Genomic DNA, 144,179 nt, shown 5'->3' on the forward strand with positions numbered 1-144,179 from the left:
CATGCGGAATTTCTGAACGCGCACAAAGCGGTTCAGAGCTTTCAAGTCCAGAATTGGACGCACCTTGTCCTTCTTTCTGGGCACAGTGAACAGATTAGAGTAAAACCCCCGAAATCTGTCCCGATGCGGCACCGGGACTATCACCCCCTGGGCGAGAAGATCCTGAACCGCCCGATGAAGATCTTGCAAATGATCTGGGGTCAAATGAAGATTTGAGGGAAAGAACCTGTCCACTCACCGCGAAAGGAATTCGATCTTGTAACCTGATCGAATGATTTCCTGAACCCACCTGTCCGGAATCCGGAGTAGCCAAGGTTCGAGAAAACCACGCAGACGTCCCCCCACCCCTGGAATGGATGAGGGCGTCCCTTCAGGTCGAGGCGGACTGGGCCGCCGCTCCAGCCTGGGCGGCTTTCGACTTTCCCATCCAAGGCTTCCTCTGGCCACCATGGCCCTTAAAGGGCTTCCCCTTGTCTTGTGCTTTGAAGGCACGAAAGGACCCCTGGTTTGGTTTAAAGGAAGGGCCCCGCTTACCGCGGAAGAACTTACCCTTAGGATTCTAGGGCAGCAGAGTGCTCTTGCCCCCAGTGACTCCTTTAACCAATTCGTCCAGGGATTCCCCAAAAAGACAAATCCCCGCATAAGGGATGTCAGACACCATCTTCCTGGAAGTCTGGTCAGCCGACCAGCTCTTCAGCCAAACCAAGCGACGGTTAAGCACCGCGACACCAGATAGGCATGCGGCTAAAGGGGCCTCATCCAAGGCCGCGTCACACAGGTACATAACCGCCTGGCTAATTTGGTCCACCATCTCCAAAGTAGTAGGAGGAGCAGAGTCAGCCACAAGGGTGTGCCTAAGCACCTTGGTCCAATCTGCCATAGCTTGACACACCATAACTGAGGCGAAAAAAGGTTTCAGTAAGGAACCCGCCACCATATAGGCGTGGCAGGCGAGAGATTCCAACCGCCTATCCGTAGGGTCCCTGAACACCAGAGTGGCCCTGTTCAATCTGGACAACGTGTGATCCACCTTAGGAGCCACAGACCAGCGCGAATCCGTAGGAACCCAAGGAAAAAAACTTTACCAGACCCCAGAGGAGACTTCCAGCATGATCTGTGCAAAAACGAAACTGACTGTACAGGAAGGGGGAAACCGCCTCTATATTTCAAAAAACCATCCCACATGCCTGTCCAGCCTATGGACCTCAGAAAGAAGGCTGCTCATGTATTCTCAATGGGGAATTATAGAAAATGGCTGCCCATATAAACTAATGGGAATATAAAAAATCATGATCCACAGCAAAATGGCTGCCCCCACACATGCCATGCGCCAAAAGAGGGTCCAGAACAATAGCATCAGAAGGTACCTGCCCAGGGGCCCACACAAGACAGGTCACCCCCCTCAAATAAGCACCACAACGGCCGCATTACTACATCCCCCCCCCCCCCCAGGTAAAAACCTGCTAGGGTAGGGGAATGACGAGGGATACACAGGACTAGTCCTCAGAGGTGCCAGGGGAACCAAGGGAGCCCCTAAGGTCCGACTATTCCACGGAAGGGCCCACGTCCACACAAGACTACCAGGGATTTTTGGGAGGACAATTTACTCACGATAGTACCAGGTGGGCGCCATTCTGAAACTGATCACCTCCCACCCAGGATGGGGGTGCTGTCAACCAAGGGGAAGCTGCAACCAGAGCGTTCCAGGTTGTGTGCGTCCCAGCGAGACGGTCCACTCGCAGACCGGTCCCCATCCGTCGGGGCACTGTCGGGTCGAGGCCTAGTTCTGGACTATAATCGGCTCACGCTCGCTGGCCAGGCTGGGAGACCTTAAGGATCTAGATTATCCAGTGCGAAACCTCAGCCGGCTGCTGCTTGTAGTTCCTCTGGATCTTGGTCCCCAGGAACTAGTGAAAATAAAAATCAAACAAACAAACTTTCCTATAATAGCCAAGACCAAAGTCCCAGCAGGACGCTAGGTCTTATTCCTTAAACTAGACCGAAACAAACTGATGATAGCAGGGTGTCTGGGGTTATGCCTGCAGGAACAGCCCCCATAGGTGCGGTTAAGCTTTTTTCCTGCCTAGTGCCTATTCCTGATAGGAGGAGCATAACCCTATAGTCGGACTAGATGGAGCTGCATCTGTCAAACGATCGAGAAAAAACAAAACACTACGAATTGCTAGGAGTGTGTGGAAAGGGAGGCTTCTGAGTGTCATCACCTGAAAGCCAAGGGCCCCAGAAGACGATGAACCACCTGTGCTGTATTCTATGGAAGAGATTCACAAGTCAGTGTCCTATATGGCTGGTGCCCAGGAGAAAAGACCTTACCCCAGGGAGGATAGCAGGCGCATACACAGTGCAGCTCAGTGGGGGAACTGCACATGCACTGAAGTGAGGGGCCACCCATAAGGGGGGAAACCCCCAAATATAAAGGCGGCTTCTGTCAGAGACATGATCGAACAAGGGTTCCCGATCATGCGGCCCAGACTGCGGTATGCGATGCATACTAGCTCATTATGGGTTTCTCTTTCAGCTTACAGCAAAAAAAAAAAAAAAGTTAAGGGTTTACAACCTCTTTAATAAAAGTTCAAACAGTAAAAAAAAAAAGTAAAAAAGCTGAGAGAGGGGGCAACATCCATCACCTACGAACACTAGAAAAAGCTAAGGCATGCTGTGAGTGGTTATGTAGGGCTGGGTTTCAGCTTTGCGATTTTCCAGTGTCTATTACCTGGAGGTGGAGTGAGCATAATCTAATTGTCAAATACCAATCCTGTGATGTGGGATAAAATAAAAATTCTTCCTCGACTGTGGTGTTTTTTTTTTTTTTTTTTTATTTGAAACCCAGTACTGGATACCTTCCTCTGGCCTATTCCAACTCTAAACAAGAGCACACAGCATCAAAAAGTGTAGCAATGGTTCCCCCCCCCCCCTAATTTAGGGAGAGATCAGTGCACTGATCCAGGAGCTGCATGAGAAGCCACAGTGGCTATGAAAACCTTTTGACAGAAGGATCAACCTGGAAGATCATCATCCAGAAAAGGACAGATAGGGGGGAAAACCTCCATATAAGATGGTAGGTTTCTCCCAATAAAGAGGGGTGGTCACTCACCAACTGGGCACTAGTAAAAAAATGGATCCTAGATGGGAGAGTTTTTATAAGAGGGTGTCTACAGCCTTCCCTATTTTTTGACAGTATCCAATCACCTGCAGGTAGCTGCATATAACCCAACCATAGTTTTAGAGCCTGCATCTTTTATGGGTACAACTAGTAAACTTACTGCCAGGCGTCCCCATGATTGGAGGCTCCAGAACACTATGTGGCCCATCCACTCACATGTGTATGTCATGAGCTGTGATTATAAGCACAAATCCCTTTTGCAATGTAAACTTTACATGCTCATTATTGGGGGGGGGGGGGGGGGGGGAGGAGACACAAAAAACAAACAAGGATTCAAGATGCTCAAAGTTAACATTTTATTAAACAATTTATTTTGTCTGAACATAATGGGGCAACATTGGCTCAAAAATTAGCTAATAAAATACCCCAACTCCATTTCACCTTGGAGATTCCTTTAATACAGCATGATTGGAGCAATTGAGAAAATTGTGTGAATGGTTTTGTGCAGGGTCAACAGCCAATGTAAACTTTAGTTGCTCTTCTGTGTTTGATGCACATGGTTTTTATGACATTGTCAAAATACAGTAGCCCCATTAGCAGTAGATGAATGTAAAGATTAGATTACACATTTCAGGAAATACAATGTTTGATAAAGCACATAGAAAGGAATCCTTCATAGACAGACAAAAAGCTTTCCGATACTTTGACTGGGTTTTTAAGTGGGCAGAGGAGCTATGGAATTTGCCATTTTAAAATTTTAATTCTGTAAATGAAAATCAGGTTTGAACACTATTTTGGCAACACGGCCCTTAGGAATGGAAGGTGAAGCTGAACATGTATCAAGTATGGTTGCCAATAAAAGGCATGTGTATCTGCAAGAGTGAAAGCTTTGCATCTCTCTACTCGGTTTGCTAAGGCATTTCTATTCATTCCACAGATCCTCTGGCACATGGGCTTTTATGGCTACATGTATACAAGTGTAATTAGTAAGCCTGCTGCATTTTTCTTTCAGTTCTGTTAAGTACAGGATGATTAACACTGCTGGTGGAGACCACAGACCCCAAAAAGGGAAAGAGGCTGAAGTGGAAACTTGCTGCTGTCAACCCTTGGAACTTGAATCTAGCGCTAAGGCAAGGGACCCAAGTATACACAGCCTTGCCCTTCAAAAAAGGTCTTCTGGCTAGGTCAGTTAAAGTGAACTGCATAAAAAAAAAAATGCATCAATAGCAGTTGATAAACAGATGGAAGAAATGGTTCTTGGGTAGAAAGCTATGCATGTACCCATTAGTGAAGCACTGAGTTTGGGTAGGATTATCTCCTACAACATGATAGTTGTGTGGGTCACATGACAGAGAACCTTTTGTTCCACATTAGTATTCAACTGCCACTCATAGTAATTACTAGCAGATTGTAGTAGCAAATCTAAGCTACTAGAAATCACTTATGTAGCTTGTATATCCTTTGCCAAAGAGAGGAATAAGACAGGCACTGCTAAGCTACCAGTTATACTAAGCATGGACTTAGTGTTGTAATGACTCAGGAACCTCCAGATATTCTGATTGGATTGAGCAAAAAAAGGCAAGTACAAGAGACCAAAGAAATCCTACTTCGGTTAATCAAATGTGCAGTTGAAGGCCCTTACTTTGCAGCAACACAGAACATGGGATATTAAAAACTGGATTGAATCTTTCCACAGTTACACTTTCATTTAAAAAACACACAAAAAAGGACATGAATGAATGTGACAATCATTCACAATACTCTGAGAATGAAAAGGCAATGCCCTATAGCAGAGGGCAGAACATAACTCAACATGAGATTTAACAGTAAACAAGTAAAGATGCTACAAGCAATTGAGAATGTGGTTAAAAACAAAAAAACAGTGTGGTTTCCCAGTTTTAAATCAATTTTTTTCACATTTTCAAAACATTCAATTGTAATTGGCGGTCAGGCATACATAAACACTTGCTTTCCACAAAGCATCAAATCAAATTGGGCCTCACACAAAGAACATGGTTGAATGAAATGATTATCTAGATATCACCAGGAAAAAAAAAACAAAAAAAAAACACACCCACTGTTCATACCACTGTAGATTATAGTTCCAGGGAGCATCTGCCTTGTAGAATTGCGTGTTTTTTTTTTTTTTTTTGGCCCCAATATTACAGTAACCTGAACTTAAAGGGTTTTTTGACTAGATCCACTTAGGGAGTTCAGAGTTACAAGGATGCAAGTTCATAAAATGTTATCTTTTGGTAGAAATCTAATACAAAAATGTTACATTTTCTTCAATTACCAGCAGGAATGGATCCATAGTTCTCTCCAGCAGGCAATAATTATTTCAGAAGACAATTTTAGCATCGAACATATCTAGATGTTGAATACCTGATCCTCCCACCTGCTGTTATGTTAATAACTTGTCCTGTAGGGATGAAAGTGCTGGCAGATTGAGCCACAGTGCATGGCGAGGGGGCACAGGACTTCAACATTAACAGAAAGTGAGAAGTGAAGAAACTCAAGGCCAGAGAATTTCAGAAAATTGATGATCATTGTCCCCTGAAGGATGTAGGTATGGACAGTCTTCAGTGTGTTTTTTTTTTTTTTTAAGGGAGGGAAAAGAAAAAAAAAAAAAAAATCACAGGACATCTAACAGCTTATAAGTGTGTCTGCTTTACTATTGCAAAACCATGGTTATAAGGGGGTAGGGGAGTTGACCGGGGCACTCTGGTTAAGGACTTAGAAATCCATCAATATAAATACTGCAGAGATCTGAGTTTTTCTGGACTTTGTTCAAACAGGAATGTGAAATACAACAGTGTCTACTAAAAAGTATAGAATGGCCGAAAGCAGTGATGAATGTTTTAACTGTTCAAAAGTTCATCAAATGCCTACAGGCCCCATCTGTAAGCTTACTGAAGAAAAACTTCACCTAAGCATTTTGCTGGAGAAATTGAGCATTACTTATTTCCATTTCCCCCCTTTCCAAGCCATGGTTGGCATTTCTACACCAGGCTTATTCTGTTAAGTGGGTCGAAACTTGTTCAGGTCAATTGGGAAATATTGATTTGACACAAAGAAAACATGGTCAAGAAAATACTGCTATAATTTCTGCCCAAATATAAGCAGGATTGCCAATAGAAAAACAGCAAGGAAGTGTATACTACAAGACTATCAAACCCAGGGCTACCACCTGGTTTTCTTTGCTTGCATACATATTACATAGTAATCTAGCCTAACAAAATGCTTATGTGAAGTTTTTACCTAAATACAATGTTATCCATTTACCATAACATGTGAATGTGAAGCGTCACTGGATTCAGACATCAGTGGTTTCTAATGTATTAATAGGCTGTGCTCATATGCCCACAAGACTGAGTCAGGGGCACTTGACCGCCGACTGTCTCGTCTCATGTACATATGGAGATGTGTCCCCCTTAGAAATGTACTTAATACATTTGTCTTGTAAACCAGAAAGTAAGTGGCAAAGGTTATGTTGTCTACAAAATGGAAGTTGATCCACAATAAAAAAAAACAACAAAAATAGGGTTTCTCTCAAATTAGGTTTTCTATTTAATCTAATTTTCTCTTTAGGTTCCATAAACAGTTTCCTCTAGATACTTCCTAAAGCACATGGATTACACACTTATTTGATGCCATAATTAAATTCAATATCCAAAATGTTTAACTAGATATGAAACGGATGGCAACATTTTAAATATTCTCCCAAACACTTACAATTAAGCTACAGATTCCTTCAACAATTTTCCCAAGTATAGTTATCTCTACAGAGTGTGAGAATATACCTTGCAATGGGAGGTACAGAATAGTTACTGGGAACTGTAAATATGGACTCAATTATTAGCCAAGTAACCATATACTGTGTAGCCATGCGTATAACACTTATTTAAACAGCTGACATAGTTCAATGCATTAATTTGACTATGAATAAATCAGCCACAGAATAAAGTGAATATACATTGTAATGGTCCTTAAGATGAATACCAGTCTGATATTTCATCTACAGGTATAGAAGAATCAATTTGAGAAATGTATTGCGTTCTCCTTTATGCCACAAAGCCTCATTTTAAAGAGCACCTTTGTGTGTTTATAGTCCGAATTACTGTTTCTAGTCACAAAAAGCAAAAATTTAATGAAAAGTTAACTTTTAATTAATATTTTCTTGCAGTGCAATAATGCTTTGGATAATTAAGGGCCATTCTTAAACTTATAAGAAACGGTTATTCTTTTAGGTTTTTAAGCCCCTTCTGTATTCAGAGCACTATGGTGTGGGTGACGCCTAGATATAATGTTATCACCAAGAAACAGATCAAACCATTTCACTGGTACATCAAAATGGCATCCCTGTAATAAGTGCTTTTATACTCCCCCCATGACACAAACATTCTGGTTTACAGAAAGACAAAAGCAAGCGTGTTTGATGCTGGAGGCAATATTTATTACAGATATTGACAACAAGTTTTTTTTGGCAAACATTCCACTAATCACATCTGTAAACAATATGTGTCCCTTTTTATTGGCAGCACTTTTTATGGGAGGGGGGAAAGAAGCAAAAAAAAAAAAAAACCCAGTGAACTTCGGTTTATTCAGAATGTCAAGAAAACCAAAAAGTCTGTTCCCATATGAAAAGTAATTTCAGTTAAAGTAAACTGGTACATTGCATGAAATGCAACTTTGTGCTGTCTGATGATCACAGTATTTTCTTATAGTTAAATATAATCTGTACTTTACTCAACTCCTGGATTGCAGGAGATAAAGAAAAAAAATCTTTAAATATACATGTAGGTAAATAGCTTCTTTGCATATCTTTCAAAAATACTTTATATCAGTATATAAATAGGTTACCTACATGGTTATATTTCTTAATTTGTCACCCAAAATAATGTGTCTTGGTTAAACCCCTTCACAAGAAGTTACCCCCTCTCTACTGAAAGGGCTAGGCTCGGGCTTAATACCAGCTCCCTCATCAGCCCTCCCTTCACTCCTAATATGGACAAATCCTTGAAATGGAAATGCTTCTGTTTTTCCCACAATAGAAATAGCAAAGACATAGGAAACCCCCTACAATAACACTCGTCAGTTGTTTAAAACCTGAGCGTTTGGCCTATTTCATAGCAGCTTTGTGATTTCATCATGCATGCCCACACACACGCAATCCTTGCACGCGTACAAGCACACTCCTAGACGCTGATAGGCCACAGAGTGCTTCCCGCTTGCTTTCATGAGAGGGGAAGCAGTGTAGCTAATACTTAACTACACCAAGTATAAACAGGCAAACACCTTAAGGCATCCATTGAAGTCAGGGGGGTACGATTTGAAAGTTAATGTTCAAGTTAAGGACAGATAGGCGTTTTCGGTTTTTTTTTTTTTTTTTTCCTTTTTAAATACACTTTCTGTCCCTTAACCCACCATTTTTTAAAGGTTTTTAATACATTTTGTGCAAATTTTTTTTTTTACCTTATACCACTTAAGGCAAAGGGTTTGCATTAAGAAAGGTCAGAAGACAGACATTTATCCAAAGCACATGATTATGCTACATAAATGCGCAGTTCATCAGGTATAGGCACTGGAGATCCAGTAGCTATACTGATTTCCACAGATAAATGACAGTCCAAAGGACAAGGAAGAGGAGAAAGCAGCTTTTAAATAAGCAGGATAAAGGAAGGTCGGGCATCAGGAGAAGAAAACAATACAATGTCTGCTAATACTGAAACTCCTGAAAAGTTTTTGCTTTATCCTAGCGTAACACATGTGGAATTTTAAATAAATAAAGTTGAGTTTTCACATCTTGTCTAAGCAGAGCGTTAGTGCCAGGACTCTGCCCGTCGTTGGTCAAACTCTCCTATTAGTCTTTTAATGTGGGCGAGCTTGTTGTGCAGGTACTCGCATCTGTACTTTTCTTCATAGTAGTTTGGACTTGCCTGGGAATAGAATAAAAAAATATATAGTCAGCTGGGTAATTCCGTTCATCAAGCGCAGCGGTTACAGTTCTACATATAGTTCCATTTTATAGCGCTCTTGGGGATTCTGGTACACTGTGGTCTGTGCACAAATTCACACTTTCACCTAAATGCTATGGTTATTACAAAGGGTCTCTTTTCCATTTGAATTTTTTCATCCAAAAAATAAGATGGATGCAGAGTGATGTCACCCCAAGTCCCTGCAAGATGCAAAAAGCCAGTGGCTAACAACACACTGACATTTAGTCAGATCGGGAAGGATTACTCATTTCTGCACCATTCTACAAACTGCTCCAATTATCAGTGAGATATTGAATAATGTAACAAAACAAAAAACTGCCATGTGTGTTATATTACCACTGCTTGTTCTCAAATAGTTCCCAATTAATCAAAGCAACCGCAGTTCTAGTCCAAGTGTTGCAAAATAGCATGACAAAGTATGGTGCCTGAATGACTTTACCCTGCAATATGTGTAAGCATACATGACTTCTAGAAGGTATATGGTGTACCTGTGTCTTTAGGAGTGGTCCCAAGCAATGCCCTACAGGTGTTTAATTTTCATGTTCCTGACAACCTACTGGTAAAAAAAACTTGTATTCTTTGCAGGAACACATCGTTTGCAAACATTTTAGCAACAGTTTCTTTAACCACTTGAACGTAAACCGCTTCAAGGGCCAGGGCTTTTTTGGGATACGGCACAAGGACTTTAACTGTTAATTGAGCGGTCATGCAGCGCTATACCCAAATAAAATTGTCACTTTTTCCACACAAATAGAGCTCTATTTTGGGGTTATTTGACCACCACTGCATTTATTTTTTGCGCTATAAACATAAAAAAAATAAAAAATAAAATTTCTAAAATTTAGGCCAATATGTATTCTGCTACATATTTTTAGTAAAAACTCCCAATAAGCGTAAATTAATTGATTTGCACAATAGTTATAGCTGCTACAAACTATAGCATAGACACTGGAATTTCTAATACATTTTTTTTTATACTAGTAATGGTGGCGATCAGAGACTTCTAGCAGGACTGCGATATTGCGGCAGACATACTGACACTTGACACTTTGTGGGAACTAGTGGCACTAATACAGTGATCAGAGCTAACAAAAATAAGCACCGTCACTGTACTAATCACACTGGCTGGGAATGGGTTATACATCTTAGGATGATGAAAGAGTTAACTGTGCCTAGCCAATGTTTTTGCGGAAACTGAGCCTAGCCAGTGTTTTTGTGTAAACTGTGAGCTTCTTTTACTACAGGAAGTGATGGATTTTATTCTTTGCTTTGCAGAGACACACAATCCAATCACTTTCCCCCTGTCAGAACGGAGCTGTGCCTTGTTTACATAGGCAGAGCTCTGGTTTGAGTCTCTGCCCAATGATCAGCGGCTGCCGGTTGACATCCATTGCCCAGCACCTGCAGATAGGCTTCTGCTGGGAGTACTCACAGCAAAAGAGGCGCACCCCTAGGCGGAAGATATGCGATTCTGCACAGAACAGCCGCTCTGTAGCAGTAAATCTGCTATGGGGTGGTCATTAAATGGTTATTGTGAAATGTGGGCAAACCCAGAACTACACACATTCACTCCTCATCTCCTTCAATATGCTGGTCAAAATGTCCTGTTGGCTTGTACCCGATTGCTCAATTGACTACAAAGAAAATCAATCATTCAGTTCAGCAATGTAAAAAACACCTACCTCTTTAAATTTACGATATTCTTTGAGAACCTCTTCATGCACAATCTGAAATACAAGGATGGACTTTGATAACGTGCATGAAAAAGAAGGGACTTTGCAAAACACAGAATTAATTCACCTGCTGTCTAAGCAGGATGATTTAAAAAAAACAAAAAAAAACAAAAAAAAAAAAACATAAAAAAAAGGTAATAACTGCATATACTGTAGCCGATACTGGTCTTCACTTTGTTGCCGCTCTTTTCATCGCTTGGAGAAGCAGCGAAAGCTCCAAGTCACATTATCCTAATTACAAGTTACCCAAGAACCACCTTATATTAGAAATTCCTATGCGTTACTATAAAGAAAAAGAAAAAGGTTTTTTGACTTGCCTAGAAAAATCTATTTCTTGGCATACACATCCACCTCCGGAGGATTGAACATCGACAAATCAGAAAGCTTGGCAGGAGGCTCTTGAGGGTGCTCTTACACCACCAAAAAGGAGGGGGGGGGGGGGGGGGTTTCCCTCCCGCTTTTATTTCACCAGGGTCTGGCTCAGCTTTTCCTTCTCATTTTTCTATGCTGAGTACTGAATTGCTTTATATATTTCTGATCTGCTATATGACTTCGTTGTGCTTACTGAACCTATATACATGCATGCATTTTGTTGGTTGGCATCAACATTGGAGCGAATACCTATGCAGGTGTGGACATACTTGGATATTTGTACTTATTTTATAACCAATTACTATACAGTATGCCTAAAGCTTTTTTGCTAAAGAATTTTTGTTATGTGGTGTGCTTACTCTATACATTTAAAATTATTGTTACTAGCAAATTAATACACTATGGAGAGGTTTAAGCGCCCTACAAAATATTCTATGTGTTGGTTGCTAAATTATATAAATAGTGATGTGCAGACCTTTATTGCTAAATAAATAGCAAAGCTTTACCCAGCCCTGCATAACCCCTTCCAGTGCCTCAGTTTAGTCAATAAAATGGGGTAAAACCGGGCCACCTGGAGGTCTTTCAGACTGAGGCCACATCCGCAGAGGTCAGAACATCCACCTGGTAAACTTGGCAAGTTCAAACCAAGTGGTAGCCTTATAGACCTGTGAAACCAAGGCCTGATGCTGAAAAGTCCACAAACAGCCAAAATACATTTGGTGAAATTGGTCTTTACAGAAAAGGGAGGAACTATTCTCATCACATCAAATGCCTGAATGGTTTTCTAAATCCACCAAGCAAATGTGGATCAAGATGTAGCCTGTCCCTTCTGAGAGCCCTTAAGCAAAACAGTGAATCAACTGATGAATCGAGGTAATGGCCTAACACAGCTCTAACCACATCTAAACAGTGTACAGCCATTACCTTAGGAGGTTTTAGAGCCCAACAAAAAGGCAAGATTATGTCCTGATTCAAATGAAGCACCAAGATCACCTTGGACAAGATGGATATTTGAGATCGCAAAACAACCTTGTCCTTGTGTAACACAAGAAACAGTTCCTCACAGTACACATCTGCAAGTACAGTAGCATTCTTCGATATTATAGCCAGAAGAAAAGCAGCTCAAAATGGAGGGCTCTGAAGGACTGAAAACACTAGATCAAGGTCCCACAGAACTAACCGTGTACTGGTGATCCAAGGTGAGCCACCCCAGTATAAAAGCGCTAATCAAGGAATGGGAAGCTAGTGGGGTCTAGAAAAATACTGCCAAGGAAAAAAATCTGGCCCCTAATAATCATCAGTGGCTAGGACTTCCAATTCTGACTGAAGGAAAGGCAGAACCTGTACAGTTTATTTTCTGGATGAAGCTTTTCAGGCCCTCAACAAGGAATCACTGATTCCGATTAACCCCTGTTCTTCAGGAATTGGGCTTCACCAGCCAAGCTGTCAAAGCCAGCTACTGTAAAGCTGGATGAAACAAAGAACACTAAGAAAGTCCTCACAAGCCATCAGGTCCCTAAGACTCTGCTAGGAGTCTCAGAGGGAACACATAAAATCATTCTTGATTCTCCACTGGAGTTCAGGTACAGTTCCTCTGTGGGACTGGTCCAGATTACCTGCTACTGCTATAGAGCACTGAGGCTCAGTAGATCACACAGTTGAAGGATAGCTGTGCAGCTTATTAAAAAGTTTCTAAACAGAGAGACCCAGGTCCATCACCTGCAGACACTTTCAAAAACTGAGGCAATGCTGGTAGTGGGAGGGGTTATGTAGCACTGGGCCAAGTTTTATTTGCCACTGCCCCATGACTTGGAGGTAGAGATTAATCCAACATTCTAAGAATTTCCCGTGTCTTGCGATGTATGGTTAAGGAAAAAAAAAAAAAAAAAAAACGCTTCAGTCGAACATTAGAATTACCGCTGTTTTTTTATTATACCAAAAACAAACCCATTTTCCCATGTCGCGGAAAACCAATGAGAAATTAATGCGACTGCAGGCATTACATGATATAATCATGTAAAGCAGTGGTCCTCAACCCTGGCCTACAGGGCCCACTAACAGGCCAGGTTTGCAAGATAACAAATGCATCCCAGGTGATATAATTTGCTGCTCAATGATTGCAGTACTCTAGTCTGCATCTCCCCAAGGTAATACTTAAATCTGGCCTGTTAGTGGGCCCTGAGGACCGGAGTTGAGGAACACTGATGTAAAGGACCTATCCTAGTACAGCAATTGGACTTGTAATACATTAAGAACTGAACAAAAATTCAGACCTGAACTCAGAACATTACATTTGCCAGGTTCTAGCAAACATCTAGAAGTGCTAGTTTCCATGATAAAACCATGCACTCCCTGGTATTGCCTAGGCACATTGCATTACTATAAAAGAATAATTGCATGGAAATGTAATGAGCAAATACAGCTGCCCTAAAGCACATCATTACAAAAAATGTTCTTAACCCTCCTCTTATGTTAGAATTCCATTACTATCCATGATGTTTAGGGTCGGTTTTGACCTGTGTGTTTTAAATCAGCCATAAAATACCCTCTGAATAATCATCATCAAATTTGTTTCTTACCTCTTAGTTACCTTGTTAGGCTTCTTTATCCTTGAAAAGATTGGTTTTAATATTTTTGCTGTGACCCCTTAGACCTTTTTGATAGCATACCTCTCATTTTCAAATTTAAAAAATGGTAAAATAAAGTCAGCAACTCTGAAATGAATTTGTCCTATGTTTCTTCACTTTATTTAGAGAAACAGACAAGCAGGAAAAGAGATAGGCCCCTCCCTAACTACAGCTCACAGGGTTGAGAGGGGATTGGCTGTCACTGTTACTAAGCAGAGAGAGTGTTTATGATTTCAGTTTTGGCACTTATTAGTGTCCTAAAATCCTATATTATAACTGGGTCAGAATTGACCCTAACACCATGAACGTCTTAATTTTCACCACAGTATTTTATAATTTAGTGAAAAGGATTCTTTTTCTATTACATTGTTTAAATAGAGGTTCCTGACAAAGTAAAAAAATCTTGATGCAATAAACACATTTATGTGATACTTATAATACTTCTAGACATTCAAAACCTGAAAACGGGTCGGTTCTGACCCTAACACAAGAGGAGGGTTAAATACAATAGATCTGACTTTCATATTAACCTAGTCTTTCAGATGTATATCTGTAAAATGGAAATAGATTTCAACCGTAAAGTTAAAACTTCTTGTACTAATACTTGTCACGCCATCGGATATCAATAAAACATATCCAGAGGTAAATAAATACCTCCTGTGGTGAGGTAGGCATCAGCAGGAGGAGCCACTGAATACATTAGGGGAGACATTAAAATTAACACTCCCTAAGTGCCGGTTCACATTTCTGTGATTCAGGAACGCTGCGAATATACAGCGTGTTCCTGCATCGCATCCGCACTCCTGGCAGTTACCTTGCCATATGCGATACGCTGGGGGTGTCAATTAAAAGTTAACGACACCCCCAGATCAGATCGCATATCACAGTGCGATCTGAAAGTTCGCACAGAATCGGATCGCACTGCGAGTTGGGTGCGATTGCGGTGCGAATTCAGCCATACAAACTGTATGGCTGAATTTGCACCGCACAGAGATCGCATGTAATTTTAGGAGCAGTGCTCTCCGAATTATATGTGATCTGTGATCGCAGAAATGTGAACCGGCACTAAAGTGTTGGTTTAAGCGGGTTTATTTTTTTTAAATAGCAAAAAGTGTGTAAGTCACAGCATAAAACAATCCTTACTTGATATTCCTTAGAACCAGGAGACAGCCGCTTTCTCTGTGCATCCAGCTGCATAAACCTTCTGGTGATATTTTCTACTCGGGCATGCAAACTCCGATATTCATCATATTCAGAGTTAAAGTCATCCTTGTAGCTTTGCCTCTGCTCATTAGACACAATGACAGTGTATTTCCTACAAAAGAAAATTTTGTGTTGGCTGTGAAAAAGCCTATTAAAAGACATTCCAGTAAAAAGGCATTTGCTGTTCAGAGAAAAATTACTGTAGTGGCACTAATACACTGAGGAAAATCTCAAACTTGGGGAAAAAAAAAAAATGGGACATCACCAAAAGCAGAAAATGTAATAAATAGGCTGGAGAAGAATGCCATCTTGCTCCTTAGACCTGCCAAGTTCAGGGGGCCCAGATGTACCAGTCAAATTATATACCTTTCCACAAAAATTTGCTAACCTATATAGAATTTTACAGGAAAGAAGAGGGTCTGGAATCCGCTGCCCTACAACCTTTATTGCATGTTCCATAAAATTATCAAAGGACAGTGGAGGTTATGAGTAAGCTGTAGCGTGAAATACGTTAGCTTTAAGCTGTACCCCATACGGTCTGATGATTTTATAGAACATGCAATAAAGGTTGAAGTAGAGCAGCGGATTCCGGATCCTTTTTCCTCTAAGCTTTGCATATGAGCAATACTAGCACCTTCTTCCTAAGGCCTCATGCACACTGGATGTTTATAAAGCTGCTGTTTTTGGTTTTCGGCGTTTTTTTTTTCTTTGCAGCCAGTAAAACTCCTCAGCATGTTAGCCTATGTATACATGCGCACACCTGCTTTATCAGCTTTTTTTTTTTTGGTAGGGGTGTTTTCAGGCTGGAACCCCCCTCCCAGAACTAGAGGGTTTGAAGAGGAGTTTTTCAGCAGGAAAAAAAAATGCTCTAACTGGGGAGTATAGTTATGCTAAAAAGTAAACCCTCTAGTGGGAATTTATAGGGCATAAATGTAGTCATATTTAGAAAAAGTTAATGATGTTTTATTAAATCAATAGAGTAAAAGAATATGGGTTACTCCATATGTCCTCTATTATTGGTGATAGATTATATATATTTCTGCCTGGCCCACAGGGGGCCGCCTGATGCTGACCAAGCAGCGCTCTCGGCCTCTTTAGATTAGAGAGATCGGGCAGCTTCCCCATCACCATGCGACCATGTGTGTGTTGGTGGGTGGCAGACACATGACGCCACTCCCCCGGCCGACGGGCGCTTGCGCAGGTGACGTCATAGCACGTGCAGTGCTTGGCCTCCTCCGCACTGGACAGTATTAAATCTTCATTGTCCTGCTAGGGGGCGGCGCCGTCTGCCCAAGGGGCTTCAGAGTTACCACATGGATGACCACATGGATGACAGTTACCACATGGATGACAGCAGCTGTGAGGGACACTCCAATACCCCCCCTGGCTTGCTGCACAGTTATTCTTAAAGACATCAGGCAATATAGGGCATCCATGGGGGTCCGCATTTCAGAACGATATCGGATTGCTCTTTCAAGATATGTTGTTGCCTGAACTTTTACTCTTTTCCTTTAGAGTCTGGGTGGGCAAGATCTCTAATTGTGATTAATCTGTTCCTGTATGATTGGCTTCCCATTCTCCCCTATTTGTGGGATTACTCTGAGTTGCTAACAGCATACATTCAAATAAGTTTGACATGGAATACCTGATTCCTTACTCTTTAATAAGCTCTAATATATCTATTTGCTCAACAGATTTGTACTGAATCATATAAACCCAAGGCCCTTCGCCCTTTGATACCATCCCTTCTTCCCATCCTGTTGTCCCTACTTTGAGTTCTTATGACAGATTGTTTTATGAACAATGTCCTGGTAGGCTTAGGATGATAAAAATGAGTCATGTGACTGAAGGTTGCGGTATTTTGCATTGCAATATGACCACTCTGCTTATCCTTGGCATATTGGTTCCCTTTGGAAGCCAGCGGTCATCATTGAGTTGCTCTATCTTTGCCCCCTTGTGGATGGAATGATTGGGGTGTGGGCTCCATTGCCAGGTGGATCCTGGGTAGTTAGTTTTCGAAACAAGTTGGACTGTCTTCTGTCATATGACAGTTGATTTAAGGTTATTTTTGTGCACTAGTCCACATACTACGGTTCTTCACCTCCCAATTTATTATGATGTACCAATGTTTTCTTTTTAGGTCTTTTCTATACTCGTTTAAAAAAGAAAAAAAATGTTATAACCTAATTAAGACTACATTTTGCCATAAAAATATCACTAGAGGGTTTTCTCTGTACATACCACTTAGCTTCTAGGGATGTGGGCATTATTACGCATCTCCTCTCAATAGCATACCAATCTACCAGTTATGTTAAAAAAAAAAAAAAAAAAAGCTAAAAAACTGCAAAACTCATTCTACAGCTACAGCTTTCTACAGTTAACGCTACCGGCATTTTTATAACGTTCAGTGTGCATGAGGCCTAAATGCGCAGTGGAGGGACTGCTAATCACTCAACTGCAGCAGCTTTGCTTATAAATGGAATTGTACATTTTAAAATTTTAAATGTATTCACCTCAAACCTCTTGCATACAAGCATCAGAAGCCCTGTTAATTCTTTCCCTGCCAAGTATGAAAAAAAATAATGACAGAACAGCACCACTGATCATCAGCACGTAATGGAAGTGGTTGAGGTGGTGCCTGGGGTCATAGTGTTCCAGTGCAACGTGCTCTCAGTCTAGGCAAAAAGTTATTTATAAGAGGGTAATTAGTAATAAACGGGTTCATGGTGGGGCACATGGCAAATCAGGAGAGCAAATCAGCATTCTACAGACTGTTTAGCTCACTACACACATACAGTAATTAACAATTTGACTGTAAAATCGTAGGTATATTCACAGCAGCATAAAGGTTGTGTATTTGCAGGATTACAAAGAAAATCCTGAAAAGAAAAACCAATACAGCTAACACATTTGCATTTGGTATGCTGCAACAGATTACAATTTTGTCTGTGTGCTAGGATACACTATAAATTAATAAATGTCACTGCCATTGACAAGTGTCAAGATGCTTCTTCACTTACACTATGTAATCTGGCAGTTCTGTTGTGGATGAAGGGTCTGAAGTTATGCAAGATTCTTGAACATCTGTGGGAAGAAAAAACAGTCTGAGTCATGCAGGAAAAGGCAAGATACGTTTTATATTGATCAACTTTAGTACTCTGGGTACCCAGAATTCTGGTTAAAGATATGCAACATACCATCACAAAAAGTATACCCACAAGGGCACACAGTATGACAAACAACCCACACAAGCCTACTATGAAACCTTAGCTCATTTCAAATTCATATTTTCAGCCATGTGGCAGCAAGAACAAGAAAAAAAAAAAATCTGCACTCCAAAATGTACTCAGCACCATACAGGATAAAACAAGATACACTCTGCATATTTGCAACACCACGTAATTGGATGAAAAATGCCAAAGTCTTCAATGCAAAAAAAGGGGAAGGAAAGCAAAGAAAAACGTTTACACAAAGTATGACAATGCAAAAAACACCACATACTTTAGCAGTACCACCACCATAAGCCTCGGTTCACACTAGGGCGACCTGTGAGGCGACCTGGTCGCCTCCCATAGGGAAGCTGCGGACCCGTTCTAATAGGAGCGACACAAGTCGCTCCGACCTAGAAAAAGGGTCCGGAGCTTCTTTGGGGCGACCATGAGGCGACCGCCATAGACTTCAATGTTATGAAGTCCGTGGCGGCCACTCCGAGGTCGCGGCGCGCTGTGTGTGAACTGGCGCTAAGACCTATGAAGATAAGACTGCTGCAACATGACACTGCAGGTTTGCCTAACTACCTGGGCACTGGCCTATAGGAGGTTTGAAAATTTAAAAAAAAAAAAAAAGTGTATATAAAACCCCAACAATGAATCTTGGTCTCCTTTTGGTCCACAGATAAATTGTTCTGTTTGATAAGTGCAATATATCTATTTTGCTAGAACTCTTGTGAGCTGATAACTACTTATGCCCTCATAGGAGATGAATTGAGGTGGAAGAGATGGGGGTGGGTGAAGGAGCGATATTGGGGGGGTAGAAGATGAGTGGGGTCTTTTTTTAATAAATAATAATGCCTAGAATTCATAATATACATACATTGTGTATATATCTATATCTATCTATCTATGCATACACACACACATACACACTGTTTTGGTAGTATGCAAGCGTATGAAGTAGGCAGGCCTGACACTACCCGCTAAGGAATTCAGAGCTGTGTGGTCATACTAAAAAGGTGGCAAGGTCACACTAAATTTTTAGCACAATATTTTGTTTTTTGGTACTTTTATTCTTATACATGCAACATGTTTAAATTTTATCATTTTAAACATGTTGCATGTACTACATAGATGTGCAAAAATTGGATTTTTGACTTACCGTAAAATCAATTTCTCTGATGTTTATTGACGGACACAGCTCCTGATATTCTCAACCACTGGGTTATACTGCCCCTATAGAATAGGACAATAGGCAAAAAAGAATTCTGGCTACACCCATTGGCAGTCCCAGGGGGTATACTCCCTCTGTCTGCTCTAGCCACTCAGTTTTGTTACAAGCAGCGTCAGGAGAACTATAACTCCACATTGATGGACACCGCACCCAACCCTATTTGTGGAGTTATAATTCTCCTGACGCAGCTTGTAAGAAAACAGTGGCTAGAGCAGAGAGAGGGAGTATACCCCCCTGGGACTGCCCATAGGTGTAGTCAGAATTATTTTTTGCCTATTGTCCTATTCTATAGGGGGCAGTATAACCCAATGGTTGAGAATATCAGGAGCGGTGTCAGTCAATGAACAGAGAAATAGATTTTACAGCAAGTCAAAAATCCCATTTTCTCTTTTGTTCATTGACGGACACAGCTCCTGATCTTCATAACCATTGGGACCCCCTAAAGCAGTGTTAACATGAGCGTGGGAACAACACAAAAATTACGAAGGCTAAACATTAGGCGACCAGCATAGGAGCACACCCAACACAACAATCCCACCAAAAAAAAAAAAAAAAAAAACCTACACACCCTCGAAGAGGATCAGGTCCTCTAAACAGCAGCCTGCAAAACATCGCGGCCAAAAGAAGCATCCACAGATGCCAACACATCCACTTTATACTGTGTGACAGTGTGGACCGTCGAACAGATGGCCACCTTGCAAACCTGAGTCACTGATGCCTGATGATGGAAAGCCCAGGAGGCACCAAGCGCCCTAGTAGAGTGCACCCTGACAGGGAAAGGAGGAAACTGACCCCTGATGGAATAGGCCTGAACCACTGTGTCTGATCCATCTGAAAATGGGCGCAGAGGAAGCAAACAACCCTTTGTGAGGTTCATGCGTGAGCAAAGAGTGACTTCCTGAAAGACTTCGTAGCTGCCAGGTACACCCTAGTTGCCCGGACCACATCCAAAGGCAACTTCCTTCGGATGTTTAGGCCTGGGACACAGGGAAAGCAGCACACGGTCTTTATTCAAATGAAAAATCAGAGACAATCTTTGGAAGGAACGACGGACAGGGGCGAAGAACCACCTTATCCCTGTGAATCACCAGGTAAGGTGAACGACAGAGTAACGCAGCCAGTTCCGACAAATTAAGATCCCAAGGCAGCAACGGAGCCCGCACTGGAGGAATCAAATGTCGGACATCCTGAAGAAAGGTACACACCATAAAGTGTGTGGCCAAAGGTTGTTGTAGAAAGACCGCCAAAGCAGACACCTGGCCCTTGATGGTACTCAAGGCCTATTTCTGTTCAACCCCCCCCCCCCCCCCCCCCCGTTGGAGGTCAAGATCTGAGCCACCAAGAAGGAGCGAGGAAGAACCCCAAGAGACTCTCACCAAGCAATGTACGTCTTCCACCTAAGATGGTAGATCTTCCTAGAGGTAGATTTCCTAGCTTTCAACAGTGTAGGAATCACTGACTCAGATAAACCTCTATCCTTCAGAACCTGGTGTTCAACAACCAAGCAGTCAAAGCCAAAGACTGTAAAGCAGGATGAAGAAGAAGATCCTCCCTGAGAGGAAGCTGCCAAGGAATTTTGGTGACCAGCCGCACCAGATCGGCATACCAAGCCCAGGGAGGTCAGGCCGGAGCAGCTAAGTTGACCAAAATCCCTTCTGCCTCGATCCTGCATAGAAGTCTGGGCAGAAGCTTGAGAGGGAAGGCGTAAATCAGACGATACTGACCCCACGGGGGCCACCAGCACATCTGTTCATCCACCAGAGGATCCCTTGACCGAGCCACAAACTTCTGCACCTGTTGAGCTGAGGTGCCAGCAGATCCACCTCAGGGGTGCCCCACCGGAGACAAAGCTGATGAAACACCTCCGGATGAAGGGACCACTCCCCGTGGTCCAACACCTGCCAATTGAGGTAATCGGCCTGCCAATTTTCCAACCCGGGAATGTGTACGGCGTGAGAGGGCTGGAACAAACTTTTCCGCCTACCTTAGAATGCCAGCTACCTCCAGGACACTTTTTGTGCTCCCTTGGTGACTGACAAGCCACAGCTGTGGCATTGTCCGAATGCGCACTGGACATAACTGAAGACGATCTGTCCAATGATCCAGACGTCTGATCGATCAGAGTTCCAAGACATTGTTCGGGAGTCTGGACTCTTCCAGCATCCAGATCCCCTGCGCAGAATGCTTGCCGAGGACGCCTCCCCAGCTAGGCAGGCATCCATGCTGACCACCATCCAATACAAGGGGAGGAAGGAATTTCCCAGTCGAAGCGCCGGAGAATTAAGCCACCATACAAGGGACTCCGTGCCCTGACTCAGCCTGATCTGATTGTCCAGAGACTTGTACCATTTGGTCAGTTTCCCTTTGCAGGGACTTTGTATGGAACTGTTCAAACGGAACCCCCTCGAAGGTAGACCCCATCAGGCCCAGCACCCGCATGCAAGTCTGAAGGGATGACCATTTGTTGGACAGCAGGAGGCGAAATGCAGCCTGCAACTTCTGGAGTTTGTCCAGAGGAAGAAGCAATCTGGCTAAGGCCGAGTCGAGGGTCAGGCCCAGATAGCCTTTTTTGTGGCCGGAACCAGAGCAGACTTCTGAAATTTCAGAACCCAGCTGAACTCCCTCAGAGTTTGTATTGGGATCTCCAGGTTCTCCACCAGAGCAGAGGGTGATCGTCCAAGTAGCCCAGTACCATGATCCTCCGTTGGTGTAGCAAAGCTAGCACCTGGACTAATACTTCTGTGAAGACCCAAGGAGCAGATGTGAGACCAAGGGTAACGCCACAAACTGATAATGCCCCTCCCAAAGCAAAGCAGGGAAAACACTGGTGACTGGCACATATTGAATGTGAAGGTAGGCATCCTTGATATCGATAGATGCGAGGAAATCACCTGACGCAGGGATGCCACCACAATTCGAATGGATTCCATTCTGAACATCTGTACCCGCACAAAGCAGTTAAGCACCTTGAGGTCCAGGAATGGATGCACTTTGCCTTCCTTCCTGGGAACAGTGAACAGGTTGGAGTAAAAAAAAAAATCTGAAAACATTCTGAGGACGGAACCGGGACAATCACCCCCCGAAGGAACAGGTGTTGTACCTCCCCAAACAGGCCCTGTAAGCAGTTTGGGGACAGGCGCAAGTTGGAAGGAAAAACCTTGCCGGGGAACAAGAGCGAACCTTGATCTTGTAGCCAGACTAATGACTTTGTGGACCCACTTGTCTTGCACCCGGGAAGTCCACAGGACCGGAAACAAGTGAAGACGGTCCCCTCCCCTGATACCGGTGAGGGCGCACCTTCATGCAAAAACAACTTATGAGCTGAGATGGAAGGCCCAGTCTACGACGAGTTTCCTCGTCCTTAGTAGCCTGCAGAAGAAAAGTGCTCTCTCCTCCCCATGAGACCTTTAATGAGGTCATCCAGGGTAGCTCCAAACAGGCGCTTTTCTTGAAAAGGAAGATCGGTCAAAGCTTTATTTTTTTTAAAGTCTGATCCGCAGACCAGCACTTGAGCCAAAAAAAAAAAAAAAACACGCCGAAGGACCACTGACAAAACAGAGGCAAGCCATCAGGGGAGCCGCACCCAAAAGCAGCATCACAGATACTGCAACTGCAACCCCTGGACCAGCTGGTCCACCAGCTCGGCATAGGCAGCGGAGGAGCGGGTTCCCTCTCCAGGTCATGGTGTCGGAGCTTAGCCCACTCGGTCAGTTTGCGACACTAGGGCATTTGTGAATACCGGCCTCATTGCCGAACCAGCCAGAGTGTACATCGTGTAGGCCACAGCTTCTGTCTTCCAGGCAGCCAGATCCTTAAAGGCCGGGGACTCCTCAACCATAAGATTGCCTTGTTTAATCTGGAAACCGGAGGGTCTGCCACTGATGGCACAGTCCACTTCTTAAGAAGGGACTTCTAATCGGTATAACGCCTAGTAAATCGCTTAGGGGCCCCACAGGGATGCTTTGGTCGCCCCCACTCTTAGAAAATTCCCCACAAAAAGTGTAAAAATAGTGCTAAAGGGACAACCCCCACTGCGCTGGCAGCATCCCCCCACTCTTAGAAAATTCTGTCAAAATAGGCAGGGAAAGGCAACCCCTTTGCTGTTTTGGATGGCTTGTGAGTGCCAGAGAGCCCCTGCACCCTCAATCTTCAGGGTCCCACACACAGATACAATCAGTGCATCCACCACCTTTTCATGCATGGTCGGACGTGAAGGAATCAGCCGCAGCGGCCAAATCAGATTCAGGTTCTGACGAGACAGGGAAATGCGAGGGAGCTAGCCCATTGACTGCAAGCCGCTTCCACCTTGGACACAAGGGACTCCAGGACCGCCATTAGTGCATGGATGGATGGCTGGGACCCGGAGGGCCCAGCAGCCTCAATGAAGGGATCAGGTGGGGAAATGTGCTCCAAACACTCCACGAGTCACCAGGGGGACCCCACAAAAAGTGTAAAAATACTGCTAAGGGACAACCCACACTGCGCTGGCAGCATCCTCAGCAGAGACGGAGAGGACCCCACAAGACTCGCCACCCACAGGAACTGGCACCTGCAGTACACCAGGAGAATTTGCACCACTCGTGCAGCGATAAGGAAGTAAAATGATCCAGGAGTCAGCACCAAGGGGTGAGGAGGGGCTCTCACCCCCAAAATCGCCGCCCAAAGGGTTCCACTGTCATGGCTGCCGATTTTTCCAATGGCAAACCACACTAAAATGGCCGGACTACACAAACATGCCCGCCGCGTATAGACACATAGGCTACGACAAAATGGCAGCCCTGCGAGGCACCACAAGGCCCCAGGAGATAGACCAGGCCTCAAGGACAGATCCAGGCAGGACAGGGGGCCCCTGACAGGAGCCAACACCAGATACAACCCCCCCTACATACAATTGATCATCCGGCTGCTAGAGGCGCACCCCCCCCGGCCCCTATTGCCAGTTAGCACCCTGCCCCCCATCCCAGTAAAGTGGCCAGAGCACCCAAATAGCCCCAGCAGGATGAGGGACTTGGCAGGGGGAACAGTTAAGCACCATACCAGGAACCAGGTGGGTACCGCTCCAGACAAAACCCCTCTCCATTAAAACCCGGTCGTATGCGACCTCGCGATGCATTTAACTCGCCGGCCAGCCCCCGTCCAGTGAGGCTGTCGCGGTCGACCTAGCACTGAGCTGAGGTCTGCACACGCTCGCTGGCCAGACTGGGTGACCACTGGATCTAGATTATCCAGCTCGTCGCCTAGTCCGGCAGTTCATGTAGATCTCACAGGAGAAAAAAAATAATTACTTGCCAGGACTGCCCATTGGTGTAGCCCCCCCAGGACTGCCCATTGGTGTAGCCAGAATTTTCTGCCTTGAGTCCTACTCCTGCAGTGAGCAGTATAACCCAATGGTTATGATGAACATCAGGAGCTGTGTCAGTCAATGAATGAAAGATAAATATTTTTGGTATTTTGCCTTAACAGATGCTTCAAGAAAAAAAAAGGTTCATGGTGGTCACTACCAAGAAAGATAGCAAGCTTCTGCAGCACACACATTTAGATCAAAGGGAATCTACATTCATTCTTGACCAAGTACATTTGCATGATAACAGCTTCAAAGCTGAATGCAACAAAGGGCATCATTCCTGTGACAATTAGAAACTGAAGTTGTGACAAGACAAGGCTTTTAGGGCTAGGTTTATATCTGTGCATGTGTGGTTGGTGAATTTTTGCAGCGTGTTTTCTGGCACATTTTACATGTGCATTTTTGATACATTTTTGGGAAATGATGTTGGTTGGAGGTGGTGGCTGTCATGCAGAAAAGAGCACCAAAAATGCATGTACATGTATTTTTCATGCAACTCCATTGAAGTCTATGGTGCCAAAAATGCACTGTGCTGCAAGTGGAAAAAATTGCCTGCACCTTTCCAAAAATGCACTGCAGGAAACTGCACAGATGTGAACGGGTCGCATAGGAAATGAGGTTAAATGGTTTCTCTGGATCTACAAACACAAATGTCAACTGAGGCTTACATTTAAATTCTTGCCGGCAACAGATCAGTTAATCTAGCAATAAAGCAAGTATAGTTTATTTTATAGACAACCAATTGGAAAAGGAAAAAGAAAAGGAAAAAGAAAAAGAAAAAGAAAAAGAAAAAGAAGAAGAAGAGGTGCTAGTGCCTAAGGCAACGTTACAGGTCGACTCTATAATACGGGGTTGAAGTGCAGTTTCCAAAGTTTTATGGTGGTCAGCAAGGTGTTGATTGAAGAATGCAAAGAACATAAGGTTTATGCAAAGAACAAAAAATAAGTTCAAGGGATAAGAGGTCCATCACCTTAGAACAGTGGTCTCCTAACTGCGGTCCGAGGGCCAGATGTGGCCCTTTGCTTGCCTTGGTCAGGGCCCTGAGGCACTATTTCTCCTACTGACACTAATGATGAGGCACCATTGCTTTCACTGACGCCAACAGTGGGGCACTGTTCCTCCCACTGACACCATGATGGGGCATTATTCCTCCCTCCGACAACAATGATGGGACATTATTCCTCCTCCCACTGACCAACAAGCATGAGATATTGTGGACTCCCATCGATGCTGGGGAATTTTCTGCTCTCATTGGCCACACTCTGGCCCTCCCAAAGTCTGAAAGGCATGAAACCGGCCCTTCATTTAGGAAGTTTGGAGACCCCTGCCTTTCGAACACCAGCAAAAAACTAAAGCCTCGCTAGGTGGGGCAGGGTTATAGGCGGGGCGCACCCAGGGGACATGTCCTCCAAATTTGCCAGTCTCCAAGCACCTGAAGGTACCAGTCTATAACCCAGGGTCTATGAATATTCAGCCCATGCCCTGTACGATTAACATAACATGAGCTGGACCAAAAACCACAATCAAGCTACAATATGGCTAAGAGACTACTGAATTCCTGATCATGCAGCGGAAATATACAACACCACAGATCAGTGATTTCAATGATGAAAGCAGGTGCAGCACTCATTGAGCATTATGAAAACCACAAACATTCCATTTTTGATGTGCAGTTTCTCACGAAAGTCTCATTTCTAAAAAGATAAAGCAATGTGTCACATATTTTATGTAATAAACGCAGCTGCCCTCTTGCAAACTTTAGAACACCTCTCCCCCACAAAAAAAAAAAAAAAAATTCCTAGTGTACAGCTCTATAAAAGTGTTGTATATATGGGCTTCATTATATAAAAGAGCAAGGTGTTACAGAAACCATTTACAAAATATTTGCTTTAACCTTTTTGCTGCCAGATCCATACATCGTAGCTGTATTGTGTGTTAATTTAACAAGCAGCGCTGCCCCTTAATTGTTTCCACATTGCTATCCTGGGCTGTGCTGCCCATCTGCAGGCCCAGGGCAGACAGTGAGTTCCGCCAGGTAGAGGGGTGGGAGCAGAGTGGACTCCCCTTTTCATCCCCTCCTGGTTTCTGATCTGGAAAGCGACGCGTTAGACATCACTTTCGGGTGCGCCTCTCGAAGTCCCCAGCCAACATACCCCGGGAAAGAATGTAATGCAATGCGATCTGCATTGCATTCAGTGCAGCACAGGGGAGACATCCAGGGTCTTGAAAGTTTTTTTACTTTTTGTAAAAAATTAAGTTACACCCAAGCACAAAATCCCCCCTAAAAATTTGAGGCCCTCCACCCCAGCATATATGCACATACTAACATAAACGCATGAGTCAAGGGGCACCTACACATGTAAATGCCGATTGCAATAAAAAAGGTACATATCACCACGCACACACACACAATATTTCTAGCACCAGACCACCTCCGTAACCCTAAACTGATGACCTATAGGGGGCTTTCAAAGGGTCACCTATAGAAAATAGGGGGGTACCAAGTTTGTCGCCATTTCACAGGTGCATGCAAATTTAAGGTTTTAATATGTTGGTATTCGATCTCATCGGTGCAGCCTCATCCTTTACAGGTTACCAAAAAATGGGTAATTTATTGTGAATGACAAAAAAATGGGCACTACCACCTTTTTATTCTCTAGGGTGTCGGCTTTCAGACAGCTTTTATGGGGGAGATTTATTTAATTTTCAGGCCTAAAATTATTTATTTTTTTAACAAAAACTGCTGGCAGCGAAAGGGTTAAAAGGCCTTAAAAAGGTGTGCAAAGCTTAGCAACCGGCAGTTATAGTATAAGGAGATACTAACAGGAGTGCTGGCTGCCACTTTTAACAAGCTGCTAGCCGGCTTTGAACAAGCAGCACCAAAGTTTACTGAAGACAGTAGCTTGATTAAAGTGTTAGTCTGCACTCATTGAAATCTGCATTTAACCTCCCCAAACCAGAGCTGAAGGGTGCTTCGAATGTTTCAACACCAATGCATGAAGCTTCCTAAAAAAGTGTTGACAGTGTTTTGCAAAAAGTTGCTGTACACAATGTCCCTATACAAGCGGAGGCATGTATGTACAATGCCTAAAAGGCTCTACCCTAGCTTTTGTCTCCATTTTCAATCAAAATCGGTAATATAAAAAAAAAAAAAACCTTCACAAGGGGAGCGGGTTGTCTACTGTTGAAAGATTAACTAAAAAAACTGGACACTAGAGGCCTAAGTTTTTAAATGCAGAAGTGTTCTTGACACCAGCATTCTTTTCTTGCCTATTCTTCCAAACTGCATTTTGAGAACGAAAGGAAAAATCTGTTCAGTTTCTTTGCAAAAGGACATTTAGAAGCGCGTTAATAAATGACATATCCAGTGTCATTTGCATGTAAAAAAAAAAAAAAAAAAAAAAAAAACCTCAAACATACTGTAGCCCTCACAGATACTGTATAAAATTGCTCCACCTTTCTTTTCATCCAGGCTCAGGCTCTTTTCTCCCTTAATGATTTCTTCTTTTTTTAGGTGTGCTGGCTTGTTTTCTTCTGTGGGTTCAGCGTCCAGTTTCTTGCGGTCTTTATCCTTGTGTTTTTTGGCTTTCTTTGCCTTTTTGTGCAATGTGCTATTTTTATCGTCCGTGGGATCCATTTTTCCCAACTTAATTGGAGTTGGTACAGAATTTTCCAGATTAGTCCTAGAGGTATATTTTTCTTGCTGGTCCTCATAGGTGCTACTATTCTGACTAAAAGTGTCCATGGGCAGGTCTTGTGTCCCCCGACCCTCAGGAGTACTAGGAGAATTGGAGTTTGAGTTTATATTTTGCGGGTTGGAGACTGGAAGGCGTGCAGGTGGAAGTTGAGGAAGTGTTGGGGTAGCGGCAGCAGAGGGTGGAGGAGGTGCAGGTGCTGGTTTGTCACCCAAGTGGCCATTTAAAGTGGGCTGCACACGGTTTGTAAGGTGAGAGATCCTTGGCTTCTTATTCATTAAGGGATCAATAAACTCCGAATCCAAAAGACGTTTCTAGAGAAGAGCAGAAAAGGAAAAAAACACTTAGAAAATACACTTCCAAAAATCACAATCCACTTCCACTTGATTATATTACACAGTGCTTGTGACATTTGTCTACATTATGTAAACACTGCAATGATTTTCTGATATTTCCAGGCTAATTTAATAAAGCAATGCAAAGACGGACATAAAGCAGTAACTCATAGCAACCAGGTGAGCCCCGTTGCTCCTTTTGGGACTAAAGCCATTGTGCTCTGTAAAGTCTTATATGTAGAGATGCCAAAACATTTCATGTGAATGCCTGTGCGCAGACTTTCCAGTGCCCAGAAGTGCACAGTACTGAAAATCTTTAATGTGGACAATCACACCTTAGCACTAAATAAATTCAGACTACACACTCTAAAAAACTGACCTTGAATCGGTGCTGGTGGGCTAAACCTACTGGATGAGATTTACTAAAACTGGTGCACACAGGATGTGGCGCAGCTTTGCATAATAACCAATCATTTTCTAGGTTTTATTGTCAAAGCTTAATTAAACAAGGTGAAGTTAGAAGCGGGATACTAAGCATAGCTGCACCACATTCTGTGTACACCACTTTTAGTAAATCTCCCCCATTATATACTTTACAAATCACGCCTACTACGTGCATTCTTATTTGGTCTTTGTATATTTCTAACAGATCTTTGTAGCAGTCCAGCATGAAACAACTTCTGCACTTGGTCTGTACACAGGAAGCCCCTGCATTAAGAATTGCTTGCTGCTCTCTTGTTGTGCAGGGGGACTGGGCTTGTGAGGGCCTACTGGGTCCCTCCACAGCTCTGTTGTCTGCGCAGACTACGTGCAGCACAGTGATGATTTGACAAGGCATTTGGTGCAAACAAAATTAATTTATACACTTTGTGGCTATGGAGTTTAAAGTCTTTGTGCTTGGAATTAAGCTTTAAAGTTAGCAATGAAAGTAACAATGTATTTAGCACAAGCTTTAAAGTTTAAAAAAAAGCGGAACAGCAAGTTAGGTTTGCAGGGCAGAAAAAAAATTAAAAAAAAAAAGCCAGACACACTTAAGACACAGTTCAGTAGAAGAAACCTGCACATCACAGCATCATAATATTGTTGTCCTTTTTCAGCCAGTACCAATTCTTTCACTTACAAATCAGAAGAGGAATGTTCAAGAAGCAGGCAGTGCCGTATGCAGCAAACAAGCCAGTGCTTTTACTGCAATAAATCAGAGCTGAATCCATTGCAGTCATCCGTTTACTGCCTGCATGCAGTGCCACTTTTAAAAAAGGAAGATGCTGATCTGGAATTATCAGACCAAAGCCTACTGACCTAGCAGCAGCTCTGTTATGTTAAGAGAAAAGGTTGCAGGGAAGTACACTAAAGCTGAGAGAATTCTCAGAAGAGAAATAAAAATAAAAAATAAAAAAAAAAGGGACAAAAGAGGTCAAAAGTTCACCACAAAGTACCCGTGTCCCCAAATACCTGGGTAGGAGATGCAGATGCAGCACTTGACGGAGGAGGAGAATCTGACTGGTTGGAGCTGGCATTCTGAGACTGGTTAAGTTTTCTGCCAACAATGAAATCACATAATAGATTACAGTGCATAGGAAAACCTATAGTATTGCACTCTCACCACACTCTAATGGCAGAATAACTTATTTTTAAACTTTTGAAAAAGAAACCTATTCACATGCACAGGAAATGTTGACATTTTTTCAGAGCAGGAGTGTACAAACACCAGTAACTAGTACACTAAATTTTAGATAAGGTAGTACATACCTAGAAAGGACTCGGTCTAATAGTTGTTTATCTCCTTCCAAGTATCCAGGCCAATCCCTCTGTATTTCTTTGTAAACAAAATCCTTAAGCGTATATGAATTGTCCTTTGGGTTCAAATTGGCAACCTAATGGAGAGCAAGTAAAGGTAAATAGGATGGCTGTAACCAGTATTTCTCTATTAGTTTAGATTACAGACTTAAAAAAAAAAAAACAAACACGGGTTAAAAGAAATGAACAACATATACGGCATGTTCCAGATTTCTTCCATTATTCTAATAAAGCTTAATCTGAACAAAAGAAAAAAATTCTCTACATGACAATAGGGTTTAGGTATGGAGACATACTTGGCCAGTTCATCAACTTTACCCTCAGCTTCTTTAGCAAGGCAGTGGTTGTCTTGGAGGTGGGTTTGGGGGTCATTATGTTGGAATACTGCCCTGCGGCCCAGTCTTTGAAGGGAGGGGATCATGCTCTGCTTCAATATTTCACAGTACATGTTGGCATTTATGGTTCCCTCAATGAACTGTAGCTCCCCAGTGCTGGCAGCACTCATGCAGCCCCAGATCAGGAAACTCCCACCCACCATGCTTGGCTGTAGGCAAGACTCTTGTCCTTGTACTCCTCACCTGGTTGCCACCACACATGCTTGACAAACATCTGAACCAAATAAGTTTATCTTGGTCTCATCAGACCACAGGACATGGTTCCAGTATTCCATGTCCTTAGTCTGCTTGTCTTCAGTAAAACGGTTTACCGTTCCCCATTCACACCTGGGACCTTGTAATACTAACGAGTCACTTTACACCGGGGAGGGAAAATGGCTAATTGGGCCCAATTTGGACATTTTCACTTAGGGGTGTACTCACTTTTGTTGCCAGCGGTTTAGACATTAATGTGTTGAAGTATTTTGAGGGGGGCAGCAAATTTACACTGTTATACAAGCTGTACACTCACTACTTTACATTTTAGCAAAGTGTAATTTCTTCAGTGTTGTCACATGAAAAGATATATAAAAAAGATATATAATAAAATATTTACAAAAATGTTAGGGGTGTACTCACTTTTGTAAGATACACAAAAAAATAAATAAATATGTGCATATGAATCGTTAAGCAATAAAGCCCTATTAACTGATATATTGACTCAAAAATGTGCCAGAAGTATTCCAATAAGAACAAAAGAAAAAGTACATAAACGAGGAATGAAAAAAAGGGTAGCCTCCAGGGGTCCAAAGAAAACCTTCCACCTTAAAGCGGAGTTCCAGCCTAATCACACACTCACCTGTCCAACGATCCAGCGATGCGGCCCGCCCGAAGCCTCGCTCTTCTCCCTCTCTGCTCCACCGGCATCACTGGTGTGTGCACCGGGCTGTGACAGTTTGCGGCTTCACAGCCGGGTACGCACTGCGCGAGTTGCGCTACGCGTCGTGATTGGCCGGCAATCTTCTGGGACCTCTGACATGTCCCAGAAGATTGCAGGGAGGGGGAGAGGAGAACTTCCGCTCAGGGTGCCGCGGCTCCGAGCGGAAGTGGGAGCGGGTACCGGTCAAAACTTGGTACCCGCTCCCCCCCCCCCAAAAAAATTACATGCCAAATGTGGCATGTCAGGGGGTTAGAACTACCTAAAGCGCAAGTTCCACTTTTGGGTGGAACTCCGCTTTAAATCTTTTAACACACCGCCACTTGTGCTCTAATAGATAGAAACTCCCAGCCAATCATACACGACCATCCAACTGCTCGATAGGAAATTTTTGATACCTGTGGACCTATGTTTGCAAGAGGGAAGCGTCACACTGTGCATAAGAGGGCTGTATGGAAAGAGGGTGCTCATCACATCGAGCCACAGTGGAGGGTTTCATATTGTAGTAATTTATTAAAATGTAAAAGGATCCACAAAAAAAAAATCTGAGGACGTGCCCATTAATGCATTTATTAGGCTCTGACGTCACACCATTTCCGGGAATCGGAATTGGCTGCCAACTTAGTAGGTGGATTAAAATTTTTTTTTTTTTATATATGCGCTATGTAATCCTTTTGGATGTATACGATTTTAAAAGGCTCCTTTACATTTTAAAACATTTACTCCACTAAATGAGGCCCTCCGGTGTGGCTCTATGTGGTGGGCAGAATCTGGTAAATGCATCATTAGCCCCAAGTTAAGATTCAAGCTGGAAGGCTCTTTGGACACTGGAAAACACTTTATTCTGGGACTGACTCAATATATCATCACAGTTAATAGGACTTTATTGCTTTACATATAAATCATATGCACATTAGAATATATTATATATGTTTGTATAAAGGTGCTGCACATTGTTTAGGTTTAGTTTTGCATGTAACCCTATTGCTAGCTGCCTCCTCTATACCTCTAGTGCAGATTGTTACCATTTGTATTATCTTGCATCTCATGTTTTGATAAGGTCACCAGGTCCTAGAAAATACATGCAAGTCAAGAGCACAAAATAGTGACAGGTGCACTTGTTTTTCAGTATGGAGATTACATTAATATGGGACTGCTCGCAAGAGCAAATGTGGGGACATGCAGTTCAGTAGAGCTATATGCTGCCAATCCCAGAATAAATAGTGTATCCAGGATATGTAGCTCAGATCTAGAGAAAGCATTCGATGTGCCTAATAGAACAGATAAAAACACTTACATGGGATTTCCTCACAGCATTGTCAGGACAACCTATAAATATACACTACATTACTATACTTAGGTTGTCATTTAGAAATACTTTTGCATGCCCAGAGACCTACAGCTCCACAACTGGGCATGTCACTTCCCAGTATATATATTAGATTTCACTGCAACACAGCCTTCTATAGTCTTCAGCTGGTCCGAGTCCTTTAAAAAGGCTTGGCTAAATAAACCAAACCTCGGTGACATAGTATAGCAGAGCAGCAAAGCATAATTCATTTGATACATGACACACCAGAGTAATCGTTTACAGAGTATCTATGCCTGACTTGACTTCATACTTTCTAAAAGCCAATAAAAAAGGTAGTTTCTCAGTACTGTGCATGAGTGTATAGATCACTCTGCAAGAGTCTTATGCTGAGAAATATGTAACTAATTAGATATTCGGCTTCTTAGTCTGCCTAATCTGTCTGGAATAAAACTGTGGACCACATTCGGTTTCAATGAATCTAGCTTTTACAAGAAAACTTTTTTTGCACTGGGTGCGCAAGTCAACTAGCTAAACACAAACACATGACTGGACAGCATGGAGGCTAGAAAGTTCTGGAAATGTAGCAAAAAAAAAAAAAAAAAAAACTCCAAAAATGTAACGTAATCTGAGGATTAGGAAGTTTACAATGAATAATACTTAACTGGCAAGGCCCTCGGCTTCCTCTGGTATTTAATTGTTTTGTAACTGTACTGTCTGCCCTCATGTTATAAAGCGCTGCGCAAACTGTTGGTGCTATACAAATCCTGTATTGGTGCTAAATCCTGTGTAATATTAAAAACCTAAAAAAAACTTGCCTTTCTCCTTTAAAGCTCTCCACTGCCAGCCATGTGACCAATGCCCTTGTGTTAATCATGTGCCAAAATCAGTTCAGGTAGGTACAATGACAAGCTGGCTGGGCCTCAATGTCTAATGACAGACCCTTTGACCATCACTAAAGGTCTTAAACACTGCCTGTACTTTGGGAAGAATGGATTCTAAACAGAAAAAAAAAACAAAAAACTAAACATTCTCATCATGCACCCAAAATAATCAGTGAAAAATCTGGCTCAACACATTAAGATCAGGAAACTTTTACATGACTAGCAGCAGTACAAAACTTCTGTAGTCACACTAAGTCAACAATAAGGGCCCCTACACAGCTGAGCATAGTGAGAACTGACGTTCCAGTGCGTTTTTCTTTTTCCTGAGGGTTTCTGCTAGCCATGGATAGGGCAGCCCATTCACTTGAATGGACTGCCCTATGACACGAATGGGCTGCCCTATGCGTGTCAAACACCCTAAAGAAGCTCCAGAAACTTTTTGGAGTATAGAGTGCTGTTTGTAGAACAGCAAAATGCATGTCTGCTACCTACACTTGGGGTGCCATTAACAATTAATGGCACCACAAGAGACGTGGGTGCTGTTGTACATTCCAGAAACACCAGATGTGAATGGAGCCTCACAGAAGCAGCACCATTTAGCCAGGTCAACAACTACTGTTCCTGCAAAATCAAAGAGGCCACAGGTTATCAGCATAACCACATAATCTAAAAAATATATTTTTTTTGTACTCTAGGCAACATTCCTCTAAATAACAGCTTTCAACTACACTGGCCTTAAAAATGTGATAAACAAGGTTGAAACCCGTGACTTTTTTTGTACCCGCTTTGCATCATTTTTCAAGGAGGATTACAATAAAAAGGATTCTATATTTTTCCTTTTATATTCCGCGACTGTGCAGCACATGGATCACATACCCCAGGTGAAAGCATATAGAGGGAGAGCGGGTTTGGAGATTTAAAATGAAAGGGGCCAGAGAAATCTGCTCAGCGTACAAAATGTGCAAGTTTGTCAAAATTGTCTTTTCAGCAAATGCCATGGTGGCACATTGAGAGTTGGATGACAGCAATGGAGTCAGACAGTAAACAGCCTAGCATTGGAATCCAGAGTCCTCCTCGGGCACAAAAACAAATCTGAGGGCTAGCAATAGTACTTGCAAGCATCACAAGGTGCCTGCACTTTAAGTTTTTTTTTTTTTTTTAAACCCCTTGATGGATATTGGAAGCCTACTTTAAGGGCACACATACCCATGCCATTTTAGGTAGTGCAACCAAAATATCAAAATCAGAAATCGATTATTTTGTTTGTATTGCACTGGCATGAGACTAATATACAGGAGCCCCTGTGAGCAGGTCGAAAAACATGTCAGGGGGACATGGCTGGAGTGGCGTTGGCTAAGGCCACGTTCCCCTTCCATACTAATGTATTGGGCTGATGAGTGGCGCCTTTTCTTCTTTGAGCATTCTCCTCTGAATGGTGCTCTGACGTCACCTCCTTTCACTGCAACTGGTGGAGAGATCGCTGTCTCAGATTAGAGTGGCACTGCAAATCTCATTTGGATTAATCGTTGTCTCAGCTTAGAGTGGCACTGCAAGTCTCATTTGAATTAATCTATTCGGTAGCCTTAAAATAGGTTAAGGAGGATAAAATTGCCTAACTTCTCAAAACATGAGACTGTTAGGCAATTTCTTCCTTTTTTTTTTTTATAAAGCAAATCCTCGCTAGGCTAAACTCACAAGACTTAACATTTCCCTCAAAGGAGCATTAACTTTGTAGTTTAAAATCTCATTTGATTAAAAATCTCAGGTGTATCCTTTCATTAGGTGGAGGCCCAAGTTAGTCTGGAAAGCCAGTGGTTAAATCTGCCCAGAAGTCCTGTAGGCTGAAGCCTGAATTTCAGTGCACTTCTAAAATACACGGTGTATACTTTTGAAGTTCACAGCAGTTCAAGAGTATTCTAAAATTTGATCCCGCATTTAGAAACACAGGGTTACAGATGTTTGCATTTCTGGTTTCTAGTGAAAACCACACTCCTCTGCCCCTTTCCTAGTGTAATGGGTGTTGGGCTCAGTGACAGAGAAGAGTACAGGCTTGTACTGTTTCAAATGCTGAGGAGTACAAAGACCCAGTCTATGCCATTTAACCCTTTCTACTCAAAAGGTCCTTTAAATTTCTAAAGTACAAATAATTTGGCTTTGTATTTCTATAAGGGAAATAACCCTGAAAGCTACCAATATATGGTTTTAAAGGCAATTATTTAATTACAAAAAAAAAGAAAAAACAAGGGTGCTATTAGACCATCTGCCTGCCACAGCTGACATGAAGCTTGTTCACCAGTCAAGGTGTAGCAATGCCCAATATGGGTGTGCATGGATTTTGTAACAGAAATGATCAGCTTGCTGCAGCTAAAAATAGAGCACAGTGTACCAGTGGCGTATGATGAGCTAGCACTGTACTAAAGCAGAAGCCTTGCTTGCTGACATCTGAAATGTAAAGTAGCAAAGAAGAATTCTCCTTCCTCTGGTACTAAGAGGCAGCCAGATTGTTAACCCCTTGTCATAGGTTATGTCAAAAAAAAAGTCTCGAATGCAACAGCCCTTGGATATTACAGGGCCTAGGGTATTGATCACTACAGCAAATCTCATTTTTTGTGCTCCCCCCACCCCCCTGCTACAGTTACAAAGTTTTAAACCCTAGAAAACTGTATGCAAATCCTGTGACTTTCAGTAGTGGTATAATGCACTGGCTGTTTCCCAGATGGTGACCTCACCCTTAGCATAGCTAACTGCTTTCATGCTTCCACTGATAGCCTGCTACATTTCCAGATGAAGGGCAAGGTTTGCAACCCCCCCCCCCCCCCACCTTTTAGCATTGCATACATTAAGAAAATGTCCTTTTTCTAAAAAGCTCATACGTTACCATAAACGGCACTAAGAACTGGTACAGGTAAGCGTGGAGCTGCATGTGGATGATTTGCACTTCCTTGGCAGCTAGCCATGCTTTACTACCCCAGCCCATGTTTAGATTTGTCATTTAAGCTCCGCAAAGGTGGGTGTAGGCAGATGCCAATGTAGAAAAAATTCCTAGGCATTCACACCCTTTGTAAGCCACTGTCTGTTCCTACAATGGCTTGAATGGTGTTTACAAGACCTCTCCAATTATCTAAAAGAGACTTAAGCCTGCCAGTCATGTGACGAACCCATTTAAACTGGGAAGTGCCGAGAGGGTGGAGAGCACTGCAAAGTGGTCATCTGAAGGGGCCCAGATGACGCATATACTTCAGAGTCTAGACTTACATTCATATTATGCCATCAGCAGGGGGTCAAGCATATACTCTTATTAAGGAGGAGCTATATGGCAGATGCACTTTTTTCTGCTGCCTGAATACAGACTTTTGAAGTTAATTGGAATTACAATACATCAATTTTTGGGAGCAGACTAAAGCGTTGCACTTGACTCCTTTACTGACTAAGCCCCAAAAGACAAAAATTACATGGTACTAAAACCCCACATTTCCCTTCATTTACATAAACTGGTTGAAAAGAGGAAAATAAAAATAAAACCCAGAAAGACTTTCCTTTTGGTTTTCTACCACCACAGCGTATGGGTTCCTATCAACTGCTACCTAAACTTCCTGGTGGGCAGTGTGCATTCATCAAGTCATCTAAAATCCTGCTATTTTCCCCTCCTCAGGGACACATATCCCATAAGTTCACTGCCAGTGCAGCCACTGTTCTTGTGTGCCCTGTTTTTTTCTCCCGATAGGACACCTCTTCAGTATTACATGTCCCATAATGCCACTGCACATGCATGCCTGATTTATTCCTCCATGGCTGCTTTTCCCCACTCTTCGCAAGATTACATATCCCCAAATGCCACCACAGCCACTGTATATGCCCCATGTAGCGCTTCTTAGCTGCCTGTGCATGTCAGTGTAGACACCACCATGGCTTGGTGTGTCTGCTGAGACAGCACAAAATGTGGCTGCATAGGATCATGGAAGGCAACAAAGCCATCCTAAATCCAGGAACACTGAACCTGCCTAACCAAGAAGAAAAAAAAAAAAAAAATAAAGCAGATTTTGAAAAGATGCAGCAAATCAAAGGCCCCTTTTACACTTATACGACCTGAAAGTCCTGCGACTTGAAGCAATGCCTGTGTAATATTGGAGATCATTGGACTTGAAATCGCATTAAAGTCAGACCACAGTAGTGCAGGGACTACTTTGAAGTTACACAGATATGAATGTTACTCATTGGAAATCATGGGGTACAACTTGTCATTCGACTTTGCATTCCCAAGTCGCACAAGTGTGAAAGGGGCCTAAAGTAATGCGGTCAGATGCATTTCTTGGAAAGCATGTAATGTCTAATGGTTTTTAGCTTTAGATTTTGAAAAATGTTGCTGGCTCACTTTAAATCATTTCGGTATAAATTTCCAATTCTATGCTTAACTACAAGGCAAAGACAAAAAAATCAAATATGGAGGATTGATGCGGTGTTAAAGCATTTTAAATCTAAAAATCACCAATTGTGCAGAGGTCTTGTAGCACTGTATTATACCCAATAGGGGGGGTCTAATAGATCCGAGATCTCTCCATAAAGAGGACCTGTCACTGCCCATGCCATCACAAGGGACCTTGTTCATCTCTTGCGATAGCAATAAAGTAAAAAAACAAAAATCAGAGTTGGTGCGGACTGGAAGTGGCGGACAGGTTAGCTCTTAACGGTCTTGTGGTCCGCAGAGATATCAGTTTTTTTTCTGCACCAAGCTGGTGAAGACACTCAACAATGTAGCGAGCGCCTAAAACCACTTTACCTTTGTCCTGGAGTTTGCGTTAGAATTGCTGCCATACAAGTATATGACAATGCAAAAGCAGCTTGAAGCAGAGTAAATGGTCAAATGCACCTGCAAGAACTGGAACACTTGTCCTAAAAAGAAAACTTCCAGGCTGGTTTGGGAAACACCATCCTAAAGACCGAACTCCACCAGTATAGATTTTTATTGGGATAGTTTAGCAACAGTAAAACAGCTACATAGTACGACAGACAGCTAGTCTCACCTGTTGCAGGAGAACACCAAGGGAGTTCTTGTCTTTTTGATTTACGCCATCTCTATGTAAACGAGCAAGTATCTCTGGTTTTTTATACGGCTTCAGTGCCAGCAGATGAATCACCCTTTCCCTATATGGCCGTTGTGCAATACTGTTGCTGATACTTGACTTTCGTATGGTGCTTGCAGGGTTAATAGGCGTAGACCTTTTCCTTTCTGGTGCTGTATCTAGAACACCATTTGCTGGTTTACGAATGTGGACCCTCTTCCCTACAAAAGATTGTAAAAATACAAGTTAGGAAAAAATGCCCAAAACAAATCTAGAGAGAGTGGCACTTAAACAAATTGGGGAAAGGAAAGCTTTATTTCCTCCTAAGTCACTGAGCAGAGGAGTGCAGTACTAAGTTCTGGGGCCACAGCAACATTTCTATTCTTCGTTATTACATCCAATCTCCATGGAAGATGGTTTTTCCATATGTATATTGCTTCATTGAATTTGAAAACAAAATTTGGCTTTGTAGAAATGGTATTTCTTCTAGTAATTGGCAGACCTAACAAGCAGAAGTGCTAAAGGCAAGTCACAATAGATCCTGCTGAGGTTATAAAGTGTCATGGGCATATTTCCAGCGCCAAAGGAATGGTGCCAACCCAGATGCCAGACTGATACATTTGACTTGTACTCTTCTTTAGAGAAGCTCAGATGTTCTACTTCTAGATATCTCAGTGAAGCAAATATACTCAAACAGCAAGCATTCTATAAGCACATAGATTAGAAATATATAGTCATATGTAGGAATTAAAAAAAAAAAAAAAAAAAAAAAATTTGAATCCAAAATATATTTAAAGCAGAGGGCAAATTTAGTAAATTAGCAAGAGTAACTTTAGCTTGATGAGACTGCAAAGTCTCATACTTGTAGATTGTAACTCCTGGCCTACCCAATTTCCCACTGAACTCAATAGGCAGCTCTGGTGGACAAGGTAACTGAGCAGTCTGAATTGCAGAGCAAAGGATCAGTAAAAAAGCCGCAAGACGATATTCATACCTTCAGCTTTTATTTAATTCTGTATACATAAAACATGTTGTACTTTGGATGCACTTTTTTTGTAAGACTGACGTTTAAATATAGCCACGCTTGGAAATTACAGCAGATCACATCATAGTGAATGAATATCAAACTTAAAACACATAGTGACATATGCCAAACAAGAGCACTGCATCATCTAAATCACCTTCTAAGCCATGCAGATTGATTTCTAAACCAATTTAAATAGAATGCTTAGACGTACATCTGGAGTCTACAATTTGCACTTACCTACAAATGGACCACCAGGTTTTATGACCTTGGTGCTACGGCTCCGGGTTTCTTCTTCTGCCTGGGTCATGCGGTCTCTTGTAAGCTGGTAGGAGTCATTAGTGGCACATACTGTAATTTTATCCTGTATGAATCCCAGGCAATTCATTTTTGACACCCCCGAGCTTTAAAAGGAGGTGAAAAAAAAAAAATCCACAAGGTTAGAGGAGCTTTAGTTTAACAAAGAAAATTACAACTGGTAAAAGCCACCCTTCAGAATGCCCAAGTGCCTTCCAATACTGATCTCCCACTTGCAGGACAAGAACTGGTTTCAGAATTTAGCAGCTATGTGGCAAATCTGTATGGAAGGAATTATACCGGAAAAACATTTTTAAAAATGTTACTACCCTGTACAATGAAGTGTCATTATGCAAACATACAAGATAGAATTACAAAAAAGAATTCCAAAAAAAAAAAAAAAAAAAAAAAAAAAGACCAATGCTACCATTTTAAGAGAAGCCAAAAAAAAAGGTGGAGAGAGTCTTTTGCCCATAGGAATAATTATTCTTCTGCAAGCAATTAGAAGCTACAGTGAATATAAAAAGTCTACACACCCCTGGTAAAATGTCAGGTTTTTGTGATGTAAAAAATAAAATGACAAAAATCATTTCAGAACTTTCACCTTTAGGGCTGGTTCAAACTGTAGCGATGTCAGACATCGCATTTGATACGCACTGCACAGCTGTGCAAATCACATGCAATGTCTGTCTGATGCGAATTCAGCCAGATTGTATGGCTGAATTCGCATTGCATTCAGACCAAACTGGTGCAGGACCCTTTTTGGTCCGCACCAGGTGTTCACACCTATACGATCCGATTCCTGTCCGAATTTACCATTTTCACTGCAATATGTGAACTGATCTGGGGGTGTTAATTACTTTGTAGTGACACTCCTAGCGGTTTGCATATGGCAGTGTGAACTACCTGCGAGTCGGGTGCAATTCGGGAACCCGCAGTGGATTCACAGGGTTCCCGCATCGCACCAATGTGAACCGAGCCTTAATGTGACCTATAAACTGTACAACTCAGTTGTAAATATTATGGTTGTACAAGTGTGCACACCCTTAAATTATTACTTTGTTAAAGTAGCTTCTGATTTTATCACAGCACTCTTTTTGGGTATATGTCTCAGCATGGCACATCTTGACTTGGTAATAACTGCCGACTCTGAGAAAACACTCCACAAATTTGTTAGATTGCAAGGGCATCTCCTGTGCACAGCCCTCTTCAGATCACCAGATTTTACTCTTTCCTCTCCGAAAAGATTTGTTTGTTTTTCAACTGAGTTATACAGTTTGAGTGCCGCTTCACACTTCTGCGATGCGGGAACGCTGCGAATATGCAGCGTGTTCCCGCATCGCATCCGCACATCTGGCAGTCAACACTGCCATATGCGATACGCAGGGGGTGTCAAAAGTTGACACCCCCAGTTGCGATCGCATATCGCAGTGCGATCTGCAAGTACGCACAGAATCCGATCGCACAAATGTGAACCACTGTGCTATCCGATTCTACTCAAAATTCTGATTCTACTGCAGCTCAAAAAAAAGACTCATGTGCGTGTTTGGTGAGGATACAGTGCAAATTCAGCCATACAAAATGTATGGCTGAACTCGCATCCGCACATCAGATCGCATGCAATTAAGAGCAGTGCGCTCTGAATTACATGCGATCTCTCCGCAAACGCGGGTGTGAACCAGCACTATAGGTCACAAAGGTGGAAAGTTCTGAATTTTTTTTTACATCATAGAAGCCAGAAATTTTAACAGGGGTGTGTAGACTTTTTATATCTATTGTATTTTAATCTGGCTTTTTCTTTACTATAAAAAATATTCGTCAAGGCAAGGACCAATGCAAATATATTGCTTGGCCAGTCAATAGCCCAGGTAATGTATATTGGCGTCAACTATAACCCAAACTGTTTACATTCCCATTATGTCAATGAAGAGTTCAGAGGTGAAATGCAGCGGCCTGCTTACCTTGATACGGTTTGCTGGATACAGTCAAAGCTGCCTTGAGGGTTATCTTTTCCCACATTTGACAGATAGAAATTAAAGTTGTGCATTTCATTGAGGATATCGGATTTTGGAATCTTGATACACTGAAAGAGTGGAGACAGCAAGGTAATCATTTGTTCATCTCTTAAAGTATACCTGTCAGGAAAGAAGTTTGGAGGCTACCATTACTGGCCTTGTTCTCAAAATAGTAGCTGCCTAGCTTCAACACCGAGTGACAGATCCAGAACATGTATGCAACACACACACACGAGAGAATCAGAATTCCCTCATTTCTATACTTGTTCTGGTCCAATGATTCAAAGCAATAAAGCCAAAAACATCAGCATAATGGACAGGCAACCAGTAAATTAAGAAAGAGTAGTAGTAAAAATGGAGCCTACATTCGTTCCTTATGGCTGGTGTAAGCCCCATACAAAATATTAAACAGATAGTCATATCAGATACTTTGATATCTGTAACAATTAACCCATCTACATATCCCCAAAAATAAAAAAAAAATAAAATATAAAAAAACTACAAATCTAGCAGTTTGCTATAGCCATTTTTCAAAACCAAAATATAACCAGAATATTCTCATCTTTAAGTGTTACTAAACCCACACCAGAAAAAAAATCAGTCTGTACATGCAGTAAAGCTGGCTGGTTATACTCACTGAAGAACCTAAGGGGTTAATCCTCTGCATTGGGTAAAAAGGCTGTTTGATCCTGTATGCACAGATTTCCCCTTCTTCCACAGCCTCAATCCATCTTTTGATAGAACACAGCCTTGGGGGCGCTCTGCACATGCTCAGTTTGGTGTGTATTGCTAGGGAGGGTGCATAGGATGAGCATAGGGCCAATCCGTACTCTCCAGACAGAGGGTCAGGGGTCCTGCAACCTCTGAGGACAGAGGAGAAAACTCCTCTACAAGCTTTAACCAGTGCTGGGCCAGACACAAAAAGTCACAAAACTGCTATATACTGCTGACGTGAAAATGTATTTAGAAGTTTATATTTACTAAAATAACATTTCTATGTACTGTGGGAGGCCAGATAGAATGAATGCAGGGTCCTGGGTTTAGAAACGCTTTAAAGTATGATTAAAAGGCAAAAATGTTTTTGGTTTCGTTTTGGATAGAGTTGAGAGGGATTAGAACCCCTGTCAGGTTTCTATTGCTGCCTGTGCCCTTGTTTGAGACATTCACCCCGCTCGTTGCCCTGTTTACAGTTAGTAAAAGAAAATCCTAAGATTGTCCCCAGATCAGGAATAGTGGGGATATCTTCCAATGAAGACACTAGTTCTAGCAGTGATTTCCTTGCTATAGAGGGATTTTCTCACTTTGTTTTGGCTATGGGACAGTAAATGAAGGGAAATCTCAATGGCATACAGATTGCAAAAATAAACTTTACATGGTCATAACCCTCCCTTAGAGCCGGTTCACACTAATCCGACTCAAAGTCGCCCCGACTTTGGGCGACTTTGAAGTCACCCTGCTGCGCGACTTCATCGCGGCTTGCAAACGACTTCTCATATTAGAAGTCAATGCAAGTCGCTCCGACTTCGCCAAAAAATAGTGCAGGAACCTTTCTCTAAGTCGGAGAGACTTGAGTCGCTCTGATTAGAACGGTTCCATTGCACAGGATTGGGAGCTACTTGTCAGGTGACTAAGTCGCCTGACAAGTCGGAGTAGTGTGAACCGGCTCCAACTCTATCCAAAACAGGGGGGGGGGGTGAGAAGGAAAGGGATCTACCTTTAGTTCAAGTTGTAGAGATGTTTTTCAGTCTTTGACCTTAGTCTATTCTTCGACTGGTGGCCTGTTTCTATGAGCAATTTGTAAGGCCATAGTGAATTCTACCCAACTGTAAATTAGCTCTTACTTTCAATTCCACATTATTGGTTATTAGACTTAAATCTGGTGCTACTAAAAGCTTTCAAACTGAATTCACACCATGTCCATTTCATTTAGCTCGCACTGATGGGCGTTAGTGGAGATGCACATATAGGTTCATTCACAAAAAGGAGCTAAAATCATTTTTCCCCCTTTATTAACATGTGTAACAGCATTCTGTAATAGGTTCTCTTCCTAAACAGGTTCCCATCAAATTAGTAGATATATCCCCACCTTGTCTGTCTTAGCATGGTGCCATTAAAGTAGATGTAAATCCTCACATATACCCAGTGAAGTGAACAGCATCAGATGATACACAGGGGAGACAAATCTCCCTACATAAAAGTTTCACATGTGTATCTACTGTCTTCAGCTTTCTATATTCTTTAGAATGTGCACATTGGGCTAGAATTTTTTCTTCCCGTTTCAGCAATGGGAGGGAAGTCTGGGCATACACTGTGTGAGTTGATTGGAAAAGGAACACACCTCCCCCCTCCACATAGGCAGAGGAATGAACATGCAGAGCTGTGAATAGACAAGCTCTCTGCTGATCTCCAAGTCCCTCCCCTGACTAAAAAATTTCAGCTGCTTTTTTTATCTCCGGTTTCAGAGAACTTGTCAAAAGTTAATCATGCTGATAACAGAGGAACAGAGCAGCAGAAAGACACGGGACTTAGGGCTTCGGAGAGAGATAGGTAAACACTACAGATATATGTGCCCAGATCAGATTTCATGAATGGGGTTTACATCCACTTTAACCACTTCCGGACCGCCTGTTGCGTATTTACGTCACTGCTTTGACGTTAAATACCAGGGTTATGGGCAGCAGATAGTAACCATAACCCTGGTATTTCTCTTCGCGGCCGGTGGACCTCCACATAAAAGTGAGCCCAGTGACTCATTCGCTGCGAGTCACTTTTATGGGTGGCAGGCAAAGCTATCCGGTCCTTCCAGGTCCCAGGCATGGGTATGCATGGTAGGAAGGCCATATTGTGCATCAATTCTGGAAGTATTTAATATCTCTAGGCTGTTCGCGACCACTATCTCCCCTGATAAATTAAATAGCCCTTAATACCTGATCAGAAATCACCTCCAAAACAATTCAAAACCACTATTACAGGTATCCACCGTGGCTAAACAAACCATGACTGAAGCCTGGAACTCCCCTTCCCTCAGTATAGTGGAGACTAAAAATAGAATGGCCCCATCAGGTGGTGGCTCTCCACCTTAGCACTGAATGTATGTTTCCAAGCTGACCTCAGGGCCGGTCCTTTTATACTTTGTCAAAATACCCAATATAACAATTGATAGATCAATGTAGTGGAGACCTTATATTGTGCAATTTAAGATAGCCACCTTAATATATAGCTCTACCAAATGAAGCATACCTAAATGCTTTATTTATAGGCCTTAAATGTATTCTAATCTTCATTTACAGGAGTAGTAGTCCTTTTCTGTATCTGGGGCAGTTTTATGACCCCACAGCACCATTTCTTTTTATTTTACTAAAGAAAATGCCTTGGTATCTAGGGGGGGGGGGGCAATACAATGACATAACAGAATTGTTTTCACCAGCATCCATCATACAGGAAGGTGCTCTTTCCAGCTACAGTGCAGCACTATCCCTCTACTGGGTTTCCGTTCCACAGCACAGTTCCCCAGGCACATGCACAAAGAACTGACTCTTAAACACAGATTAAGATCCCTTCATATGTATACTGTCTGAAGAACAGCACTTCCCTTACATTCTCCAGAGAGAATGGGGGATTTACATGCTTCCAGAAGGGTTATGTCAGGCTATTTTTCTAAGCATATTCTAGAAATCTTAGGCAATAAAAAAGGCAAGTACTTTCTGATGGCACATAAACAGCCCTCAGGCTATAAGACCTCTGCAGTGCCAGAGGCATCATAAAATCTTTAAAACTTCATGTTCTTTAAAACCAGATGACAGTCTCTAATGCAATTAACCGGAACAGAGTAATACAAAAAAAAAAACAAGTCACTCAGGAGTTTATGGTAATGTGTGTATGCTTGGCTCTGTTCAAGACAGGCTTGCTGCCATTCCTAACCTGTACCTGGAAGTGTTCATCACTAGGTTTTGTAGGCATTTTTCTCAATATAAAATGTGCCCATAAAGTCGTTCTAAAGTCTCAAGGTTTTTGACCCTTAATGCAAAGGTAATTCTAGATAAACATGTATGCAGCTTCCACCTAAACCTTAAATGAGCCCCACCTCGATTCAGCCTCGGCTCTCCAGGGACTCTTCCACCTCATTGGCTGAGACAGCAGCAGGAGCCATTGGCTGCCAATCACAGCCAATGAGAGGAGAGAAGGGCGGGACAGGGCTGAGCCATGGCTGTGTGTGAATGGACAGAGCAGCAACTTGGGAGCGAGCTGCTCGGGTGCCCCCATAGCAAACTATTTGCTCTGGGGGCACTGGGCTGGAGGGAGGGGCCAGTAGTGCCAGCAAGAAGAGCAGAATCAGGGCTGCTCTGTGCAAAACCATTACAGTAAGTATAACCACTTTTTTTTTTTTTTTAGAACAAAAAGCCTTTATGATGACTTTAAAGTGGTTCTAAAAATACTTTTAACCCAAAACAGTTTATGCCTGCGTGCAATGGTAGTGCACACCAGCCAAGCCCTGAACCCCCTCTTCTGGGTCCCCCTGCTCCTCCTCTTGTGCCTGCCCTCATAGCAAGCCACAGGTAAGCAGGCCAGGCTGTTTGCTTCCATAAACACGCAGTGCAGTGTGGCTCAGCACACCCCCTGCAGCAACAGGAGTCAATGGCTCCTGCCTCTGTCCTGTGAATGCAGGTAAAGAGCTGGGGAGCAGCCTACTGCTATTGGGACATGTTTACCTTAAGGCAGGGAACACATTAAGGTTAAAAAAATAAAAAAAATTTGTGACTTCAGAATCCCCCCCCACTACTTTGTAACAGGTTGAAAACAAAAAGTAACCACTTTAAATTAACACAAAAACTGGCAAATGAGCTCCTTTGATAAATACTTTCAAAACCATCACAATAAAAAGGTTTTTCAGGGGGCTCCCCAGGTCCTCACAGCTTTAAAAAGTAGGATTAAATCCATACAACAAAAATGGAATATACTGAAGCTTACTAATTCTTACATGTGGTGGCTGCATTATTTCTCCCCCCCCCCCCCCTTAATTTCACCTGGTGATCTGGCAAAGTAACACATCCTGTGTTAGGCTCCATACACATCTAGCACTTTGAGGTTGTGGGTGGAATCGCTGTGATTCTGCTTGCAATTACAAATCGCTCTACACGTTTGTGCGCCATGCTGTTTTAGTAGCAACAAAAAACACTGCAGTTTTGCTGCAATTATAGCTTGGCAAACCGCACTGTGCGAAGCTGGTCACCAAAAGAAGCTCCTGTTCCTTTTTGGGCGACAAGAATCATCCGATGCAGTCTGCCCAGCAATCGCAGCAAAAACCGCACAGCGTTTTGGTGCCGTTAAAAATGCCACACAAACAGGCGTGCTGCATTTTGACAGCACTGCAGAGCGATAAAGGGGGCCTTAGGGTTTACCCAGTCTAAGGAGGAGCAACTGAGACACCTTTGAACAGCTGCATTGTCAATCTCCAAGCGGTGTTAGGCCATAATGGTGTCATTTTTTCTGTTCAACCAATGGGCTGAACAAAAAAGGATGGATTTGAATCTCTTCCACCTTAAAAAGGTAGCATTGTATTCTGTCGGCAGGGAGATTTCCCCGCCATCAGACAGATGTGCGCTGCAGACTGCTGCGCTGATCGAGAGTGTTTTCCCCCAACCAGGAGCGGTTGAACAGAAGACGATAGATTTCTGTTTGAAAGCTACCATACAGTGATTAAAAAAAAAAAAACCCCACACCTCCCCCATGACAAATGGATTTCTTCAACCACACATGACAAAACGTTGGTGTGTGTACTCTGTTGAACAGAAGCCAGTCTAACAACCAGCTTCTGTTGAAAGGTCATGCTGGGAAACCAGTATTTAATCAGAAATTGCAGCCCACGGCTGCAGCTCAGTGCAGCAGGGTAGATCCCAGAGTAGATGTGGGGATCGGTCAGGTTTTTCTTTTGTTCAACTAGCTAGTTGGGAGGAGGGGGGGGGGGGGGGGAGAAAAAAAAGCACAGTATATACATGCATACATACATACATACACACACACACACACACACACCTTGTTCTACTGGCAAGATCATCAGGTAATACAGAAAACAAAGAATAAAAGAAAAAACAAATGCATCAGCCAAATCTAAATTGACATGGCTGAAAAATACATTTATTTTTGGATAATATTGCTTTAAGGCCAGATTATGTGCAGTGCCTTGAGGAAGTTAGAGGACGTTGTAGATGTAAGCCCTTATGGGAATTTCCTATAACCTCTCACTGGAAAGGCAGTATTTGGGAACTGACGCAAGCAGGGGGCATGGCTTGAAGGGAAAGGAGTATGGAATCCTTGGCAGGTTTATTATCCAGAACAACTATGTTGTAAAAGTTGCTGAATGAAGTCTGTACAGAAAACACTTCCCCTTCTAAACACAATACTTCAACAAGTAAAACATACAGATAACTGCAACAATACAATACAAATGGCAATCATGTTGCTCTTTAAATATCTCACATTATTTGCTCCAATTACTTCTGCTAATAAGATTTTCAGTGGACGTAAAAGATTGGCCCCCTGCTAAGACCCTGGCAGCCAGTCTCCATCCCACATTCCTATTATAGCCTACAACAAGAAAATCCATACACTTCAGTATAACTGGAAGGAAAGGAAAACATACAGCCTGCCCCACAGAAAGGAAAATAGGGCCACGCTATACTGTAACAATAAGGCGGAACACGCTTCTGGCCAGTTAATTAGAGGAATGTCAAACGGAGATATGTAGAAAACAGCATCAAAGGCCAGACAAAACCTGCTGTGACTGCCTTAGAAGATAATCATGGCAAATGTATTCACAAAAGATTATCAGCCTTTCACAAAACACAATCAGCACAGAAGTCTTTCCAAGAAAAGCAAGGTGTCAGCCTGAAATGTGGAAGGAAAGTGGAGCTTCATCATAGATCTCAGCACAATTCTTCATGGATCACAAAAGCAACAGTAAGGAAGCTGGAAAAAGAAATGCACACTTTAAGTAACCTGTGAATTTTGTACAGCAAACCAGCTGCATCGCCACAAACTCAAGGACTTTTTAGGAATAAGCCACACCGAGTGTTTATCCGAGATACTGTGTCTATACCAGAGGAGCCGTTTACTCTTCCTATTTGCTGTATAGGAAGAACAAGTGTGTAAGGTTAAGGGGTACAGCATGGGTCACCGAGTTCTTTGCTGCAGAAAGGCGTATTGTACTGTTCCAGCCTGGAATCTCTAAAAGTGTGCTTATGTTTGCACAGGGGAGGGAGTCTGCCGGAACTTAAGGGGTCATCAGCACATGCACCATATCACATGGGCACCGACTGAGCACACGATCAAGGCTGGGCCATTAACCGGAATCAGTGGGTGCTTGCTTTCCCAGGATGGCACAGGTTAAAAAAAATATAAACCCAAAACCTTTTCCTTAGATCTCTGACGGCCTTACTTGGCACACAGTACAGACCATAGCAGCAGTGGTGTCAGAGGGGCCTACAGAGAGATCGAACGTTCTCTTTCCCTATCTGATGGGGAAAATATTTTCAAAATGTCTTCAGTCTAAAGCCCCGTACACACGTACCGATTGTCGGCCGTCTTGTCCGGTGCCGTTTTGTTGGTTGAAAAGTGCTCAAGACTGCACACAAATTTTGTCGGCCAACAACAACAACCAACTGCAGAAGTAATGTCATGTTCTGGTCTACTTTTCGTATGTTTTTTCTTCACTGAGCATGCCCAGTCTTGATCATCACATTTTTGTCGGCTGAAATCTGTACTGACTGACGAACAATCGGCCGTTCTTTGTTGGCCAACAAAAATTTTAAAGCACGCACACCAGATTTTGTTCGGCCGAAAAGTCGCAGTCGATTGTCGGAAGCATCATAATAACAAGCCGACAATCGGCCGATCGGACGTTGGCCGAATATTTACGGCCGACAATCGGTACGTGTGTACGGGGCTTAAAACCTTAAATGCTTTGACAGTCTCTGTACCAAAGTCACAAATCTAATCCAAGTAAAAAAGCATTTTTATAGGCTTATTGCAGTCCTCAAGAGACATTCTGCTCCAAAGGGACAGGCCTCAAGATAGAAGCTAAAAACAGGCATGTTTAACATCAGTACTTCTATTTAACTTGCAAGACCACAAATAATGTGAGAGGTTACAAAAAGGGATGGAGGGATACCAGTGTCTTCACAGAAATGGGCCTAGGCTACCATCTCTAAGTACAGGTCATATTCCACAACACCACCATTTTTTGTTAGCAGCAAGGAACATTATCCACTACTCGTTTACATGGCAGAATACATTTTTATTAGAGCTATAACAAAGCCTTCATCAATCACTTTTAAAAATCCAACAGGCTGGTTGTACCCAAATTGAGCGATCAACTTGGGTACATTCAGCATGTCCCTGCTGAACTGGCCAAGATTCAAACCATCTACTGCTGGCGTTACAATGGTCCAGCACAGACCAATGTAAGTATGCATATCTCAAACTTGAGGGGCAGCTGTGGAAGGACAACACTGTAGTAGTTAGCACAACTAAAGAGATCATCGATCTTCTGGTTCTTGTGCTGGATGGCTCCCCTTTTGCATAGTGACCACAGGGAGTTCTTCCCTTGGCACCGCCATTAACATAATGCCTTGGTTTTTTTTTTTTTTTTTTTTAATGAATACAAGGCATTTTCTGACTGAATGAGTTGGAGAGGCAGGTCAATGGACATCAAGATTTCCACTTTGTCCAATCAGAGAATGCTTTGTATTCATTAAACAGACATTCTGTGAATGGCGTCAATGCCAAGCAAAATAAGAAAAACCGCGATTACTGTAGTAGTAGTGACCACTACAAGGACTGTCACCTTCCACAACAGTCCCTTAGGCATTAAATAGGCATACTTGCATGATTGAAAACAAAAAGAAAGAGCGCACACCGCCCTAGTGTAACACCATTTAATGAAAATAATTAAAGCCATAAAAATAGGTACTCACAAACAAGTGTCATGCATGGAAATGATATCCCCCGATCTGATGTGTGTAGGGTACTCCTCTCCTTGCCGGCGGCTCAGCTGTTCGTTCCAGCAGTAGTACGTGGATAACGTCCAGCTAAGGCAACCACCTCGGAGGAGCCGCTATATTACTATATATATGAGGGCATAAGAGTTTTTGGGTTGTTGAGACTGAAGAAGGAGGCCACACCTCCGAAACATTGTCTTTAGCAACCCCATGAATGTCATGTCCTGATCGGGGATCTCCCCTCTGTGTAACCGAACTGTCGGCTACAGTATCCGGCTCTTGCAGAGTGTGCAGCAAGCGGCTGGACCGTGCGCAGGCGCACCGCATTGAGCTACCTTGAGTCATCCGAGGTGGTTGCCTTAGCTGGACATTATCCACATACTACTGCGGGAACGAACAGCTGAGCCGCCGGCAAGGATTTAAAGATTTAATAAAGTTGAAGTGAGATCAATATGACACAGATAGTATGTATAAACGGTCTAGTGCAGGGATCCTCAAACTAAGGCCCTCCAGCTGTTGCGGAACTACACATCCCATGAGGCATTGTAAAAATGACATTCACAGCCATGACTAGGCATGATGGGAATCTTAGTTCCTGAACAACTGGAGGGCCATATTTTGAAGACCCCCGGTCTAGTGCATGATACAGATCTTTAAAAACTAGGGAAATCTGTTCTGGAATTTAATAAATGCATGACTGGTATGCAAAGCTGATATTTAGGATCATCAATAACCTTTTCATGAAAATACTTCTACACAAAAGATTTAAAAAGTTCAATACTTACTCCTTGGAGTCCCTGAAATTGAATGGATGGTCGTGCAGGTACTGAATTCTACAAAACAGACAGAAAGAAAAACTAATTAGACACGCCTACTGTCATTGGTCATCTATAGTTAGTCCACCCAAAACCATGCCTTCTCTTACATCTTTTACATTATGAAGAATGCTGCAGTGAGGCTATCATGAAAGCAAAGCAGGAGCCTTTAGCAGCTAAATCTTTGGTAACCCAATGTGAGACAAAATTATACCAGTGGAAAATTCAGTCCTTCCGCATCCATCTGGTACTAAAGCCAATCAAAAAAAAAAAAAAAAAAAAAAAAAAAAAAAAAAAAAACATACAGCAGGAACCTTTGGGGAAACACCTAGCCCTTGGCATCTTAATCCATGGCCACTGTAATTCAACTGACACAGAGTTCCACATCAATGTACCCACATACAATCCCATAAACAATGCCATGATTTGCAAATATCAAACCCATATTTTATACCCTTCCCGCTGCCCCGGCCCTTTAAGAGGATCTAGCTGCCAGGAGGCAGGCATTCCGATCATGTCACCGATTGTGAATGTTCTGATCATGTGACAGCCAAGCACAAGTATGCATTGGGTGCTTTCCAGTACCCGCCAGTTACCTTGCTTGGAGGCCTCGAAACTTCCGGCATGTTAGTCTGTGTGTCAGTGAACAAATTGGCTCTAGAGGATTTAGAGACAGAAAAAAAATCCCCACTCCTAGAATGTCCTGAGCAGTGGCGTTTTGGCAGCTTGATGGGTGTGAACGCATCTAAAGATGCATGAACGATAAGGTGTTTAAAGCCCCATATACACAGGCCGAATGCTGGGCGAAATTTGCCAGCTCAATAAACATAGTCGGCGTTTGCCAGCTGGTCCATGCATCCTGAAAAACCAGCGACCGACTGGCTCCTGAGCACTGACCGGAGTGCTTTGGAGGGGGGCCGTCCCTCTGTCAGAAACACAACAGCTCAGCAGGGGAAATTGCTGTATTAATGTCGGATTGTTGGTACAGCAGCCCTGGCAGGAGCTAAAATGTTGGGTTGAACAGGCTTGAGCGTTTCATGTGCAAGAATAACGTTTTTCTGGACAACAAAATTACACCCAATGGCTTGACGTGCCTAAAAATATTACATGCGTTTACAAGCATCAAGTGGTTCTTCCTGCCAAAATGCTGCTGCTGACCAGGAGCAAAGGCATCTAGGAGAGACGGTAACACGTCCAGTACATATGAGGCCTAAAATACCCCACAGCTTTGAAGAGCTACAAAAAAAAAAAAAATACAAAAAAAAAATGGCATACTCCAGATCACTACAGATGACATTTTTGTGTCATATTAATGCATTAGTACTAACAAGCAGCAGCACTCATCCAAATGCAGATAGTTGACCAACTCACAAGAACTTTATTGTGGCAATATATCCCTGCTTCAGGCCAATGGCTGCATATATTGTGTGCTGCACTAACGCACCCTAATCTGGGTATCATCCAAAAAGTGGGGCAAGACAATAGAACAATTGTCACTATAACACAGTGGGAGACATTGTGCACATATACATTTTCAGTAATGAAACGTCCAGAAGTCCAAAGAAAATGAAGCAATTAGATTAGATTATTCAGGACGTATACAAATACGCTGCACAACAGTCACTAAATAAAGGTGACCATAAAAAATCACCAACAGTATACCCAGTTTAATAATCTGTAACTGCCTTAAAGACCCAAGTCCTGTCCTCCCTATATACAAAGAATCACACTGGAAATATTAAGCTGACGACAACACCTTTTTCACAGGGTAGGCCATACATTATGCACAGGTGGAGTGGAAAGAAAGGAAAAATCACTCAATTCCTCTATCAACAGTCAGTGTTGATGGGGGAATACCTCCCGCTATGCTAGTGTACTCCCGACAGTGGGAGAACTTTTCCAGGCATCAGAATGTAATGATAACTGCTGGCAGCAATAGCTGCTAGCATTGAGCGAAAGAAAAAAAATAAACTTGACAGTCTAGTTGTACTGATCAATAGATCGATCATTCTGATGAGCTGCCTCACTGAATTTTAAGTTTCACTAAGGTCCCATGCACGCATTTTTTTTTTTTAAAATGAGCGGTCAGTCAAGAGCGGAAAAAAAAAAAAAAAAAAAAAAAAAAAAAAACTTAATGCACATAAATGCACCAAAACGCAGATTGAATACAGAGAAAAAAAAACTAACAAAGGGTAAGGTTTTGAAAAATACGAGCCGCTAAATTTTTTTTATGTTGCTTCTTCTGCAGGAGATTCCGGCATTCTTTCAGCTGCATAGTTTGCATGAACCCTAAGGCCCCGTTCACACCCGAGCATTTTTCAGCTCGTAAAACGCTCATCTCAAGTCTCAAAAAACACCCAACAAGCAAAATCCCATTAATTTAAATGGCCTATGAGTGTACACATGTCACCTGAAGCTCAAAAAGTACATGAGCTTTTTTTGGCAGATTACAAGTGTTTTTGTTAGAAGTCAATGCCTGCCTCCAAACCCCTGCAAAAAATGCCTGAAAACGATACGCACAGGTGTGAACGCACAGGTGTGAATGGAGCCTAAAAAAAGGCGGTCATGCATCCAGTGAAGTTAATAAAGTATATAGCCAACACAGGCTACACCGTTGATGCTACAACCCCCACCCATCCTCTATTATATAGATAACTGATGATAGAATCAGCAATCAAGATGGCCTACTCCCAACAAAATAGATCTCATCACTCATAAGGAGAATTCATGCCACGTTGAGAATTTTTGTCCTAAGCTTACCAAAATGTACAATAGAGAAGAGATATTTCCATATAAGCATGGTTTAAATGAGTAAACTGGTTATCCGTTAGCCATAGTATACTACTGTATTATGCGAATGACAGAAGCCAATTAGAAACCCAAGACACTGGAGCATTGCAACTGGATGTCCCTGTAGAAAGGTCTAAAGATGAGCCTGAGAGCTGTCTGCAACAACTTTCTCCAAAGTTTGAGAATTTAAAGGTATGGGCACAATACCTTTCTACTGTCAAAAAAATAAAATCAAAAAGACAATTGCAGCTGCACAGTTTTTTTGGAATGTAATTTTTAAACACCATTTTCTAAATTTAAAATGCAGATATAACACTGTAAAAATAATAATTGTAAGAAAGATTAGAGGTATGGGCTCAATCAGGCTACTAATACAGACCCTGATCGGTTATTAAAAGGGTGTAATAAAGGTTTCCTTATGTTGCGACCTACACAAATAGCACATATTTGCAAATGACTGAATACCACCGGAATGATCCAGTGAGAACAGCCAATAAATAGTGCATGTATAGTTTATACAATAGGAAGTAATTTGAACCATCATCTAGTTCCCCTTCCCCGATGACACTGATTGTTGGTCATTCGGAATTTACACCTGGTCTTACTAACCCAACTATTACAGGCCTTTATTAAATATATACTGACTAACCAGACCCTACTTGCCATAGATCAAATGAGAAGTATTCAGCTCTTTTCTAAGGTCCCTACCTAAACCTGCGCTCTGCTCTCAGAAACGGCACTCTTGGAGGAGCGACGATCCACGGTTCTCTTTCCACATCTTGTAAAACTCTGTTGGACTCGCATGCTACCAGATTTGCCTCTTATGACACTGAAAGTACCGGCTCGGCCCGGTTTGCTTTTCCACTTCTGGTACCGCATGGTACGGTGTTGGAACGGTTCGGTACGGTATGGTTTGCTTTTCCACTAAAGTAGTACTAAAGGTAAGTGGGTGGGATAACGATTCTGACCAATCAGTGGCTAGTAGTGACTGCATGCAAAGGATTGTGGGATATGGTACCGGGTATGGTACCTCTTGGAACCACAATCGAGGTGGTACGGTTTTTGAGAGCCGTACCGTTCGGTTCCATGCAGTGGAAAAGCGCCGCCGTACCGAACCGTTCCTACACCGTACCATGTGGTACCAGCAGTGGAAAAGCACAAAAGCGAGCCGAACCGTTCGGTTCCATGCAGTGGAAAAGCACCATTTGTGAAGTGGGAATGGGATCTATGCATCCCATTCACTGAGCTTTAGAAGGCACGCATACTTTTCTTTTCACAAAAAAACCTCCTTCTGTAGTACGCATGAAGAAACCACTTACAAAATGGTTACGCACTGGTACAGGACTCCATAGATTCTAGCAAAGATATTCCTTGACCAATCCAACCTCTGTTGGCAATGCGAACACCCAGGTACCATCTTGCATTTCCTTTGGGAATATCCTAAACTTCAATCTTTCTGGCAACCAGTTCTTAAAACTTATTCACAAATTTACCGATCTCTCTCTATGTGATGATCCTGTGGCTGTGTTTCTCAATCTTACTCCTTTATTAAGGAAATGTTATCACAAATCTCTTCTTAAATACCTCCTTAATGCTACTCGAGCGTGTGTTCCATGCCAGTGGAAACAGTCTGCACCTATGGTTGCCCAATGGATTGTGAGAGTAAATGACATTTAAAAACGGATGGAAGACCTGCTGCACTCCAGGACAAAATCAGAAGAACATAACCAGGTAGTTTTTCCTGGGATTTGTTCCACTTATCTGATGACTTCTTTCAGGCCCCTTTCACACAGGCTTTCTGATCAGGTTTGCTGTCAGCTTTTCAGGCGGACCTGATTGGATGCTCCATGCAACCCTATGGAGCAGCAGATGTCAGAGGTGATATGTCCGCTGACACCCGCTGCTATCCGATCCTGTCCATGAATTCCAGATGGATGGGTAACCCCATTTTCCATCCGTCTGGAGGATCAGATGGGATGGAAGAAGAAGAAGAAGAAGAAGGAAAAAAAAAAAAAAAAAAAATCGGGCAGGCGGTTCGTTTTCATCCGATCTCCCATAGAGGAGAGCTGAGCTCCGACAGGTCCAGCTCTGCACAGTGAGCAGACGAACCTGTCACTCGTCTGCCCAGCAGGGATCGGCGGATCAATCCCCCGCTGAGCCGAGTCTGCCAGATGGAAGCCGTGTGAAAGGACCCTCAATATGTAGAAATATGGGCATATACCGGAAAGTTGTGTTCCGTTTCGCACAATGGTTTCCCAGTAGGTCCCTTCAGTCTCCCTTTCCCCAGACCCCCCCCCCTCTTTTCCCTCTTTCCCCATCTTGTATTACTTTACAACTTTTGCTGTTTTTTTCATCCATTGCAATTCTTTAAAAATGGCAAGCTCAGACCCTAGTTTGACGCCCCCCCCCCCCCCCCCATTTGTTTTTTCCCCCACATACTAGTAGCTGTACGTGGACATCTGATAGAACCCCCCTCAATATGCAGGCTGTGGTTCAGGTAGGCTACTATCCAGTGTAGACATACTTGATATTTTTTTTTTTAACCACATTATTAACAACAATATACATCTGTAAATGGTCTTATTGCTTTGGGTTTTCAGAGATCTTCTATTTGACAGAACACACCTTTATATGATCTGAATTGTATTAGCGTACATTGTTCCTATGCGCTGTGAAGCTACATTTTATTTTCGCATACCAATAAAAAAAAAAAATTGAAAATAATTTTGTTGTGTTGCAGCCTGAAATGAAGACAGACTTTTTTGTTTTATACAGGCTACAGCTGTAGTTACTCAGTGCAACTTATAACATCCAAGTGAAAGATAAAACACCAACATGTCAGAATTTATTTTTCTAAACTCAAAAAAAAAAAAACCAAGTCACCGAGTTGGAAAAAGGAAAATAAACTTGTAAACTCGATCAGGTGTAGCCAATTACCTTTTCAATGGCACACAAAGCCAATTGACTTTCTACTGTGATCAGCTGTGGTTATTTTGATTAGCTCAGCATGAAAAGAGCTTTCCTTGAGCATTTCAGTCCCTGCAAGTGCACTTGAAGCAATCAACTATGCGTGGCAAGGCACTGTCAAAAGATCTCCGGGATAAAAGTTGGACAGGCACAAGTCAGAAAACGGACGAAGCGATATCACCTGGGTGTCACTTACGGCAAGTGGGTGAGAGACGGATCGGTATCCGGTGGGAGATTGAGCGGGTGAGAGACAGCAGTATCGAGTGGATGCCGAACAGAGCGGTATTACACGGGTACCACTTACGGCAAGTGGGTGAGCGTGAGATACCGATCCGCTAATGTGGAATTATATCTTTAATTTGTACATATGTGAGTGCCATATTCAACAACATTTGTAAACGGAATTATGCTATGTGACATTTTACCCTTATGCGAGTATCACCACCTAATAGTAGGAGGAGGAGACGACTAGTCTCGGACCCTAACATAGGATGTACAAAATAAATATAGGCCGATGCCGATATTTTGGCCATCGCATACCGGTAACGAAAAAACTATAAAATCGGTCGATTGCTGTATATACATACATATACACACACACACACACACACACACACACACTACTAAATCTTGTGCAATAGGCTGGATCCTAAAGCTGTCACTTCCTCTTGGAGGCCATAAACACAGATCAGGGAACAATCCGAGAATCTGGTCTGGCAAATGGCATGTTTCAGTAGCTGCCAAATCCTTTACATTTGCAAATGAATACTTCAGGGGGATACTGCACTCCTTCAAAAGGCTGGAAGACAATACATAAGTTGTAGGACAGGGCAGAACATTTAAGCAGTAAAAACAGAGGCTAAGTGAACCACTCCGATAAGACATCTCAGGTCAGCAGCCAAATAAAAACAGGCTTGTACTTTGGAGTGGTAACATTACCTTGTCTTTAGCCTAAAGTAAATTTCATCAGGGTGATCAAATTGCCAAAGACCTAACAGTCCAGTCAAGCAAGGGGATTTTTTCACGTCTACCAATTTAATCTACCTTGGTGAGAGACATCCCTTTTACAAACCATTTTCTCTTTACAGTTCTGTACTATACAATTGATTTTTACCTGAGGAAGCCTCAAAATTCATCTATACCCAAAACAAGAATTTTAGGCGGATCTTCACTGTATCTGAGCACTACAAACCAAAACCGCTATGCAATTCCTTTTTAATATTCAAAACAAATTCCCCCCATCCACCCCTCTTTTTTTTTTTTTTTTTTTTTTTAATCACTTTGAAAACGCCTTCATAGCATTTATGGCCGTGGCCTCTTGAGTAAGGGCAAATGATTCATTTAGCAATTACTTCCTGGAATCCATCTGCCCTTAGCTGAGAAAACCCCTCCACAAGACTTTTGGGATGCGTGACATCTTTTGCCTAGGCGTGAAAACCAGGAAGTAACTGAAGTAAAACCATTTAAAAAAAGTTTAACAAGTAGGATATACTTTCCTATCAATTTACTAACGCTAGCTGGATGAGGATTTAAAGTAATCAATGTTGATTGGGGGAGTGACGTTCTGCTTTAATACGTGGCAACTTTAGGCCCCGTTCACAGTCTACTACAGTGTACATCCATGTATGTGAGGGCAGAGTTTGCCTGCACAAGGATACATAGATGTTCCATACAACCCCATGCAGGCAGTCCCATTCAACTCAACTGGGACACAGCGACTGAAAGGACAATCTGTTCATGCAGAGACGCCAGACTAGGAGCAGCAGTTGTGTTTGCAGTCGTTGCATCACAACTGACATGAATGGGATTGCCTGCATGGAACATGAGCTTATTTGAGGCAGAATCACATGTTTTTGGCCTTATGTAATTTGATGGCAGCTCTTTAAGACGGCATGCTTAGGCATGTTTTTCAGGTGCTCAGATTTAAACATCTATAGGGCCAAAACACACAACTCTGCTCAAAACAAGAAAAAAAAAAAAAACACCAATCTCCTACCTGGCCAAGGATACACTATGGTGGGTAGGGGCTTAGTGGAGAGTGTTCCCTGCCATCCCATGCCACTGAGTCATGGCCACATCCCAAGAACCCATACTTCTAATTCTAAATGAAAAAAAAAAAAAAAAAAAAGTCTGCCAGGATTGTTAGACTGAAAAGTTCAATAATCCAAGAGCTCAAACCATGGTGCTGATAAGTGTATGACAGTTACAACAGAACAGACGTTTTCAGATACTCAGTCGCTGAACTATTTTAGTAACGTCAAATGCTTTTAAGATCATTGCATATAAGATTCAGCTCCCCCAGTCATACTATAGTGGTGTAATCAGGGAATTTGCATTAAATGCTTGTTGCGGAAACCAGCCTTTAAGCTGCACTGCAACGCCATTCAGAATTACATTGCCTCCCACCATAATGCATTAGTGTGAAAGAATGAGCATGAATGACACAAGATTGTTTGAAAATTCCCACTAGCATCTTCTGACTATAAACAGTTGATTAATGTCAAGCTAACAGACATGTCCCACCTGCTCATCTCACAAAACAAGCCATGTACCGTGCCAAAGATTTCCAGGTATATGGGTCCCAAGGGCTACTGCTAAAACTTCAAAGAGGTTGAGTTTAGTTAAAGAATGCAGAAATATACTGGGCCATGTGTGCTGCTGACTGTTCAACAGGAGCCACTGGAAAGATCATGCTGGTTGGAAACCCAGAATTAGATCAATGCTTTTAGCCAATGGCAGCAGCACTGATCAGTGTATTCTGATGGGGTGAGTGGCTTTGTCAGAATACGATAGCTCAGCGTAGGGCTGGGCGATTTTGCCTAAAAAAAAAAAAAAAAAAAAAAAAATAAAAATCTTCGTAAAGAAAAATTTGAGTTTCGATTCGATTTTTTTTTCAATGCACCTAAAAAATGACTGCAGACATTTCACTACGGAGCCGGCTGCACTTCTCCCATTCTTCGCAATGTTTATTCCTCAGTTGCTGGAAAAGATTTGTTGTACTGCTGCTTCCAGTAGCAACAGCCTTGAAACATTTTGCAGCAAGGCTTCGTCTGTGTTTTGTCTGCTGCATCAAAACCAAACCAGTTCCAAATTACGGAATTACCTGTGCCTTTCTTTGGAAGTAGTTCTCTGCTAGTACTACACGCTGCCATGTTGTTTTGACTGTGTTACGCGCTTCTTTTACTGTCTATGGTTACGCGGGGCGGGGGCTGGCTCATATCGCGCTATGGTAACGCACAAGGACTGTGTGGAATGAGGGGTGCTGAGCGGGGAGGGAAGGCTCACAGGAGGAGAGCTCACACCTGTGTAGAGGACTGAGGAGAAGCGCTGTACATGTGTGGCTAGTCTCATACCTGTACAGGGGCTGTGATAGGTACAAACCCCGCCTCCCCTCAGACACACCGCCCGCTTCCTCTCCAGGCAGCTGACGTCACATCCAGGCCTGGCGGTGGCCGCTGATTGGCTTGTTCCTCGTAGACTGAGCAGAGATGGCAGCGGCGGTGGTCCGGTTACTGGGGAGTTCTCAGTGTGTTGTGGCCGGTTCCCGGGCCTGGCTGTGCGGTGTGCAGCGGACTAGGAGCTGGCTGGAGCCCAGGGCGGCTCACCTGTACAGGTAAGTGTCCCGCATGCAGGCCATGGGGGCCCCTGAGTGACCTCTAGTGTATGTGTACTGTCGGTTAAGTGGGGCGGGGGCTGGCTCATATCGCACTATGGTAACGCACAAGGACGAAAACGCGGAAAAGTCCGAAAAAACTATTGTGGCAAAAACTCGAGTTTGCAAAATAAAAAACGTTTTACACTACAAAATCGATTTTTTGCCCAGCCCTAGCTCAGCGGGAGAGATGCGTATATCATACATTGTTTGGGCTGATGCAGGGATGTCAGGTTTTTTCCCCCCATTCAACTTGCTGGCTGTAGCGCTGATCAGTATAGTCAGACGTTGGGGGAAGACAAAAGTACAATAGCTCAGTGGAGAGGACTCCCTCATCCACGTTGTTAGGGGAATTGAGTCAAGTTTTTTTTTTTCGTTCAACCAGGAAAAAAAAAAAAAAAAAAAAAAAAAAAAAAAAAAAAACACCTGACTCAGGTATGAGTTACCTTCTGCAGAGAGCATCAAAAGATAATTGCATGCTGCTTGATCATACATTGTGTGAACTGTGCAATTGGATGGAAGAGCAGAGTCTGAACCGGTCTGCCAGTAACCTGATCTCCAGCACGTCTCCTACCTGACCTTCTAAACACTACAGTTCAATCACCAGCTTCACTACCACCACTCTAAAGTATATACATAGAGCTTCTCTTCTGCTAGGGGAACAAACACTATAAACTGACAATCAGTATTAAGTCAGTCCAAGTGCTAAGGCTGGTTATAACTACAAGTAAAAAAAAAACATTAACTGTAGATAAATACACTCTCTGGAAGACCGCAAACTTTGCAATTTTCAGCAGTTCTTTCTTTGGACAGATAATTCAAACCCGTAAACAGGATTACCAAAGCACACAAAGCAAAGTCTGTTGTATGGCCGCCCTGATAAGACACACAGGCACCTCCTCTTCCCTTACAACACACTGCAGTTACAGGAATATAGGCAGTGGCTACAAACTACATGAATGGGTTAAGCCTGGACTCGGAAACCTCTACATTTAGGCTGGGTTCACACTGATGCAAATTGGACGCGGGTTTCCCCACATTTAATTTGCATGACAGGAGACTGACTGGCTCTCAATGGAGCCAGTTCACTCATCTCCGGGGCGGCAGCGGAGCGCATTGCACAAGAGTCCCCTGCGCCTTTGGCTCAGTGTCAGGTCCAAATTCAGGTAAAAATTCGGGCCTGATCCAGGGACGCATCCCCACAGCGTGAACCCAGCCTTCATTCTACAATGTTTTCTGTCCCCATGTAGAATCCTATGATAAGAGTTTGCAGACGCATTCAAAATATAAAGATTTACAGGTATTTGTCAGGTTTGAGGTTAGCACAATGCAGAACTTGTACCACTACGTTCAAATTGTTACCTTGTTCACACTGCCACCATCTATCATGTGACTTGCGACAGTCACATGACAGTCAAAGCACATCATTTCAATGGGTGCCATCTTAATGCAAGCTGCAGCATAAAATAAATAAAGATTCATGCACCACTTTTCAGCGACTCTGGTGTGACTTGAATGCCATAGAGTACAATGTTAAATCACAAAACTTGCAAGTCGAAAGGAAGAAAAAAAACGCACAGCTTTGGGGGGGTCGCAGCAGTGTGAACCCAACCTAAACAAAAAAAAAAAAAAAAACAGATTGTGAAAAATGGAAATGACTGCAACCACTGACAATCAGTGATTGCTATTAGGAAGGTTGCATTAGATTAGAAAAATAGAAGAGGCAGTCTGTTCACACAGGTCAAATTAGCCCTCAAACATACATGACATCAGAGGGTGACCACCCTGGTAGGGATTGGTTTTTTTATGTACCACTATTTTATAGCCACACAGCCACCAAAGTCTTAAGTTGCAGGCAGTTGTTTCCAATGGTGCCCATTCACATTAACACAGTGCAGCCATGATGCAATTTTGGTAAAGGGTCCTATGCTACTTGGTGCCATTTAGTGGTCCATAGACTTCAAAGTGGCCAGAGTCACATCTACATGCACTTTTGATACATTTTTCTGCGCAAGTTTATGTGGCACCTGCCAGCATTCTAACAACCAGCGATTCATCCCTGACCGATTTTATTCCTCACACTGTCAGAAACTGGAAAACATTTAAATCTTCACTTCTGGTTTCAGTTTATAAAGCTTTTACCGCCACTTGGAAACAACGAATGAAACTGATCTCGGTTTGAGCAGATGCTCTGGAGGCCAAAAGAAATCTCACAATAAAAAAAGGAACTGGCATAGCCCATGTTATCACAAGAGGTGTTCCTCCCTTTTGATAGAAATAAAGTTGATCAAAATAAAAGATAGTAAAAAAAAAAAAACCCGACCCTTCAGTGCCCATGTAGGTCTGCACGCATATGTAAAACAGCGTTTGCACCACACATGTAAAAGGTATCACTGCAAATAATTACAGGGCCATACCTACTGTGTAACTCCAAACTGGTAACCTGTAAAGGCTTTTACCACGTCAGCTATGGAGATTAAAGAGGTTGTAAACCCTCTTTTTTGACATTTACCTATAGGTAAGCCTATATTAAGGCTTACCAATAGGTGCTATTAATATCTCCTAAACATGATATTTACAGTGCATGCAGCCGATGAAGTCATCGGCGCATGCGCTCTGAAGGAACGGACACCCATGCCGTTCCTTCAGATCCCAGTGCTGTGAACGGCGGCTCCTGTGCGCATGCGCGGGAGTGATGTAACCGTGCCTCCTGCCAATCATGTGGCCGGAGGACGCAAACAGGAAGCAGGGCAGCTGGACATGTCGGCTGCCCTGTCGCTGAGCAGGCGACACTGCGGCGGCTTCGTTTTAAGGTATTTCATAATGCGCTAGTATGCGATGCATACTTGCTCATTATGCCTTTGTCTACAGGGTTTTTTTTCTTTTTTTCAGGGTTTACTTCCTCTAAGTACTGTCGTTTTTCAGAGTGTGCAATTTTAAAGTGAGACACGTTTGGTATCTATTTATTCGGCACAATAATCCTTTACATTTTACAAAAAAATTGGACATGATATAGTGTGTTCACTAAAATTATCTCTAAAATTATCTCAAGTATTTTTTTCAAAAAATTTGCATAAGAAAGAAAAAGAAAGGCTGTGTAAATAGTGTGACAAACTGCTTTTATACTCCGTGACATGAACAGGCTTGTAAGATTCTTGCTGGGGTACTTTCTGTAGCACTTGAAATAGTAAAATGTGAGGAACTGTGCATCTATTGCAAAGATGGACTAAAGTTTCATTTTGAGAGAAATTATATAACATACACACTATATATATATATATATATATATATATATATATATATATATATATATATATATATATATATATATATATATATATATACACACACACACACATACATACACACATATATATACATATATATATACACACATATATATATACACATATACACACACATACATACACACACACACACACATCTATCTATCTAAAAAGGAAACTTTAGTACATCTTTTGCAATACATACATACAATTTTTTTTTTTTTTTTTAAACATGCATACTAAAAAAAAGTAGCCTGATTTTTCCAAAAGCCAGGCAAGGAGATTCTGCACATTCTGGAGTACAGCTGTAGAACACATTACAATTTTCACATGTGGTAGCATTGGTTTCTACACGGATCTCAAACAGGAATGCATGCCAGGAGCTGTGACGTTACACTCTGACTTTGCAGTAAGCTTTCTTGTTCCACATTTGTGATAGACGTATTGAAACTACAGCCAGGCAATCAAGGGCCCATTCACACCCGCAGATGCGTTGCGTGTTTTTTTTTTTTTTTTTTTTCGTGGCAGTAAAAAAAGCACAACACACATCAGTATAGCATGTACAGGGAATTAAAAAAACGATTTTCTACAGTATATGTACTAGCATCTGTTAAGCAGCACTGATCAGCTAGATAAACAAACCTGGTGTGAACAAGACCCAACATTTTTACTAGGAGGCCAGCAATGACAGCAGCTCACAGTTCAGGAGTCTCAGTTCTCTGTACAGACTAACCGGTTCAGTGGTAGGGGACTTCTTGGATCTTTTGCTATGCCAAGATCTCTCAAGTTAGGTTTGAATTTGTGGACTGAGAAATCACTTTGTTGTACAAATACAGTTTTTATGAAAAAGGACAATCACAATTCTTGAATTGTTCTTTCAGGACCACCAGATTAGTAGGGGGACGTTTGCCTTAACCAGTTCTGGACTGGAAGGATTTACCTCCTTAATGACCAGGCCATTTTTTGCCATTTCGGCGCTGCGTTGCATTAACAGAAAATTGGGCGGTCGTGCTACGCTGTGCCGAAATAAAATTGATGTCCTTCTTTCCCACAAATAGAGCTATCTTTTGGTGGTATTTGATCTCCTGATTTTTTTATTTTTTGCGCTATAAAAAAAAAAAAAAAAAAAAAAAAAAAAAAATTATATATATTTTTTTTTTTACTTTCTGCTATATAACATTCCCAATAAAAAAAGAAAAAATCATCCTTTTAGGCCAATTTGTATTCTGCTACATGTTTTTGGTAAAAAAAAAATCACAATAAGCATACTTTGATTGGTTTGCACAAAAGTTATCGTGTCTACAAACTATGGGAAAGATTTAGGTCATTTTTATTTATCTTTTTTACTAGTAATGGTGGCAATCTGCGATTTTTTGCAGGACTGCGACATTGCGGGAGGACAGATCGGACACCTGACATTTGACACTTTTGGAGAGACCAGTGACATTACTAAAAATATGCACTGTTCCTGTATGAATGACACTGGCAGGGAAGTGGTTAACCTAGGGGTGATCAAAGGGTTTAGTGTGAGCCTAGGGGAGTGTTTTCTAACTGTATGGGGGAGTGGCTTGTGAAATAACCATAGAGACCTGTGATCCTATATAGAAGGATCACAGGCGCTCTGATAATTTCAGAGAGAACGGTCAGCTGTGTTTAAAACAGCTGACCGTCTCATCAGGGAGCGATCATGGGTGCCCGGCAGCAATTGTGGCCGTCGGTCCAGTGGAACGACATTCCTGCTGCCTAGTGGGGGACAGGAACGCACCACCAGCAGTGCGCGCTCGCCCCCCTCAGCACCACTCCCGCGAACCGACGTACCCTTACGTCGTTTCGCGCAGCCAGGCCAGCCTGCGGGCGGTCGGCAAGCAGTTAAAGAGAATTCTTCATTGGACAGGCATATGGTCCTCCACAGTTCCATAAATAAAATTGCTATTTGGTATGGGACATCTGCACAGAACCTTAGTATGACTAAGAAATTGCATCATACCTTCCCAACAGCTTTATATTATAAATCCAGGTGTCCTGTAATCATGTACAAAGACTCTGGATTAAAAGATATAGTCGTCAAGAAAATCTTTTTCTATGACTGTAAAGCCTAGTACACACCACTAATTTTTTTTTTTTTGGTCAACCCAGCAGGGCGGAAAAAAGAACCCCCCCAAAAAAAACCGACAGCTCAGGAGGAGCCGCTGTACTAACAATGATGTTAGTACAGCAATCTCCCCTGCTGTTCTATTGTGTTCTGACAGGGGGGGGGGGGGGGGTTGACATGAATCATTACTGAAGATGGAAGGAAAATGCAAGGGGGTTGTTTTCCAAAATGATTGCTCAACAAAATAAAAGCATGGAGACATGGATGGATGGGGAAGTTTGCTTTGAATATTTAAAATTAATTAAATATAGTGATTTTGCTTTGTAGTGCTCATATGCAGTGAAGATCAGCTTAAAAAGGTCAACTCTCGGCACACCTGTTCTCCTCCGCTGGTCCTTTTCTGCGTTGAATTCCAAAGCCAAGGCTGTCAATGTCTACCTACACGTGTTGCAGCTCAGCTTGTGTATGTGTAATTATATATATATATATATATATATATATATATATATTACACATATACATACATACATATACACACACACCAATACCTAATGGCAGTCAGGACGCCATTGTCTAGCCTGTAGAGGTCTGTGTGTCCCTCCATGGATATGCCTCCCCAGACTATCACTGACCCACCAACAACTGGTCATGGTGAACGATGTTACAGGCAGTATAACGTTCTCCGCGGCTCCTTTAGACCCTTTCACCTCTGTCACATGTGCTCAGGGTGAACCTGCTCATCTGTGAAAAGCACAGGGCACCAGTGGCAGACCTGCCGATTCTGGGGTTCAATGGCAAATGCCAATCGAGCTCCATGGTGCCAGGCAGTGAGCACAGGGTCCACTAGAGGACGCTGGGCCTTTAGGCCACCCTCATGAAGTCTGTTTCTGATTTTTTTTTTTTTTTTTAAAGCCGCTCAACACATTGGAACATTGCTCTGCACTATGCAGCAACACACTTCTGTCAGCAGTTTTGTTGGGATGCCACGCCATTCATAATAAATAGCATCACACCACTACATTTACTGAGCCTTGCCACACAATATTGCAACAATAAAGTGGGAACGGCTTTAAAGGTAAATTAAAAGGTTTCCTTCCTACCGTGACATAAGAAATCTAGTTTACGAATATTAAAAAGGTGCCAAAAAATGCCCAACAATACAATTTGTCTCCTGCTACAGCACAGACTCATGTAATTAACCTCCCTGGCGGTATGATTCTTTTGGATTTTAGGTGCTGAAAGTGGTACCATTATTTTGCATGCAATTCTTGAGAATGAGCAGCCCAAACCAACTATTTACATTTTTTTTTTTTTTTACTGTGCGTTCTTTATAACATCTCGGGTATGATAAAGTTTGAGACACAAAATCATAATACAATAAAAAACTATAAATAAGTATACATACACACAAGTACAGTAAAACTGCAGGAAAGGGCACTGGGGGGCAATGTAATGTGAATTTATTTTGAACGGTATCAGTGTGTTTTACATTTGAATTTGCCGCCGGTTCCACCCCCCTGCGAACGTCACATCGCAGGAGACGGAAGCCGGAGCACGGAGACGATCGGGAGGAAGATCCGCCGCCGCATACCACTGAGATACATCGCTGGATCCTGGTGACAAGGTAAGAAACCTCTTACAGGATCCAGCAATGCTTCTGGCGGTACCCCGAGTGTGGCTTGGGGTTACCGCTTTTGGCTCTGAAATTTAACCCCGAGCCACACTCGGGAATACCGCTAAAGAGGTTGTAAACTCAATTTTTTTTTTTTTCACCCTGCAAGAGAAAGACATAATGAGCTAGTATGCATCGCATACTAGCTCATATGCAATACTTACCTTAGAACGAGCCCCCGCCGTGCCGCTCACTCACCTCTGACGAGCGACATCTCCAGTCGCCCGTCTTCCGGGATCACGGCATCCGGCCATCTGATTGGCCGGAGCCGCGGTGACGTCACTCCCGCGCACGAGACCCGACAGTCACGGCACGAGCGGCCGTTCCTTTAGAGTGCATGCGCCAGTGACGTCACTGGCTGCATATAAGGTAAATATCTCCTAAACGGTACATGTTTAGGAGATATTTACAGTACCTATAGGTAAGCCTTATCATAGGCTTACCTATAGGTACAAGTTGTAGAGGAGGGTTTACTTCCTCTTAAGAAGGTTAAGGCTGTTAGAACCTCCCATTGGGTATTCTGTTTGGGATGTTATACTACATTGGTCTATCAGCATATATAGAACAGAAGCAGATGAGCATCTTCCAATGTTTGCTATAACTAATAATGGAAGAGTATTTTGTTTCCCTTCAATAGAAGTAGAGTTTCACTTTAAAGCGGAGTTCCGGGCACAGAATCGTTTTTTTTTTTTCAATCTCCCCCTAACAATCACCCTTACACATCGATACATCCGCTAATCCTGGTTAGAATGGTGAAATAATGAGTTTGCAAGAATAAAATCTTACTTTATATAATTTCTGATGTGCGGCGCCATCTTTGTTGTGGATTGCCGAGTCCGTTGTGGGGAAATGTCTTCCCTTCTTCCTGATTCCAGTGGGCGTAGGCCTGTGAGTCAAGAAATGAGAACAGTGGTCGGCCGCCCATGTGACTGCAAAGTGCATCATGGGAGGGCCGAGGAAGAGCTCCCAGGACGCATTGCGGCAGGAAGTGACGAGGAGAGCCGAGGCACAGGAGGGAGGAAGTCCTTTGAAAGGTGAGTATACAAACCTCTGTAAACAGGTAAGTGAAAAAAAAAAAACTATGGGAATATCCAATTCTGACTCAGCGGAGAGTAAGGAATACAATGCAGTAATTATTAGAAATTGAATTTTGTGCCCGGAACTCCGCTTTAAGCTCATGAAGGAATGGCCTTGTTCCTATTTGTACAAGTGATAAGCTGCAGGGAAATCAGCCCAAGTTAGCTCTCAAACACAGCTATGTAACAGTAATTCTCAGCAGTAGAGGAAAATGCATGCGTATGAGTACTAAGGTTAATCTATCAAGCTGCTGACATTTGGCATTGCTTAATATTTATAAAGACATACTGGAGCAAAGACCATCTGGATTTCCTGAACGGATCCATCAGAGGGAGAGGTAGAGGGCATGAACAAAAGCAGCATTGCTAGGAGCTAGTGACGTAAGACCTCTGAAGAGAAGATAAATAAGCTCCAACGCTGCGTGTATATTTTAAGCTGATGTTTATCACTTGCATGGATGTGAAAACCTGCCACTTCATGTGAGCTGAGAAATCTAAAGCAGAATATGGCACTACCTAAAACCAGGGAGAGATCTTACAAGCCTTTATAAGCTTTGAGCAATTTATCAGATATTAATCATGTGTCTTGGAGGGAATAGAAAGCCCTTACCAATTACCTTTACACCAATCGAGACACTTCTAGAATACCAGCAAATCCCAGAACTGTCACGATTGTCCTGTTTCCTACCTGGAAAGTCACTGACCCACAAAAATCATGCTGATCTGACTGGCCACATTCCTATTCCAATCAGTCAAGCACACGGTCAAGCCAAGCAACTAGTTTAGATACCTAGAGCAATAAAATCCCATCTCCAAGCTATTCAAACAGACCAAGTAATATCAATGTCTATGGGGATCAGCTGATGGCACCTTGACCACCCTCCTGCAGGGGGAACAGCAATTGGCCACATTGGAGATTTTGGAATGGTTGCTGCTTTTCTGTTCTCAAGATCAGCTATAAGAATGTCTGGCCGACTCCTCCACTTGATGTAAACATGTACTTTATTTTTAAAAACAAACCACTATTAGATGGCACCTTCATAACCAATCACTACTTTTACATGGAAATTTATTTTTAACTAAAATATTTAAAAAAATGTTATACTTACTTGCTCTGTGCAATAGTATTGCACAGAGCAGCCCCCCAATCTTTTCTCAATTCCCTCACTGGCAATCTTGGTTCCTCATTTTCTGTGTCTGCCCAACAACACACACAATGCGACTCGGCCCTGCCTCCCATTCTCTATTTGCATTATTTGACTGACAGCTGCAGGAGGCAATGGTTCCCACTACTCATTGCTGGTCTTTCCACCCTCTCAGGCTTGACTGAAAGGTACAGGGGTTCAACTGGACTGGCTCCTTGTGCTACTTAGCCCTCTCCCAGTCTGAGCTCTTCTCTATAGGGGAATCACAATAGGCTGATGCCAAGTCAAATTTTAGGTACTTAAAAGTGGAACTTCCGCTCATTTGCCCCCCCCCCCCGTGCCACATTTGGCACCTTTCAGGGGTGAGGGGGGGGATAGGTAACCGTTTTTGACAGGTACCCTTCCCTACTTCCGGAAGACAGCACCGCTGTCCACAGGAAGTTCTGTTCTCTCTCTCTCCACTACATATCCTACCTACCTCCATGATTAAACAATTACCGTACTTAACTCCTTTTACGCTGTCAGCACTGTCTTAGCTGCAGCACTGCTCCCTCTCACTTCCAGGTCTCACAGGAGACACTGAGGGTAGCCATTGGCTCCAGCTGCTGTCAGTCAAACTCCTGGCATAAGGGAGCAGGGGCAAGGGCTTACTGGATGACAACTTATTAGCTATAATATATATATATATATATATATATATATATATATATATATATATATATATATTATATCCTCAAACCCACTGAATTAAATAGTTAAATTCAAGCCATGCCTAAATGGCTGGTGTTGCAGCTGCAGATGTGCAGCAATATGGCAACAGCAGATCAAGATGGCAACTTCCTTGGCTGTAAAGGATAGGAGGGTTTAGTTCCACTTTTAAGCTTTGAAAATTTAATATGGAAGCAGATTGGTTGCCATTCTCCAGTTTTGATGAATACACCTCAAAAACTTTGTCATGTTTCAAATACCCATTTGTAAAACAAAGGATTCTCACAGCACTATGGTTTATCTGGAGAGTCAAGCACAGCAGTAGCTGCCTGCTTTCCAACTTTCTTCAGCTGACTGAATCTTCCAATGGAGTGGTCCAACTAGGAAATGAAGCATGTTTAAACTTCAGGTTTGAGCTTTTTAACTATCCCTTCCCCCAGCACAGTCGCAAACCTGAAAAGCAACCAAGAGCTCCACTGGCTGGATGGAAAACCAACGGTTAAACTTACCAGTAATGGTGATTCTATGAACCTTCCAGGACAGCAACACCTGAGAGATGAGAGGCTCCATCCTACAGGAAACAATCAGTTTACAGCTGCTTAAAAGGCCCCACCCTTCCCCTTGTACCTCAGTTGTAAAAAGTAAGATGGCGGGGGAATTGCAGGAGAGTTTGAAAATATAAAACAGATGATTTTAATGCAAAACAATGCACCGCTTTTAGCGCAGAAATCTGGACATAATCATACCGCCAGGGAGGTTAATGGAAAGACCTTGTAAGTCCCCTACCCTTCTAGCTGTTGTGATAGCTAACAGGAAGGCTAACGTTAATGGTAAAAAAAAAAAAAAAAAAAAAAAAAAAAAAAAAAAAACTGTAAGGGAACCTCTTCAATAGGTTCAAAAGGGTTTCTAGATAATGCCTCTAGTACCCTAGTCAGGTCCCAAGGTGGGAACTGATCTCTTGTGACCAGGGTAGCCCTATCCCTGGCTGTCAAAAATCTTAACTAAAAGATTACGCTAGTCTCGCGTCAAAAAACAGAGTTGCTATTTGTACCTGAAGAGTGTTTACCGCCACATTATTCTCTATCCCATCCTGTAGAAAATCTAGGATTACGGGGACAGAGGTGGAAGAAATCTGCTTCTGCCTACGCCAAGTACAAAATGTTTTCCAAACCTCAGAATATATCCTTCTCGTTACCGGTTTCCAGCTCAGGAGGAGTGTGCATCACTGTCTCAGTAGCCCTTTATTCCAAGGATCTGGCGCTCACAAACCAAGCCTCCAGCCTGAAGAACCCAAGCCTGCGGTGCAACACTGGACCCTGAGAGAGTAGGTCTGGAAGGTTTAGAAGCTTCCAAGGAGACATCACTGATAGCACATTCAAGGTGGCAAACCATGCCCTCCATGGCGCAATCAGGAGGTGGAGGCCCAAGAAACGACTGAGTTTCTGTATGACTTGAGGGACTGGAGTTGAGAGAAAAAAGCATTACCCCACTTGAACTGCCAGATCTGGGGTAGAGCATCGAGGTCCTCTGACCTGCTTTCCCATGAGAGGGAGAAGAACCCTCCTTGCCTTCTGGTTCTTGAAGCTGGCAAATGGATCTATTTCTGGGCAGCCAAAATTTCTGTACTAGCATCTGAAACACCTTCGGATTCAGCTCTGATTTCACGTCTTATCGGTTGACGGCTGAGGAAGTCTGCTTCCCAATTGCTTTCCCCTTTTATGTGGATTGCTGACAATGACACCACCCCTTGCTTCGGCCAAGCCTAGAATTTCCTTGGCTAGGTCTAGGAGGGGTCTGGACTTGGTCCTCCTTGGTGATTCAGGTAAGCTACCGCAGTAGCAATGTTGGAACAGACCTGAATCTCTGCCTGAAATGGCCTTTAGAGCTTCGCCACCGCTCTGAGCTCTCTGAAATTGGAAGCAGCCTGGGCTACTTCCTTTTTCAAGGTGCCCTAGGCTTTAGCTGTCTCTAGGTGGGCCGCCCCCCCCCCCCCCCATCCCCAGTGCTTGCATCTGTGGTGACCGAGGATCCCACTGACCCCAGGGCTTGCCCTTCTCCAGATTGCTTGGTACTGACTACCATTTTAGGGAAAATTTTACCTGAGGGGTGAGGATTAACTTTTCAGCTAAGTACTCAACCTTTTTGTCCCATGAGGAAAGGAGGAAGGATTGAAAAGGTCTCTTAAATGTAGTTGTGCCCAAAAAACTGCTGGAATGCTGGATGACATGAGCCCCACAACTGTCAGGATCCCTCTCCTGGAGCACGAGGGGGCTCTTATCAGCTGTTTTACTGATGAGACTACTTTGTCCACCTTCTCCTTTGGAAGGAAGTGTTTTTGTACCTGCGAGTCTATCCGGTAGCCTAGGATAGGTCTGAACATGAACTGGCTCCAAGGACAACTTTTCCATGCTGACCAACCAGCCCAGTGTCTGAAGGACTGTTATCACCTTCAGGGTGTCTGATCTCACCTGGATTGCTGAAGGGCCGAAGATCAGTAGATCATCCAGGTAAGGAATTAAAGCTATTCCCTGTAGATGAAGGTAGGATCCTGCCTCTGCCAGGATCGTTGTGAAGATCCTTGGGACTGGAAAAAAACCAAAAAGGGGAATGCCCTGAATTGCCAATGAGAGACCCCATTCTCAGTTACTACCGCAAATCTCAGGAATGCCTGGTGTTCCCGGGTCGATTGGGACATACAAGTAGGCATCCCTGAAATCCAGAGTAGTCAAACACATCTTTTAACATGTTTTTGCATACTGCGTAGATCCCTTCTATGGAAAACTTTTATTCTAGGAACTGGCTTAAGTTCCTGAGGTTTATGATAAGGCAGTTTTTCCCTGAGGGTTTGGGTACCACAAACACATGGGAGTAAAAGCCTTGGTAAAGCTGACTTTCTGGTACCAGCACTACCACTTGTTCCACCAGTTCCTGTATACCTTTTAAATAGGGCTCTCTTTTTCATACATCCTTGATTGGATGTGAGCACATACATTTTTGTGGGGGGTTTGGATGAGAATTTTAGGCGGTAGCCTTCTTGAATAAGTAGAGAAATGTATGGACTGACTTGAGATTTCCTCCCATTGGGAAATTAAATGACAGCCTGCCCCCCACTTTGAGCCTGGCGTCACTTAGCATCTTTGGTGCTAGAACCTGGAGAGGGGGGGGAAGAGCAAAATACTTCTTTGCCTACCTCCACTTCCTTCCTCCCACAAAAATATACCTGTATCTTTCCCTTTTGGGTTTAAATTGGGAAATTTCGTCCCTTTCTCAGGAGGACCTGGACAAAACTTTAATCGAGGCCTGGACCAAACAGCAAGGACCCTTCAAAAAGGAAGGCCACAGTTTTGCTTTTGAAGTAAAAGTACATTCCCATGCCTTAACCCAAATGGCCCTCCTAGCTGAACTAACAAGGGCACCAGTTTTAGCTGAGGTTTTGACTGACTCAACTACAGCATCAGTCAGGTAAGCGATAGCTTTTCCTATAACCAAAAGGGAATCTAGAATTTCCTGAGACTTATTTCCCTGTGAAAGGTGCTTAGTAAATCTTTCTATCCAGAAGTACGCATTCCTGGCAAAGCAGGTTGCTGCCAACGCTGGGGCCATAGGGGATGAATTGGAGTCCCACGATTTCTTTAACAGGGATCCTGACTTACGGTCCATGGCATCTTTGATGCTCTCTGTAGCCTCAAAAGGAGAGGTCAGAACTTTTAGACACCTGGGATAGGGAAGTGTCCAGTTCACAAATTTTTGGTCCGCCTCTTTAAAGGGGAATCTTCTTTTCCACACTTTAGGCTGACCAAACTCCTTTCAGGAACATCCCACTCTTGAAGAATTAAATCCTTTAAGGACTGGTGTAAAGGAAATACTTTGGACTGAGGTTTAACCAACCCCCAAACATCAGCGGTCTCCTTGGGTGGTTAAAGCGGAGTTCCGGGCACAGATCTCATTTTTTGATGAACATACCCCCGGGACAGTCAGGGCTAGCACATTCCACAATGGCTAGCCTCTGATCTGTCCCGGTTCGCACTTACCTGCAAGAAGAAATACTTACTTTGAAAATTTCTTCCACAGCGTTTCCATCTCTCTTGTGGGCAGCTGAAGCCGGCACGGTCCTCTTCGGTGTCTTCTTCAGCGTCTTCTTCTCCCAGAATGCGCCGCAGCGGCCCCTCTCGTCACTTCAGGTGCGGCGCCGCATTCCTAAACAGCTTCTGGGCATGCCCAGAAGCTGTTTACCAGGGAAATGCGGCGTCGCCCGGAAGTGACGTGCGGGGCCGGTGCCGTCGCATTGATTCCTGGGAGCGATGACGTTCAGCTCCCAGGAATCATCGCGAGGCAGGAAGTGACGGGGTGAGCCTCGGCGCTGGAGGAGGAAGTACCCTGAGGTGAGCATTTACGATCTTCGATTACAAGGTGAGTGTACAAAAAAAAAAAAAAAAAAAAATAACTATCCAATTCCTTTTCAGGTTATGTGTAGCTAGCGGAGGGGCACAAAAAAAAAAATACAGATTTTGTGCCCGGAACTCCGCTTTAAGGGATATCCTCAGTGGCATAGATAGCTTGGAGTCCCTCCAACTCATCCAGACAAAAGAGATCTGTTTAACTTGGTTTCCTCTGCCTCACAATCTAGATCATACTCTTCCCCAGATCTAGGCCCAGATTTTGCCTGATGTTCTGCTTCTCCCAAGCCTTCTTCCTCCCTAGCATAAGCGAAGGTGGGGGAGTGATGTCCCTGTGAAACAGGTAGACAAGCACTCAGTCTAGTCTTGGAAAGTAAACTCTTCTGAGAAGGACCCTCCTTAGGGGTCAACTCCTCTGGGTCTGCTACCTGGGATTAAGCCAGGTGTGGAAGGACTGGATAGTGGCTAACATTTCCTCTTGAACAGACCTAAGGAAATCCTTCATTAACCCTGAGGCCTCCTTACCAGCCAACTTGTTAATACACCTATAACAAAATGGCTTAGTGTGAGATTTGGACAATCTTTCCCCACAACTACCACATTTTTTAGAGGAGCTAGTGCTAGCAGATGAGGGTCCCACTTGGGGATTAGGGCCCCTGACTTGCTCTTGCCTGCAGCCACCTGTGCCGTCTTTCCATCCTCCTCCATGAAGTGGATCCAGACAGGCTTCACACCCCCTGCAGCTCACTGGCTCCTGGTAGCTAAAGAGCCCGTCACCACAGGGGTCCAGCATCTCCTCTGCGCTTTATTTCCTGTGCGTGCTCTGCCTCTTCCTCGTTAAGACCGGAAGTTACGGTTTCTCCTTTGTTGCTTAAAAAGTTTGGCTGGCCCTTGCAACATGGCAACTGCTGCATACAGGGGAAGACAGGAGGAGATACGAGCTGCTGAGCAGAGTACAAAGGCGTGGAAACATCACACCAAGTCCAAACGGACTGTACAACAAAAAGGCGACCTGTGAGAAGCTTGAGGTGTGCAGGTTAGTGCGGCCCTCACTGGGTTCCTAAACCTGCCTCAAAGGGTTACCATCAGACTGTCTTCTGGTCAGAAAAAAAAAAAAAAAAAAGTTCTCGCTGTGGGAGAAAATGAATACTGAGGGACAAGGGGACGGGTTTGGTCTTTTAAGCAGCTGTAAACTGATTGCGTTTCTTGTAGGGTGGAGACTCATCTCTCAGGTGTTGCCGTCCTGGAAGGCGAGAGAAGAAATATTCATATACATTATTTCATAAGGACCCTAAAAAAGTTCTGACCAGAAGAATCAAAATCTATACTAAAACATTATGTAAGCCTAAAACTGAATATATTTAAAAATAAAGCTATAGTAGGGAAGGAGGAAGATTAGATTTCTGCAGAGACTCCGCTGAACAATCACATAGGACCACTAGAGCAGCTTCCTCCAATTTCAAGATGGCTGATGGGAAAGTATTACACTATAGTTACATCAATGAAAAACACCAACATTTGGTTAACGCATGGGAAATCAAGAGGATTTTTTCTAAGGCTTTATATAAAGCAATTAGCACTTTAGGTTTCGTACAGTCCTTCCAGTACCAACACATCCAGTAACACTCCATGTGGAAGACCGGCAGTATTCGGAAACAAACAATATGGCTGAAGATACAAAATCAAAATCAGTTCTAGTATTAAATGTTAAGATTCCATCTGAACTAGAATGGACATAAAGTGACCAGTTTGACTGGTGAAACCCCCCCCCCTCCTCCCTCTCCTAATTAGAGACCATCCAAACTGCCAGTAGCTGAAAGTGACAGCTGTGCACATAATCACCACATTCAGGATCTGCACTGAACTCACAACCCAGAAATCACCTCTACCCCCTGACCTCACTTCTTCCAAGCCATCTACAGAGACTCCAACAGAGCTGGGGGACAAGGAGAGAGAAAACAAAACACCACACACACTAACACTTCGCATTTATAGCCACAATACACCATTTCAGTTTCCTTCAAGTGAACAAAATAAATATTACAGTATACCAGATGAAAAAAAGAAAAAAAAAAAAAAAAAAAATCTTTGATTAACCCTCAATTGTATACTCTCGGTGGCCAGTGACATATGCCCATTCTGATTCGCTACTCCCCCCCCCCCCTCAAAATTCCTAGGTCCTGTGTCTCCTGTTGCAAGTCTCATCACTTGCTTTTAAAATTCTGAATGGCAAGCAGCAACAGCACTTACATGGTGAGCCTTAAGCTCACTGGTCTTATGGAGGCTCTTAATGAACTCAAAAGGTGTTCAGTCCTAAGCATGCGAGACTGGTTATCAGGAAACCAGGGACTCTGTCCCTAATTTCCATAAATTAGACCTATCACACCCTGTTCTCATTCACCAGGAAGCTTGTTAGCTTCATCGTGATCTTCCTAAAGGTGAAAAAAAAAAAAAAAAAACAATTTAGTAAAATGTAATGGGAAAAAACCCCCAAGCTAAAAGTAGTCCATACATTATATAATTTTCTTGTTCAATTTCCTTTAGATTTACTCTCAACCTATTAGTACAAATTGAAAAGGATTAGGTTTGACCGCATATTATATGGTTTCAGTAAATCTAAAGGAAAAGTTTGTAAGAAATTTGAAGAATGTATGACCAGCCTAAAACCTAAACACAGCACACACATATTAGGACTAAATACATTAAAGGTTTGGCTACACTTCATAGGTCTCTCCTACATACTTGTCAGGTAGAAGAAAGGTTTTAAAATAGCACTGAATAGATCAAAGTGTCCCGTCTCTAAATATGTAGTCGGCATATTTGAAACGATATTTTGTTTCTGTACAACAGATTTCAGTTTTTTTTTTTTTTTAAATCAATGTTACTTTAATGAAAGTTCATATTTATATGTCCTGCAACTTTATAGAAAAATATAGTTAGGGTTACTTCTGCAAACTTTGAAGTCTAATATTAATGTGCAACAGCAAAACTGGTTCAGCCACAATAAAAGTGAAATGGGGGGCAGCATACAACATTTAAGCAATTAAAAGCCCATTTTATATTTCTGGTCTATAGAAAACATCTACATTTGTTTCTAAATTAAAAGGAGTTGTAAAGTTTCATGGTTTTTCCGTTTCAGCTGCCCCTCTCAGCCCCCCTCTTATCTGAATCTTTCTGCAACGTGCACAAGACAAGAGACTCCAGCTGCTGTCTCGGGTCCTCATTGGATGGACTGATAGATGCAAGAGCCATTGGCTCCCTCTGCTGTCAATCAAATTTAGTGACGCCAGGGGGAGGGGCTGAGTCCTGCTGTGTCAATGGAGGCAGCTGCAGGACTCGTGAGCGCGCGTGCACGGGTGCCCCCATGGAAAATCAGCTCCCAGTGGGGGCACCCGATAAAGAGGAGGAGCCAGGAGCGACGTCAGGCCACCCCAGAAGAGGAGGATCGGGGCTGCTTTATGCAAAACCCTTACACAGAGAAGGCAAGTATAACAAAAAAAAAAAAAAAAAAACACCCCACCACAAACCTTTGGTGCCGGTTCACACTGTTGCAATGCGGGAACCCTGCAAATCCACTGCGGGCTGCCGCATCGCAGGCAGTTCACACTGTCATATGCGAACTGCTAGGAGTGTCAATAGTTAATGACATCCCCAGATTATTTCGCATATCGCAGAGTGAACTGTCAATTCGGTCAGGAATCGGATCCATCCGATTCTGGTGCGAACCAAAAAAAAAAAAAAAAAAAAAAAAAAAAAAAAAAAAAAAGGGTCCTCTGCGACTTGTTCCAACTCAGCCATACAATCGGTATGGCTGAATTTGTATTGCACAGACATTGAATGCGATTTGCATAGCAGTGCGATTCACATGCAATGCCTGACATCGCTATAGTGTGATCCGGCACTTCCAATCACTTTAAGCCTGCTCCGATTTAAACTTTAGCAGTTATCCTACCTAAATCAAAATATATGAATTGCAACTTTCCACTCAAATTTTCAAAACTCAAATAGCCACCACCACTAAAACTCAAATATTCATTACCAGTCAGTCTCCAGACATTACTATCTTTCTAGTGTGGTGCACTGACACGCATTAAAACCAGGCAGCTAAAGCACACAAATTAAAACACTGTATTTATATAAAAAAAAATAAAAAAAGGTTTAAAGTAATTGCAAACAGGAAGATTATGGGTCTGTCTGATGCATGACTGTAGCTGTCAAAGCAGAGTCCCCTTACACCCTTACACAGACTGAGTACAGCAGCCAGTTGAAGAAATACTGATATTTACACAGAGGAGAGGGGGGTTAGGTAACGGCTCCTATTTACCTACTGCGTAAAGTGTTATTGATGCCAAGGGGGAGGAGACGTTGGAACCTATTAAAAATATTGTACATGTATGCTTTAGGCTACATTCACACCTGAGCGTAGCGTTTTCGTGCGTTTTTTACAGCGATTTTCAGGCGTTTGATTGAATAGAGACCAATGGAAAACGCCTGTAATCTGCCCAAAAAGAAGCTCATGTACTTTTTTGAGCGTTGGGCGTTTTGTAAACAGCGTCAAAACGCTCAGATGTGAACAGGGGCCATTGAAATGAATAGGATTTGTCTTGCTGGGCGTTTTGAGAGCTGATCCTAGAGCAGAAAAACTCCCCAAAAACGCCTAGATGTGAACGGAGCCTTAATAGAGGAGAGCAGAATATTTATTTATTTTTTAAATCTGCAATGTAAAAAACACAAAACAAAAAAACAAAGAAAGCTTCCAAAACATGCAAAGCCTTTTGTTTTCAGGGAAAAGGTGCATAACTCAAACAGTCTAAAAAAAAAAAAAAAAAAAAAAAAAACACCACCACAAGAACCGAAAAGTGTTTGAAGCCAGAGACGTCAGTGGATTGACAAGATGCTAGAGAATATTTCTGAAATAGGTCAGCATAGTTCCGATAATATAAGGGCCAAACACATATGAGAAAAGTCACTTTACATGAAGATATTTCAGTAAAAAATTATAAAGAAAAAAAAAAAAGTTTGATTTATGGAGGTCTTCTAACAGTAGTCAGTATTACCGTTTCAGATTGCCCCCCCCCCCAAATCTCCTAACTTACACACTTTGCAGGGCACCATAGCACATTTAATGGTGTTGTGCAGAGAGCTGCATTATATATATAAAAAAAAGTGCACTCTCTCATCAATGTGTTGTTCACACCCATTCAGGAAGTTGGCCACATTTGGACATTTCTGGATAGCATTGATAGCACACTGATAAGATTCACATTTTGCCCACACAATGTTCTAGGTACTTCAGACTTGCCCAGAAGTCAACTATTGGTGACCCCAAACCAGAACCATAGAAAAGTACATTTTTAAAACTAGATCTAGTTATTTCAGGGGTTTTAATGCTGACAGACATTACTGACAAGCTCTTTATTCATATTATTTGGTCCAGTAAAAATATATCTCCTACAGACAATTTCTTCATTTTGTGAATGTAATCCAAGCTGTCTGCAGTAAGTGGGAAAATGTGCGCATACATTTTTTTTTTGTCACAAGCTACCGGTATTTAGACTGAGCCTTCACGGCTTGAATTCATACTTTGTGAAGCAAACACTTCACAAATTCCTCCTCCAAGTCCCAGCTGACTGTGTGTAAACAAGAGCCTAGAAGAACAAAAAGGAAGCTGCACAAGCAGGTCACTGAGCCAACATGTACGTCCTACACTGTGCGCTGTATACCCTGCAAGCAGAAGAATGGATTATGGTGTTCTAACCTGGTTAAATAAAGCAAAGGTCAGCACTGAAAATCCAGTACACATCACTACAGGAAATGATGTGCTCTACCTTATGGGGGAGGATAGTGTACACTCCTCAAATGTTCCAGATGCCAATAGACAGACTTACACGGCAATTGTGGAAAGTTCTGAGAAAAAAAAATTATAGTTATTACTCTAAGCGCAACCTGAAATACGGGCCTTGTTCATGTGGGCTTCAGTGAATACAGGAAGGATCTGCAAAGGTTTGGGCAAGCTTCAAGCAGCGTTGTCATTTCACCAACTTGAAAAATTGCTTAGAGAACCCCGAGCAACCTCTGGAAGAACCCTAGGGCTAAACAGAATCCTGGTTGAGAGAGTCCTCTGGGGGAATTTTAAACCCAGATCTTGAGGCTGAACTCCAAGCCAACCACCAAGTGTGCAGATTAATATTATTTGAACATTTTTATCTTTCCAATGATTCATGGGCCATACACACTATACAGTTGTCTTTAGAGGTTTTCCTTAGATTTACCAAAACCATACAATAATCTAAACACTTTCAATTTGTATGCAATCCGGCAGGCCCCTGTACTACATACTGTAAATGGAGGTAAATCTAAAGGAAATCTAACAACAAAAGTTGTATAGTGTGTATCCAGCTTTATTCTTTCAGACATTTGTTTCTGAGATTTACACATCTGACACACACAGCCCTGTCTTGTACGGCCTCTCCCGGACTACAAGTAGCTGATAAATCAAAGTCAGGTATTCGTACCGCTTGCATAAAAGAGAAAAAAAAAAAAGTGTGCGTGAATATATATATATATATATATATATATATATTATATACATACACACACACACACACACAATGACATTAGGTGACCCTATTCCTGCAGACAATAGGATGCCTGTGAGGGGGGGGGGGGGGGGAATACTTACCATGTATTGCAAAGCCACTGCTTTGTTCCTCAGCCTCTACATTAATTCTAGACATCAGCATTTGTAGAATACTTGCTCCCCCACCAGCCCCTGTGGTTCCTCCTGCTACGATACAGGATGCATTAGCCAGTGGAAGGAACCACAGTGGTTGGCAGAGGGTGCAAATATTAAACTCACTTACTGGTCTAATACTTACAAAACATAGGTGACCTACCTGGCAAAAGTGAACCGGTGGAGACAGGGTCACTTTAATTATTACAGAGCTGCATTCATTTATGTCTGTTCTAGCTAGCCAGAGTTCAGCTTTAATGGAAGTGCCCAATGTCACTTTAAAAGAAGCTGCTAGCAGACTTTAGTACTACTTAAAGCTTGTTAAAAGCCTGCTGAAGGCCGTCAGCAGATATGCGACAGTCAGCACTCTTATTAAGATCTGGGTTTACCGTTCCCAAACTGGCGCTGTACAATACTTCGACAAAGCGCACAAAAAACGCTGCAAAAGCCTTTTAAAAAAAAGTTTGCTGTTCACGTTGCTAAAACTTGTTAACAAGGCCTTAAAAAAGGAGAAGCTCTTTTTTTTTTTTTTTTTTTTTTTTAGGAAAAAATAAAATGCACATTTTTTACAAGTAAAAAAACGTGCATTGATTATTTTTTTGGAGCCTGGAAAGCATTGGACCAGCGATCAGCAGATTGCTGGTGCCAGGCAGGTCTCCTGCAGATCTGTTAGTGTATCTGTGTGCCCATAAATCCAGTACAGACAAGCAGATACAATGACAGCAATAAATCAATTAACACGGCGCGCCACAGCACATTCAATGAGAACTATAAGCCAACAGCCACAAAGGATGTTGGGGATTGTAGTTCATTCACACAAAGAGCTGTGTCAATGAACTGTGTGGGCGGAGCCCCGTATAGACACACTGATGTTAAAAACTGTCAGCTAGTACGGGGAAATTCTGCCCATACCACTGTCACAGGGAGGGGGGAGAATTCGGCAGCAGCTGCAGCATTGGGAACATGTTACATGTTCCACCCTAAAAATGTGAACAAAGGTGATCCTTTAAAAAAAAGGTATTAAATTCAAAACCTCAAAAAAATAAAATGCAATACATTGCAGCTTACCAACCATTGGATGTGGTGGCTGCATTTTTTTTATTTACTGGTTCTAAAGCTTCAAGGTTTTTTACCTTAAAAAGCCTTCTGCATATTATATAGTGGTGCGCTATTAGTTTTACTCATTCACTGGTGCAAAAACCTTCTGCGCTACAGAAGCCCCCCCAGATGCCCCCCCCCCATTCTTACCTGAGCCTGATCCAGTGATGTGCACGAGAGCAGTAGCTCTCGCCGCTGTCATCCTCATTGGGTGGATTGATAGCAGCGGCAGCCATTGGCTCCCACTGCTGTCAAATGCCGTGACAAGAGGGAATGGGAGGCAGGGCCAAGTCATCCGGTCTGTCAATCGATGCAGACTGGGCAGCTCCGGAGTGAGCACACAGGGGTGCCCCCAAGGAAAGTGGCTTTCCGTGGAGGCACTTGCTGAGGGGGGGGGGGGGGGGGACTGGTGCTGGCAGGGGACCTCAGAAAAGGAGGATATATTAGAATGACTAGCAGATTTAGGCCCCTTTCACACATTCGACTTGTTCGTCTATTTCTCATCCATCGACAGATGAAAAACGGAAATCAATGCATTCCTATGGAAAAAGGTATGTAAATGGATGATTGTTCATTTAAATACGCTTCTGTCAACATCCGTTTTTTTTTTGAAGGGGTGAAAGCCCAGGGTGACAAACGGGTGAAAGCCCAGGGTGACAAACGGGTGAAAGCCCAGGGTGACAAACGGGTGAAAGCCCAGGGTGACAAACTGATGTTGACTGGAAAAAAAAAATGTGACAACTGATGAAATGCACAGTCCGTGTGTGTGAAAGGGGCCCAATTAGAAACAGTAAACTACTTGAAGCCAACCGCCAGCTCATACTTTTTAAGCAATTATAGCAACAGTTTTTTCTATTTGGGATAAAGGTTTTACATAAAATGAATACAGGCTGCTCATTGCAAGCACCTCTGTCAGTGGTAAATGGAAAGTCTAAACCTCCAACTGCTACATTTGCAGGACAGCTTGTTTTGTGGAAACTGATCAAGTGAAAATAAAAGAAAGCCTAAAAAACACATCCAAGGATTGGTAAGATGCAATATGATCAAATGTTTGCTTTTGGGTTCAATATAATTTTTGCAGATTCTACGTGAATAGTCAGAATAAAGAGTGTATTTTAGATCAGTCTTTACACTGTATGTAGGGCAGAGTCTAAAATTCATAGAGTTGTGCAATCATTTAGGATGAGCAAATCTCACAAGAGCTGCCAAAATATCTCAGTCTGGATATGGTAGACTTGCATATATTTTATTCAGAAACACAAGCTCAGAGATAAACTTCAGTGTCGTGTGCATTTCCTACGAACCAGCAGATGAAAAAACCTGCAGACATTTCAGTTGCCTTTCTGAGTAACACCTCATAGTAGAACAGTAGATCCCTTTTATAGAAAACAAGAATTGCCCAGTAAGCAGTTTCCTGTGTGGGATTTTTTGGGGTATTAGGCCTCTAAGGTCTCTTTTCTACTCTATAAAGCCTCCCTAATCAAGGCAGGCAGCAGTGATTAATCCTGTCAAGCGAGAGCCCAGGCACGTACTTTGCCTCTATAAGCTAACCATGTGATCACATTTAAAGGGAAGAGAGGAAAAAAAAAAAAAACCTAGGAAATGCTTTCAGGTGACAGCAACACGTTTACCTGCAATCAACATCACAAGCATACCGCACGAAGCATACTTTGTTCATTATAGAACATAGCATTACTTGCCAGGCAGAGTTCTGGTAAATGTAAGTTTAAAAGATAAACTGATCAATGTTTGAATCAAAGATATAGGAAAAAAACAAAAAAAAAAAAAAAAAAGCCAAAAGCTTACCACCAGTTCACCATTTTTGAGATACTCCTAAACAGGACAAAACAGAAAACATTCCAGAGGAATAGATTTTAAAGCCCGGTACCTCTGGCTATAGACACAAGACAACCATCCCTTCCCTCCACTATTCAGCATTCATGGCCCAAGTTGCCAATTGTGAGGCCCAACAACTTTAGCACGGGGGAAGGGCTATGGAATTCAGAAATTCATAAAGTAGAACATTTGCAGTTATTGAAGCAGCACATGAGGATTAACATTTTCACAATGTCAGCTCTCAATTTAATTTCAGGACCGTTTTCCTTGAAGCTTGGTTCACACCTCTTGAGTCTGCGATGCCTCACCCGCAGTAAAAACACCTGGGACTGTCATTCATTCTGAATGGCACCCCAGCGCATGTAAAATCGCAGTGCGTGTACCAGAGGGAAATCGCATGGTTAACCACTTGTCGACTGCCGCACAACTATTTACGTCGGCAGTCAGCCCCTCACAGGCAGAGTGACGTAGATCTACGTCGCTAGCCTGCGAGGGTCTAGGGAGCAAGCGCCCCTGGAGGCGCGCTCCCGCGTGGTCACGGACCCCCCCCACGCGTGTGACCGGCGGACCCGATGTCCGCCTGTCACTCGGCGATCGTCGCTGCAGAGGGAGAAAGGCAGGCGGCTAGTGTAAACAAGCCGCCTGTCATTCTCCCCTGTGTAGAAACCGTGATCACACGGTTCTACTATGGACCGTTGATCACTGTTTCTACAGCTCAAGCCACAGCCAATCACAGTTAGAATCACGCCCCTAGGGACACAACCCCTCCCTCTCAAATAAAGTTAACCCCTTCACTACCAGTGTCATTTTGCAGTAACAGTGCATATGTATAGCACTGATTACTGTAGAAATGTCACTGGTAACCCCAAAAGTGTCAAAAATGTGAGTCAAGGGTCCGATCTGTCCGCCGCAATGTCACAGTACCGCAAAAAAAAAAAAGAAGAAATCGCAGATCGCCATTACGCGTAAAAAAAAAAAAAAAAAAAAAAAAAAAAAAAGACAAAAATCTTTCCCTTTGTTCGTAAACGCAATAACTTTTGCACAAACCAATCAAAATACGCTTTTTGCGATTTTTTTTACCAAACATAATGTAGCATAAAACAAATTGGCCGAAAATGTTAAAAAAATTTAGATTTTTACATTTTTTGGGGGGGAATTTCATGTAAAAAAGTGAAAAATATTGCTTTTTGCAACATTTACGCTCTTTTTTTGTTTATAGCGCATGATCAAAAAAAAAAAAAAAAAAAAAAAAAAAAAAAAAAAAAATCGCACAGGTGATCAAATACCACCAAAAGAAAGCTCTGTTTGTGGGAAAAAAAGGATGTCAAATTCGTTTAGGTACAGTGCCGCATGACCGCGCAATTGTCCGTTAAAGTCACGCAGTGCCGAATCGCAAAATAGGCCCTGGTCAGGAAGGGGGTAAAATCTTCCGGGGCTTAAGTGGTTAAAATGACCATGCAATTTCCCTGTGGGCCGTGTTTTGGAAAAAGTGCATGCACATTTTTTTTGTAGGAAATGAAGGCACAGAAATGAATGGACTGCCAAGCCCCCATAAGCAGCCTGAAGAAACTGACATTAGTGAACCTAGGGTTAAAAAACCTGTTGCAGAGACTGGCAGGTAGCCAAGTAAACCTGTATCTAGTACAAGTGCACCTTAAAGTGTTCCTAAACCCAGGACCCTGAATTCACTATATCTGGTCTCCCACAGTACACAGAACATGGAGATGCAACTATTTTAGATAAACTACTAAATACCTTTTCTCAGAAGTATATAGCAGTCCTGTGACTTCTATCAGCGTCTGGTTAAAGCTTGTAGGAGTTTTCATTCTTCCCTGAGGCTTTAGGACCCCTGACCCTGTCTGGACAGTACTAATTGGCCCTATTCTGATCAAATCAGAAAATGGGAATCTAATTTCCCAAAGGGAAAAAAAAAAAAATCTAACAATACACACCAAACTGAGCATGTGCAGAGCGCCCCCAAGGCTCTGTACTATCAGGAGATGGATTGGAGACAGTGGAAGAAGGGGGGGGGGGGGGTGTATAAGAAAAAACGGAACCAATCAGCCTTTTTAGACAATGCAGAGGATTAACCCCTTAGGCTCTACAGAGTATAACAAGCATGCTTTACTGCATATACAGACTGATTTTACAATTGTGGGTTTAGGAACACTTTAAAGTGGTCAAACACTGCTGACTAGGGTTCCAATTAACCAACCCACCTAAACACAATCTGTTCTGAACACTTCTCCGTGAAGCCAGTGTTACACTGCTGATTTTGTTGCAGCTACAGAATGGCTCTCCCTAACCCCATTGTTTATAGAAAAAGAAATGCAGTCACAGAGATGTGGGTTGCTAAAATTCCAAGCGATTTATGGTCTAATGTTTGCGACTGGCATCAAAATAACCAGCTTCAGTAGCCACTCATCCAATGCAGCTGCTGTCGATTATGGCACACCAACAAATTGTAGCTACATAAACACTGTAGCCATCTACATAACAAAACAAAATATGCAGAGTTATGCCCCATACACACGTGCAGATTATCTGCAGACTTTTGTCTGCAGACTTACCTTTTCTATGTAGTGCAAGGGCCTGCCGGATTGCATACAAATTGAAAGTGTTTAGGTTTGACCTCATATTATATGGTTTTGGTAAGTCTGCAGACAAAAGTCTGCAGATAATCTGCATGTGTGTATGGGGCATAATGGCTACAATTCCCTGCTACAAAGTTATTAGTGTGATATGGTCCTAAACATTTCTATGTTCATGCAGTAAGGCTTCTTTCACACGGCCGCTCAGTTTATTTCCTCCGTTCAGTCACTTTTTTTTTTTTTTTTAAACGGACATATACGGACACGGATGACACTTGTGTCATCCGGTCCGTATGTCCGCATATCATCCCATCTGTTTGCGGATGATATACGGACATAATGTATGTCTATGGGATTGCAGATGTCAGCGGATGACACCGCTGACATCAGATTTGCGTCCTTTCCATTTTTTAAACGGAAGAAAAAAAAATAGGGTTCTCTTCCGTTCCAAAAAAAGGAACAGAACTGAAAGGACGCAAATCAGATGTCAGCGGATGGTCATCCGCAATCCCATTGACATGCATTATGTCCGTATATCACCCGCAAACGGATGGGGTGATATACAGACATACAGAACGCCCGTGTGAAAGAGGCCTAAGGCTCGGTTCACATTAGTGCGATGGCATGTGATTCGGAGCGCACTGCTCTGAAAATCATTGTTATGTCTGTGCGATGCGAATTCAGCCATACAGATAGTATGGCTGAATTTACATCTGATTCGGCACAAACACGGACAGGACCCTTTTTTTGGGTCCGCACCAGAATTGGATCGCATGGTGGTTCACACTTATGCGATCCGATGTCTGAATGTCAGTTTGCACTGCGATATGTGAACTGATTTGGGGGTGTCATTAACTTTGAATTGACACCCCCAGGGATTCGCATATGGCAGTGTGAAGTGCCTGCGCTGGGAATGCAATGTGGGAACCCGCAGTAGATTCGCAGGGTTCCAGCATCGCATAAGTGTGAACCGGGACTAAAATTACAAAAAACACACAAGCAAAACATTGTTCAAGTGTTTGCTTATGTGAGATTTTAGCTACAAAAACAAGAAAACATTTTTATATGCTGGATTTATTTATTTTTTTTGCAGTGTGCATCATCCTAAAAAATACACTCAGAACATTTTAAAAATCAGGAAACATAATCCAGTCATGATAAAATTGAAGATAATTATTCCTTATTAAAAAAAAAAAATAAAAAAAAAAAACGATTTGCCTGGCAGTAATGCCGACGCGTTGTTTCCAATGCTTCCTGAGTCACTGACCTGGAACAAGGCATTTACTTACAGCATGAGTGTTCCTGGTATTGCTACCTGACACAGGCCAGCAACGTGACAAGGTCACCTGTAGCTTAGTTTGGAGTCCAGCTTTGAAAATACCTCATACAAAACAGAGTGCACCTCAAATGCCCATTCACAGGACTGCTGACCAAATCCAAGTGATGCAAAAATTCAGCCTCCGGATGATCAATCTCGAGATGACCATTGACCAGACCGTCCTTCATTGGATACAACTGCAGCCAAACCCCAGCAGACTGATCATACATCTATATAACCAAGCACCAGTGTCTTCCTCACAAGCTGAACGGACACGTTTTTAGATTTGGATGTATGCATTGGTAGATTAATGGATGCATTGGTAGATTAATGGATGCATTGGTAGATTAATGGATGCATTGGTAGATTAATGGATTAAAATAATTAATCCGTTAACAAAATGTCCCATTCAGACGGGAAGAGGGACAATGTTCCATATATTTTGGTCATGTCCCGGAGTAGAAATATTCTGGGAACAGATCTGGAAGACGATACAGGAAATTATGAACTGTCAAATCTCAAAAGAACCGGCTCTCTTTCTGTTCCATACACCCATTCAGGGATATAAACAATCTATTATGCCACATTTTATAAAACGCAGCTAAAATATGTATCCCTCTTAAATGGAGGGATACTGACCCCCCTAATATAAAAATGTGGATAAAGAAGGTTGAGGAAATAAGTAAATTAGAGAATCTGGTAATGTCTGCCTGCCAACAATCAGATAAATATGAGAAGAAATGGAAACAATGGAAAGAGTATGTTAAATCAGAGGAATGTCAATCATTAATGATAGAATAAGAACTGGCAGATTAGAAATAGATAAAAAATGGCGAGCGGAATACTGATAGTCTTGAGATCTCCATGAAAGGCCAGTTGGGAAGAGAAACTTATATTTTTCCTTTTTTTTTTTTTTTGGGGGGAAGAAGAAGGGAAGGAGGGAAGGGACTGGGTAGAAAAGGGTTTTTTTTTTTTTGAGAATGGCTATGATATAATATGTCAGTCACGATGTTTTTGGAAGTTAAAATGTAAGGAATGACATGTATATGTTTATGAATTGGAATAAATAAAAGAAAAATAAAATTTGAAAAAAAAAAAAAATGTCCCATTCACACCATCCTGTTTCTAAATGGAATCTGATGATTATAGAAATTCTACGTTTTACGCACAGATAATGCAGCTAGAGTCTTGGTACCAGTAGGATTATCTTCTGATCTGCTTCGTCTATACCCCCCATCCACCTGTATGATCTACTTACAGTCTTCATTCATGTTACCATTCAGCCCAAATTAACACGTTCATGAAGGTTAGCCAATTTGTTTTAAAAGAAGTTATCCATGCACAGAAGATTGCAACACTTCCTCATGACATTTTTAGGCTGTACTTCCTACTTAGCAGTATGGATTGCCCTTTACTGCTTGGATTTCACAACGATGGACAAGACTGTCCAGAGAGACAAAATGTGCAGCTAGAGCTAAACCATATCCTAAAAATATTTACTGCCCTGAAAATAAAAAATGAGCAGCCATAAACTATTTTATTTAAGTAAATCTACCCTGACCCTTCAGTTGCCTTATTCACAAACAAAATGCTCCAATTATTCTGTATGTAGTGGTTATAGGTCTCTGAGCAAAAGCTAAAGCCAAAAGTTTGATAAATGGGAGCCTTCTATGACCTGGCGTGATTCAACAGGTAGACGGTTGTAGCATGATGGTTTCATGCAATGGTCTTTAAAGTGGAACTTTACCCCCTTGTGTAGGTATAGCTATGTAAAACCTTACAAATAACTACCTATATGCTCAGTTGCTCTCCATTTTTAGGCACTGCCGAATTTGTAGAGGCAGATCTGCTGATAGCCTTAAAGGGGAATTAACCCTCCTATCTTTTACAGTCAAGGAAGCTGCTTCTGTTTGATCTGCAACAGCCATTGTGCTGCACGTGATCAGTTATGACACCATGACAGTTCGGCTGAGGACACAAGCAAGTGTGACAGTTAGCAGTCCTGACATACCAAGAATGTAACTTTTTTGCAACAGTTAAATTGAGGGGTTTAGTTCTGTTTACTGATTTTCAGGGGATCTGGGCTGAAAGCGAAGTTCCACCCAAAAGTGGAACTTCCGCTTTAAATAGTCCTAACCCCCTGACATGCCACATTGGGCATGTCATTTTGGGGGGGGGGGGGGGGGAGCGGGTACCTAGTTTTGACAGGTACCCGCTCCTACTTCCGCTCGGAGCGCCGTGGCGCCCTGAGCGGAAGTTCTCCTCTCTCCCTCCCTCCCTGCAATCTTCTGGGACATGTCAGAGGTCCCAGAAGTTTGCCAGCCAATCACGACGCATAGCGCAACTCGCGCATGCGCAGTGCGTACCCGGCTGTGAAGCCGCAAACTGTCACAGCTGGGTGCCCACATCAGTGATGCCGGCGCGCGGAGCAGAGAGGGAGAAGATGGCGCATCGCTGGACCGTGGGACAGGCGAGTGTGCGCTTAGGCTGGAACTCCGCTCTAAGCAAAAAATGGCAGCCTCCAGCAAGAAGAAACCAGAGCAATGCTGGAGGCAATTTTAAAAACAGACTACTTTTTTTAGCATAATTATTAATGTGGAATGTATGTTCCTTGCTAATGAACCATTTTTTTTCTAAGTCATTATGGGCAAAGTTCCACTTTAAATAAGGCCCCTTTCACACATTTTCATTCAGTTCATCAGTTCAGTCACGTCAAAATGTATCAATTTTCTGTCCGTTTTTTTTTTTACATCCACTACCAATGCAAAACGGAAGAAAAAACGGACCGCTTGTCCGTTTACATCCGTTATTTGTCTGGTCCGTTTTTTTGAAGGATGAAAAATAGGGCATTCATCCGTTCCAAAAAACGGACATTGACGGAAGCGGATGAAAACGGATGTTAACAGATGATCATCCGTTGTCATCCGTTTTTACATAGAGATGCATTGATGATGGTTATGTGTGAAAGGGGCCTTAACTAGATTACTTGCCCCATGATCCCCCAAATTGATTGTTCCATTTACAGAGCTGACTGGGCATGCCAACTGTCTAAACGAAGCCTACTCCTTCTCCCCAGAAATATTTCAAACAGCCTACTGCCACCCTTCTATTTGGTTATCAGTCTACCTATTAAGGCTCATAAACACGGGGCAAAAAAAAAAAAAAAAAAAAAAAAAAAAACCTTAGTTACTTACCGGTGACGGTATTTCTAAGAGCCTTTCAGGACAGCACCTGGAGAGAGCGCAGCTCCACCCAATCCACAGGAAACACTGCAAATAAAAACTCCTCCTCTTCCACCATGCCTCAGTCATATAGTAGCCTCCGACATGCTGGAAAACATAAACTACCACAGGTTAAACATTTACAAATTATATTATAAACAAAACCAAGGGGGGGTAGCTGCTGCTGTCCTGAAAGGCTCTTAGAAATACCGTCACCGGTAAGTAACTAAGGTTTTCTCAGATCGCCTTTCAGGACAGCACCTGGAGAGGATAAGCGAGTAACTTACACTTAGGGTGGGACCACTGCCTGCAGAACTTTTCTGCCAAAGGCTTGATCCTGAGCTGACAACAAGTCCAACCTGTAATGTCTAATAAAGGTTGAATAGCTGGACCAGGTAGCTGCCTTGCAGATTTGATCAGGCGAAGCACCGGCCCTTTCAGCCCATGAGGTTGCCACAGACCTTGTAGAATGCGCCAAGATGCCTTCTGGAGGTTCTTCTCCTTGAGCTACATAAGCCTGTTCAATTGCCCATCTGAGCCATTTGCCTAAAGTGCTCTTTGATGCTTTTTCTCCTATACGGGACCCTGAGAAGATGACAAATAATGCATTTGTCTTTCTAAATTCCTTAGTTACCAGGAGGAACTGAAGTAAGCATCTCCTCACATCCAAGGTATGAAAGGATTCTTCCCGAGTATTACTAGGAGTTGAGGAGAAAGTTGGTAAGACAATTTCTTGTGATCTATGAAAAGATGAAGCAATCTTTGGAAGAAAGGCTGGGTCCGTTCTTAGGACTACTCGATCTGCAAAAATTGTCAAAAAAGGGTCTGAAATTGAGAGGGCCTGGATCTCACTGATCCTCCTGGCCGAGGTTATTGCTATCAAAAAGATAGTCTTCAAAATTAAATTCTTCAGGGAAGCCTCTTTTAAAGGTTCAAAAGGAAACTTAGTCAAACCTTGTAACACAATGGTCAAATCCCATTTGGGAAATACTTTAAGGGCTATTGGCCTGTTGCGGGCTAATGCCTTGAAAAAACGAATGATTAGAGTCTCTTGGGACAAAGTCTTTTCGAAAAAAACTGAAAGAGCCGCTACTTGCGTCTTTAAAGTACTTGCTGCTAGTCCTTTCTCCATTCCCTCATGGAGGAACTCAAGCACTGAAATTAAATTTTTTAATTCAAAATTTTTGCTGGAACACCAAAAGTTGTATTTTCTCCAGACTTTCAAGTAAATATCCCTAGTCACCTTCTTCCTGCTGGAGAGAAGGGTGGAGATAACTTTTTCTGACAGGCCTCTGGCTCTCAAGATGTCTTCTTCAGTAACCACGCTGTCAGTTGTAAGCGGTCCAGTTCTGGGTACACTAGGTTCCCCTGTGTCAAAAGATCTCTCCTGTACGGAAGTTTCCAGGGAGGTTCTGAGGCAAGATTCAGCAGGAGGGCGAACCAAGGTCTCTTTGGCCAGTAAGGTGTAATCAGAATCAAGTTGGTCTTTTCTTCCCTGAACTTTTTGAGAACCAACGGAATCAGTTGGAATGGAGGGAACGCGTAAGACAAACGGAAGTCCCATGGATGGGCTAGAGCATCCAAGCCCCAGTCCTGATCCTCCCTGTGTAGGGAAAAGAATCTTTGGACTTTGTTGTTCTGTTGACAAGCGAACAAATCTATTTGGGGAAGACCCCAGACTTCCACGATCTGCATGAATACTTCTTGATTCAGACTCCATTCTGATTCCAACACCTTTTTCCTGCTCAGCAGATCTGCTAGAAGGTTTTGTGACCCCTTCAGATGCACCGCTGTCAGAGAGGCTAGATTTTTCTCCGCCCAGGAGAGTAGCTGTATTGCCAGATCTGATAGCTGTCTGCTTCTTGTGCCTCCTTGCTTTGACACGTAGGCCACTGCTGTCATGTTGTCCGACAGAACTTGCACATGATGGCCCCTGACTGTCTGTTGAAAGGACCAAAGACCCAAAAGGATGGCTTTCAACTCCCGCCAGTTGGATGATTTCCTGGACTCTGCTTTGGACCATGTCCCTTGCATCGTCCGGCCTTCCAAGTGGGCTCCCCAACCCCACGAACTGGCATCCGTCGTCAGACGTTTGTTCGTCTGGAAAGTCCATTGCAGACCTTCTTCCAGATTTCTGGAATTCCTCCACCACCACAGAGATCTCTTTGCTTTCGTGGAGATTCTGATGGATTTCTCCAGATGTTCCGGGTATGACCAACTCTGCAGAATGTCTCTCTGGAGAAGACGGGAATGCAGTCTTGCCCACTGCACTGCAGGGATAGCGGCTGTGAGCAAGCCCAAAGCTGCCATGGCCGACCTGACAGTAACCTGATGATTGGTTTGTAATCGAGCAACTGCGTTCTGAGTCTTCTCGATCTTTTCTTGAGGTAGAAACACCTTCTGGAGGACCGAATCTATTCTGTATCCCAGAAATTTTATCTGCTGAGATGGAATCAAGCTGGATTTCTCCAAATTCATGAGCCACCCCAGACTCTCTAGGTGGTCCTGAGTCTCCTGAAGGTGTACCAACGTCTGGCTCTTGGACTCTGCAAAAATTAGCAGATCGTCCAGGTAAGGGACAATTGAAATACCCCTCAGCCTTAATGGCTCTAGGGCATCCGCCATTACCTTGGTAAACACCCTTGGAGAAGATGAGAGGCCAAAGGGGAGGGCCCTGAACTGCAGATGCCAGACCGATTCCCCGAGATTGACCGCCAGCCTTAGGAATTTCTGGCACTCCTGATTTATTGGGATGTGCAGGTAAGCGTCCCTCAGATCCAAGGATGCCATAAAACAGTTTGGGGACAACAGTTTGGTCACTGAATAAATGGTGTCCATCCTGAAGTGCTTGTACCGAATTGATCTGTTTAGGATTTTCAAATTTAGGATCATTCGGTACTTGCCTGAGGGTTTTTTCACTAGAAAGATCTGAGAATAAAACCCACGGCCTTGTTGCCCCTCGGGGACTTGGATAATCACTTCCTGTTGAATCAGCTCTTGTAAAAGAGACATCATTGAGGAAGCCTCTTCCGGATCCCTTGGAAGGGGAGTAACATGGAATCTGCTTGGAGGTGTCTCCGAAAACTCCAGTTTGTATCCTTGAGCCACTATATTCTTTACAAAGGGGCTTGCGGATACCTCTTCCCAACGTGGGAGGAACCATAACAGCCTTCCTCCCACTGGAAGACTGTTGTCACTTGCTTTTATTGGCCTGGTCAGGTGGTCTAAAGAGGACTCCACCTTTCCCTTTGCCTTTATGGGAGGTCCATCTTGATCTCTGATCTTGTTCACGACCTCTGTTGGTTTGTTGAACAGAACGAAATCTCTTCTTAGGAGGCGATTTCTTTTTTGACGGAAAGGCCTTCTTCTTATCCGCCGTTCTGTCAAGAATTGCTTCCAATTCAGGCCCGAAAAGCAAGTCACCGGCAAAAGGTAAACCACAGAGTTTCACCTTAGAAGCTGAATCACCTGTCCAGGTTTTCAACCAGACCGCCCTCCTGGCAGAGTTGACGAGGGCTGCTGACCTGGCAGACATTTTGATAGACTCAGCAGAAGCATCGGCCATATATTTTACTGCCTTTAGGAGCAGCGGAAATGAATCCAGGAGATCTTTCCTTGCTGTTCCAGCCTCCACATGCCCTTTAAGTTGTTCGAGCCAGCACTCAAGATTTCTGGCTACCACCGTGGAGGCCATGGCCGGCTTAAGGCTGGACGTAGAGGAATCCCAAGCCTTTTTAAGGAGAGAATCTGCCCTTTTATCCATGGCGTCTTTCAGAACACCCATGTCCTCGAACGCTAAATCCGTGCGGCGAGACACCTGAGAAAAAGCAGCATCCACTCTGGGCTTCTTGTTCCATAGGTGCGCCGTATCCTCTTCAAACGGAAATCTCCTTCTTAGGGATTTAGAGAAAAAAGGGGCCCTCTCTGGGTCCTTCCACTCTTTTTCAATAGATTCCGTAAGGACTTTATGAACAGGAAAAACCCTGCGCTTTGTCTGTTCAAGGCCCTGGTACATTCTGTCATGAAGTGAAACTTGCACCTTTTCTTCTGCGATTTCCAACGTGGTGTAAATCGCTTTCAGCAACTCTTCAACCTCTTCCAAGGATAATTTGTATCTGGAAGAACTAGCCACCTCTTCCTTCTCTTCCTCCTCTGAATCCCTGATGGAACAGAGAGCACTCTCCCCCTCATCTTCTGAATCGCTTGACACTGCAGACTTAGAAGTAGACGGCTGGGAAGATGTACCACCCGTTTGTTGGGAATCTGATAGAACTTGTGGCGTCCTGGATAACAGGGAACGAACTGAGGACAAGGTGTCTGTGAGTTCTTTAAATGAAGATATGAATTCATTATTCTGCTGACTAGACTCTTCCTTCACAAGGTCAGCAATACATGCTTTACAAAGTGGCTTCACCCAGGAATCTCTGAGTGGATTCTTGCATGAAGGGCATTTCCTTGATGCTGGGGCTCTTGTCTTCACTGTGGCTTTAACCTAGTAAAGAAAAAGCCACCATGAAAGCCCAATAACCACTATAAAAGAAAACCACCACCTAGTGATTTCTTGCAAGGGAGAAAATCGTGACCCACACCAAAAAGGATCAGAAGAAAAGACTCCCAGATGCATATATATCCTGTTAGACTGGGAACAGTTACTCAGTCTACAGGGCAGGCTCCAAAGGAGGAAGGAAGAAACCCCACAATAAAAGCTCACACAGTAAAGAAAAAAGAGGCACCACTGCACCTCTCCTACCTGAGCTTGGCCGGCGCTGGCGGTGCCTGCTTCCACCGTCGCTGCAGACTTTTCCTCCATGTTGTTGAAAAGCGCAGCTTGCTGGCAGATCTCTCCATTTAAATACCGCTTCCCGCGTCCTCCTCTGTGGACCGGAAGCGGAAGCGCCGACCTCGTGACCTGCCTCTGACCCCTGCGTGTATTGCGGTTGGAGCAAACGCCGCCACGCCCCCACCGGAAGTCCCGTCCACCGGAAGTGACGCCGCGCGTCCCCGGGATCAGAGTCCGAAAGTGCGGGAGATTCGAATGCCAAAAGCGGCTCCCCGCCCGCCGACCGGCCGAAGCGCGGACCTCTGACGCCCGGACCGGATCCTCCGATGGGTTTCAGCTCCCCTGAGCGAACGAGGTGAGAGGCTCCGGAGCATACCCCCTTTGACACTCCAGGGAGGGGAGCTGGGATGGTCTCCATGCTGAAACAGCAAACAAAAACTGGGCAACAAATCCTTCTCTCCCCCTGGAGAGAGTGCAGCCCTTCCACATAGCTCCTGCAATGCTTCCACCATGGCGGAGGAAACACAAATGACTGAGGCATGGTGGAAGAGGAGGAGTTTTTATTTGCAGTGTTTCCTGTGGATTGGGTGGAGCTGCGCTCTCTCCAGGTGCTGTCCTGAAAGGCGATCTGAGAAAAAAAACACCGCCAGCGCATTCAAGAGAGGAGCTTTTGGGTAGAAAAAAAAAAATGCTTGATGCACCTTAACACTAGGTTTGTTTAGTGCTTAAGGATTTATTCAAATGTCCTCCACAATAAATTAATATTCTGGCCAACAGAATCCATAAATTCTCAAGTGCTTATATGCAAAGTGTGGCCTTGGGTGGGTTTAAGCACTTTCTACCTACCTCATCATCTAGGAACACTGGCTTTTCCTATGACTTGATCTCTATGTAACCACGTGACTGCAACCTTATATCAGTTATAGCGAATGTTGTGGCCCTTTTATAGTCTAATTCTATCAATAGTAAATCTCAGACACTTTCATTGGCCAAATGTTGCAGCATTTTGTTAGTCACATGCACATTTTAACAAGTTTTGAAAGAAAAAAAAAAAAAAAAATTCAGGTAATATTTTGTGAACTCCAACGTTGTTCCTACACAAACATGCAATTTTCCTTTAGGCCAAGTTCACATTGCAGCCCTCTATGAAAAGCGACTGACGATGGATTGATTTTCCAGGGGGGCTCCAAGCAGAAGCTTTCAGGGGGTCATCCTGACACTTAATGCCTTTCGTCTTTTTGTCGATTATGAATGGAAGCAATGCCTTTGCGGTTGCGGGATGACCCCATTCACTTGAATATGTGAGCTTGACAGGCGGTCAACTCCACAAGCCATGTCAACAGGAAGGGGGGGGGGGGGAGGGAATCTTTCCAATGAAGTCCCATCAGCAATAAAAACTAGACAGAGGTTCTATTCATTCCTTTCACTAATCAAAATTAGAAAAAAAAAAAAAAGTAGAACTTTATGGATATCGTAAGTGAGGGTTATAACCAGTCAGTTTGTTTTGCCATTGGGGAGGTTTGACTTTGCTTCCTGTCCCAAAGCCAAACAGGAAGTGAGACAATCCCTCCAAAATAAGGGAATCCCTTGCTGTCCCTCTTTCTGGGGACAACACAAAATTTGAATTTGTTTTAATTTCATTTTCCATGATAATAGTAAACAGGAGAAATGGATAAGGTGAAGCACCCTAATGGGCACAGAAAAAAAAAAAACGACAGGGGTTCTAATCCATTTCCACTCTATTCAAAACTAAAAAAAAAAAAAGTTTTCCCTTGATCTTTACTTTAAAAATATTTATTTCATTTGTAGCCCAGTATTCTATGCTGTGAAATAGAACAATCCATACACTATAAAAATAGAGCAATGTGGTAAGGGTTCTCATTATCTGCACGTGCTAGAAATCAGACACAAACTGGTTTCCTATGCTGCGCATGCAATAAAAACTCCCAAAGATTTGCAAAACATTAGTCACAGTGGAGGTGCCTGTTGACAGGAACTCTTTATAAGGAGGAACCTGTCGGGACAAAAATAAAGGAGCTGCCACAGCTGACATTTTGGATGGTCCATCATTCAGGGGTGCCATTCTTGCAGGACAGGTACATTAATATTTACTGAGTCAATGACCTGGAACAAGTATGTGGATCCCTTTTAGATTGTAAGCTCTAATGAGCAGGGCCTTCCTTTATTGAATTGTATTGTAACTATACTGTATGCCCTCATGTTGTAAAGCGCTGCGCAAACTGTTGGTGCTATATAACTCCTGTATAATAATAAATATCATCCATCCCTATGGCAGACATTCAAATGTTTGTTCTAGGACAGCGCATAACTAGTTAAAGATTGAGCGATAATGACCACAACTACAGAGCATGCAACTTTCCAGACAAGCCATCAATAGAAGCGGCTATATTTCTGCTTCATTCTATTAGATCTGAAAGGAAAGACTTAGCCAACCAATTAGCTGCCTTGATTCCTGGACAGAAAAGCGGAATTATTTGACTTTAGCCCCGATTCACACCAGTGCAACTTAACAGTTCAAATTTGCATGACAAGTCGCACCCCATTTGCAGCATTGGAACCATTCAAATTGCTGTGCCTCAAGTTACAGCAACTTTGAAAAATGTTCCTGCACTTTTTCTGTGCGATTTCAGAGTGACTTGCATTGACAGCTGTTAAGTGAAGTCACGCAGATGTCAGTAAGCCGCACATGAAATCGCACCGACAGTTGGGGTTAAAGTCGTGAACCATGGCATTATAACAGGAGTACATGCGGTCCCCGGGTGTATAAAGCACAATGGCCTAAGATGGCCATACACTGTTAGAATGAAGGGAAATTCAGATGAATTGGCTGTAACTGACCAGTAAGTGGCCCAGCCGTCTTGAAAAATTGAATACTCAATTGACTTGGCGAAGGCATCAAACTGTGCCTGCAGCCAGTCAACTCCAGGCAATGTTCAAGCATTCTGACAGCCAGAGCTCTACAATAGGCCAGCTGGGAGGAGGGGGAAGGGACTCGACAATCTGCACTGTTTATGTGGATAGAGGAATCGGTTCGATTACCTTTGTTAAGCCTGCACAAAATGTTTTTCTTTTTTAATCTACTAGCATATGGCTAGCTTTAGTGTTAAGTACTTATGTCTTGTAGCACTGGGGCCCTCAGTTCAGATCCTGGTCAGGATGATCTGCATGGAGTTTAGCCCCGTACACACGTACCGATTGTCCGCCGAACGATCGGCCGTCTTTTGTCCAGTGTTTTGTTGGTTGAAAAGTGCTCTAGACTGCACACGAATTTTGTCGGCCAACAACAACCAACTGTAGAAGTGATGTCATGTTCTGGTCTACTTTGTGTGTTTTTTTTTTTCACTGAGCATGCCCAGTCTTGATCACCACATTTTTGTCGACCGAAATCTGTACTGACTGACGAACAATCGGCCGTTCTTTGTTGGCCAACAAAAATTTTAAAGCCTGCACACCAGATTTTGTTCGGCCGAAAAGTCGCAGACGGTTGTCGGAAGCATCATACTAACAAGCCGACAATCGGCCGATCGGACGTTGGCCGAATATTTACGGCCGACAATCGGTACGTGTGTACGGGCCTTTTGTGTGGATTTTCTCCAGGTACTCCCGTTTCCTCCCAAGCTCCAATGACATGCTGGAAAGTTTATTAGCTTCCGTCTACATTGGCCCTAGTATATACATGCTACTTTGTGAACAATATACTTCATACTAAAGGCCAAGTTTACACTTGGGCAGCTTTTAGTAGATAGAAATATATCTCTCATTTAGGGCCCTCTGATTCCTTCTGTATTAAAAAAGTATTGTACTGTCTCCCTTGTGAAGCCCTGCGCTATAATATAATATATACACACATACATCTACACATAACATGATAAATAAACCAAATGCAAAGCAACGCAGTGAAAAAATAATGTTTTACAGGCCTGAGGCTGGAGAGCTGAAAAAGTGACAGCTCAGCAAATCTCCGGTTTTCAGCAAGGACTTTGGCTCAGTTTACTGAATGAATCTGAGACCAGCTGGCACCACATAGGAAGTAAAGAAGTATGTATTCTAGTAGCTATAGCTATGCTGCTATTTAAAAAGATAGCACTGATAGCTGAACACAAAAAAAAAAAAAAAAAAAAGCGATATTTAACTGAAAACTGGTGAGTCCACAGAAGCGCTCACTTGCCACATAAGCAAGCCCTGGGAAGTAGAGCTGCCTTCCTTCCAAGCCTCATTGCTTAGATAACATTTCAGCTGCCAGAAACCACCACAAAATATGAGGGTCTAGATTTCTCCCAAAATGCTGCAGTTTAGCACATTAAAGATAATATGAAGTTTAATTAGCACTTTTAAGCATTTGCGGACAGGTATGCTGGTTTCATACCCGGGTGAAATTCCAGAACACAGTAGACAGAAAATTCACAGCAGACATGTAGCCAGTGAATGCAGCCATGGGAGGTGGGAAGATCATTAAAAGCAGTTTAACCAGCTGCCCCCCACAAACCGGTGGGGGGGGGGGGGGGGTTAGAGAGAGACTGACAACACAGCATTATGAGCCAGCCGGAGCTTTTATAGAAGCTTACTCAGCTTTTCTATACAGGTACGAGGAAAGCTTACAAGTAGAACGCCCATGATATTATACATTAAAGCCAAGCCACTACTCAGCACATTTACACACTGCAAAGTTAGAACTAATCTACACAGACACTAAGGTTATAATGTACCCAGATCTTTACTTTCTATGTATATCGATGTAGGCAGATTTACCAGGCCTGTGTTCATACATAGCTAGAAATTCTAAGACTATTGATTAGGGAGAGGGAAAAAAAATGCCAATCAGACAACAGCAAACCCAAACTAATGCCAATACCGTCCTATGCAGTTAGCTGGTTATAACCCAAGTCAAGGGCTAGAAAGGGATGGTGGGGACTTTACATTGATGCCGAGCTGGGATGTTCCAGAAGTAGGGCCATGTCCTCTCTGGGGAGGGGCCAATATGGAGTCTGTGACTCCTTCAACTAGCTGGGTCTAGTCAGCTCTTTGGCAGGGACAAGATGGAGTCAGTATCTCAACTAGCTGGGCCATGTCCTCTCTTTGGCAGGGACAAGATGGAGTCAGTATCTCAACTAGCTGGGCCATGTCCTCTCTTTGGCAGGGACAAGATGGAGTCAGTATCTCAACTAGCTGGGCCATGTCCTCTCTTTGGCAGGGACAAGATGGAGTCAGTATCTCAACTAGCTGGGCCATGTCCTCTCTTTGGCAGGGACAAGATGGAGTCAGTATCTCAACTAGCTGGGCCGTGTCCTCTCTGGGGAAGGGCCAATATGGAGTCAGGGTCTCCTCAACTAGCTGGGTCTAGTCATATTTTGGGCAGGGACAACATGGAGTCAGTGTCTCCTCAACTAGCTGGGTCTAGTCATATTTTGGGCAGGGACAACATGGAGTCAGTATCTGCTCAACTAGCTGGGCCGTGTCCTCTCTGGGGAAGGGGCAACATGGAGTCAGCGTCTCCTCAACTAGCTGGGTCTAGTCATCTCTTGTGAAGGGACAATATGGAGTCACCGAGTTCCTCTTTGAAGTTGTGCCATGTCATCTCTATAGAAAGTAAAATTTTAGGTAAAGTAGGGCCAAGTTATCTCTGAGTCAGTGTCTTCTCATCTAGTAGGTCAGTTTTATCTGTATGGAAAGTACAATACTGAGTCAGTTTCCCTCTCCTAGTAGGGCCATTGCTTCTCTATGGAAAGTACAATACGGAGTCAGAGTCTCCTCTCCTAGTAGGGCCATGTCACCTCCACAGAAGGGACAATATGGTGTCAGTGTCTCCTAGCAGGACCAATGCAACACTATGGAAAGTACAATATGGAGTCAGTGCCCCTCTCCAAGCAGAACCATGTCACCACCGAAGGAAGGGACAATAGAGTCAGTGTCCCCTCTCCTAGTAGGGTCATTTCACATCTATGGAAAGTACAGTATGGAGTCACTGTCCTCGTCCCCTAGAACAGCCATGTCACCCATAGGGAAGGGACAATATGGAGTAAGGGTCTCCCAGTAGAGCCATGTCACCCATAGGGAAAGGACAATATGGAGTAAGGGTGTCCCAGTAGTGCCATGTCACCCATAGGGAAAGGACGATATGGAGTAAGGGTCTCCCAGTAGTGCCATGTCACCCATAGGGAAAGGACAATATGGAGTAAGGGTCTCCCAGTAGTGCCATGTCACCCATAGGGAAAGGACGATATGGAGTAAGGGTGTCCCAGTAGTGCCATGTCACCCATAGGGAAAGGACGATATGGAGTAAGGGTGTCCCAGTAGTGCCATGTCACCCATAGGGAAAGGACGATATGGAGTAAGGGTGTCCCAGTAGTGCCATGTCACCCATAGGGAAAGGACGATATGGAGTAAGGGTGTCCCAGTAGTGCCATGTCACCCATAGGGAAAGGACAATATGGAGTAAGGGTCTCCCAGTAGTGCCATGTCACCCATAGGGAAAGGACAATATGGAGTAAGGGTCTCCCAGTAGTGCCATGTCACCCATAGGGAAAGGACAATATGGAGTAAGGGTCTCCCAGTAGTGCCATGTCACCCATAGGGAAAGGACAATATGGAGTAAGGGTCTCCCAGTAGTGCCATGTCACCCATAGGGAAAGGACAATATGGAGTAAGGGTCTCCCAGTAGTGCCATGTCACCCATAGGGAAAGGACAATATGGAGTAAGGGTCTCCCAGTAGAGCCATGTCACCCATAGGGAAAGGACAATATGGAGTAAGGGTCTCCCAGTAGTGCCATGTCACCCATAGGGAAAGGACAATATGAAGTAAGGGTCTCCCAGTAGTGCCATGTCACCCATAGGGAAAGGACAGTATGGAGTAAGGGTCTCCCAGTAGTGCCATGTCACCCATAGGGAAAGGACAATATGGAGTCAGTGTCTCCTCTCCACCATCTAAATGGCTGATTATTAAATAATCTGCCCAGAGATGACAGAACTCACAGTCCAATGGAGATCAGTGCTCACTGGGGAACAGACTTTTAGTAAGTTTCTAAGAAATAATGTCCCAGGTGTCCTCAGGCTGTGATATCTAGGTGGGGTGGTGCAGTAAGCAGTGGTGCAGTAGACAGTCCTGTGTACAGGCAGTGTGGAGGAGCTGGGAGACCAAGGACCAGCTGGATCACACCAGAGGGGCTCCCAGCACCTGCCAGCTCCTAGGACACCCCTGTCCCGTACAATGGGCTCTCCCCAGCTCCCACACACACATCCCATATTTGGAAGAATCCACTTCACACGAAGAGTGGAGGAGGGGGGGGGAGGGGTGTCCCGGTTCTAGTGGGTCAGTGCCTCTGAAGTTCGGACGGAGCCCAGAAGCCACCAGCCTGAGTGAGATTCCGGGCACAGCCAATGACTCCATTATCCAGGGGATGACAGAGGGGGGTGACACGGCCTCGGTGACATTCCTCTATACACAAACATCTGGTAACCCTAATAAGAGCCCGTATGGGGAATACCCTGGGGTGCCCCCCTCCTTCCTTACCTTAGTGTTCTGGTAGTTCTCCAAGGCTCTGACGGCGGTCTCAGTGAGTTTAACGTGAAGTACGGTGACGTTGTCCTGTGTCCCCCTCCCGCAGGACAGCCCGTACCTCCCCTCCTCACTAAGCGCCGCCATCTTCCTCACTCACTCCCTCTTCCCCTCCCGACTCCGAGCTGGGCAGGGAGTTTTGTATCTCGCAACCAAACCTGCTACTCTGGGCACGAAGCGAAGCCTGTGGCGCTGATTGGCTAACCGCTTAGCTCCGCCCCCTTCCCTTAGTTAGGTTGGCGACACACAGCCTGTAATGCCATCTCTTTATAGCAAGGGATGAGGGATTTTTTTTTTGTTTCGTTTCTGGCCAGGCGTCATCACGTCCAGGGGGTGGGAGTGGCCTGTTGTGACGTAGCGATCCCGAGAAATCGTGCAGCCCGTGACATCAGCGGATGACGTAGGCTGCTCGCTAAACGGAGGGGCTCTGGTGTGTGTGGTGCTGTCCCTTAGGGGGGGAGAAGCGCTCCATAGCGGCCTTGTATGTGGAGAGCTGGACATTGGAGCTAGGAGGAGCAATGGTAATGACCTTTGGAAGGCACACAATCACCACAATGACGGGGATAGTAATCATTAACCACACCGCACACGGCAACGCTTCACCTCCACAGAAAGCTCTTCATTTTATGCACACATGGTAAAAGCTGCTGTTTGGGCCATAAAAGAACTCAGAACCCCCTAAATATTATATATATTCTGAAAGCAGAGGTCCCAGGGAATAAAATGGTGGGTGTTACAATTTTTCATGTCTCATGATACTTGTGCAGCTGTTTATGAAACGCAAATTTTCAGGAAAAATGAATTTGAATGAATTTTAGTGCACACAGACACAATGGAATGCTCACAAATCTTGGCATCTAACAAGGGGAGTTGTGTTGAGTAAATCGATACCAAACATTATTATTATACAGGATTTATATAGCGCCAACAGTTTGCGCAGCACTTTACAACATGAGGGCAGATAATACAGGATGAATCAGAGGGCCCGGTTCATTAAAGCTTACAATCTAAAAACATGTTATATTCAGGGCTGGTGCTAGACTAATTTACGCCCTTGGCAAGACCAGCTACTTGCGCCCCCACCTCCAAAAAAATTAAATAAAAAAGGAAGGGGTTAAAAACTCCTTTATGTCATACCCAGTGACCCTGATCTGATGGCTCCTCTATGTTATGCTGTCTTACCCAGTGACCCCCATATTCCTCCATGTTACACCTGGGGACCCTAATGTCCCTCTATGCCACACCAAGGGACCCTGATGATCCTCCATGTCACACCAGGGGCACCTGATGTTCCTCCATGTCATACCCAGAGACCCTGATGTTTTTCCATGTCACACCTGGGGACCCTGATGTTCCTCCATGTCACACCTGGGGACCTCAATCCCACATGGCACACCCAGGGACCTCAATTCCTCGTGGCACACCTGGTGACCCCGAAACCCTGTTGCGCCCGATGACCCCTATCCCCCATGGCACACCTGGTGACCCTGATTCCCTTTCACACCAGGGAACCTCCATGTCACACCCAGGGACCCTGATCCCCTGTTCTGGGGACACTCACTTGGCGGTATGAAGAGAGTGGCCCACACTCTGCCCTCCTTTACCGTGATCCTGCTGATTCCTTCTCCTAGGATGCTCCTCTTCTGGACCACAGTGCTCACCACAGCTCCAACCGGCTCCTGGTGAAGGGAGAAGCAGCAGTCAGAGAATTCCGCATGTTCCTAATCCCCAACCTCCTCAGACCATTCCGGTGCCTCGTCGTTTCTGCTCCAGTAAAGGTGCCGCCCTCCAGTGCCAAGCTTGGGGTCAGGTTCAGCTCTCCTCCGCTCCCTGCTTAATACCGACCCAGGGAAATGAACGGCTGCCCTCCAGCTCAGTGCAGAGAGTCACTTCCTGCCCAGGGTTTACACCACTCAGCTCCAGCCAAAGAGGATCATTATGCAGGCAGCACTCCTGTGGGCTCCCTTTCTGCCTCTTGGGCCTCCAACAGTGGTGGAAAGCCAGGGCCTGGTAGTTCAGCCACTGCCCCAGACACCTGGCATCTTCCTCTGTCCATTCTTCCTCCCCCACTGCCGCCCCCTCCCCTCAGCTCACAAGGATCATTCATGATGGACAGAGAGTACCGACTCATGGCTGCGCCCCTAGGTTGCAATGCGCCCCAGGCGGCTGCCTAGTTTGCCTAGTGGAAGCACCGGCCCTGGTTATATTTACCTCCTCTATGCAGTTGGTTTTGCACAGTGCTGCCTGGATCCTCCTCCTCTCAGGTCCTTCGTTTCTGCAACTCGCCCCTCCCTCCTGTTGAGTGCCCCCGCAGCAAGCAGCTTGCTGCGGGGGCACCCGAGCTGTACTGAAGCTCCCTGTGTCCATTCAGACATGAAGCTGCGGTTCCGCCCCACCCCCACTCTCTCCTGATTGTCTAACTGACTTTGATTCACAGCCGCAGGAGCCAGTGGCGCCATGGCTGTGTCTCAGCTCATCAGGAGGGGGGGACGGCCGAGGGAAGAGAAAGAAAAGGATTTTCAGGGATTGCCTAAAAGTGGACAGAGAAGGAGATAGTAAGACAGATTAAGGTTGGGAGTTCCAGAAGATGGGAGAGGCTTAGAAGAAGGCCTGGAGTCAAGCATGGAAGGAGATGACGAGCGAGCTATAGAACTGGAGGTCCTGGGAGGAACGAGGAAGACAATTTGGTTGGTATTTTGAAAGTAGGTTAGTGATGTAGCTGGGGGGCCGAGTTGTGGATGGCTTTGTAAGTTGTTGTTAGTATTTTGAATTTAATTTGTTGGGTAGAGCATGTGGGCGGGGTCTACTGCGACCTTGCACGTGGGATAACACCTCACCCAAAGGCGTGCTCACTAGTGGCCAGGATCAGGCGGAGGCTGTGGTCATCTGAGAATTCAAACATTAAAGTTTGCATCCGTTTTACTGTTGTGGGTTTAATAACTCTTTAAGATTTCAGCACCTGAACCGGTTGAAGAATCCACTTAGGGGAGGACATCTCTGGTTCCCTGGACAGGTAAGTATTTGTGCTGCTGGGCTTCAATTTTTCTTTTTTGAGGGGGGGGGGGACTGGAGCTCCTCTTTAAGGCAGTCCCTGCCTCCTGTGTGCGGTAGTGATATAGAGTTCCTCTGTGAGATGTCTTGTCCCAGTTCCTCTGTGAGATGTCTTGTCCCTTGTCATTACACACTTGAAACAGATGTTTTGCATTGCACCAACTCCACCAGTCCAGCGCCCTATTTTATCTCACGCCCACTAACCACATGGGGTTCCACTGAGCACATTGCGGGTCCCATGCATGCTCATTAACTCTCTCTTTCCCCTCGCTACCAGAGGGCCTGTCACCCCACCAGATACCACCCCAAACGACTGGTTGTAGCGTTCTTCCCTTTGGTTACCCACGGCAACTACTTCCTCTTCTCTGCCCTTGCCGTGATAACCTCTTGTAGTGATGTTACTCATACCCCTTAGTGCTTTACCCAGGTTCTTTTAGAATACGGCAAAACCCAACATGCACCCCTTTTAATAACTTCAGACCAGGCTCAAAGCAGTTGAAACAAATTTACTGGAAACTTGGCATAACAGTTGAAAGAGAGTAAAACCTCCTTTGCCTAGCTAACACTAATTGCAGCTGCCCGAGCATACTTGCACAGGCAGAGTCCTTAAAGTGTAAGTCTAGGCAAATACTAACAAAAGCTAAACCTGCTCTCTGCCACATTATAAACCTAATCTGTCTAACCCTGTAAAGCAAAAATTGATGTACTTGCCTATTCTGCAGCCAATCCGGTCCGATCTGCAGTGGTGGAAGCTGTGTGCAGGAGAGGATCGACAAGGGCTGAGAAGTGACATCACCCATAGAGTTACTATGGGGCTTTCATTGTTGGCTACCTCTCCTGCACCTGCCTCCACACAAAAGCCGCTGATGCTGGGTTCAGACCGGATCGGCTACAAAATAGGTAAGTACAGCCATTTTTGCTTTACAGGGTTAGATAGATTAGGTTTACAATGTGCCAGAGAGCAGGTTTAGCGTTAAGCCATTTAGGTTTTGCCTGAACTTCTACTTTAAGAGTAAAGTCCATAATTGGAAGATCCAGAAAAGTAGTGTCCATTATTACGGTGTCCCAATGAGTCAGCATTTCCTGGAGCGGCCACCAGGTCCCCAGCAACCCTTCTCCGATAGTTCCTGCGTGTGTCGGGGACCCAGACCTCTTTCCATCTATAACACAAAGGATAGGAGGCTGGACCCGCAAAGCCCGCAAACTTGCCCAAAGAAAGAAAAAACGATAGGCCAGTGGGACTTTGTATGAGGTGGACCCAAGAGTCACTGCTGGTAAATAAATATTTATTATATAAAATCAACATAAAGAGAGCATAAACCAATATCCAAACATGAACATGATGACATTACATGGTGGTGCATGAAAGCACATGACATGACAATATTAGTATGCAAGCATGTACATCCTGTATTAGAACTCTATACATCCTGTATTTGCACTCAACGCGTTTCATGGGTCATAATGCCCAATTGTCAGAAGTGAACAAATAGAAATATGTCTGAAAAAGACAACCAAATATATGTATAAAACAATTTTGTTGATTTCCATGCAGTGTGGTGGCTGATAGAGTATGGGTGCTCAAAAAAGTGGAACCCAAGTGGGGAGGAGCCATACTTACATGCCAACCACTAGGAACAGTGTTGCCGCATGGCGGTAGCAGGGTGGTCTGATATGGGAGCTGAGGGAGCAGGACGCCAACTGTGCTGTGCTGGACAATAGGCAAAGGCTGAGAATGTACAATAAGTATATAAAAATCTTCCAATCTGGCCAATCTAAAAATAAAAGTGTGTACATATATATATGGGTGAGTATATAACTACATCGAATAGATTAATAGCTAGTATATAGTGTTGAAGTCAATATATGAAAAATATGTGTTCATATATTATATACATGTATACATGCATATATATATGCATGGGCCAGGAGGAGTGGTGTGGGTCAAAAAAGTAAAAGAGTTGGACAGGGCGGGTAAGTGGTGGGTTAGTGCTGCAAAAAAGCAAATTGTGAAGGAGAGTCAACATCAGATAAATGTCAAAAATAAAAAGTGAGAAAGTGTGATGGTGTCTAATCGGATAAGGAAAGACAGTAGTGACCAAACAGAGAAGATGGTGGTGTGGAATAAAGAAGAATGGCTGTGTACCTTCTAATTAGTGATTGCTGTATGGTAGGGACTGGAGACAGGATCGTGTCCAGTGCCGCTGTGGGATTGAATCATCAATCTGCCAGCCCTGTCTCATCTATGAATTTGCCCAAAGAAGGCGGTAAACCATTAACCCCTTCTCCCTGACTTGGGCAGCTGAAGCTAGCTAGTTAACTCGCAGGGGGAAACCTGCCTACAAATGGAAGCCAGAGGGGGTAGCAGACACTGAACTGTTGGTAAGGTGGATAATTCTGGCAGCAGCATTCATGATCTCTTGATTATAAAGTCTTAAAATGATATTCGCCCGTATTATCACAAACACTATGGTACCTAAAAATCTCCATGGGTGATGGCAGCTCATAAGTATAGAGTTAACTGTGAGCTCTGGTGCTGGAATTATTGCTCTGACTCCAACATTGCAGCGATACCTCACATGGGCGGTGCAATTGCGGTTTAGATACCCATGTGCACTCTGTGCATGCATTTGTGGTTGTGTGCAGGGCAGCGGGGGTTATGGTTAGGTTTTTTTTTAAATACATTTTATTATAATTTTATGTTATTTATTTATTTAACTTTATTACTATCACAAGGAGTTACAAACCCCCATGTGATAACATTGGGCAGGTACTCTTTATGGAGTCATTGGGCATCTAATACACTCCAGTCTTCCCTGCCCTCCAAAGCATCTAAGGCCGCCATACACAGATCGAGTCTCAGCTGGTTCAGCATGAACCGGCTCATATTCTAAACATTAATGGGCAGGCTGAATGTTCCAAGTCGATCAATCTATTAACTTGTGTACAACCCAGCCTGCCAAATTCTCTTGTGATTATCGCTCACGGCTGCTAGCGATAACCACTGTCTTCTCCTGGCGGGGGTAGCTTCCCTTGCCGCTTCCACCTCCCACTGGGAGAAGACGTGGCCCAGCATGAGGTATTCCCGCATCAACACTGTGTTGATAGGGGAATGGAGAAAATTTCTTTCCTGCAACCCGTGGTTGCAGGAAAGACATTTGCTCTGTGTATGGCTGGCCAAATACAGCACAGTAACTTACTTCCTTGGCTGTATCAGCTAATGAATGATGGCTCTGAAACCGGAAGTGACACAATCATCTGGTTTCCTTTCGGGCAGAGGAGATCGAGGAATGGATATTTAGCAGCATTGCTTGTTTGCAATCGTTGTGGCTTGAAAGGGTATGAGAAAATCACTGATCTTTCCTGGCTTTAGAAGCACGCCATTAACCATTCTTGCTGCATTTTAATATAAGTGGGGCAGGAATGTGGATAAACAACAAATACCATCAAAGACAAGTGACAGTGGCCCAGGAGTGAAGAGAAGTTTCCCTGAAATTGAGTGTAATCTGTCCCCACACTATCCTAAAAAAAAAAAAAAAAGCTATTCCACTTTGGTTTAAAATTGCTCATTATTTCAGTATCAGTGGAAAAGACATTGACATTTAGAGACCTAATGCTTGTTAGAATGTTCCTGTCATCTTTTAAATAAATTTGCTCATGTCACTGTGTTCCAGCAGCAATGTCTGATTGATTGGTTGTAGTCACTGGAGTGCCATTCTTTGTGTAAATAATTAAAACCAAAGCTGCACTCCAGGAATATGAAATAAAAACTGTCAATACAGAAAGGCTTTAGTGATTGTAAAAGTATTTTTTTTTCTTTTTAAATAACAAACATATCATAATTACCTGCTCTGTGCAATGGTTTTGCACAGAACAGCACCAAATCTCCTCTGCTGGGGTCCCCTGCTGGAGCTCTGGGCTCTTCCTCCTAACCATTTGCTACCATAGGAAGACGCTTCCCATGGTGGCACACGTGCAGGCTCAATCTAGAGCCTCAATTTGAGTGTCGATTGACACATACAGAGCAGCAGGGCCCCACCCCTCATTACTGGATTTGATTGAGAGCAGCAGGAACCAATGGTGAGAGAGTGTCAGAGAAACGGCCATGTTGCAACTGGCAACTCCGCCAGTACTTCCAATGGCCACAATGGACTCAGGCCATAGACTCATTGTCAGTGAAATGGCTGTGCTGCAACTGGCAACTTTGCCAGTACTTCCCATGGCCGTAATGGACTCAGGCCATAGACTAATTCACTGGCCTATAAAAGGACTCTGCTCAGCCCATCAGATTGCTGGATTGTCTTCAGCTCTTCCTGTTTCCTGAGCATTGCTACTTCCTGGATTCCAGTTTGACCCGGCTTGTTCCTGACCTGTCTGCTCTCTCTCCTGGCTTTGACCCCGGCTTCGTCTGACCATCCCTGCTCCAGTTTGGCTCTCCCGTTATCCGATCTCGGCTTGGCTCACGGACTTGCTTCCTGTCTACCTGCCCTCCAGTACCTGATCTTGTCTTTCCCACGGACTTGTCTGCTTCTGGCCTTCCTGCAATACCTTTGGCTTGCACCTGTTGCAGCTTCCTGCTGAGCCCTGTGTTTGACCCCCGGCCGGTCTTACACCTACTGCCTGGTTGTTCCTGGTTCCTCCTTGGACTGTCCGGTGTATTCCCGCCCAGCACTCTGCTAGAGTCTGTCTACCATCAGGACCCTGCCGGCAACCAGTGCTTCTGTGGGCGCTACACCCTCTGTCTCAACCCCAGGGGTGTGACGCACTCAGCCGCAAGGGGAGCCCTCTCTGCATCTCGGCCTCGGATCAGGTACGTGACAGTACAATCCAGCCATGTCAGAGGCCGACAGAGGTGCTTCCCCAATTGAGGCTTTGTGCCAGCAAGTCACCGCCCTCACTCAGGCAGTGCAAAGACTCCAGGAGGGTTATTTCCAGTTGGAAGGTTGCCTGCAACACCTGGCCGTTTCGCCTCCTACAGACTCCAATCAATCGCCTGCCAGCACCTCTTCATCCCCGTTACCACAAGGACACGCTAGCTCCGCCCACTCCATGCTATTCCCGCCTCCTGAACCACGAGTACCCATGCCTGAGCGATTTTCTGGACATCGAAAGAAGTTCAGGGCCTTTAAGAACGCCTGCTTGCTATACTTGGCCTTGCAACCCCGTACCTTTTCTCTGGACTCTGTGAAAGTGGGGTTCATCATCTCTCTACTGTCAGAAGAACCCCAAACCTGGGCTCATAACTTAATGGAACAGAAGAGCCCTGTTCTGGACTCTGTGGACACATTCTTTGAGGCTATGGCTCAGCTTTATGACGATCCTCAGCGCACGGCCACCGCAGAGGTTGCCCTACACATCCTGCTACAGGGCAAGCGCCCAGTGGAGGACTACACGGTTGAATTCCGTAAATGGTCTGCTGACACTGATTGGAACGAAGCTGCCCTCAAGTATCAGTTTCGCCAAGGACTTTCTGAGACATTAAAAGATGAGCTGGCTCGAGTGGAGACCCCCGCTACCCTTGAGGGTCTCATACAACTCGCCATTCATTTTGATAGACGTCTGCGGGAGCGACGCTTGGAGCGTCTCCAAACATTCTGGCCTACCTGGATGCTTCCCAAGATCTCTTCTGCTCCACCTGCACCTCCGGTCTCTTCCCCCATGGCAGCATCTGAAGGGGAACCTATGCAGCTGGGCCTGGTCCGCTCCTCCCTGACTCCTGATGAGAGACTACGACGTCGGCAGGCCAACCTATGCCTCTACTGCGGCGGGGCTGGACATTTTCTTCGGAACTGCCCCGTGAGACCCAGTAAGCCTTATTCTCAGCCCCCATTTAACTTCAGAGTTTCTCTGGACTTTCGCTCTCTCACCTTATTCTCCCGGTCTCCTTACAGGTGGCGGAAGAGGAGGTCCAACTTCGAGCCATCGTTGACTCTGGGGCCTGCAGCTGTTTTCTGGACATTTCTTTGGCCAAGAGACTCCATATTCCTCTTATCCCTAAGACACAAAGGCTCCAGGTCCATCTCGCCGATGGGTCCCTACCCAGTTCTGGACCAGTTATCCTAGAGACTGGACCCATCCTCACCACAGCAGACTCTGGTCATCAGGAGTTCATCCGTTTTGATGCCCTTTGTTCCCCCATGTTTCCCGTCATCCTGGGACTTCCTTGACTGCAAGCCCATAACCCCCAAATCGATTGGGCCAAGAAGGAACTCACCTTTTCTTCTGTCTACTGTCAGCAGCATTGCTTCCCTCAAAGACCTAGTGGGCCTGCTAGTTGCTTGTCTGTTCAACCAACACCTGAGCCACTCCTGGATATCCCACCTGCTTACCAGGACTTCAGGGACGTCTTTGACAAGAAAAAAGCTGAGGTCCTTCCTCCCCATCGGCCTTACGATTGCCCTATAGAAATGCTTCCCGGAGCCGAGATCCCGTTTGGAAGGATATTCCCCCTTTCTGAAAAGGAACTGGAGGCCCTACGGGTCTATATCGATGAGAATTAAAAAAAGGGGTTTATTGGCCCATCTTCTTCTCCTGCAGGTGCTGGTATATTCTTTGTGGAAAAGAAAGATGACACCTTGAGACCCTGTGTGGACTATAGAGAGCTGAATAAGGTCACTATCAAAAACCAGTATCAGCTCCCCCTTGTCCCTGAACTCTTCCAGAGGTTCCGGACCGCCCAGCTCTTTACCAAGTTAGACCTGCGGGGAACTTATAACCTTGTCCGTATACGGGAGGGAGATGAGTGGAAGACCGCATTCAGAACTCGTTTTGGACATTATGAATACCTTGTCATGCCCTTCGGCCTGTGTAATGCCTTAGCCACATTCCAGCACCTGGTAAATTATATCTTTCGGGAGTTTCTTGACCACTTCGTCATCGTATATCTTGACGATATCCTCATTTTTTCTGCCTCACTGGAACTCCATCGGGTTCACGTTAAAAAAGTCCTTTCTACCTTGAGAAAACACTGACTATATGCCAAGGCGGAGAAGTGTGACTTTGAAAGGGGGTCTATTCAGTTTTTGGGACTCATCATTTCCACCGATGGGATCGCAATGGACCCACAAAAAGTGAAAGCGATCCTAGATTGGCCTGCTCCTTGCGACAAGAAAGGTATTCAGAGATTCGTGGGCTTTGCTAATTTTTACAGGCGTTTTGTGAAAAGTTTTTCTTCCATCATCTCCCCCATCACCCAGTTAACCCGCCATCAGTCCCGCTTTCTGTGGTCTCAGGAGGCCCAAATGGCATTTGACAAACTTTAACAGCTATTTATTTCTGCACCCGTCCTACAACACCCTGATCCGGCTCTGCCCTATGTGTTGGAGGTCGATGCCTCGGAAGTGGCCACCGGGGCAATCCTGTCGCAACGTCAAGGGCCCAAATCTCTCCTCTATCCTGTGGCCTTCTTTTCTAGGAAAATGTCACCTCCAGAGAAGAATTATGACATTGGCGACCGAGAACTGTTGGCCATTAAATTTGCACTAGAAGAGTGGAGATATCTATTGGAAGGAGCCACCCATCCTCTTATGATCTTCACAGACCACAAAAACTTGGAGTACCTCAGGACTGCCAAATGTTTGAGACCCAGACAAGCCCAATGGGTGCTGTTTTTCTCCAGGTTTAACTTCCATATTTCTTATCGTCCTGGCTCCAAGAATGGGAAAGCAGATGCTCTCTCCCGGATGTTTCCAGATACCCCAGAAACAGCAGAACCTGATACCATCCTTTCTGCCCATAATTTTCTCCTTATCCAGCCTGACCTGATGACGGCAATCCGACAGGCCTCAGCCCTTTGCTTGGATCCTGAAGTACCCTCCCTGAAAAAACAGGAAGGGTTGCTGTGGCATCAGGATAAAATCTTTGTCCCTCCCCAAGTAAGACCTCAAGTTCTTAGAATATTTCATGACAGTAAACTTGCTGGGCATTTTGGGGTGCGGAAGACTTCGGAGCTTATCCAACGCTCTTTTTGGTGGCCCAACCTTGGGCAGGATTGCAAGGATTACATCGGCTCTTGTACCATCTGCCAACGTAACAACGGGTCAAGTACCAAGGCTTGGGGTTTGCTAAGACCACTTCCCATTCCTGAGCAACCCTGGAAAAAGATATCTATGGACTTTATTGTTGAACTACCTCCTTCAGAAGGATTTTCCACCATCTTGGTGGTAGTGGATCGCCTTTCCAAAATGGCCAATTTTCTTCCCATGCTTGGCACACCTTCAGCCCTGGACACAGCCAACATATTCATAAGGGAGATAGTCAGGCTACATGGTCTTCCAGACAACATTATCTCAGATAGAGGAGTGCAATTTACCTCCAGGTTCTGGAGGGATCTCTGTAAATTCCTGTCCATTGAAGTTTCTCTTTCTTCTGCATACCATCCTCAGAGCAATGGGCAAACAGAGAGGACTAATCAAACTCTAGAACAATACTTACAATGTTTTTGCACCTGTTCCCAAGACGACTGGGTCTCGCTCCTCCCCTGTGCGGAATTTGCTTACAACAATTCTCTTCATGCAACCACCAACCAGTCCCCTTTCTGGGCAAATTATGTATTTCATCCCTCCTTTCTGCCTAACACCCTTCCGGAAGCATCAGTTCCTGCTGTCCAAGATCGGATCAGCTTCATTCAAACCAACTATCAAACCCTACAGGAAGCCATGGGTAAGGCCCAGGAGGACTATAAACGGTTTCATGACTGTAAAAGAAAGAAGGGTCCGAATCTCAAGATTGGAGACAAAGTCTGGCTGTCAGCCTTGAACCTTAAACTCTCATGCCCATCCAGGAAGCTTGGGCCAAGGTTCATCGATCCGTTTGAAGTCAAGAGGGTGATCAATCCTGTGGCTTTTGAGCTGGCACTTCCCGACTCCTTTAAGGTACACCCAGTTTTCCACATTTCCTTGCTCAAACCAGTTGTCCCCAGTCCATTTCCTGGGAGAGACGAGCTACCTCCGCCTCCTGTCTCGATCGAAAAGGGGAGACGGAATTTGAAGTTGATTCCATACTGGATTGCCGAAAGAAAGGGAGGCAAACTCAGTATCTTATTAAATGGAAAGGTTACCCCCCTGAAGACAATTCCTGGGAACCCGTTAGTAACCTGCATGCCCCCAGGCTGGTACAGGAATTCCACAGGAGATTCCCGGGAAGCTTGGCCCGGTTGGGCATCCGGAGGCTGCCCCTTGTGGGGGGGGCACTGTCAGAGAAACGGCCATGCTGCAAATGGCAACTCCGCCAGTACTTCCAATGGCCGCAATGGACTCAGGCCATAGACTCATTGTCAGTGAAATGGCTGTGCTGCAACTGGCAACTTTGCCAGTACTTCAGATGGCCGCAATGGACTCAGATTGCTGGATTGTCTTCAGCTCTTCCTGTTTCCTGAGCATTGCTACTTCCTGGATTCCAGTTTGACCCGGCTTGTTCCTGACCTGTCTGCTCTCTCTCCTGGCTTTGACCCCCGGCTTTGTCTGACCATCCCTGCTTCAGTTTGGCTCTCCCGTTATCCGATCTCGGCTTGGCTCACGGACTTGCTTCCTGTCTACCTGCCCTCCAGTACCTGATCTTGGCTTTCCCACGGACTTGTCTGCTTCTGGCCTTCCTGCAATACCTTTGGCTTGCACCTGTTGCAGCTTCCTGCTGAGCCCTGTGTTTGACCCATGGCCGGTCTTACACCTACTGCCTGGTTGTTCCTGGTTCCTCCTTGGACTGTCCGGTGTATTCCTGCCCAGCACTCTGCTAGAGTCTGTCTACCATCACAACCACTGCCATGAGCTGCAACCACTGGCCAGAGTGCCAAAGAGAAGAACCTTTGGGAAACAAGAGCCTACGGGAGTAAGAAAACAAGTAAGAGCTTTTTGCTGGTGCACTAGCCAAATATGCGCACTTAAGCCTTGTGGGGGGGTAACTCATTTCAAGGGTATTTTTTTCCTGTTTTCAGGGTTCAGCTCTAAATTCAACTGATGGTAAATGCAAGCTTACCAAGAACTTTCAGGTTAAGCTGGCCATACATGCAAAGAGTGTTGATGAAAGACTTTCCCACCATAGAATATTGCATAATGACGACCAGCACCCCTAGCTGTCAGACCTGAACTGTCACTGCAGCTAATTGGCTGCAGTCACTGTTTAGCTGATTCTTTTCTGCCTGGATCCTCTAATTCCTCAAAGTACACTATATTAACAAAAGTATTGGGACGTCTGCCTTTACACACACATGAACTTTAATGACATCCCAGTCTGAATGAATGGCAACTCCACGCATCTCTAAAAGAGCAATGCATTTTGGCTGCTGGTGTGGGAAAAGATGCAATTCCCACACCCATAACCACCTGCACAAATGCAACTGCATTGAGCCTTACTGAACAGAGACGAATAGGGGAAGAAAAAAAATGTAGCTATGTTTAAGCTGGCCACTCATTTCTTAAATTTTGAAAAATACCTGCCAAAACCACCTGGCTCGACATACACTATATTACCAAAAGTATTGGAACGCCTGCCTTTACACACACACATGAACTTTAATGGCATCCTAGTCTTAGTCATTAGGGTTCAATATTGAGTTGAACAACCCTTTGCAGCTATAACAGCTTCAACTCTTCTGGGAAGGCTGTCCACAAGGTTTAGTAATGTGTTTTTTGGGAATGTTTGACCATTCTTCCAGAAGCGCATTTGTGAGGTTAGGCACTGATGTTGACGAGAAGGCCTGGCTCGCACTCTCCGCTCTAATTCATCCAAAAGGTTTTCTATTGGGTTGAGGTCAGGACTCTGTGCAGGCCAGTCAAGTTCCCCCACCCCAAACTCACTCATCCATGTCTTTATGGACCTTGTTTTGTGCACTGGTGCGCAGTCATATTGAAACAGGAAGGGCCAACCCCAAACTGTTCCCACAAAGTTGGGAGCATGAAATTGTCCAAAATGTCTTGGTATGCTGATGCCTTAAGAGTTCCTTTCACTGGAAAAACAACCACACCATAATCCCCCCTCCACCAAATGATTTGGACCAGTGTACAAAACAAGGTCCATAAAGACATGGATGAGCGAGTTTGGGGTGGGGGAACTTGACTGGCCTGCACAGTCCTGTCCCAATACTTTTGGAAATATAGTGTATGTTGAGCCAGGTGGTGTTGGCAGGTATTTTTCACAATTCGAGAAATGTGTGGCCAGCTTAAACATAGCTACATTTTTTTCTTCCCCTAATCATCTCTGTGCAGTAAGGCCCAATGCAGTTGCACTATAGGTGCAGTAATTGCACCTTTTCCCACACCGACAGCCAAAATGCGTTGCTCTTTCACAAAGGTGTGGGGCTGCCATTCATTGGGGCTTTAATAAAGCACAATTACTGTCTGAAACATGTAAGCTGTTCCTCCCTTGCTTGTACATGCAGTACTTTTCATGTTCTTTATAGTTTTATGCAAATAAAAGCATTTGGATCTCAGTTTGGTGTGCAGCTATCTGGATTTTCCTTAAATTTTTGCTTCAACTGTGACTGGGCAAGCACTCTGCAGTGAGGAGATCACGCCGTTGGAGCCAGCCCACTTGTGAGCATCCTAGATCTTTTGTGTACTATTCATTCCTAATGGCACCCCCACGTATCTAAACACGCAGTGCATTTGCAGGTCCGGGAAATCACATGGTGCAAAATAGCCAAGCGGTTTCCATGTGCCTGCAGTTTTAAAAAGGTGCAGGAACCTTTTCCTCCCAGGTACAGCAGCCCATTCAAGTAGGGCAAGAAAAAATTTAATCCACTAAAATAGCATCAATGTCACTGTTATCTAAGTTCCATAAAAAGTGAGAGATGGCTGCTATTGCACAAAAATGTTCTAAGCTGTCAGGACATTCTGCATGCAGTAACAAGGACTTGATACAAACAGAATTACTTGCTCTGATATTAAATAATACAATGTATATTTTAACAACTGACCAGCAAAATTGTGCACATTTGTTAACCAGTAAATATGTATAAAAAAAAACTTGTCAAAATAAATTATAATACAGGGAAACATACATTCTTATACTGTAGTAGAGTATTGCAGATCTTGACTTGACAAGGAAAGTCATGATCCGGCCCTCCTCTTTTCCCAGCTCTCTGGTCATCAGTGAGACTTCCCATTACATTATTGAACAAAACTGGTAGCTGCAGGAGGGGACTGGTTTGGTCTCAGCTTTCTTTGCAGAAGCCAAGGTTTGCCTATTAGCTTTTGTGGCTCTCAGGGCAATTGCGGAGATTTGTGAAAGTACCTGCAGGAACTAACAACTTTATTTGATTCCTGATAGCATTTTATAAATTAGCAGAAAAGTGCACGTGTCCGGTAAAGGTGCAACACAGGTTCATTTTACCATATACCTATACAACTGGATACAATTTATTTATTTCAGGTTCTTATATAGCGCTGTCAATTTACGCAGCGCTTTACATATACATTGCACATTCACATCAGTCCCTGCCCTCAAGGAGCTTACAATATATATATATACACACACATATAAAGTATTATCAAAAATAATATAGTGCATTATTACACTGTATACTACAAGCAGTGTAAATTGCAATATAAAATGTTATTTCTCTTACGTCCTCCGACAGTCGCCGCCACTTCATAATCTTCACTAATGGGGTAATTGACCTTTGCTCCGCAGGAGTAGCTAGGCAACAAGATTTGTTAATATCAAAGCTTTTAGCATATCACACCCCTAGGGGGTGGTCCCCTCAGTCAATACCTCCCTGCTTCCAGCATTCTCAACTCAGTTTTCAATTGCCTAGCTTAGGAGTAGCTGGCTGTTCCTGTGCTGGGGTTTTCAGTCTCAACCTTCTATCCTCTTTTTGATTTTATTTCAAGTATTTTTCTCTTTCTTTTACTTAGCTGTTTTTTTCTCAGCATTAGTTTAGTCTTCTTCGGATGAAGATGATCATGCGGAGCTGGGTCTCGGTCTGGCCACCCTGGATCCCAGGGTTGGAAGCCAGGGGTTTCCCCAGCCTGCCATCGAGAGTTCAGCTCAGGTTTTCCTGGCATATTGAACGACCCATCCCTGTTCGCTGCAGGGATGCTGCCTGTGAGGTGGCTACCTCACCGGACGCCATTTGCGGTTTCACACCGCAGTCCACTGCGTCCTGGCTGCGACACTCCCTGTCCTCAGTACAGCGGTTTGGTCGCTAGAAAGGGCTCCCCACGCCATCCGGACTGGTAAGTAAATTTCTATGTGGGGACCTGTCTGTTTGAGTGTCAGTCTGTGACTGTGTGACCCTGCATGTCTGTGTAAATGCTGAGCTCCCTGTCAGATTCCTGTGTGGAATAGCTGCCTTTCTGTGGGCTGCGGGGGGGGGGGGCTCTCCCGCTCTGCTGTGTGTGATGTATGGGGCAGACTGGGCTCAGACATGCTGTGCGGTGACCGCTGATGCGGCCCGCCATTTTTTCTCGACAAACTGTGGTGACCGGCCCTGTGTGGTACAGCGCAGTGTTTTGGCGCCAAACGCCATTTTCTTGTTGCCTTGATTCCCTCAGCCGAGCGGCCATGTTTGTGAAGCCTCATAGGCTATATAGGGCGGTCAGTCATTGCATCACTTCCTTTTGCTCTGGAACAGCGATCGGTGGCAGCAGCCTGTGTGGTCTCTCCAGGTTTTTTACCTTCCTTATCCTGTATTTCCTTGCTCAGCGCTCCTCATCCCTGCGGGGGTCGGTACATACAGTAGTGTGCGGTGGGCTGCGCTCGCCGCGGTCTTAAAGGAGCAGTCCTTTATTTCAGTTGATACTGGGGCATGGATTCTCAGGATTGCAAGTTTCCTCCCACCCTGGTGGGGGGCCAAGGGGCTGCTGCATCCCCCGAAGGGGCTGATCTGGCTGCTGTTGTAGCAACCTTGGCTTCTCAGGTGCAGATGCTAATGGCTGATCGATCCGCAAAACGGCCCAGATTATCTATTTCCTCTGATTCAGAGGGCGTTGGGGCTGCTATGGCTGAAGTGCCCTTCTCAGGGTCTCGTTTATCTCTGGACCTTGTGGGGTCAGAGGGGGAGGCTGAGGTAGAAGGGGTTGATACTTCTCCCCCTGGCTCGCCTGAAGAGCTTGCACTCATGGATGAGCTGATTACTTCTATCAAGGAAACACTGCATCTGCAGGATGAACCATGTCCTCCTGCTTTAATGTCCTCTTATGGGACGAAAAGGAAACGCAAATCCGCGCAGGTTTTTCCCTGTCCTGCGGAATTTCAGCGCGCTGTTGATGAGCAATGGCGCAATTTAAAGAAGCCTTTTACTGTGCCAAGTAAGTTCAAGCTGCGTTATCCGTTTACACCCGCCACTGATGAGCGTTGGTGTGTGCCGCCTCAGGTGGATCACGCGGTGGCAGTTTTGAATAAATCTACTGCGATTCCTGCTGAGGATACCCCGGTGTTCCGGGACCCTACGGACAGGAGATTGGAGTCTCTGGCCCGTCATACTTATACGGTTGCTGGTTCTATGCTGAAGCCTATTTTTGCTTCCATTATGGCAGCCCAAGCTATTGCGGATTGGACGCAGGTGCTCAGGCGCACCCTGGTGGCTGACTCTGCTCCGCCGACAACGTTGGCTATGGTAGATCAAATTCATCAGGGTGTCATGTATTTGTGCGATGCGGACTTGGATTTAGTCCCTTTGGCTGCACGCCTCTCCAGTGTAGCGGTGTTGAACCGTCGCCTGATATGGCTGAAATGTTGGTCGGTTGACCAATCTTCTCGCAAGACTCTAGCTAATCTTCCCTACGCGGGATCTCGCCTTTTTGGCGAGTCTTTGGATTCTCTGATAAAGGGAATTTCCGGGGGTAAGAGCACTCTCTTACCCCAAACTCACAAGAATAAGTTTGTTCGCGGTAAGAAGAATACCTCGTTTAGGCCCTCTCAGGGGTCCTTTCGTGCCTTTTCGGTCGCAATACAAGGGCAAGCCCTTCAAGGGCCAAGGCTCCCAGAAGAAGCCGTGGGCAGGTAAGCAGAAGTCCGGTCAGTCCGGGTCCGCTGCCCATACCAATTCGGCCTGAAGGGGCGCCCTCACCCGGTTCTGGGGTGGGGGGACGTTTGCTCGGTTTTCTTCAACCCTGGCTGGCCCGCATTCGGGACAGGTGGGTTCCGGAAATCGTTCGATCTGGATACAAGATCGAGTTTCTCTCTCGGCCGGCGAGCAGATTTTTCCCCTCAAATCTTCAGCTGTCTCCGGAGCGTTTGCAGGATCTGCACCTAGCGGTGCGGGATCTGCGGGCCCAGGGAGTGGTGGTTCCGGTGCCTCATCAGGACAGATTTCGGGGGTTCTACTCCAATCTGTTCACTGTGCCCAGAAAGGAGGGCAAAGTGCGTCCGATTCTGGACTTGAAAGCTCTGAACCGCTTTGTGCGGGTTCGCAAGTTCCGCATGGAATCCCTGCGCTCAGTGGTGGCTGCCCTGAGTCCGGGGGAATTCATGGCCTCCATCGATCTGAAGGATGCGTACCTTCACATCCCCATTTTTGAGGGTCACCAGAGGTACCTTCGATTCGCCATTGCGGAGGATCATTACCAATTCGTGGCGTTTCCCTTCGGTCTCGCTTCGGCTCCGCGGGTTTTCACCAAGGTGCTTGCGCCGGTCCTGGCTTTATTGAGAGCCCAGGGCGTCTCTGTCTTGGGGTATCTGGACGATATCTTGCTTCCGTCTGCGACCAGTCAGGGCCTGGTGAACGACCTGTCCACCACGATGCAGACTCTGCAGGAGTTTGGTTGGACGATAAATTTTCCAAAATCAACGTTGTGCCCGTCGGTTCGTCTTCCCTACCTGGGGATGATCCTGGACTCTGCTCAAGCGAAGGTCTTCCTGCCGGAAGACAAGCTCCGGAAACTTCGGGACGAGGTCAGGTCCCTCAGGGACACTCAGTGTTCGTCCCTCCGGACATGTATGCGATGTCTAGGTCTAATGGTCTCGGCTTTCGAGGCGATTCCCTTCGCCCAGTTTCACACGCGGGGTCTTCAGGCGGAGATCTTGGCCAAGTGGGACGGGCGTCCGCAATCTCTGGATCTGCGGATCTCGTTGAGCTGCCACACCCAAAGGGGTCTTTTGTGGTGGCTCCAGTCCCCGGCGGTGTCGGGGGGCAAGTCATTTCGTCCCTTGTCGTGGACGGTGCTCACCACGGATGCCAGCCTGTCGGGCTGGGGTGGTGTTCTGGGCGTTCTATCCGCCCAGGGAACTTGGTCGGAGGAGGAGTCCTCCCTTCCGATCAACATTCTGGAATTGCGAGCGATAAAACTTTGCCTTCTGCATTGGTCGGAACGGCTTCAGGGCCGTCCGGTTCGGGTTCAGACGGACAATGCCACAGCGGTGGCCTACATCAACCATCAAGGGGGCACCAGGAGTGCCCGTGCTGCTCGGGAAGTAAACGACATTCTGTCGTGGGCTGAGACGCACGTCCCAGCGATAACGACTGTGCACATTCCGGGGGTGGAGAACTGGCAGGCGGACTATCTGAGTCGCCAGACCCTAGAACCAGGGAGAATGGTCCCTTCACCCGGATGTCTTCCAGATGTTGTGCGCGAAGTGGGGTCTTCCGGCTGTGGACCTGTTCGCGTCTCGTCTGAACAACAAGGTGGAGAGGTTCGTGGCAAGGACGCGCGATCCTCGGGCAGACGCCTCAGACGCGTTAGTGGCGCCCTGGCATCAGTATCGTCTGATGTATGCCTTTCCACCGATTCAGCTGCTGTCCAGGCTGCTTCGCAGATTGGCCTCGGAACCGCACGCGGTGATTCTGGTGGCACCGGACTGGCCTCGCCGGTCTTGGTACGCAGACCTCGTAAATCTGGCAGTCGACGTTCCGTGGCGCCTGCCGCTTCGGGAAGACCTTCTGTCTCAAGGGCCGATATTCCATCCTGCTTTACAGTCGCTGGCTTTAACGGCAAGCCCCCTGCCCCCCAATATAAATTGCAAAAAAATCCATTTGTAAACAAACAGATTGCCAGAAAAAAAAATGACTTACCTTGGCCCCCAACACCTCCAGGATACATGGGTGACATCACTGTGTCTTTCAGCAGAGCTGGGAGCAAAAAAATCACATAAGAATGCATTCCAGCCCATTGCAAGAGTTAACCCATGCAAGATTTTGAGGGTCAAGATATTCTACATGACTGTGGTGGAGCAAGGGATGTGACCTGCATCTCCAGGAAGCATTGCAATTTTTTTTTCTGGGCCATCTGTTTGTTTACAAATGACATGACAGTTCCTCCAACAGTAAGGCTACATTCACACCTGAGCGTAGCGTTATCGCGCGGTTTTTACTGCGATTTTACCGCGATTTTTACCGCGATTTACAGGCGTTTTTACAGGCGTTTTTTAGATTGAATAGAAACCAATGGAAAATGCCTGTAATCTGCCCAAAAAGAAGCTCATGTACTTTTTTGAGCGTTGGGCGTTTTGCTTACAGCGTCAAAACGCTCAGATGTGAACAGGGGCCATTGAAATGAATAGGATTTGTCTTGTTGGGCGTTTTGAGAGCTGATCCTAGAGCAGAAAAACTCCCCAAAAACGCCCCAAAACGCCTAGATGTGAACGGAGCCTAAATTGTAGTTTTATTATTTGTGATATTATTTCAAACAGACCCAGTCTGTGTTATAAAGCCAGTAATTAAAGCAGAACTTTACTTATACCAACTTCATAAAAATGTATGTTCTTTAGCAAGAAACATAAAATCCACATTAACCACTTTGGGACCGGAAAGTTTTACCACCTTAATGACCAGGCCATTTTTTGCTATACGGCACTAGTTTACTTTAAAGCAGAGTTCTGGCCAAAATTATTTTTATTTTTTTATAATCCATTTTTTTTATTATCCAATTCTTTTTCAGGATTTTTAGGGTGGAACTCCGCTTTAACTGACAACTGCGAGGTTGTAATAAAATTTAAATAAAATTGATGTCCTTTTTCTCCCACAAATAGAGCTATTCTTTTGGTGGTATTTGATCACCTCTGCAGGTTTTATTTTTTGAGCTTAAAATAAAAAAAGAGCGACGATTCTGAAAAAGAAAAAAAACAATATTTTTTACTTTCTGCTATAAAACACAGCCAATAAAAAAAAATCTATTTTTTTCATAATTTTAGGCCAATATGCATTCTGCCACATATTTTTGGTATAAAAAATCCCAATAAGTGTATATTGATTGGTTTGCACAAAAGTTATCGCGTCAACAAATAAGGGGATAGATTTATGTAATTGTTATTTATTTTTTTTTACTAGTAATGGTGGCGATTTTTAGTTGGACTGCGATTTTGGAGCAGACAGATCGGACACCTAACTGACGCTTTTGAGGGGACCAGTGACATTATTACAGTAATCAGTGCTAAAAATATGCACTGTTACTCTACTAATGACACTGGCAGGGAAGGGGTTAACACCAGGGGCAATCAAAGGCTTAAGTGTGTCCCTAGGGAGTGCTTTCTAACTGTGGGGGGGGGGGGGGTGGAGTCACTAGATGAACATAGAGATCTTTGTTCCTGAATAGCAGGAATACAGAATCCCTGTGTTCATCTGTGCAAGAACAGCGGTCTGCCTTGTTTACATTCTTGTTATTCTGTCTCTATGGAGAGCGTTCGCGGGTGGCCAGCTCACATCGCGTCTGCTGGACCCACTGATTGTCTCCTCCCTACAGATACGTTGTTTTGCGTAATAGAGCCGACTTGCCACAATAAAAATGTGGCTGCTGGTCGGCAAGTGGTTAATAATAATGCTACTAAAATTAGTGTGTGCTGTAAACTGTCTCCAGCATTGCTCCTGTTTCTTCTTGCTGGAGGCGGCCATTTTGCTGAAGCTCAGAGCCCCTGAACAGCAGTAAATCATAAAGCAGAAATAAACCCATCGATTTAATGGTTTGAAAAAACAGTTACATTCCTGGAATGCGGGGATTGCTGACTGTCACATTTGCTTGTGTCCTCAACCAAACTGTCAAACCATCAAATGGCTGGTATCATAACTGATCGCATGTGCTGCACCATGGCAGTTGAAGATCAAACAGAAGCAGTTTCCTTGCCTGTACGATTGGAGGTTTTAATTGTGCTTTATAGGCAGTGCCTATAAATGCTTAAAATTGGGAGCAACTGAGCATGTGCAGAGCAAGGTGAAACAGTGTACTACTGAATTTAGTACAGTGTAGGCACTTATTTTAATGTCTTTCATAGCTATACCTGCAAAAGGGCCAGTCCGCAGTGATCTAGCAAGACTTCATTTTCTGACTAAAGTTTCACTTTAGAGTAGATTTGACTGATCTGTTAACTGTTAAATGCCTGTGGGCACTCTGAAATCTCTGCACATAAAGTATCTCATAAAAGTGAGTACACCCCTTACATTTTTGTAAATATTTTATTATATCTTTTCATGGGACAACACTGAAGAAATTACACTTTGCTACAATGTAAAGTAGTGAGTGTACAGCTGGTATAACAGTGTAAATTTGTTGTCCCCTCAAAATAACTTAACACAAAGCCATTAATGTCTAAACCGCTGGCAACAAAAGTGAGTACACCCCTAAGTCAAAATGTCCAAACTGAGCCCAAAGTGGCAATATTTTGTGTGGCCACCATTATTTTCCAGCACTGCCTTAACCCTCTTGGGCATGGAGTTTACCAGAGCTTCACAGGTAGCCACTGGTGTCCTCTTCCACTCCTCCATGATGACATCACAGGGCTGGTTGACATTAGAGACCTTCTGCTCCTCCACCTTTCGTTTGAGGATGTCCCACAGATGCTCAATAGGGTTTAGGTCTGGAGACATGCTTGGGCAGTCCATCACCTTTACCCTCAGCTTCTTTAGCAAGGCAGTGGTCGTCTTGGAGGTGTGTTTGGTGTCGTTATTATGTTGGAACAGTGCCCTGAAGCCCAGTCTCCGAAGGGACGGGATCATGCTCTGCTTCAGTATGTCACAGTACATGTTGGCATTCATGGTTCCCTCAGTGAACTGTAGCTCCCCAGTCCCGGCAGCACTCACACAGCCCCATACCATGACACTCCCACCACTATGCTTGACTGTAGGCAAGACACACTTGTCTTTGTACTCCTCACCTAGTTGCTGCCACACACGCTTGACACATCTGTGGAACATTTCCTGTTAAACCACTGTATGGTCTTGGCCACCGTGCTGCAGCTCAGTTTCAGGGTCTTGGCAATCCTCTTATAGCCTAGGCCATCTTCATGTAGAGCAACAATTCTTTTTTTCAGATCCTTAGAGAGTTCTTTGCCATGAGGTGCCATGTTGAACTTCCAATGACCAGTATGAGAGAGTGATAACACCAAATTTAACACACCTGCTCCCCATTCACACCTGAGACCTTGTAACACTGAGTCACATGACACCGGGGAGGGAAAATGGCTAAAAGTCCCCAATTTGGACATTTTCACTTAGGGGTGTACTCACTTTTGGTGCCAGCTGGTTTAGACAATAATGGCTGTGTGTTGAGTTATTTTGAGGGGACAGCAAATTGACACTGTTATACAAACTATACACTCACTACTTTACATTGCAGCAAAGTGTAATTTCTTCAGTGTTGTCACATGAAAGGTATAATAAAATATTTACAAAAATGTGAGGGGTGTACTCACTTTTGTGAGATGCTGTACATCCTGACTCAGAAACATCTTTGATGCAGAACCAAAGGCCGATGCAGGTTTTGGCTGCTAATTTCATAAAACAAATAAACTGATTTGGAGTGTATGAATACACAAGAATAAAAACGTAACATATTTGGGGATATTTACTAAGGCTCGGTTCATACCTATGCATGTGTGCAGGCTGCATTTTTTTGGGCATCGCAGCCCATTCAATTGAAAAAGAAAAAGATGCAGAAAAAGATGCATGCACCTTTTACAAAACTCGGCCAGCAAGGAAATCACATGGTCATTTTGACCATGTGATTTCCCTGCAGTACTTGCACCTGCAAACGCTCTGCGTTTTTACATGCGGGTGTGGGAATCTCAGAAATTCCCACACCCGCAGCCACCCACATAGATGTGAACTGAGCCTAAAGCCCCGTACACACGTACCGATTGTCGGCCGAACGATTGGCCGTCTTTTGTCCAGTGCTGTCGTGTTGGTTGAAAAGTGCTCAAGACTGCCCATGAACTGCCAACAAGACTGCCAACAACAACCAACTTCAGAAGTGATGTCATGTGCTGGTTTACTTTCCGTGTGTTTTTTCTTCTCTGAGCAAGCCCAGTCTTGCTCATCTGGCTTTTGTCGGCCGAAATCTGTACTGACTGAGGAACAATCGGCCGTTCTGATGTTGGCCTACAAAAATTTTATAGCATGCAGACCAGATTTTGTTTGGCCGAAAAGTCGCAGTCGGTTGTCGGAAGCATCATACTAACAAGCCAACAATCGGCCGATCGGACGTTGGCCAAATATTTACGGCCGACAATCGGTACGGGCCTTTAAACTGGTGCACACAGAATCTGGTGCAGCTGTGCATAGTAATCAAATTCTAACTTAAACTTGTTCAATTAAGCTTTGACAATAAGGTCCCTTTCACACATGCTGTTTGTTTATCTGTTTTTTTATCCATCCGTTGACGGATAAAAAACTGACATCAGTGCATCTCTACGGAAAAAACTGATATAAATGGATGATCATCCTTTGCACACTGTTTTTTTTTTTAGGAGAATAGGTGCTGGAACTCACCTTCCTCGCCCACAACCCCACCCCCAGCCATGCCTTCCTCAGAGGTGAAAATTACACGGTCGCCAAATAGTGGGTGTGATCAAAGCTTAGAACTGCGTATCGCAGAAGGCGCAAAATTCAGAACAGTGAAGCACACAGAGTACAGGACTCAGGAGTATGTATTCTGCAGTGCTGAGGAGTGCATATCATACAGGGTGCAGTAGTACAGTACATAACATTAAAAGGTACAGTATGTACAACACAGCACAACATAAAAGGTGCATGTAAGGTACACTGTACATACATAATCTGAGGTGTAGGATACTCCTAACCGCTACCACAGTATACTGTGCTATACATTATATAATCATGACCCCCTACTCTCTTTATACTAGACTGTATTTTACATACTTCTGACCACTGCACTCTTTCAGTTCTGCTTTACCTTACATAATCCTGGCTGCTGAACTCTGTATACTGTGATGGATTTTGCATACGTCTGACTGCTGTTATACCCCCACATACAGAGTGGTTGAATTATGCGACATATAGCCCTGTGTACAGAGTGCAGTGGTCAGGAACATGTAACATAGAGCCCAGCACACAGAGTACAGTGTAATGTGCAGTCCAACATACAAAGTGCAGGGCTCAGGAGTATGTAACGTAAAAGCCATTGTGCAGAGGGCAGAATTCGAGAATATTGTTCAGGGGCCATTAATATGTAACATGTGACTGTTACATATTAACACCCCCTACACAAAAAGCTCTTTCACCTGTTCATAAATCTTCCCCCCTCCCCCCAGCTTTCTCATCTGTTCACAAGTCATCCCCTCCTCTCTCACCTGTTCACAAGTTCCCCCCCCCCCAGCTCTTTCACCTGTTCACAAGTCATCCCCTCCCCCCCAGCTCTCTCACCTGTTCACAAATCCTCCCCTCTCTCACCTGTTCACAAATCCTCACCTCTCCCCAGCTCTCTCGTCTGCTCACAAGTCCTCCCCTCCCCCCTAGCTCTCTCACCTGTTCACAAATCCTCCCCTCCTCTCTCACCTGTTCACAAATTCCCCTCCCCCCCAGTTCTCTCACCTGTCCACAAATCCTCTCTCCCCCAAGCTCTCTCACCCGTTCACAAATCCCCTCCCCCAGCTCTCTCACCCATTCACAAAGGATCCCCCCCCCCGCCCAGCTCTCACACCCGTTCACAAATCCCCCCCCACCAGCTCTCTCACCTATTTACAAAGCACCACCTTCACCTAACTCTGACACCTGTTTACAAATCCCCCCACCCCGCTCTCTCACCCGTTCACAAATCCTCTCCTCCCCCAACTCTCTCATCTGTCCACAAATCTTCTTTCCCCCAGCTCTCTCACCAATTCACAAATCCCCCCCCCCAGCTCTTTTACCTCTTGCAGAATGCAGCGGGTACTGCAGTGTTAACTGTGCCCGGGCTTTTTTAAAAAAAAAAGCTAGTGATGTTTGCTGCAGCTTCGCTCTGCCTATAAGGAATGTAGCACAGAGCTGGAGGAAGAGTTTCACCACACTGCAGTGAAACCCAACTTCGTGCTACACAGTGGTGACAGGCGGCGGGAGGAGTAAGGAGCTGCCTCCCCAAGCTACAAATCTACAAAAAATGTGGGCACTTGCAGAGTCGGGCCCTCTGACATCCATTCAGCATCATGTGCCCTGGGTGCAGCGCCCACACTACCACACAGAAGCTGGTGGAGGAAGTGAGTCGTCTGCAAGCTTCAGCATTATATGACAAGTGGGAGAGGGCAGGGCCGTCAAATGTTCTGGGACGCCGTTCCGGCATGTTTCGGTAGAAAAAAACCCTGCATTTACATCAGTTTACATCCGCATCCATCATCATCCGTTTTTTGAAACTGATCAAAGTTCTATTTTTCTTCCGTTAAAAAAACAGTTCGGACGAAAAACTGATGTAAACTGACAAATGGTCTGTTTTTCATCCGTTTTTGCATTGGTAGTGGTTGTGGAAAAACTGATGAAAAAATGATGAGCGCTGATGGAAAATGGATGAAAATCTCATGACCACTGATGAAAACCTGATGATCACTGATGAAAAACGGATGAATACTTCATCAATTTTGACGTGACTGAACTGATGAAATGAACGGTCCACATGTGTAAAAGGGGCCTTAGGCCCCTTTCACACAGGTGGACCATTCAGATCCGCCTGTTCGTTTTTTTGGCGGATCTGAACGGTCCCCCCATGCACTCCTATGGAGCATCGGATGTCAGCGGAGACATGTCCGCTGACATCCGACCCGATCCGTCAAATCTGGAAGGATAGAAACCCTATTTTCCATCCATCCAGCGGATCAGATCGGATGAGAACGGACCGACGGTCCGTTCCCATCCGATTTCCTCCATAGAGACTCATGGGGAAATGACAGATGTGTCTCCACACACAGCGCGGAGACAGAGCTGTCATCCTTCTGCTCAGCGGGGGATCGGCGGATCGATCCCCCGCTGAGAAAAGCGGAGTCCATTTGACGGACACAGTGTGTGAAAGAGCCCTTAAGGTTCAGTTCATCAGTTCAGTCACATCGAAATGTATCAGTTTTCCATCCGTTTTTCGGCTGTTTTCATCCATTTTTCATCTGTTTTTCATCCATTTTTCATCCTTTTTTTTTTTACATCCACTACCAATGCAAAAACAGATGAAAAATGGACCGTTTGTCTATTTACATCCGTTTTTCGTTTGATCCGTTTTTTTGACGGATGAAAAATAGGGCATTCATCCGTTCCAAAAAACGGACATTGACGGAAGCGGATGAAAACTGATGTTAACGGATGATCATCCGTTGTCATCCGTTTTTACATAGAGATGCATTGATGTCCGTTTTTCATCCGTCAACGGATGGATGAAAAACTGACAAACAGACCGTATGTGTGAAAGGGGCCTAAAGCTAATTGGTTACTATGCACGGCTGCACCACATTCTGTGTGCTCCAGTTTTATCTCCCCCATTGTAGCTTACTAATCCTTAAATGTGATGGCTTTATTCGGTTTCTTTTTTTTTGTATTTTTTTTCCTTTATTTTCACTTGGTGATACAGACACCTCCTTCTATTGGGTGGCAACACTCCCTCCTTCACTGTATCTATGGAGAAGCGAATTAGCCACCCTTGTATAGCAGTGATGTCAATTTATGATGAAGGTAGTGTTGGATGGACTAATATATTTATATAATATTTATTTGAACTTTACATATGTGACGAAAGCCTAACTCAAGCAAACACATTAGCTTTCTGAATAAAGATTTTTTTTAAAAAATGAGTAAAAGCTGACCATTGTCAGTGGTAAATGGTTTGTATCACCTCTATAACGTTTGCTTACTGGCAGGATCACTGGGTAAAAATGAAGGAAGAAAAAGCCTTTAAAAAAAAAAAAAATCAATGCAGCCACCACATCTAAGGACAGGCTGCAACATATTAATTTTTTTTTTTGGTCTGGATACACTTTAACCAACATGTTTGCTGTCTTGGTTTCCATTCCCATAATGCTCTGGTATTAGAATCTTAAGTCTGTTGCTGTGAACTGTTGAACCACCATGGCTGTTACTTCTGTACTTCTTTCATAATCGCTGTTATTGTACCCACATACTGGTACTTCTGTTATGAGCTTTTCTATCTGTTGTTCCTGCTCTATTAAAGCTAGCAGCATGTTGCAGAGTGAACTGATATGTTAATGAAGGTTCCATCATCTAACAACTGTGTGCACAGCCTGCGGTGTAAACGTTCCCAAAAGATTCTATATACAGAGCTGCTCCTAGCCAGAAAAGGCCCAGGAATGTGTGCAGTGGCTGAGAGATCACTGTGCTGGTATTGTGCAGTGCTCACTCCTCAATGTAGACCTGTCTGTCTCTTTGGAATGTAAATCACCATATGGGAAGTCCTAATGCCTGTATGTGCTTCCTTTCACTTAACTCCTTTAGTACCAATAACATTAGATAATTATTCTGTTTCTCTGACTCATGGAATTTTCTTTTGTTGTCATCAGCGTAGAGCAATGAAATTAAAGTGGCGCCCCATTCAATCAGCGTACACTATATAGATTGCTTTATCTTTTTGGTTTTGTTCACTTCTTGCCGACAGATCCTTTTGGTAGTGGCTTAAAGGAGCCTTTGGATGCCTGTTTTTATTGGCTCAGGATAATGTTCATCCACAGATCTAAAATAGCCACATCAGGATACAGGGGATTTCAATACAAACTTTGTACATTTAAGAACGATCATTCATACAGATGATCTCTTTTTAGGGCTCATGCACGTTGCCGTAATTAAAATACTTATATCTATGCTGGATCCCGCTACCAGCAGCTGGCAGTAACATACATATGTAATGGTGCAAAAACCACTTGCTTTTTAGATGTGCATGCATGATACCCCACTAGATTACACTTTTGTTTGTACACATTTACATGTATTTATATGCATTCACAAATGTATAAACATAAAATACTCCAAAATGTTCATCTCAAATACAGAATTTTTTTTTTTCTAAATTATGGAGCTAAACATCATAAGGGCAAATCCACACATAGTGTGGCGACAGGTGTTTTACTGCGGTGTAAAATGTCTTTTACCGCAAGGACACACAGAAAACAATTGATTTCTGTGTCTCTCGTTCACACTGCAATGTAGAGTGGAGCTGCGCTACATCATGCTGTGATAAAATATAGACAAGCTGCATTTTGTTGTACTGAATCGCATGCCACTGTACAGCAGCGCAGGGTATCATGCTGCTGTACAGCAACATGAATGATGTGTACTTATGTATTATTATTTCAGGTTCTTATATAGCGCTGTCAATTTATGCAGCGCTTTACATATACATTGCACATTCACATCAGTCCCTGCCCTCAAGGAGCGTACAATCTAAGGTCCCTAACTCACATACATACATAGTAGGGCCAATTTTATACAGGATCCAATTAACCTACCAGCATGTCTTTGGAGTGTGGGAGGAAACCCACGCAGGCACAGGGAGAACATGCAAACTCCAGGCAGGTAGTGTCGTGGTTGGGATTCGAACCAGCGACCCTCTTGCTGCAAGGTGAAAGTGCTAACCATTACACCACTGTGCTGCCCTTCAAATGTACACTTCAAATAAAGTTTGAATAAAAAAAAAAAAAATGGAGCTGTGTGTAAGTGTCGGTTTACACAGATCCGACTTGGACCGCGACTTGTCAGCTTGACAAGTCGCGGACCGTCACGCTCCCATTGTGCGGTACAGGAGCCGTTCGAATAGGAGCGACACAAGTCGCTCCGACTTAGAAAAAGGGTCCTGTACTACTTCGGGGCGACCTGGAGGTGACTTGCATAGACATTAATTTTATGAAGTCGGTGCAAGTCGTGCCGAAGTCGCGCTGCACGCGACTTCACAGGTCGCCCCCTAAGTCGGAGCGACGTAGTGTGAACCGAGCCTAATGTGCTGTATCGCACACCAAACTGCCTCCTACCTCAGTCAGGAATGGACAGTTGCCGGTACAGCGCTCCAGCAGAGGTCCGTTCTATTGTGAAATCACTCTTATGTGCATGGACACATTGGGGGGATTTATTAAAACTGGTGCACACAGAATCTAGTGCAGATCTGGATAGTAACCTATCAGCTTTTAACTTCAGATTGTTAAATTAACCAATCTGCTTCTAACTTCAGATTGTTCAAATAAACTTTGATAGTAAGTTCACATTTGTGCGATGCGGGAACGCTGCGAATATGTTCACACTGCCATATGCGATACGCTGGGGGTGTCAATTAACAGTTAACAACACCCCCAGATCAGATCGCATATCGCAGTGCGATCTGAAAGTTCGCACAGAATCGGATCGCACTAGTGTAAACCACCATGCGATCCGATTCTGCTGCGGAGCAAAAAAAGGGTCCTGTGCATGTTTCAGTGCGATTGCGGTGCAAATTCAGCCATATAAACTGTATGGCTGAATTTGCACCTCACAGAGATCGCATGTAATTTAGGAGCAGTGCGCTCTGAATTACATGCAATCCCTGATCGCACTAATGTGAACCGGCACTAAAACCTAAAAACTGATTGGTTACCACACACAACTGTTCCAGATTCTGTGTGCAGCGGTTTTAGTAAATCTCCCCCATTGGCTGAACTGCATTTAGATCAATATTAAAAAAATAAAAAATGCTGTACAGAAATGAAACGTGTTTTTTTGCACCTGAACTTCATCTGGGTATGGAAACAATGAAATTCAGCAGCTAAAGCAGTGATGCGAAAATGAATGCAAGAGGACGTTAACGAATTAAAGTTTTGTTTGGAGGTAAAATGTTCTTATATTTTCTTTAAAATAAAAAATTACCGGAAATTTAAGTATCATTAAGGCACAAATGACCTTAAGCCACAAACAACCATGCAGTGTTCCAGCTTGCAATGTATCTGGTTCATTTATTGCTAAACTCCAAGCGTATACTAAATACACATATGTGTAGCTGTTTTACCTGCCAAAAAAAAATAATTTCCATTGATCCAGTCTAGAGATTTGCATACAGTATCTCACAAAAGTGAGTACACCCTTCACAGTTTTTTAAATATTTTATTATATCTTTTTATGTGACAACACAGAAGAAATGACACTTTGCTACAATGTAAAGTAGTGAGTGTACAGCTTGTATAACAGTGTAAATTTGCTGTCCCCTCAAAATAATACAGCCATTCATGTCTAAACTGCTGGCAACAAAAGTGAGTACACCCCTAATTGAAAATGTCCAAATTGGGCCCAAGTCTCAATATTTTGTGTGGCCTCCATTATTTTCCAGCACTGCCTTAACCCTCTTGGGCATGGAGTTCACCAGAGCTTCATAGGTTGCCACTGGAGTCCTCTTCCACCCCTTCATGATGACATCACAGGGCTGGTGGATGTTAGAGACCTTGTGCTCCTCTACCTTCTGTTTGAGGATGCCCAACAGATGCTCAATAGGGTTTATGTCTGGAGACATGCTTGGCCAGTCCAACACCTTTACCCTCAGATTCTTTAGCAAGGCAGTGATCATCTTGGAGGTGTGTTTGGGGTCCTTATCATGTTGGAATACTGCCCTGCGGCCCAGTCTCCGAAGGGAGGAGATCATGTTCTGCTTCAGTATGTCACAGTACATGTTGACATTCATGGTTCCCTCAATGAACTGTAGCTCCCCAGTGCCGGCAGTACTCATTCAGCCCTAAACCATGACACTCCCACCATCATGCTTGACTGTGGACAAGACACACATCCTCAAATAAGGTCCATAAAGACATAGATGAGTGAGTTTGGGGGGTGGAGGAACGTGATTGACCTACACAGAGTCCTGATCTCAACCTGATAGAACACCTTTGGGATGAATTTGAGCAGAGACTGCACACCAGGCCTTTTCTCCAACATCAGTGCCTGACCTTGCGCTTCTGGAAGAATGGTCAAACATTCCCATAGACAAGGGATCCTCAAACTATGGCCCTCCAGCTGTTGTGAAACTACACGTCCCATGAGGCATTGTATATCTTTAACATTCACAGGCATGACTAGGCATGATGGGAATTGCAGTTCCTGAACAACTGGAGGGTCATAGTTTGAAGACCCCTGCCATAGACACTCCTAAACCTTGTGAACAGCCTTTCCAGAAGAGAGGAAGGTGTTATAGCTGCAAAAGGTGGGCCAACCAAATATTGAACCCTACTGACTAAGACTGGGATGCCATTAAAGTTCATGTGCATGTAAAGGCAGGCATCCCAATACTTTTGACGATATAGTGTATTTTTTTGTTCTGTACTTGCAGTACTGCAGTGTCAAAACATGTGGAAACGTACATATACTCCATTTGTTTTATTTTTCAGTTTTACCACAATATGCAATGCATATAATAAATCTTGTTGTAAGTTACATTCAGTTGTATTTATTTAAAAGCTTGCAGTCGGCCATTATCTTGGGTGTATTTCAAATGAAGTCGTGCTTGCTGTATTTTTGAAAGCAAGCATATGCAATTTGCCATCTATGTAAATTGTGATAGGGTTCTTAAAAAAAAAACAAAACACAATGCTCCTGAAACGCCTGCAAGCACTAAGTGCATTATTGCATGTATTGAGGTGTAAATGAACTCTTGTTTGTTTGATTGATTTGACTGCTGAATAACTTGTTTTCAAAGATTAGACTACTCCTGTGTATTGCCATAGTGTACATGGCCACTGTCAGGTCTGCAGACACCCTGGTGTCAGAATTATTTTAACAATAGTTGTTGGTGTGTGACTATCTGCTTCATTTTGGGGGTAATAGGTTTTGTGGAAACATTTTTTAGTTTTGGAAATAGTAGGGAATGATTTAGACCTCTGTTAGAATTTTATATTGCTGTATATGTATGTATTGTCAGAGAGATGTCACTTCCTGTCCCAGGCACACCGCAGGAAGTAAGAGGAAATGTGTTTAAAGTGATTGTAAAGCTTCCTTTTTTTTAAATAGAGTAATAAACATTTCACACTTACCTGCTCTGTGCAATGGTTTTGCACAGAGCAACTCCAATTCTCTTCCTCTTGGGTCCCCTGCTTATGTTCGTGGCTCCTCCTTTTTGGCGAGTGTCCCTATAGAAAGTTGTTTTCTGGGGGGGGCATTCATGTGGGCTCGCCCCCGGTCCCCCCCCCCTGCTCCCTCATCATATGATTTGATTGACAGCAGCAGGAGCCGATGGCTCTCGCTGCTATCAATCTGTCCATTGAGGAAGGAGAGAACTGCTGCTCTCCTGCACATCCCTGGATCGAGGTTGGGCTCAGGAAAGTATAGGGAGGGGTGGGGGTGTTGTGGGATGGGGATCCTCTGCAACAGAAGGTTTTTTTTTTTACCTTAGTGAATAGAATGCATTAAGGTAAAAAAATTGGTGAGTCAGAGCTGTCCTTTTTTATCTAACATACTGTGTATTAAAATTATACATATAATATATATGTATAATTTTAATACACAGTATGTTAGATAAAAAAGGACAGCGCTGACTCACCAATTTTTTTCATTTTCAAGGCACCATACTTTATCAGTCAGCGGCAGCCCTTTTTGGATTAATTTTCACGTTTTTGATTAATTTACATCACTGGTTGAGATAAGATCCATAAGCGTTTGGACCCCCTTTTTTTTTCATTTTTTTGTTCATTAAGGTAAAAAACCTGAAGCCTTTACAACCACTTTAAAGCAAGGGAATATCCGCTCTTAGACAGTTGTTATCAGCAGGGCTTCTGTTAGAAACAACAGGGCCCCATACAGCCAACCTAACAACTCCCCCCACCAAATAAACACTGCTTCAGTTATGAATGAATACAGTGAGTGATCAGTACTGATCACCCATTTTGTTCATTAAAGAAAGGAAGGTGCTGGTAAATATGAAATTTACTGGACCCTTTGGCCACTGTCTATCCTGAAGGATCCTATTATGTGTTTGCAGCTGCCGGTAGGAAGGAGAGGAGGGAAGCCAGAAACACTGCAGGGGTAGGGGGCACACAGTGGGGCCTGGGCAGCAGGGGGAAAGGTATGTAGCAGAGTGAGGGTGATCAGTGTGCAAGGGGGTGCAAATACTGGAATCAATCCACTGTATGGCTCTCTCTGCGGCAGGTGGCCCAGCCCAGGTAGCTGGGTAAATCATATGTGGGCAGGGAGGGTGATCAACAGTTAAAAGCTGGCTTCTCCTCCTCCCCCTCCTGCCAGCTTTCAGCTGCCAATAACCCTCTCTGCCCACATATGATTCACCCTGCTGCCTGGGCCCCATACAGGAGGATCGGTGGTACCCCCTTATCCATGACCCTGGTTATCAGAACATGTTTCCCTATTGAAAGATTATCCCCCACCTCCCATTTCTGGGACAAATGAAAAATGCTGTTCTTTCCATCCCTTTCTGTACATTAGACAATGGTCACAATTCACACTTTTGCATTTCTGTACAAAAATTCCTTCTTGCTACATCTTTGGATTGGTTTCCTGCAAAACAAACTTCCCATAGAGATGGATGTCATAACATACCACACCTAAAATGCAGAGGTGTCTCTTGGGACAATTATTTTCAGTTTAACATAATAATTGCAAACGCAACACTAGCCACTTAAAGTCTGTCATAATAGATGCTATGTATGTAAAGTGATAAGAACACATTATAACAATAAAGTAAAAAGCCCTAAGACTGACTCTGCAAAACTGCATTTTTATTAATATAAAATGGGATCTTCTGTGAATATGTGACAAATCCAAGATGGCAAAAGCTTGAAGCCTGTTTTTTTTTTTTACTGTCGCTCAGTGTTTGTTTTCAACTCGTTAGCATATGAATTGGGAGCCATTGAGTTTACAAAATACTTTGTTTCAGTGCATGGGTTAAAATCTATCAGTGGTAGGACCATCCTGTCTGCAGGGCTAGACAGAGCTGGTGTTGAGCAATCCCCTAAATAGGGTGATTCATTTAAAGTGTTAATGTAGTTGGTGGGATCTACCTAAGTAGGGCCTACATGGATGATCAAAATTAGGACATTCAGCAGAGACCAGCTGAATTTAGAACCATGTATGGGCAGCCTGGTTGTACAGAAGTTAAATTTACTATCAACTTCTGCACAACCATCCTGTGAGGTCTTTTACCCGATCGATCAGTGCCACCGGCTATAATATGCTGAAGGGTGGAACACAATGGCTCAGCAGGAAGGATTCGATGAACATTGAGTGTGTGGATGAGGGAATGCAGTCATTTTTACAATTTTTTTATTCAACCCACTGATTGAATAGAAAAAAATGAATAGTGTATGGCCTGCCTTTCATGGTATTAGAACATTAAGAAGTGAACTATCTGGCAAAATATTTTTCCCACACAGGCACTTTAACTGAATATAGACACTACTGGGTGGTCAAATTTGCAGGTGCAATCCAGCCACTGTATAGCCTGTATAGCATATATTTGGGACAGTGCTAGAAGTACAGTATCTCACAAAAGTGAGTACACCCCTCACATTTTTGTAAATATTTTATTATATCTTTTAATGTGACAACACTGACGAAATGATACTTTGCTACAATGTAATGTAGTGAGTGTACAGCTTGTATAACAGTGTAAATGTACTGTCCCCTCAAAATAACTCAACATACAGCCATTAATGTCTAAACCGCTGGCAACAAAAGTGAGTACAAATGAGGGCCATTTTTCCTCCCCGGTGTCATGTAACTCGTTAGTGTTACAAGGTCTCAGGTGTGAATGGGAAGCAGGTGTGTTAAATTTGGTGTAATCGCTCTCACTCTCTCATACTGATCACTGGAAGTTCAACATGGTACCTTATGGCAAAGAACTCTCTGAGGATCTGAAAAAAAGAATTGCTGCCGTACATAAAGATGGCCTAGGCTATAAGAAGATTGCCAAGACACTGAAACTGAGCTGCAGCATGGTGGCCAAGACCACACAGTGGTTTAAACAGCACAGGTTCCACTCAGAGCAGGCCTCTCCATGGTCGACCAAAGAGGTTGAGTGCACGTGCTCAGCGTCATATCCCTAGGTTGTTTTTTAGAGTGCTGCCAGCATTGCTGCAGAGGTTAAAGGGGCGGTTGATCAGCCTGTCAGTGCTAAGACCAAACGCCGCACACTGCATCAAATTGGTCTGCATGGCTGTCGTCCCAGAAGGAAGCCTCTTCTAAAGATGATGCACAAGAAAGCCACAAACAGTTTGCTGAAAGCAGGCAGACTAAGGATTACTGGAACCATGTCCTGTGGTCTGATGAGACCAAGATAAACTTTTTTTGGTTCAGATGGTGTCAAGCAAGTGTGGCAGCAACCAGATGAGGAGTACAAAGACAAGTGTGTCTTGCCTACAGTCAAGCATGGTGGTGGGAGTGTCCTGGTCTGGAGCTGCATGAGTGCTGCCGGCACTGGGGAGCTACAGTTCATTGAGGAAACCATGAATGCCAACATGTACTGTGACATACTGAAGCAGAGTATGATCCCCTCCCTTCGTAGACTGGCTGCAGGGCAGTATTCCAACATAACGACCCCAAACACACCTCCAAGACGACCACTGCCTTGCTAAAGAAGCTGAGGGTAAAGGTGATGGGCTGGCCAAGTATGTCTCCAGACCTAAACTCTATTGAGCATGTGTGGGGCATCCTCAAACATAAGGTGGAGGAGCACAAGGTCTCTAACATCCACCAGCTCCGTGATGTCGTCATGGAGGAGTGGAAGAGAACTCCAGCGGCAACCTGTGAAGCTCTAGTGAACTCCATATACAAGAGGGTTACACAAAATATTGACACTTTGGCCCCAATTTGGACACTTTCACTTAGGGGTGTACTCACTTTTGTTGCCAGCGGTTTAGACATTAATGGCTGTGTGGCTGAGTTATTTTGAGGGGACAGCAAATTTACATTGTTATACAAACTGTACACTCACTACTTTACATTGTAGCAAAGTGTCATTTCTTCAGCGTTGTCACATGAAAAGATATAATAAAATATTTACAAAAATGTGAGGGGTGTACTCACTTTTGTGAGATACTGTAGATAATGCAAACTCTGTGAGTTTTTAAAGTGGTTGTAAAGGCACTAGTTTTTATTTATTTTTTTTACCTTCCTTCCTGCAGCCCCTCCTAATGCTTACCTGAGCCCCCCTCTTGATCCAGTAATGTGCATGAGAGCCTTACTTTTGGCAGCCATAGGCTCCTGCTGCTGTCAATCACAGCCAGTGAACCAATCAGGAGACAGAGGGGGCGGGGCCAAGCCATGGCTCCGTGTATGACTGGACACACAAAGCCACAGGTCGGGAGCACGCCTGCTTTGGTGCCCCCACGGTAAGTTGCTTGCTGTGGAGGCAACAGGCAGGAGAGAGGAGCCAGGAACACCAGTGTGGGACCCAAGAAGAGGAGGATCCGGTCTGCTCTGTGCACAATAATTGTACAGAGCAGGTAATTATGACTTGTTTGTTATTTTTATTTTTTAAAAACAAGGCTTCAATACAGTTTTAAGTCTGACTTCAGAAAGCACATAAAGTAATTGGCCTGCAAAAGCATTATTTTACTTTAGCCAAAGATGCACAGTTTGTTTTTATCTACAGGCACCCTTTACCTGCATAGGCAGTTTTTTGGTAAAGGTGAACAATGCTTCAATCCGCTGAACTATACATGGATTCGATTTTTTCCCATAAAGGTCTCCATGGCCTCTTGGACTGTCAGGATGAAATGAATAATGTAGTGGGTCCTGGTGCTAGAACAAGTCAGGCAGGCAAAATTTTTTTGGGAAGAAATCATGATATTCTTAACATATTCGGCTACAGTGTTGGCTATGTTCTAATATGTGCGGGCACATTTAGGCATATAGTTAGATCAGCTGAGCTTCACATGGATTCGCATTTGACCCCCATAAATGTCTTTAGGGCCCCTTGGGCTGTCAATAGCAGATAATAAGTGAAGTGGGTCCTGGTGTTGAAACCAAGCAAAGGATCTTCCTACTAATGTTTCTTGGTAACAAGTCATGATATTCTAAAGTATTCACAGACTGGGCACAGAGACTTGAATCAGATTACCACTTTGATATTTGTAGTTTCCAAATACCCAATGCATAAACACAAGAAAAACAACTTTATTTTCTTAGGCATAATCATGAAAGCTAAAATATAAGTATTCAGAAATGACATTACAGAGAGACTGGCCCAAATTATATCAGTGAAGCTTCACAGGGTTGTCAGACGGGATTTAACGACCCTAAAGCTAAAATGACTGTCGGCTTTGGCACAAAACATGCAAGCTTTGCTTGGAGAAGGGAGGAGGCAGTGCAGGGAGAAGTTCAAGTCACCAGGCTTTTGCAGAAGAGGCAGGCAATCCAAGCAGGTTTCTTTTTTTTAACTACAGTAGATAAAGGTATTAAATTACCAAAATGATGGTCAGACATGCAGGTGATCTTCAACTAAGAAAAGACTGGGCAAAAAATTATTCTATAAACTGACTGAATGTGCATGTTAATGCATGTGGAGGAGAAGGGGGGGGGTCCACTCAGTGGCGTAGCGTGGGTTGTCAGCACCCGGGGGCAAGGCAAGTAATTTGCGCCCCCTAACCCGCAGGATTTTAGCACTCGAGTCCCTTCCATTAGATTAGTTAAAGAAACCCTTACCCCCTAAGCACATGTATTGTTTATTATGAAAATACTCATGTAATTAAAGTAAAATGCATCTAAATACAAGTTTGAATGACCAGCGTGCC

General features: G+C 43.9%; 2 protein-coding genes across 2 annotated transcripts; both read right to left on the minus strand.

Annotated features, from left to right (window-relative positions):
- Positions 1 to 7,333: 7,333 nt before the first annotated feature.
- Positions 7,334 to 105,492, minus strand: ELL2 (elongation factor for RNA polymerase II 2). The gene is made up of 12 exons (XM_082265630.1): positions 105,276 to 105,492; positions 52,354 to 52,401; positions 42,519 to 42,640; positions 40,501 to 40,664; positions 39,198 to 39,457; positions 30,625 to 30,749; positions 30,328 to 30,412; positions 28,302 to 28,854; positions 18,076 to 18,139; positions 14,996 to 15,167; positions 10,803 to 10,847; positions 7,334 to 9,060 (listed from the first exon to the last, which is right to left on the minus strand). The coding sequence occupies exons 1-12, from the start codon at positions 105,405 to 105,407 to the stop codon at positions 8,944 to 8,946; spliced, it is 1,887 nt and encodes a 628-aa protein (XP_082121756.1). The 5' UTR covers positions 105,408 to 105,492; the 3' UTR covers positions 7,334 to 8,943.
- On the minus strand, positions 72,063 to 102,202 carry LOC309543679 (uncharacterized protein; the record flags this gene model as incomplete). Its single annotated transcript, XM_082242979.1, has 4 exons — positions 72,063 to 72,152; positions 73,872 to 74,356; positions 96,207 to 97,197; positions 102,134 to 102,202. 4 exons carry the CDS (start codon positions 102,200 to 102,202, stop codon positions 72,063 to 72,065), a joined length of 1,635 nt encoding a protein of 544 aa, XP_082099105.1.
- Positions 105,493 to 144,179: the final 38,687 nt, after the last annotated feature.

Source organism: Pelophylax lessonae, assembly GCF_965119305.1.
Source record: "Pelophylax lessonae genome assembly, chromosome: 1".
Lineage (NCBI taxonomy): Eukaryota > Metazoa > Chordata > Amphibia > Anura > Ranidae > Pelophylax > Pelophylax lessonae.

Excerpts from the sequence above, each read along its gene's own strand:
- ELL2 (XM_082265630.1), bottom strand. The coding sequence starts at position 105,407 with ATGGCGGCGCTTAGTGAGGAGGGGAGGTACGGGCTGTCCTGCGGGAGG. Across the intron at positions 40,665-42,518 it reads ATCCAGCAAACCGTATCAAG|CTCGGGGGTGTCAAAAATGA; the intron begins GTAAGCAGGCCG and ends CTCCTTTTAAAG. Across the intron at positions 39,458-40,500 it reads ACCTGGTGGTCCATTTGTAG|GGAAGAGGGTCCACATTCGT; the intron begins GTAAGTGCAAAT and ends AATCTTTTGTAG.